Source organism: Pongo abelii, chromosome 17 (assembly GCF_028885655.2).
Source record: "Pongo abelii isolate AG06213 chromosome 17, NHGRI_mPonAbe1-v2.0_pri, whole genome shotgun sequence".
NCBI classification, from domain to species: domain Eukaryota; kingdom Metazoa; phylum Chordata; class Mammalia; order Primates; family Hominidae; genus Pongo; species Pongo abelii.
Window position 1 is genome coordinate 74,745,079 of NC_072002.2, and position 144,179 is coordinate 74,889,257.

Sequence of the window (144,179 nt, forward strand, 5' to 3'; positions counted from 1 at the left end):
CCAAATTGTAAAAAGGATGAAAAATGTATGTGCCAACAGCATGGGAAATGAAAATACCTAGGATGATGTAAATGTAAAAATAACTGAAGAAAAAAAAAGAAAAAATGTATATATAGAAGTTTTTTAAAAGGCAGTTGATACAAGGAGATGTTATGACTTAAATTGCATCCCCCAAAGAAGATATGTTGAAGTCCTAGACACCCCCCCAACAAATTATAAATGTGAGTTCTTTGGAAATAGGGTCTTTACATATGTAATCAAGTTAAAATGAGGTTTTACTAATTTGCGGTGAACTCTAGTCCTAGAGGACTAATGTTTTTATAAGAGGGAAATTTGGACACAGGCACACAGGGGAGAAGCTCATGTGAAGACCGGCAGAGAGTGCAGTGACACACCTACAAGTTAAGGAATGCAGGCCGGACGCGGCGGCTCAGGCCTGTAATCCCACCACTTTGGGAAGCCAAGGTAGGGGGGTTTACCTGAGGTCAGGAGTTCGAGACCAGCCTGGCCAACATGGCGAAACCCCACCTCTACTAAAAATATAAGAATTAGCCAGGTGTGGTGGCAGGTACCTGTAATCCCAGCTACTCAGGAGGCTGAGGCAGGAGAATCGCTTGAACCCAGGAGGCGGAGACTGCAGTGAGCCAAGATCATGCCACTGCACTCCAGCCTGGGCAACAGAGCGAGACTCCATCTAAAAAAAAGAAAGAAAGAAAAGAAAAGAAGAAAAGAAATGCTAGGACTGTAGGCACCCACCAGAAGCTAGGAGAGGGAGGGAAGGATTCTCCCCTGGAGGCCTCAGAAAGAGCACGCCCTGAAGGCACCTTGATTTTGGACATCGGGAGTGCAGTGGCGTGATCTTGGCTCACTGCGACCTGATCTCGGCTCACTGCAACCTCTGCCTCCTGGGTTCAAGTGATTCTCCTACCTCAGCCTCCCAAGTAGCTGGGACTACAGGCGTGCACCACCGCCCGGCTAATTTTTGTATTTTTAGTAGAGACGGGGTTTCACCATGTTGGTCAGGCTGGTCTTGAACTCCTGATTTTAAGTGATCTGCCCACCTTGGCCTCCCAAAGTGCTGTGATTATAGGCATGAGCCAGCGTTCCTGGCCTGAGAGAATACATTTCTATTGTTTTAAACCACCCAGTGTGTGGTACTTTGTTACAGCAGCCCTAGGAAGCTAGCATAGGATAAAATGTCAATTACAATGATGCTGAAACAAAAAATCAAGACATGTTCTACTACAATGTGGTGCTACCCTAGTCAGGAAATATGGGAGTTTTAATAAGATAGGTTGAAACAGTGACTGTCTTTGCTGACACTGCCGTTTTATACTAGAATTACCATAATATTTTTACAAATCACACCGTCTTGGGTCTTAGCTTGGTTAATCTATTCACACTGCAGTCAGAGTGACTTTCTGGAGTTTTATTACATCAACTACCTGCTAAAAACCTTCTGTAATTCCCTATTGCCCCCACGATAATATCCAAACTCCTCCAGTGGCTTTTCTCCCCATCACTTCTCACCACTCCTGGCCTCACACTGCTGTCAGTCTCTGCCGAGAATGTCCTTCTTCCCTTTGGTTGGCGTGATTGCTTGGCCGACTTCTATTCGAGCCTCAGGTCCCTGTGTCGATGCCCTTTCCTACCGATTGCTCTCCCAGGCAGCCCTGTAATCTGCTCTAATTTCCCTGGCTCAGGACTGACACACATCTTATTGCACCTGCTGGGTTACTCTCTATATCACCCTCTGGCCTTGCTACTCAAAGTTTTCCACAGAGCAGAAGCAGCAACATCGCCACAGTTCATGAAAGATGCAGAATCTCAGGTCCAAGCAGAGCTCCAGAATCAGATGCACATTTTAAGAAGATACTCAAGTGATTCTTATGCACATGAAATTTCTGAGTTACTGGTCTCTCCACCAAAGATTGCATAGGGGCAGAGAGAATTGCCTTCCCTTGGCCTAGCTCAGTGTCTGTCTTTTTGTTTTTTTGTTTTTTTTTGAGACGGAGTCTCGCTCTGTCGCCCAGGCTGGAGTGCAGTGGCGCGATCTCAGGTCACTGCAAGCTCCGCCTCCCGGGTTCACACCATTCTCCTGCCTCAGCCTCCCGAGTAGCTGGGACTACAGGAGCCCGCCGCCACGCCTGGCTAATTTTTTGTATTTTTAGTAGAGACGGGGTTTCACCGTATTAGCCGAGATGGTCTTGATCTCCTGACCTCATGATCCACCCACCTCGGCCTCTGAAAGTGCTGGGATTACAGACGTGAGCCACTGCGCCCGGCCTGTTTTTTTTTTTTTTGAGATGGAGTTTTGCTCTTGTTGCCTAGGTTGGAGTGCAATGGTATAATCTCAGCTCACTGCAACCTCCACCTCCCGTGCTCAAACAGTTCTCCTGCCTCAGCCTCCTGAGTAGCTGGAATTACAGGCATGTGCCACCACACCCAGCTAATTTTGTATTTTTAGTAGAGATGGGTTTTCACCATGTTGGTCAGGCTGGTCTCAAACTCCTGACCTCAGGTGATCCACCCACCTCGGCCTCCCAAAGTGCTGGGATTACAAGCGTGAGCCACACTGTGCCTGGCCCCAGTGTCTGTCTTAAAAAGAGATTTTTTTTTTTTTTTTTTTTTTTGAGACAGAGTCTCACTCTGTTGCCCAGGCTGGAGTGTAGTGGCGCCATCTCGGCTCACTGCAACCTCCGCCTGGGTTCAAGTGATTCTCCTGTCTCAGCCCAGCCTCCTGAGTAGCTGGGATTACAGGATTACAGGCATGCCCCACCACACCCGGCTAATTTTTGTATTTTTAGTAGAGATGGGGTTTCGCCACATTGGCCAGGCTGGCAGACTCCTGACCTCAAGTGATCTGCCTGCCTCGGCTTCCCAAAGCGCTGGGATTACAGGCGTGAGAGATATAATCCATCAAATACTCTGGCTAATTTCCTGTTAACAAACATACTATACAGGAAAACAACAACAACAACAAACACTTTTATTAGAACAAACACAATCAGATCTACAGCCTGTATATTTTATCCCAGGCTGACTCTAAATATGCCTCATTTATATCTCATGTCCTCTTGTTTAACTGTCAAATCTTATTTTCTGCAAGAAATATATGAATGACTATTCTATTACTAATCATGCTTATCTTGTTTTGTCATTGTGGTTCATATATATATATACATACATATACATTTTTCTTTTTTTTAAACACTGACATCGAAATGATCAGATGCGCACTGTCATTTTTGAACTTGTTTCACAAGAAAGGATTATCTAATAGTTTTTTAGAATGTCATTTTCACCAGTCCTACTTAAAAAAAAAATAGCAGGGAATTCTAACGCTTCATGATACATTTTTATTAATTATTTCGTTTGGTCAAATATCTCCATGTTTATATTTGTTGCAAGCCCAACATTAAATGATACCTCTCTTTTCCAGAGGATATACAGTTAAAAGAAGCTATTCACTCTGCTTCTAGCTCTTTTTTTTTTTTTTTTTTTTGAGACATAGTTCTCCCTTTGTCGCTCAGGCTAGAGTGGAGTGGCTCGATCATAGCTCACTGCAACCTCCTCCTCCTCGGCTCAAGCAATCCTCCCGCCTCAGCCTCCCGAGTAGCTGACACTACAGCTTGTACTTGTATTATCTGCAGAGACGGGATTTCACCATGTTCCCCAGGTTGGTCATCAACTCCTGGACTCAAGCGATCCCCCTGCCTCCAACTTCCACAGTGCTGAGATTACAGGCGTGAGCCACCATGCCCGGCCAATTATCTTTAGAGAATGTTAGATCTGCCAAAGAGTTTATGGACCATCTCAAATCCTAAATCTTTAAAAGTCCTCTATAAACCAGCTGAATTTGACCCATGTCCAAAACCCACCTCCCCGACTTCTTTCTGCTCTTTTCCTCCTTGCAAGCTGAATTTACAATTCCCTGAAAAACAGAGTTGCCTAAGGTTTGTATCCAGTATGGGTCACGTGACCAATTCTTTTCTAATGAAAATGTTAGAGGATGGGATTAACATACCTTTTGTAGGTAAACAATGTTATGATTCACTTTTTTTTTTTTTTTGGTGGTTGTTGAGTATATTCTCTGCATTTCAGGGTGAGTATATGAACGACAGAAATTTGATAATTTATGCAACCAAAAAGTTAACGGTGCTCCTTATGTATTAAGCAAGTCAAAATGAGCCTGGAGTGGTTTTGAATTACCACTTGGGGATAATAGATTTCAAGGCAGCATCTCCACTGTGCTTCCTGCGTCTTGTGATGATTCCTAAATTCTGTCCACTCTTACTCGTTTGTATATACCCCACTCAAAAACAGCCAACATCAGCCTCGAAACTATGTTGTTTAAACTCAAGAGCAGTTTTGTTCCATGCTTATATTGTTGTCCATACCTTCAGCAGGACCAAGCCATAAATAAATATTTGCTGGTTTGTGTTGACTGAATGATTTAAGATAAATAAACAACCTCAAATGCCTACTGAGGCCAGATAATGTAAATGGGAAAAGCAAACAGCGGGAAGTGTGGTGAACAAGAGCACCCCAGCTTCCTCTAAAGGGTGTGGCTTCGACCACACTTCAAGCCTATTTTGCACTTTTGGAAAATGGATCCCAGGTTGTCAGAGCTTCTGGTTTTCCAAGAGATGCTGGAATCTGGGTTTTTCACGCAATTCCTCAATGTTTAAAATGTTGGTAATCAATTCAAATTTTTACAATACATTTTGAAGGCTAGTACTGTAAACCAAACTAAGCACTTCCAGGGAGCCCATGAACGAATTTGCAATCTTTTCATTAAACAGCACAGCTAATATGAAAACACGCTTTTTTTTTTCTTTTTCTTTTTTGAGGCATAGTCTTATTCTGTCGCCCAGGCTGGAATGCAGTGGCGCGATCTCGACTCACTGCAACCTCCGCCTCCCAGGTTCAAGCGATTCTCGTGCCTCAGCCGCCCAAGCAACTGGGACGACAGGCGTGCACCACCAAGGCCGGCTAATCTTTTGTATTTCAGTAGAGACGGGGTTTCACCATATTGGCAAGGCTGGTCTCGAACTCCTGGTCTCAAAAGAACTACCCGCCTCGGCCTCCCAAAGAGCTGGCATTACAGGCGTGAGCCACCGCATTCGGCGAAAACACACATTTTCTAAGAAACCGATTGCTGGGAAGGCTACAGTGGGTAAGAGCTCTGGCTCTCTGTGGGCCCGCCTGGGTCGGGATCAGGGCAGTGCTCTCTGCCTAAGTGAACTTGGGCAATTTTCTACAAACCTCAGTTTCTGCACCTGTAAAGTAGCAACGGTTGTTCTGAGGACGGAATGAGAAAATGCACGCCAAAGCCCTTAGCATGAAGCGGCTCTCAGTAACCGTTAACCACTTCTAATTACTCCTCTTCATAATAGTAGAATTACTCATGGCCTCGCCAAACATTGTGCAAATAATTTCACGTTCCCAGGTAGCTCATCCCTCCCACAAAAGATTTGAACGTTTTCCATATAATAACGATCCACTCGTTTTTGCTAAACATCCAGAATGGGCGATATCGACCTATCTGGAAGGATACACAAATCCCTTCGCAACTCAAAGACGATGTTCTTTCTGGCTGGCACCAGGGCTTCTGTTTGCAGTGACTTCCTGGGACCCGGAGCTTTCTCACAGGGCCTCTGGCATCTCCTCTGCGGTGATTAAGGTTCTTCTCGTTTCCCTTCCCCGTTACTGCCCATACTCTTCAAGTTCGAAAAGTTTCCTTTTCCAATCTCTTTTCCGGGCTTGTTTACACAAGTCTCTAATTGCCAAGGCCTCTGGTCTCTCCCCACCCACAACTTTCCTCCTGGTTAAACCCTTCCCCTCCCGCCACTCCCAGCTCTCGCCACTCCCAGCTCCCGCCACCACTGCCGCTGACGACGTCCAGCGTTTGCAGATGGTCAAAGCCGACCCCCTTCTCCTCCCACCCCGTTTTGTAAGGAAGTAATTTCGGGGCCGAGTGCTCTGCGCCCCCTGCCGCGGGTCGGCGCCGCCGCGGGTCGGCAGCGTGTCCGGGCAGGTCGCGCTCAGCAGGGGACTTCCCCGCCCGCCTGGGTCCCTCGTCCGCTCCCCTAACGCCGTCTGAGGGGCGGGGACAGGGCGGGGACAGGGGCGGGCCGGGCGTCTAGTTTCCCTACGTCACCAGGGAAGTTCTCACTGGACAAAAGCGTGGTCTCTGGCGCGGGGACCTCAGAGTGGCGCGGGGACCTCAGAGTTTCCCGGGCACTCACCGAGTGTAGTTGGCACCTCCGCGCGTCCGGACACCCGATCCCGGCACCCCTGCCTGCGGGACTGTTCGTGTTCAGCTCGCGTCCTGCAGATGTCCGAGGTGCTCCAGTTGGAGGCTGAGGTTCCCGGGCTCTGTAGCTGAGTGGGCGGTGGCACTGGCAGAGATGCCTGGAAAGAAGGCGCGCAAGAACGCTCAACCGAGCCCCGCGCGGGCTCCAGCAGGTACCGACCCGCTGGGGCCAGCGAAGACCCAGGCCGGGCGGGGTCGGGGCTGGGGTAGAGGTCTCGGCTGGGGCGGGCTCACCTCGTCGGGGCTCAAGCACAGACTGCACGGGGGCTCAAGGTCGAGCCAGGTCTGTGCCCTGGCGCGAGCCTTAGGGGCGCCTACAGAAAGTTCTTCGGGGGTTTTCCACAGGACGGCAGGTACGGCGGGTACGGCGAGGGACCAAGCCGGATTTGGGATTGGGATGCAGCTGCGTTTCACCAGGGGCAAAAAGCTCCTTTCCTCCTCGCCACTTGCCCTGCCCCGGGGCCACGAGGAACAAGTGCAAATGTAGGCGGCTGCCTCTAGGAGAAAGTCATTGTCGCGGCAGAAGGGGCAGGAGAGAGCCCAGGGGACCGCCTGGACTCCCAGCGCTTCCAGAGACGGCCCCACAAGGGCCCTGTGTTCAGGAGCGTAGAAAATCTTGTAACATTTAAATAATCGATATTGTGGGAGGTGGGGATAGGAGAATAGGAGTTAGTCCGCTCCTTTTCTTCATTCATTCATTCGCACTCCCCACCCCGAGTACATACAATTCCATCGTAACTTTTCAGGCCAGCGCCCCGGCCCCATCCTTTTTCTAAATCTAAACAGAGAACCCAGTCACTGCCCAGAGCCCGAAATCTGCGTGGGCCATACTGCTGTTGCATCAGACGATTATACGCCGCCCCCACCTTTTAAGTTACTTTCATTTTATAGAGCTCCTGGGGCGTGCGAAGGAAGTGGTGCCTTGCAAGTGTGACCATGCCTAAGTTGGTAACAGGCTGCTGTCTCTGGCGCTTGTGTAGGATGGAAAAAGCTTTGTCTACCTTTTGTGATGTCTTAGGATCCTGACCTTGTTTCTTTCTGAAGGATCTTACCTGTGCATAGCACTTTCTGGTCCGACTTAATTCCCAAGAACAGGAAGCAGCACAAAGTCCCTCTTAAACGTGATTTGATTGATACTAATACATTTATAGGTGTGTAACTGCAATTTTTTAAAAATTAAGGAAATGACCGGGAAGTATTTTCTGCCTTGTTTTCTACATTTTTGTTGAAAGGGATAACTTTTCCACTTAGAATTCAGGGCTTCCAGTGTCGGATGCTGAATGGTATTTGGTTTTTCTTTTAGAACTGTATACTAATATATCTCAATCTCTGTAGACAACGTGTCTATGTAAATACTTCCCAACATGTTTGATCCTGTGGGCCATAAAGAATAACATCTTAAGAGATTTATTAGGTCTCTTGGTGCAGGAGTTAGGAAAGATTTCACTCACCTCTTGTAGAGAGAAATTGGTTGAAATATAGGTTTAAGATTTTGCTTTACTATATATTGACAGCTTTGATTTATTTTGAGCCTAAATACGGTATTTTCAGGGTCAGTTTATAAAATAGACCAGATTTTAATTTGTGATCATGATTTTTAATGTTTGTAATCATGAAGTGTACCCGAAAGACCTCAAGCTGCTCTTTGAAATATTCAAGAAAATTGAAATTATAGTCAGTATAGATACGATATTATAGTCAGTGTAGTATGAACTGCACTTACTGAAAAAAAGTGTACTTGGAAATCATATTATAAGCATTATTTTTCTTAATATTTAGTTAGAATAACTCAATTCCAAAAAGTAGTAAACATGTGAATTAAACTGCTTATTTTCTGCTCCTCTCATTTCCATAAAGGCAATGGATTGGTACATAATGGGGTTATAGGAAGAAGTGGGTTTACACTAAAATAGAAATGTTTAAGTTATTTTAGAGAATGTGGACTTAATTTTAGAATAAGAGTTTATGAGTCTTTTATGAGAAAATATCAGAGTTTTTTAATGAGAAAAAGAATGCCTCTAGATTTGCCTGTATAATGAGAGTATAACCTAAGCTGTAAATTATTGCCATTTGAAAATCAAATCCTGCTTGAAAGCCACACGGAACTTGACTTCTGTTTCCCAGCCAACCTTAAATGAAAGAGAAAAAGATGACATCATCTAAGGCTGGTAACTTATGCTACTCTTTGTAGCATTGCTTTTAAAATAAACAAAGTGGTTTTATAATGTTCTCACATCCCAAAGAATGATAATGCTACTCTTTGTAGTATTTGACATATTTGAAAGTAAGGTAACACTTGCCTCATCCAGGATGCGTTTTTAAAAAACTCAAAGTAAATGTCTTTATTCTTAACGATTGCTTTCGGTGAGTCACAATGTGTGTAAGTGTGTGTGTGTCACATTTGGAAAACAGGTGCACATAAAGCCAAAGTTAAGAGAAATGCTTCCTGGGATACTCAATTTGTCACTAGTGTGGGCGTATTAGGTCTTGCTGTTACAGTTTGTAATATCATCAATGTTCATGTCCATGTTTTGCTTTCCTTCTCAGAGCTGGAAGTCGAGTGTGCTACTCAACTCAGGAGATTTGGAGACAAACTGAACTTCCGGCAGAAACTTCTGAATCTGATATCCAAACTCTTCTGCTCAGGAACCTGACTGCATCAAAAACTTGCATGAGGGGACTCCTTCAAAAGAGTTTTCTCAGGAGGTGCACATTTCATCAATTTGAAGAAAGACTGCATTGTCATTGGGAGGAATGTGAAGGCGCATTCATGGGTGCCCTTGGAAACGGAAGATGGAATACATCAAAGTGAATTTCTGTTCAAGATTTCCCAGATTATCATTCTTTGGGATGAGAGAACATTATAAAACCACTTTGTTTATTTTAAAGCAAGAATGGAAGACCCTTGAAAATAAGGAAGTAATTATTGGCACATTTCTTTTTTACTTAGAGAATTGTTCTAGTGTTTTTGCCGAAGATTACTGCTGGCCTACTGTGAAGGGAGATGACCCATGATTAGACTGGGCGGCTGGGGAGGAACAGTTCAGTGCTTTGTTGTTGTTGCTGTTTTTGGTGTTTTGCTTTTCAGTGCCAACTCAGCACAATGTATATGATTCGGTTTGTACATATTACCTTGTTATAATGAAAAAATTCATTCTGAGAACACTGAAATGTTATAGTCAATGTTGATTTCTTCGGTCACTACACAGCGTAAAATCATTTGTTTCTTTTGACTCAAATTGTATTGCTTCTGTTCAGATGATCTTTCATTCAATGTGTTCCTGTTGGGCATTACTAGAAACTATGGAAAACTGGAAAATAACTTTGAAAAAATTGGATAGATGTATAGGAGGGTTACTTGGGGCCAGTAAATCAGTAGACTGAACATTCAATATAATAAAAGAACATGGGGATTTTGTATAACCGGGGATAATAAAAAGAAAAAAGAGGTTGGTTTTTAATTGATGTTTTTGAAACTTAGTAAAACAAATATTCAGAAGTAACTTGATAAGAAATGAATGTTTCTAAAGATTTGGAAAATGCTCCTTGTCACATTAGTTAGTGTGCATCCTACAAAAAGTGATCTCGTAATGTAAATTAAGAATATTTTCATAATTGGAATATACTTCTCTTAAAAAAAAGGAACAGTTAGTTCTCATCTAGAATGAAAGTTCCATATATGCATTGGTGAATATATATGTCTACACGTACTTATATACTTATATGGGTATCTGTATAGATAATTTGTATTAGAGTATTATATAGCTTCTTAGTAGGGTCTCACGTAAGTTTCATTTTTTTATCTGGGCTATATACAGTCCTCAAATAAATAATGTCTTGATTTTATTTCAGCAGAAATAATTTTATTTATTTTGCCTATTTATAATTAAAGTATTTTTCTTTAGTTTGAAAATGTGTATTAAAGTTACATTTTTGAGTTACAAGAGTCTTATAACTACTTGAATTTTTAGTTAAAATGTCTTAATGTAGGTTGTAGTCACTTTAAATGGAAAATTACCTCACATCTGTTTTCTTCAGTATTACTTAAGATTGTTTATTTAGTGGTAGAGAGTTTTTTTTTTTTTTTTTCAGCCTAAAGGCAGATATCTTACCATCTGGTATTTATGGTCTAACTTGTATTTAAACATATGTACACATATAAAAGTTGATACTGTAGCAGTAAACTATTAAAAGTTTTCACTGTTCTTTTCTGTGTGTTAATTTTGTCTTCATCTTGTAAACTACTAAGTGTTCATTATCAAGCCAAAGTATTTTAACTGATTTCCATCAGCAGACATCCTCAGACCTTCTGACTACGCTGTCTCCTCCCAGTAGCTGGAGTAGAAAATAAGGGGAGTTTGCATGATTTCTGCTGTCAAGGGACTTACACTTTAATTGGGAGGGGAAATAGTGAAAAATAGGAAATGAATGCCCGACATAGGTCCTTTTTTTTTTTCCTGAGACAGAGTCTTGCTCTGTCGCCCAGGCTGGAGTGCATTGGCACAATTTTGGCTCACTGCAACCTCTGCCTCCTGGGTCTAAGTGATTCTCGTGCTAAAGCCTGGGTAATTTTTGTGTTTTTAGTAGAGACGGGGATTTCACCATGTTGGCCAGGCTGGTCTTGAACTCCTGGCCTCAAGTCATCTGCCCGCCTCGGCCTCCCAAAGTGCTGGGATTACAGCCTATAGAGATTCATGATCTAATTAGAGGTGTTTTGTGAGATGGTATCCTTGACTGCTCCTGGGTCTGTCTGGCAAGAGGAGCTGCAGTGCGGTTTCCTTTCTGTTGACCTCACACTTTTTCCTCTGCTTCCAGCCGTAGAGTAGCAAAGATTGCTTCATCTGAGGTTAGTCATGTGCAAAAGTAGGTGTAACTCAATGGCCTTCCTGTTTGAGTGTGAGAACTAAAAGATACCCCTAGTTTTTAGCTTCAATCTGGAAGCCACATCTTCACCCCACCTCTGCCAGGGGAAAGAGTCAGCTGACACTTTAGAATGTAAATTGCCTTCCTAAAATGGGAAATGTGAGGGAAGAAGGAGGAGTTACTAGAGGAAAAGAAGAACCAGAGAGCTGAAGGATGCATGGTTATGGACAAGATACATAACAATGCCTGGAGGGAAAGGCTTTTGTCTGGGAAAGTGGGGTGGAGGTGGGAGCTTGGCTTCAGAAAAGGTGGGGACAAACTGCATGATTTGATTTGAGAATCTCTGGAAGAGTAACTCCTGTCTCTAAGCCTGTTCGCTTAGCCAGAATTGTTTTGCTAAAAGTGCACCTTATTAGTTCTCGCCACCACTAGAAAACAAATAAGGAAAAGAAGTGTACCTCAGGCTCTTCTTTTATACAAAGAGTAACACATAAAGGCTTAGGCACAGATTCACAATCTTCAGGTATTAGAGCTATATATTTTTTTGAGAACCATAGTTTAATGTTAAAAAATGTCCAAGATGTTCAGGCAATTCTAATTATATCTGTTGACTGACAAAAACTGCTAGCTTTTAAATTTGCATTTATATTATAAAAGAAAATGTATCTATCCGTGAATAAGTTGTTCTTCAGTTTAAAGAACTGTGTGCTGTGATTTGGGTTTTGGAATCCATTGCAATAACTCTACAAACTCCTCCCTGCCTCACTTCCTCTCCTCAATCACGGAGCAGAAACCACCTAAAGGGTCAAAAATCCTGTAAATCTCATTGTCAATCGTCAAAGGGGACGATCCATCAGGAAGAGAACCAACACCTTAAAAATGGAATAGTGACTGGAAGTGCTGTGGTACAAGGAATATCCCACTTTAGGATCTTGAAGCTGGACTTTCAAGGCAAAATCATGAATGAGCTGCGTGATCTTGGGCAAGACAACCTCTCTGAGCCACAGTTAATCTCTGAAATTGAGACTTAGATCATCTTTAAGGTCCCCTGAAGTTTGAATCATAAAATGGGATGGCAAAGGAGTCTGAAGAAGGTTTCCCACCATAGTTCCAAGTCTGTTGGCCCCCACTCCTGAGCTCATTTCAGACACTGTAAGAGGAAAGTTAAGGGTTTGCAAAAAGAAGCAGGGGGTGGGATTTTAAAAGACCCCCCCCTCCCCAAATTTCTGTTTTCTGGATTCTTCTCCCAAACATTGATTCTAAATCTTAGAGGAGGTTGAGTGTGAACCTCCTGGACTTGTATTTTCTTAGAAAGGAGAGTTTGCTATGCATGCAAGCTTTCCCAGTGATGGTATCACTGCCAGAATTCCTTCTCTTCTTATGTGGAGCTGAAAATAGATAGGGTCACCTGATAGACACACCCTGCGGTGTCATCACGTGAATTTTCTCAAGTAATAGTTCATGGTTAAAGAGCAAAACATTTGTCAATACCGCCCAGGCACTAACTTTAGTTTCTCTTTTAAAAACTTTCAGAAATCTGTTTAGCCAATTCAGGGTGAAACATTCATGCTCACGATTTATTCCCTTATGGTTTTCTTCCAAATATACCATTCTTCAAATCACCAGAGAAACAGGAGAGTTGATAAGAGTTATAGATGGGGATTCTGGATTCTTTAATTTAGCAAGTAATTAACCACATGCTCTGGGCATCTCCCAACCACCCCCCACCCCGATACAGTCCATGTAATCTATGCTTTCTGCCATTAGACATTGCTCAGTGTGAGAAGCCTCAGCTTGGATTTACACTGTGCAATAAGATAGAATAGAACAATATAGAATGTGCAAATAACTCCTTGATATTTCTTGTGTTTTAGGAAAAGGCCTCTATTGTTCTTCTCATGCTCTCTAACTATGATCTCTAGCAGAGCCTATGACATTTGCCCATTTCCAAATTCACATCTTTACTCAGCCATTTTCAAAACGACATGTCCCTCTCCCACAATTGTCATTGTCATTGCCTCTGGCTTCAGAATTGTCATTTTGCCACTTTGTGCAACTCTGGATAAATATTTGATCTCTGTTTTCTTATAAACTGGTCTAAAATATACCTATTTCAAAGCATCATTGAAAATCAAATGAGATGAGATGAATATAGTGCCTGGTTCACAGTCAGTGTCCAGTAAGTGTGAGTTAACTTTCCCGACAAGATGGAGGGAGGGTTAGAGATTAGCTTTCCTACAAAGCTATGGAAGATCTTACCCAATTAAGGTTGTTAGACTGAAATGAAACCTTTCAAAGGAAAGGACGTTTGAAACCTTTCAAACGAAACCTTTCAAAGCAAAGGAGGTTTGAAACCTTTCAAACGAAACCTTTCAAAGTAAAGCAGTGGTGGAGCTGGAGAGGAAGTGGCAGTTTTTCCCTTGATGAGGTCATCTGCTTTTAATTTATAAACTCTTAGTAATAGTAAACCGTTTTTTTTTCACCTGGTATACAACAGCTTTCACAAGCACTACTGAATTGTCCAAAGCCCCTTGCATGTATTCATATAAAAATTCAGGTCCTGATTTACATAATAACATCTCAAGAAGTAGAAAGAAAGTTCTAGTCTAGTTATTTTTGACTGGGGTAAGGCTAGATTTGGGTACAGTAATTTTTCAGAAGGGAATCTTGAAATGCTCTCCCTGAGATAAGACCAAAAAAAAGTGTTAATTTGGAAAACACAGGTCAAACCCCAGCTGCCTTTGTTTTTGGCTTTAGGGAGTCAGTTGCACACATCCACAGGGGTGCAACACTGCTACGTTAACACTATACTCATATGACTCATATATACTTATATATACATGTATGTACGTACATACACATATGAGTATATACTAATAGAACAAAACTTCCACTAGATAAATACTACTCACTGACAAACCCATCATGTGCCAAGTACTTTAGAAACATAACTTTATTAATCCATCTGGTGCTCAGGCACTCCTATTCGGAAGGTATGATATCTTTTTCATTCTAGGAAGCAGCCTCAAAGAATCAGCAGTGTCCTCAAAGTCCCAAAGTAGTCGATTGGCAAATGAGGAGAAGTCACAGGATTTGAACTTGGGCTTTTCTCTTTTTTTTTTTTTTTTTTTTTTTTGAGACAATCTAGCTCTATTGCCCAGGCTGGAGTGCAGTGGTGCAATCTCAGCTCATTGCAGCCTCCATCTCCTTGGTTCAAGCGATTCTCATGCCTCAGCCTCCTGAGTAGCTGGGATTATGGGCTCATACCACCACGCCTGGCTAATTTTTGCATTTTTAGTAGAGACAGGGTTTTGCCATGTTGGCCAGGCTGGTCTTGAACTCCTGACCTCAAGTGATCCGCTCTCCTCGGCCTTCCAAAGTGCTGGAATTACAGGCGTGAGCCACCTCGCCTGGCCTGAACTTGTGTCTTTCTGACCTCAGAATTCTTTTATCTTCCTACCACAATGCGACTGCCTCCCAGCATGGGGCTGGAGGCAGGATCCCCGTCCCAAAGCAACGCTAGTTTGTTTTCCATCCTGCGTCTCATTAATTACAACCAAGGTTTACACCTCTGGGTGTTCTGAGGAAGGCTGATGATTAAGCCAGCTGATAAGCAAAAAAAAAAGACTGATCATTGCAGCCCCTATTTGCACTCATCTGGTATAGGGGCTTTCCAATCTGCAGCAATAAATGAGACTAACCCTATAAACTGTTTCATGTTAATCCAAGAAGGTAGGTAGAGCAAGCCAGTCGGGCACAGTCAGGTGGCATCTCACTCCCGGAGGGATTTTGTGGTGGAGGAGAATAGAATTAATTCTGAAAGAAACAGCATTCATGGGCTTGCTTTTTACCAACTTAAGCCAAAACAGCACCTACTGAGACAGAGCTGCAGGAGCTATTTGTAAATGGAAAGAAAGGTATTAAAAGAAGCCTGTCAAAACAGCAACGGGTGTGTTTTTTCGGCTCCCCTGCAGTATCCACCCTATTTCAGCAAGTCTAGGCAGAAGTCAGGAAGAAAGAATAAATGGCTGCTACTACTTTAAAAAAAATCAAACAACAGAGAACATCTAGACTAACCAGTGTATGTTTGTGATGATTCATTTTGGACAAGTGTTGGGAACCCGTCAGAAATCAACGGGTGGTTATATTGTGAAATCCTCTGGTTTTACAAAGCCTGCATTTTTAGTAAGAGATTCCCAAATGCTGTCTTCAAGAAATACGCGTTTATTGATTCATCAGGAAAACACTCCCCTTTTCCTATCTGAATAAAAATGACACAATACAGCGCTGGCCACTGAAGTGAGAAAACAGCTCCTTCACCCCTTTGGAAATCTTTACTGATGTTATGTTAAAATGAACAGGTCTCTGAGAACTAGCAAGTCAAGACTAGAACTTTAACTTTCAAAATGTCATTATAGAGGAATAGAAGGAAGTCAGGCTAATAACTTATCAATGACTCCTGAGCTACCCTGCTATTCAGAGACCTTTCCCGGAGTCTTGGAAATCACCTAGTCTGGATGATAAATCTACACTTTTTTTCTGAACTTTAAATTAACGTAAACAAGGACAAAGGGCAGTAACAAGGCGTCAGTGTGTTACTTGCCAACCATGCTATTTTTAGAATAAGTTGGCTAACTTAAAAAGTATGTATACTTGCTTAAAACATACTTTCCTGTAAGTTTCAACTCACGTTATCATACACTTACACTGAAATTTTTTCTTTAAAAATATTGTGGGAGGCCACAGATATTGGCCCTTTTCTTTATGAAAGCATTTTATTGTTTCATCCTTAATGAATATGGAAATTTCTTTGGTACTGGCTTGCCTCTGACTGTCCCGCTTTTAAAACTGAAAGTCCCGTGGCCAGATGCCTGTGGCTTCTGCCTGAAATCCCAGCATTTTGGAAAGCCAAGGCGGGAGGGTCACTAGAGCCCAGGAGTTCACGACCAGCCTGGGCAACGTGGTGAAACTCTATCTCTACTAAAAATCCAAAAATTAGCCAGGCATGGTGGCACATGCCTCTAATCCCAGCTACTTGGGAGGCTGAGGCACCAGAAGTGATTGAACCCGGGAGGCAGAGGTTGCAGTGAGCAGAGACCGAGCCACTGTACTTCAGCCTGGGTGACAGAGCAAGATTCCGTCTCAAAAATAAATAAAATAAATAAAAATGGGCTGGGTGTTGTGGCTCATGCCTGTAATCCCAAAACTTTGGGAGGCTGAGGTGGGTGAATCACCTGAGGTCGGGAGTTTGAGACCAGCCTGGCCAACATGGTGAAACCCTGTCTCTACTGAAAATACAAAAATTAGCCAGGCATGGTGGTGCTGCACCTGTGGTCCCAGCTACTCGGGAGGCTGAGGAAGGAGAATTGCTTGAACCTGGGAGGTGGAGGTTGCAGTGAGCCGAGATCGTGCCACTGCACTCCAGCCTGGGAGACAGAGCAAGATTTCATCTCATAAAATAAAATAAAATAAAACATAAATAAATAAAATAAAACTGAAAGTACCATGTCCTGGAAATGCTCTCACTTCCAGGCAAATCAGGCGAGTCATCCTTGTAAGGTTGTAATGTGATTCCATGTGAAACGTTAGTAGATTTAACCCTAAGAATCTACATGTAAGTAGCTATGTCCTACTAAAATTTTTTTTTTTTTTTTTGAGACAAGATCTTGCTCTGTTACCCAGGATGGAGTGCAGTGGCACAATCTCAGCTCACTGTAACCTCTAGACTCTTGGGTTCAAGGGATTCTCCTGCCTCGGCTTCTCTAGTAACTGGGATTACAGGTGCGTGCCGGCATACCTGGCTAATTTTTGTATTTTAAGTAGAGATGGGGTTTCACCATGTTGGCCAAGCTGGTCTCAAACTCCTGACCTCCGCCCATTTCGGCCTCCCAAAGTGCTGGGATACAAGCATGAGCCACCACACCCGGCCCCTACTTACTTTTTTTCACCACTTTTGACTCAGTTTTGAGAAGGATATAATCATTATTCCCTGCATATCACAAGTTTCACTAGGGGATTAAAAGATACCATGGAGTCAAAACTCTCAGCCCAGGGCATGACTGTTCATAAGCCACCAGTAAATGGCTAAAAAAAAAAATACTTTGTAGGATTACAGAGAGTTTACAAAAGCCAAATGTTATCATAGTTGTTGGAATTATTAAGTACAAAACGAGTGAAGAGATAAAGACATTCCTCCTGATTTATGGACTTTAGAGCTGAGAAGACAGATGAACACAACCAGATGAAATATCTGCAAATGGTTCAGAACTTAAAGTTATAAGCCAAGAAAGTATTCACTAGAAAAAAGAAAAAATGGCTGGGTGCAGTGACTCACTGCTGCAATCCCAGCACTTTCAGAGGCCAAGATCGGGGGATCTCTAGAGCCCACGAGTTTAAGACCAGCTTGGGCAACACGAGGAAACCTTGTCTCTACAAAAAATAAAAATTAAAAATAATTAGCCAGCACGGTGGAGTGTGCCTGCCTGTAGCTCCAGCTACTTGGTGGGATGAGGCTGGAGGATGGCCAGAGTCCAGTAGGTTTAGGCTACAGTGAGCTGAGAACGTGCCACCACACTGTAGCCTGGGCCATAGAGCAAGACTGTCTCAAAATAAGAAAAAAAAAAAAGTCAGGTAATATCAGTTACTTTTTATTTCAAGTAAATAAAGGTGTTTATTTCACAATCAGATAAGTTATTTTATTGTCAAAATCACTAGTGACTTAATTAATGAGCAGGTCTACCAAGTTATTACTGGGACTGCTTTTCCAAAAACTAGTTGCTTTGTTGACTTCCTCAAATATACTGTACTTTTGCCATGTTGTAATCTGTCTTCTATCTCCATTTTTTTTTCCACAGTTACTGTTTTCCTAAAGGTCACTAGTGGTCTAATTGCCACATCCAAAGACCTCTTTTTACATTGCATCATACTAAACCTCTGAGAGTCATCTCCTTCTTCAAACTCATGTAAAGTGATTGGCACTTGTCTCCATGCACCTCGAGCCCTCTTAACTCTACTTAGCAAGTTCCTCTTCCCTTTTGTTCCTTAAGTTTCACAAGATTCATCTTTCAACCATGTTATCTAAGAGTAATGACCTCATGTGCCCTCTTTAAGCTAATTGATTTCCAGTTTTCATCTTTCATCTGACTTCTCTCCCCCTCTCCCAAGCTCTGTCTCTCTGCTTCCCTTTTAAGGATTTGTTTATGCTTTTCATCAACTCTGGATTTCTTTCTTTTCTCGTTTTTACTGCTCAAAGCTCTGTCATCCTTCAAGGTCCATGTCAAAATCCATTTCCTCTGAGAATTCTTTTCAGATTGTTCAGAACAGAAAAGACATTCTATCTTTTAGATTCCCATAGCACATTTGTCTTTTCCAGATCATTACTTCATTGTTGATTCCTTATGGACAAGTGTTGGGGAACTGGCAGGGACAAATGGGTAGTTATATTATGAAATTCTTTGCTTTCACGAAGGTTACTTTTTGGCAGGAGGTTCCCACATGCTCTGTCTTCAAGAAACACACATTTATTAATTTGTCAGAAAAATACCCCTCTTTTCCCATTTGAAAAAAAAGACTTGTGCCAAACAATATAGCACACGAAATTATAGGCATAATAGGTTTTGTCTGCCTCTTCAACTTGATTATATGTTTCTGTAGTTATAACACAGATCTAATTTATTTTTGCCCCTGCTTCACTTAGCAAAATGACTATTATTCATTTGTTCACTCATTCATTCATTCATCCATAAAATAATTTTTGACCAGATGTGCCAAGAACTATTTGACATAGAGATACTGAGACAGAATAATGAGGAGGACATACTACAGCCTCAAATGTCTCAAAGTCTAGTGGGAACAACAATTCAAAAATTAATTAAAGGCTTAATTATAATTAAACCTTTAATACAGTGCTAGGAGGTGAGTAGAAAGCACTGTGGAAGCTCTGAAGAGGCTCACAAAATGTGTGTATGTGTGTGTGAGCCTGGCAGGAGGGATTGAAGTCTTCATGGAATAGAGGTTGCCTGAAATGATTGTTTTAGTTACATATTACTGTAATAAATTACTCAGAAATTTAGCAGCTTAAAACAGCATGCACTTATCATCTCCTAGTTTCTGTGGATCAAGATTCTGGGCATGGATTAGCTGGATCTTCTCCTTCAGAGTCTCTGACAAAGCTGCAATCAAGTTGTTGGCTAGGGCTGTGGTCTCAACTGAAGGCTCCAATGGAGAAGGATTCATTCTAAGCTCTCTTGTGATTGTTCAAAGGACTTGATTTTGACACTGTTGTTGCCTGAAGGCCTCAGTTCCTAACTGGCAGTTGTCAAGAGGCCATCCTCTATTTTTTGCCACCTAGGCCTCTCCAGTCTGCTTCCTCAAAAGAAACATTTGAGGAGAACCAGAGAGAGAAAGTACAAAGAAGATGGAAGTCACAGTCATGTATAATCTAATCATGGAAGTGACCTCTCATCCCTTTCATTATATTCAATTTCCTAGAAACAAGTCACCAGGTTAGACCTATACTTGGGGAAAAGGGATCACACAAGGTGTGAAAAGTAGGAGTTGGGGATTCTTGAGTTTTTTTTTTTTTTGCAGGGTTTTGCTTTTTCACCCAGGTTGGAGTTTAGTGGCTCAATCATAGCTCACTGTAGCATTGACCTCCTGGGCTCAAGGATCCTCTCACCTCAGTCTCCTAAGTAGCAGGGACCACAGATGTGTGCTACCATGCCTGTCTAAGTTTTTAAAATTTTATGCTTATTTATTCATTTTTCTGACATAAGGTCTCACTCTGTTACCCAAGCTGGAATGCAGTGTTTTGATCATGGCTCACTGCAGCCTTGACTTCCTGGGCTCAAGTGATGCTCCTACCTCAGTCTCCCATGGAGCTGGGACCACTTGTGCATGCCACTACTCCCTGCTAATATTTTTTTAAATTTTCCGGTAGAGATGGGATCTCTCTCTGTTTCCCAGGCTGGTCTCAAACTACTGGTCTCAAGCTTTCTTCCTTCCTTGGCCTTTCAAAGTTCTGGGATTACAGGTGTGAGCCACTGTGCCTGGCCAAGGATCCATTATTAAAGGCTGTCCACCACCACAATGAGTCTTAAAGAATAAGAAGTTAACTCAGGACATCTTGCTCAGGCAAATGCATGATAAAGAGAATGCATATGGCAACATGCATAGGAGACACTTTTGTGCTGTTGGGTTTTAAAGTTTAAAGTAGGAGATGAAGGATTCAAGCCTAGAGAGTTAAGCAGGGCGTGGTTTGTCATATGAAGGGGCTTGGACTTTATCTTGTAAGTTGATTGGGCTAGTATAAGAAGGAGTAACTGGAAAGTTGACATTTTAGATATCTCAATCTGGTGCCTGGATAGAGGATAGATTTGAGAGGGATGAATCTAGAATCTGAGAAACCATGAAGACCTCAGTGTCGGCAGTCTTTTAGGGTAGGAGAAGAGGAAATGGGCTTGAGATATTAAAAAAGGTAAAGTGGGTTGAATTTTGTTTGTTACATCTGGGGATACTTAGGGAGAAACATCTTTCAGACAGTGTGGATATATATCTATGAAGTTCAGGAAAGAACTTAGCCCCAAGTTTGCGAGTCATATAAATATCAGTGGTGGGTACAACTAGAAGAGTTGAACAGAGAACGAAATGAAAACGAATCTGGGGAATAGAAGTATGCAAAGAATGTACAGAGAAAGAGAGGCTTGGAAGAATAAGAAGGAACAATCAGAAATGAATGCCAAGAGAAAATATTGGCCAGGCACAGTGTCTCACACCTGTAATCCCAGAACTTTGAAAGGTCAAGGAAAGAGGAAAGCTTCAGCCCAGGAGTTTGAGGCCAGTCTGAGAAACATAGGAAGATCCCATCATTCAAGTCAAAGGATGAGAGGTGTTCAGATGCAGCAGAGAAATCCATCAGGATAAAGATTGAATGCCACTTTCACATTCATTCATTCACTCAATTCTTTATTTACCGGGCACTGAGCTAGATATGGGCCATGAACAAGACTTGACATTTTTCCTTCCCCTAGGGAAGTTATAGTCCAGTGGGTAAGATGGACATTGGAGATAGTTACAAGTACCCAAAGTAAATACAGAAAGTGCCATGAGCAAAACTAAGAGGGCACAAAATATTCAAGTGGAATCTTTTTAAAAAGCAGAGCAGGGGCACAGTTTTAGAGGTTCCATCAAGGAAATCTCTTTTACCAAGCCAGGCAGGAAGGCTGGGGTGCAGATTCCTAGCAGCTCTCCTCTGTGGCTTAGGTGTCCCAGCTTGCTTGGAACAATTAATAGGTCTATCATTTGCCTTTTTTTTTTTTTTTTTGAGGTAGAGTCTCGCTCTGTTGCCCAAGCTGGAGTACAGTGGCGTGATCTCGTCTCACTGCAACCCCCACCTCCCGGATTCAAGCGATTCTCCTGCCTCAGCCTCCTGAGTAGCTGGGATTACAGGCACGTGCCACCATGCCTGGCTAATTTTTGTATTTTTAGTAGAGATGGGGTTTTACTATGTTGGTCCGGCTGGTCTCGATCTCCTGACTTCGTGATCCTCCTGCCTCAGCCTCCCAAAGTGTTGGGATTACAGGTGTGAGCCACTGCGCCCGGCCCAAGGTCTATCATTTCCTAAGGTAACTGTACAAAGCACCACAGACTGGGTGGGTTAAAGCAGCAACAATTTTTTCTTTCACACAGTTTTGCAGTCTAGAGTCCAAAATCAAGGTGTCAGCAGGGCCATGCTCCCTCTGACACCTGTAAAGGAGAATCCTTCCTTGCCTCTTCCTAGCATCTGGTGGTTTCTGGCAATCCTTGGTGTTCCTTGGCTTGTAAATGCATCACTCCAACCTCTGCCTCTGTTGCCACATGGCATTTCCCCTGTGTGTCTCGGCCTTTCGTTCGCTTTGTCGTCTTCTTATAAGGACACCAGTCATACTGGTTTATGACTCATCCTAATGAACTCATGTTAATTTGATTATACATACAGACTTGATTTCCAAATAAGGCCACATTCACAAGGACTGGGAGTTAGGACTTCAACATATCTTTTGGGGGGACACAATTCAACCCATAACAGGAGTTGTTTAAAATTAATTAGTAAAACTTCACTAAGGACAGTTTCAGTAGATGGATGAATTTTAGTATTATTACAGGATTTGCCTAACACTGCTCAATAAATGAATTGGATAAGATAGATGGTAATCGTTGCTTTTCTCGTATCTATGGTACCGTGTTAGGTCAGACAAAACTGTTTCTGACTAGTGCTCACCACTGAGAAAGGAGAAAACATATTGGCCTGGCCTTTGCTAGCTCACAGGCCTTATTGGCTGGGCTGAGGCTTTTTTCTCTTTTCTTTTCTTTTTTTTTTTTTTTTTTTTTTTTTTTTTTGAGACAGGGTCTGGACTGCAGTGGCGTGATCACTGCTAACTGCAGCCTCAAATTCTTTGGCTCAAGTGATCCTCCTGTCTCAGTCTCCCAAGTAGGTGGAACTATAGGCATGCACTACCATGCCTGGCTAATTTTAAATATTTTGTAGAGATAGGGTCTCACTATGTCGCCTAGGCTGGTCTCAAACTCCTGGGCTCAAGAGATCTGCCCGCTTTGACATCCCAAAGTGTTGGGATTATAGGTGTGAGCCACCATACCTGGCCTACAGCTGCGGTTTCTTTCTTTTTTTTTTTTTTTTGAGACGGAGTCTCACTCTGTCGCCCAGGCTGGAGTGTGGTGGTGATATCTTGGCTCACTGCAACCTCTGCCCTCCGAGTTCAAGTGATTCTCCTGCCTCAGCCTCCCGAATAGCTGGGATTACAGGCGTCTGCACCCCCACCTGGCTAATTTTTTGTGTTTTTGGTAGAGATGGGGTTTCACCGTCTTGGCCAGGCTGGTCTTGAACTCCTGACCTTGTGATCCACCCGCCTTGGCCTCCCAAAGTGCTGGGATTACAGGCTTGAGCCACCATGAAGGGTTGAGGTTTCTTAACTGTTCTTGGCCTCACTCATCATTTGTCCAAAGAAAAGTCTGACCTGATAGGGGAGCCTCAGGGTGTCAGTGTGTCCCTGAAATTGTGTATAAAAGAGTTGTTTGGTTTTTTTTTCAGATGAAATCTATTGTACTTGTCACAGGAGTCTGTGACTCAGTAACACTTAAGAGCCACTGGACTGGATTTCCTACATTTAACTGCACATTAGAGTCACCTGCAGAGATTGCAAATGCCCCATCTCAGTCCCAGAGACTCTTACTCAATTGGTCTGGGAGAGGGCTTATCCATCGGTATTTTTTAAGTTCCTCTAGTAATCTTGGTGTGCAGCTGGGTTGGGCACCACAGCACCAGACAATTCCTACGCCCACCCTTTTGGCACTAATATTCAGATTCTGATGCTCTCTACTCTTTATATAAATAATATGGCATATCCCATCAAAACTGCCATTGCCCTGGAGAGAGGGCTTGTTTAGAGCCTGAGTATTAGGACTTAATATACTTCTGGTATGCATTTCAAGACATTCCCTTAGGCTTCTGCTGGACTCCTCTGCTGCGCTGGGGTGGGGAGCTGGCTCCTGGGGCATCTCTCCCTTGCTTCCCATACCACTGTGCCTTCAGGGAGAATCAGCTCCACAGAGGAAGTCACTGTGGAGCTTCAAAGGGGATGCACTGAGAGGGCCAAAAGGGGGCTGCCAAGCGAGCCTCCAAAGTGGGAGGGGGAATGTCAAAGAGAAAGCGGGTGGCAAGCAAGAGGTGCTGGGGATGGGGTTATGCAATGCAAATCGGAAAAGCGAGCCAGTTCCTGAGCACAGGCCATAGTTGCCTTTGGAGGGTGACTCAGCAGGTTACTTTTCAGGAAGTGTTGTTTCTTCATTTTTTTTGTTTCTTTTTAATGAGCCAGTGAAGGGCATCAAATGAACAGACAAGTTACTAAGACTAAAAAAATTTCAGTTTCTTTTTCTTTTCTTTCTTTCTTTCTTTTTTTTTTTTTTTTTTATAGAGACAGGAGGCCAGGTGCAGTGACTCATGCCTGCAATCCCAGCACTTTGGGAGGCTGAGGCGGGGGGATCACCTGTGGTTACGAGTTCAATACCAGCCCGACCAACATGGAGAAACCCTGTCTCTACTAAAAACACAAAAATTAGCTGGACGTGGTGGCGTGTGCCTGTAATCAGCTACACAGGAGGCTGAGGAGGGAGAATCACTTGAACCCCAGAGGTGGAGGTTGGAGTGAGCCGAGAGGGTGCCACTGCACTCTAGCCTGTGCAACAGAGTGAGACTCCATCTCAAAAAAAAAAAAAAAAAAAATAGAGTCTCCCTATGTTGCCCGGGCTGGTCTTGAACTCCTCAGCTCAAGTGATCTTCCTGCCTTGGCCCCCCAAAGTGCTGGGATTACAGGCGTGAGCCATTGCCCCCAGCCTTTTCTGTTTCTTATGCTAGATATGGAGATTAGCATTAATTGCTTAATTAGCTATCCACAAAAATAATCTAGTGATTCACACTTCTCTACTGTTGTCTGCAGACTGACATTGTATAATCCAGGTGTCTCTCTGACACTGATACACAAACCAAGGCTGATAAATGCTCAGATAAGATGGCCATTCCACAATTGGTGGTCCAGATACCCAGAAAGACACATGGCCTGTCCCATTTGCCATTTATCTCTGCAGACAGGAAAGCTAGGTGTGGGTGTACTGTGGATCGGGTGACGGACATGGCCCCTTGGGACTCAAAATTGCCCTGCCGGCAGCTGGCATGACTCAGCTTGTGTGCTGCAGCCAACATAGCGAGGCCAGGCAGGGTGGGGCTGAGGGCAGTGGAGCGGAAGAGATCTTCTCCAGTTGCTCTATTTTAAGCTACAGGGTCTTCTAACAGGTTTGGTAGGAACTGAAGTACTGGCTGAGGAGTGAGGAGGGATTGCATAGTCTCGAGGTCCCTGGTTTAATAATAGTTTACACTTTCGGATTCCTTGATGTGTGCCAGCATCTGTAGCTAGTGCTTTGCAAATATAATTTCATCTAATCCTTCCACCAACTCTGAGGGCTAAGTATCATTATCTTCATTTCTTTCTTCTCTCTCTCTCTCTTTTTTTTTTTTTTTAAATAAAAACAAGACAGCACTGAAGATTAGGAGGTTTAAAAGCCTGCTCAAAGTCAGAGGACTGAATGCAGAGGTAGTGACAAATATCAGAACCGTCTGATTCTAATGCCTGTGTCCTCAAGCCTCACAATGTAGCCACCCATGGCCTCTCCCCATGGGGAGTTAATTCAGCGAGCATTTGTTGAGGGCCTACAGCGTGCCAGGTGCTTTGCTGGGCACGGTGGAGAGCGCAGTGCTGACACATGTGGCCCCTGTTATCAAGGAGTCGGTATCCTCTAGGAGGACCACCCAGGGAAATTGCAACATGTTCGTTTTAGTCTCCATTTTATCCTTCAATGGTGATGTGATCATGGCTGATTTATGTAGTCTGGGATAACATTTTTTTTTTTTTCAGCTATTAAAAGACTATTGTGAATCCAGATGAGAGAAAGGATGGGGACAGTGTGTTGAAAAGTAACAGGTGCTCAAAAAGTGAAGCTTCATTCATCTTTCACGAGCTACCTGGATTTTGGATGGACTGGTTCTGAAGCAAAGGAGGCTCAGGCCAAGCTCAGGCATCTTGCCTCATCCAAGACCCTTTCTTTCTATAGACCTCACATTCTGTCACTCCTTCAGCAAATCCTGGCAGCTATGTCTTCTGAGTATGGACAGAGTATGACCCTTCTCTATTCCCCTGTACACAGAGCCACTGTCATTCCATACCTGGGTGCTACGGAGGCCTCCTAACTGGTCTCCAGCTTCTGCCCTTTCTCCTCTTTGATCTCTGCTTGAATAGCATTTTATCAGAGAACGCTGGAGTACCTGTTGAAAGACTATGCCCCTACCATCACTCACTGTATCCCAACCTCCTTTATTCCTCTTCACCACTTGGTATAGATCTGCTCATTTGCTAGTCATCTGATGCCCTCTCTTGAATGTAGGGCTCTGAGGACCAAAGCCTGGGCTCTTCCATGCACTGCTGTATCCCCCAGATCAAGAACCTGGCAGGCAAGGCAATAGGGGCTACCATGCTTGACCTCTTTCAGTTTGTTCTCACACTGGTTTGCCCTTTATTTTTTATTTTTTTAATGAGACGGAGGAGTCTCCCTCTGTCACCCAGGCTGGAGTGCAGTGGCACGATCTTGGTTCACTGCAACCTCCGCCTCCCTGGTTCAAGCAATGCTCTTTCCTCAGACTCCCAAGTAGCTGGGATTACAGGCGGGCACCACCACACACCCAGCTAATTTTTGTATTTTTAGTAGAGAAGGGATTTCACCATGTTGGCCAGGCTGGTCTGGAACTCCTGACCTCAAGTGATCTGCCTACCTCGGCCTTCCAAAGTGCTGAGACTACAGGCATGAGCTCCACGCCTGGCCTGCCCTTTTAAATCTTTTTTTTTTTTTTTTTTTTTTTAAATACAGAGTCTTGCTCTGTCACCCAGGCTGGAGTGCAGTGGTGCCATCTCCACTCACTGCAAGCTCTGCCTCCCGGGTTCACGCCATTCTCCCGCCTCAGTCTCCCGAGTAGCTGGGACTACAGGTGCCCGCCACCACGCCCGGCTAATTTTTTGTGTGTGTGTTTTTAGTAGAGACGGGCTTTCACTGTGTTAGCCAGGATGGTCTCGATCTCCTGACCTCATGATCCACCCGCCTCAGCTTCCCAAAGCACTGGGATTACAGGCGTGAGCCACCGCACCTGGCCTTAAATCTTATTTTTAATATTACAAAATTCAGCATATAGAGAAAGGTAAAAAAGGGAGGAGAAATTCCTCCCTAATGGCAGTCCCAGCAACAACCACTGTAATACATTTAAAACCGTTTTGATTTTTAATATCATTTTTGTTTGTTTGTTTTGAGAGAAAGTCTTGCTCTGTTGCTCAGGCTGGAGTGCAATGGCACCATCTTGGCTCACTGCAACCTCCATCTTCAGGGTTCAAGCGATTCTTCTGCCTCAGCCTCCCCAGTAGCTGAGACTACAGGTGCCCACCACTACACCTGGCTAACTTTTGTATTTTTAGTAGAAATGGGGTTTCTCCATGTTGGCCAGGCTGGTCTCTAACTCCTGCCCTCAGGTTATCTGTCCACCTTGGCCTCCCAAAGGGCTGGGATTACAGGAGTAAACCACGGCGCCTGGCCTGATTTTTAATATAATTTTAAGAGTAGTTTAATTACAAAGACTAACCAAGCATTATTTCATTCCAGATGTTCTGAATTTTGACGTTTTACTTAAAGCATTTGAACAGTGGAGTGAGCCTAATTTGAAGTCTATACTTACCGTTATGAATGTTTAGCATTATCAGGTAACCCTTACCCAAATATTTTGAGAAAGTAAACCCTAAAAGGAAGCCCATTATACACCGTAAGCTGCTCTTTATGTGCCTAATGCCCTGACAATACACCAACTTTATTCACATGATCACTCATTAATTTATTAATAAAATATTTATTCACCACCTGCTACATGCTGTACATCCAGTTTCTGTCTCAGTTTGAACCTTGAACTTCCATGCTATTGTTCTCGTGAGTTTTCGTCGTGATGATATTGTAGGGCTGTCAAGCAGAAGCTGTGGTTTGTGGTTGTGGTGGGGGTGAGGGAAGATGGCTAGGCTCAGAGCTGGTAGGTAGATTTTTATGATGAAGCCCATGATCACTTTTGAAGTGGGAACAGTCTTGGACTCAGAGATAGAACAGGGTTCTTGTTCCAAGTGCTGCAACTAACTTGCTGAGGGATGGTGGAAAGTCATTCCTTCTCCAGATGTCAATTTCCATGTCTGGAAAATGTTAGGTTGGGCGGGGGTAATTCCTTAACTCTCATGAGTGATTCACCATCTTGGTCAATTTTCTTGTCATTTGCCACCTAATTTATAAGTTGAATGCAGGGGAAAGAACCAAACTAAACCACCTGCCTACCCAACCAACTCAACCAGTAAAGCCATGTCCTGGCAACACTTCTTGTCTCCTGCTCAGATTTTCTGGTATTCCAGCAGTAGAAAACAGTTCTTCATGCTGCTTTGTGTTTGTTTGTGCTGATCTTTGGCTATTTCTGAATTGGAGGAAGATTCTCTGGACTTTTTTAGAGCCTCCCACTGGCAAAGAAGGGTAAAAAAATCCGAGGATATAACCTATCCCAAACAATACTCAGAGTTGGGGTCAAAATATTGATAGTCACTTGGTGGCTTCCTGATGTCTCAAATCCAATTTGTTTTGTTTTGTTTTGTTTTGTTTGAGACAGGGTCTCTATTGCCCAGCCTGGAGTGCAGTGGCACAATCTTGGCTCACTGCAACCTCCACCTCTTGGGTTCAAGCAGTTTTACTGCCTTAGGCTCCCAAGTAGCTGGAATTACAGGTGCATGCCACCATCCCTGGCTAATTTTTGTAGTTTTAGTAGAGACAAGCTTTCACCATGTTGGCCAGGCTGGTCTTGAACTCCAGATCTTAAGTGATCCACCTGCCTCGGCTTCCTCCCAAAGCGTTGGGATTACAGGAGTGAGCCACCACGCCTGGCCCAAAGTGTCTTAAATTAAGAGCATTTTAGGCTATTTTGTTCTTGAAACTTGGTCAGTTATTACCACTTGTACATCATTTCAAGTTTTTAATTATTTAAACACAAACCATGAGTTTGACTTTTATCTAGGTCAACTTTCTATGAAACAGAGGGAAATAAGCCACTCTGAATTGGCTAACAGTTTAATTCTATGTCAAATGTAGAATTTCTTCTCTTTTTGAGACGGAGTTTCACTTTTCTTGCCCATGCTGGAGTGCAGTGGCGCGATCTTGGCTCACCGCAACCTCCGCCTCCCGGGTTCAAGTGATTCTCCTGCCTCAGCCTGCTGAGTAATTGGGATTACAGGCATGCACCACCACACCTGGCTAATTTTGTATTTTTAGTAGAGACGGGGTTTCTCCATGTTGGTCAGGCTGGTCTCAAACTCCCAACCTCAGGTGATCCACCTGCTTCAGCCTCCCAAAGTGCTGGGATTACAGGCATGAACCACCATGCCCGGCTTCTTTTTTTTTTTTTTTTTTTTTTGAGATGGAGTCTCTCTCTGTCATCCTGGCTGGAGGCTGGAGTACAGTGGTGCGATCTTGGCTCACTGCTACCTCTGCCTCCCGGGTTCAAGCAATTCTCGTGCCTCAGCCTCCTGAGTAGCTAGGATTACAGGCACATGCCACCATGCCTCGCTAAGTTTTGTATTTTTAGTAGAGACGGGTGTCACCATGTTGGCCTGGCTGGTAAATGTAGAATTTCTAAGCTGTGCTTGATATTGTTTTGTCATCTAAACAGGAGATTTCTCCACAATGGTAGTTTCAACCTGAACACCCAAGATGACATGTGCCTTTGGAATGTCACCTGACAAGACCACACTTTGTCTGTAAGAGAACACCAGTGTCTGGTAACCCACAAACCTTGTTTGGTCTCTGTGAGGAGTTCTGTTTCACCCGATAGCCGCAGCCTCTCTGTAGAGTACAGTGTGACCACATCAGTCATTGGATTTTGTGCCAGGGATTCCCATGAGAGAACAGATTGCATTTGTCTGTAAATGTTTCCTTAGATAATGTGCAGTTTCTTTGGTTGTTTTTTCCCCAAAAACAAACATAAAAAGGGGAAAATTTTTCCGGCTCTTTATTTTGATGTTTGGCAGGAATATGCTTTGATATATTAAGAGAGGTTTTGGTGTGTGTGATATTCTCTGTTACTCCATGAACCTCCTGCTGCTGGGCAGACAGAAACCAAGCTCTGTTGCCTCAAGGGACAGTTGTCATAGCAGAACCCAAGAAATAAGAATCAAACTCTTGCTTTTAGTTTTAAAAGCTAACAGCCAGGTGGAAGATGCAAAAGATTGAGAAGAATAGGTGGCCAAGGCGAGTAAGTTTTTCCATCGCTGAAGATCGGATAAATCTACTTGTCCAAGACAGAAAAGACTTGAAGAGGGGAACAGTTTAGCGAGGCTGGGGACAAAGGGACCAATTGAAGCAGGCGCTGTCTGTCTTCACCACCAGGAAGCTGTGATGAGCCTCCATGGATCCTCTACAGACCCCACGCTCTATTTAGAAGCATTCTTCACCTTCCACATAATTTAGGGTCCTCCTCCGTGGGCTACTTGTGAGCAACATTTGCCTGCACCCCATCTTTTTTCAGCATCTCACTGCTCACTGTGGAGGATTCCCCTTTCAGCAGCCTAGGAAATTTAAGTTGCCAAGAAGCTGCCTTTCCAATTCCTTTTTTCTTCCCTTAAAATCCTAATTTACTGTCTCTGAACAGAAGAATAGTGGGTGCTGGCAGGCCTCTGCTTCTGGTAGTCACTCTTCAACTGACCTCATGGAGATCATAAAGCTCTTAGAATTTGGAGCTTTTTCTTTTGCTTTCTTTTTCTCTCCAGAAATATGCTTACTCAAGAAAATGGGGCTAGACCGATTTACCAAACAACTGCAAATTAACTAATTCAGATGTGTTAATTCTGAATTTTTTTTCGGGTGCAGATAAGAACCCAAACTATTCATTGCACTTAAAGAATACATAATTCAAATTAATCATACCACTTAGCATTAATTAATATACTAGTTCATTGCAGAATCAATTGCCCACGGTCAATTCCACCAAATCAATTTCAGAGGCTGCAGGTCTAGAATTATCTCTCTTCATTTGTACTCTTTCTCCTCACCAGAAGCCAGTATATTAAAACCTGATTTAATTAGATACTCAGCAGGGAATGGTTCAGCTTTCTTTCATTTGGTCAGTGTAGGATTCTGTTATAAATAATCCCAAAATATAAGTTGTTTAACAAAATTAAAAGTTTATGGGTTGCTCACAAAAAGTCTAATGCTGTTGTTCTTAGTTGAGAGGTCTTCTAGGCTTCTCTCTTCCAAGGGGCTATTTGGGGACCCAGGATCCTGCCATCTTGTGGCTCCATATTTGGCTTCCAGGTCACTGTTATGTACTGAATTGTATCTTCCCCAGATTCGTATGTTGAAACTCTAGCCCACAGTTCCTCAGAACGTGACTATATCTGGAAACAGGGCCTTTAAAGATGTGATTAAATTAAAACAAAGCTGTTAGGATGGGCCCTAATCTAATGTGACCGATGTTTTTATAAGAAGAAGAGGAAATTTGGAGATATAAAGAGACACCAGGGAGGTGCACACAGAGAGGAAAGCCCATGTGAGAACATGGTGAGAGGGCAGCTGTGTGCCTGCCAGTGAGCAAGGCTTTAGAAGAAACCAAACCTGCCAGCACCTCGGTGATGGGCTTCCGGCTTCCAGCTTCCAGAACTGTGAGAAAATAAATTTCTGTTCTTTAAGCCCCCCCAAGTCTGTGATATTTTGTCATGGTAGCCCCAGCAAACTAATACCTGCACCTCAGCATCATCCAGGGAATGGATGAGTGGAGTGAGAATCCCATCTGGGAACTCTTCATGGCCCAACTCTATAAGTAGTATATCTTTTCCATCTATATTCCCTGGCCCAGAATTTAGTCATGAATGGTGGTGGCTTTAATAAGTGTTCACTAATAATTAGTGATTAAATTGTTTATCTATATTATAAGTACTCAGATACATATGGTGCATATCATAGTGAAAAAATTAAAAACAACAACAACAACAACAAATTCTACTCCAGTGCCTCCGAAGTAGTAGTCTAATAGACAGTTTAGCTACCCCTTTTTCCCTGTATGTTAGGGATCCTAGATTAGAGAGTTAGGGCAGGAAAAACAATCTCTCTACTTGTTTTTAGGTAAATCTCTCATGTGGTTTGAAATTTGTGTAGGGTTTTTTTTTGTTATTGTTATTTTATGTTTGTATTTATAATGAAATAATGCTAAGTACACTGTTTTCATAAAAATACGTGATGCACAAATTACAAATTATTCTTTTTCTGTTATTAAAGGGCATTAGATATTTTTAAGAAGAGATTTAGGTGGTTTTTCTTCTCTTTTCTTTTTTTTCTTTCAGAGACAGGATCTCACTCTGTTGCCCAGACTGGAGAGCAGGGATGTGATCATAGCTTACTGTGACCTTGAACTCCTGAGTCTGGACTCACACAATCCTCTTGCTTCAGCCTCACAAGCAACTGGGACTACAGACACATGCCACCATGCCTGCCTAATTTTTTTTTTTTTTTTTTTTTTTGTAGAAATGGGATCTCACTATGTTGCCCAGGCAGGCCTTGAACAGTTGGCCTCAAGGGATCCTGCTGCTTTAGCCTCCCAAAGTGCCAGGATTACAGATGTGAGCCACCATGCCTGACTTGTTTTGACTTTCTATAAGCCTTCTGAAAATAACCAACTACATTTCTTTAACAAAATCACACTTTTTCCAAAAATTTTTCAAAATTAGTGTCTTGCTGCAAGCATGCATACTCATTTCCTCCATCGTTTTTTTTTTTTCTTACAAAAAGACAACAGCAAAGATGTCCAGAAATCAGTAGTTGACCAAAAGCCTTTTTCATGCTTTCGTGTTTATGTGTGGGGCATGCCATATCTGCTGGAGAATGGTAGGGCTCCCGAGGTCTGAACTGTGGCTTCCACTGAAGCCTGAGACCATTGCCCTTACAGAAGCTTATTCAGAAATATACTCTATGAGAAGCAAAATTGTGTGGTAATTAAGGGCAAAGACTCTGACTTCAAATCCACCACTTAATAGCTGGACAATTTACTTAAACCCTCTGTGGCTCGGTTTTCCCGTGTGTAAAGTAGGAATAACACTAGACCTACCTCATAGGGTTGCTGTGCTGATGAAAAGAGTTAATATATAGAAAGAACTTAAAACAGTACCTGACACGAAGTAAGTGCTACCTAAGTGTTTGCTGCTATTGTTACTAACAATCAGCTAGGTATTATCATCTTCCATGGACATAAGGGTGCCACTGTTTTTCTGTTTTAGCATCACATTTTCTAGGAAGAGTAGAAACTATCGGTGTGGGGAAAAAACTAATATGTGAATTTAAAAAATGAGGCCAGTTGCACAAGAAGCCTAAACAAGAAAATGAGTGCCTGTCTTGGAGATTCACAAGCCCAAGCACGCTTCCTAACAGGTGTCTCAGGATTCTACTCCTTTAGAAAAGATTCACACTGAAAACCCATTGTCACAATCACAGTTGCTGAACCAATCATCTTGCTGAGTGCTCCTAGACCTGCCCAAAGGGAAAGTCCAGGGATGGTGTTGAAATTCCATTCTGAGCTAGAGGGCTGTTTTAACAGAGAAAGGAATCTATAATTGGCAAGAAAGACCAAGCTTAACGTCAAAGCAGTTTGATAAGTCTGAGATCACAGAACGTCTAGGCCAAGACTTAGTCAGAATGAAACATGTTTCTGGAGGAAAGTAAATGAGATTAGGGAAGGGGAAGACACAACTATTTATCATGTGACCTTTTCTTCCTTAACGTTCCACAAAGAATTGTTGTGGGGCCTGATAAGACATACATGGGAGACTAAAAGCTTAATGACACTCAATTCTTGCCAACCTAGTTCTCACTGTGTGCTTGGGAGAAGGATTCCTACTCTTGGGTTTCTGTCCCTTCTTCCCCACTCTGGTGTGACTTCCTGCGGTGAGCCGTCTCTGCCCCCTCAATGAAATAATTGAACCAGAGAAACTTCTCAAATGTGGGTGGATTTAGAAAAAGATATGCGTGTGGGGAGAATGATTGAACACCTTGTATATGGGGTGATGCAGTGGTGGTCCCCTGAAGCAGTAACTGCTGTAGCAGGCTTCCCCGTTGGGCCCTGATGCTGCAATGTTGTGTGAACTTGGACCAATTAATGTTAAATTTCAATGTTCTTATTTGAAAAATAGGTAGTGAAAAATCTACTGCACTAGCTGGATTAAAAGCAAAATTTCTAGTTCCATAGGTGGAAGTTGAAGCAAGATGTTTTTCCTCTAAGTGCATGGGGCCTTTATACAGAGAAGCTAGCTGCATGGAATATGAGTAAAACAAAATCAAATTCAAACGCTGCTTCCAGTCTGTTTTAGTTTAGCAGGAAAAAAGACAGAAGGGAGAAAGAGGCTGCAGTTTTCCTCCACTTCATTAGTGACCTGGGGAAATGGAGGGGGCACTGTTCCAGCAGCTCACTGGTGCCTGAACCGTGTTGACTCACAAAACTTTTGATACCAAATGTGTTTGTTTTTCTTCCCCTCACATTAAGCAGTTCTCTAGTTCTTCGGACAACAACTGGATGATCTACAATTCCATTCAAGTCTGATAATTATTACCTGGAGTTAGTGCAGGTCCCATAGTTCATGGCTCAGTCCCACAAGACTGGCCTCACTTTAGATGCCAATCGCATGTCCTGGGTTGCGACCTGCACTTTGGTTCTGACTGGCTGGCTATAAATCAGGAGTTTCCATGCCCTTCTGCTCATGTTTGAGAATTTGCTGGAAAAACATGGGAAAACCCTCTACTTACATTTACTGGTTTGTTATAAAGGATACAACTCAGAACAGCCAAATGAAGAGACATACAGGGCAAGCCACGGGGAATGGGTGCCCCATTCCCCCAGCACCTCCATGAGTTCACTAACCTCAAAGCTCCACGAAGCCCCTTGTTTAGGGGTTTTTAGGAATGATGGATTAAATCCTTGGTCATTGGTGATTGAACTCTATCTCTGGCTCTCTCTTCTCCCTGAAGATCAGGGTGTGAAACTGAAAGTTCCAATCCTATAATCATGCATTGGGCTTTCTGGCAACCAGCTAGTCACCAGTCATCTCATTAACATATAGAAAGACACTCTTTTTTAAAAAAACATTTATTTATTCATTTTTGTTGTTGTTGTTGTTTGAGATGGAGTCTCACTCTGTTGCCCAGACTGGATTGCAGAGGCGCAACCTCGGTTCACTGCAACCTCCGCCTCCCAGGTTCAAGCGATTCTCGTGCCTCAGCCTCCTGAGTAGCTGGGACTGCAGGTATGTGCCAACACACCCAGCTAATTTTTGTATTTTTAGTAGAGACGGGGTTTCATCATGTTGGCCAGGCTGGTCTCGAACTCCTGGACTCAAGTGATCCACCCACCTTGGCCTCCTAAAGTTCTGGCATTACAGGCTTGAGCCACTGTTCCCTGCCCTTAACTTTTATTTTAAGTTCAGGGGTACAAGGGCAGGTTTTTTACGTAGGTAAACTTGTGTCATGGGGCTTTGTTGAACAGATTATTTCATCACCCAGGTATTAAGCCTAGTATCCATTAGTTATTTTTCCTGATCCTCTCCTTCCTCCCACCTCTCCACCTTCTGATAGACCTGAGTGTGTGTTTTCCCCCTCTATGTGTCCATGTGTTCTCATGATTTAGCTCCAAATTATAAGTGAGGATATATGGTATTTATTTTTCTGTTCCTGTGTTAGTTTGCTCAGAATAATGACCTCCAGCTCCATCCGTGTTCCTGCGAAGAACATCATCTCATTCTTTTTTATGGCTGTGTAGTATTCCACGGTGTATATGTGATACATTTTCTTTACTCAGTCTATCATTGATGGGCATTTAGGTAGATTCCATGTCTTTGCTATCGTGAATAGTGCTGCAATGAACATATGTGTTCATGTGTCTTTATAACAGAGTTATTTATATTCCTTTGGGTATATACCCAGTAATGGGATTGCTGGGTCGAATGACATTTCTGTCTTCAAGTCCAAAAAAACCACTCTTAGTCATGCCAGAGATACTATGGGTCTTAGAAGCTCATGTGCCAGGAACTGTGGACTAAGACTAAATATATGTATTTTTATTGTCTCACATTGGCTCTCTTCGTCCAGTTAGAAGAACAGCATTTCTTCAGGGGGATCTCATCAGAGACATGACATAGGGAAGGTGCAGAATTCTGTATGCCCGGATGCATTGCGAGCTGGCCTGAAGAGAGGCCAGGCTCTTCCTAGAGGCCGTGGAGACGTGGTCCTGATTCTTACTGTTGGGCCCAGGCATTGGGGCCTGAAATTCCTACCACAGGAATAAAAGAAGAAAGTTCATTCATATTCAGATAGTTTTAAGCTGGTAAGTGAGTTTCTATTCAAACTCCTGCATTATTTTCAGGGTGCATTAGCCCATTTATGTTTAATGCCTATGGTTTCAACTAGCTCAGGGGCATTCTGATAACTGGAAAGAAAGCTGTTTACAAGGTGGTTTATGTCAGAGGACTTTGCCAATAAACCTATCTTGAAAGGTTGCTGGAAGGATTATGTGAAACAGCATATCAAGGTTCTAAACAGTGCCTACTACATTAAGTGCTGGATGGTGACTAAGACATACTCAGTCCCTCTCCTTATGGTCCTTATGGTTTAGTGAGAAAATGGAAAAATAAACACATCATTGCATTCTCATTCTAATTGGCCAGGGTTGTAATGCAGAGTAAAATCTGAAGAACCCCTGTAAATTGTATGCTAAATTAAGCTTAAGTGAGCACATACTATTTTATAGGGCTCAAGTCCAAAGGTTTCATTAAATTTTTAAAGGTCTCCTTGGCTCATAAGAGTTTAATGAGCATTCATTAGAAGTAGATGAAAAGCACCCCAAATTGTCTTATGAAATATTTTCCTGTTTCCGAATTCATTTTATGAAAGCTAGCATTACATTTTATAAAAGCCAATAAAAATATTTCAAAAGTAAAACTATAGGCTGATTTTACTTATGGATATAGGTGTAAAAATTCGAGATAAAATATTCTCAAACCAAATGCAGTATTATATTAGAAGATAAAGTATTACATTAGATAATGGTGTGACAGTTGCAGCTGAGGAACCCCAGCAGTGTCTTTGCATTCTCCACTCTGGCTGGTGGGTGACGAGATGGCCTGAAGAGTGGCTGGTTGCTGCAACAGAGTGCTATATTGAAGCTCTGGAATAAGAACTGGTTTGACCTGTGGTCAGATGGTACCTGACCTATTATGATGAACAGACTCGGCAGAGTGTTGAGGATAAGGTCCACATGCAAGTGGAATGCCTTAACATCCCTACTGGGCAGGAATGTCGGGATAGTCAGCCTCTGCATGGAAAGTCAAAAGACTGCATACTGCCGGGAGTGGTGGCTCACATCTGTAATCCCAGCACTTTGGGAGGTCGAGGCAGGCGGATCACTTGAGGTCAGGAGTTCGAGACCAGACTGGCCAACATGGTGAAACCTCGTCTCACCTAAAAATACAAAAATTAGCCAGTCATGGTGGCATGCACCTGTAATCCCAGCTACTCAGGAGGCTGAGGCAGGAGAATTGCTTGAACCTGGGAGGTGGAGGTTGCATTGAGCCAAGATTGCACCACTGCACTCCAGCCTGGGTGATGGAATGAGATCAATGAGACCCTGTCCCCCACCCCCAAAAATGTATAAAATATGTATTATATATTGTATAATAAATAATATTTACATATTATATAATTATATTTCAATATAATGTACATTAATATTTAAATATAATTATATAATATATAGTATTCTTATTAAAATATATATGTTATATATTATAGAATTATTATATTATATATATTAAATATTATATATAATATATAATATATAAAAATATATGAATATATATTTTTTATTATATATAATAATTATATATAATATATAATATATAATATTCTTATTAAAATACATATCCATATATATATGGAAAAAGACTGCATGCTGCAGATTGTTTGCTCAGATGGGAAAGCAATTAGTCTTTGTGCAGAAAACACAGTGATTGCTTGGCCTGGAAATTTACACTCCAAGATTCCAGGACAAACACAGACTATGTGGGCTCCACAGTCATGACTGATGAGATACCCGTGGTTTCCTCCCCTCCACCACACACGGCCTGTGCTGCACCGGCCACTGAGGAATAGGGCTATGAGCCATACAGTGGTGTGTGCCTGCCAGGAACTCAAATTGTCTATGCTGCTAATGGACAGGCGTATGCTGTGCTCTACCAGTACTCGTATGCAGGACCTTATGGACAGCAGTCTGCTAACCAAGTCATCATTCAAGAGTGATGTCGAGACAATGACAGTGACCTGGCAGTGGGCATGTTGGCAGGAGTTGCCATGGTCATGGCCTTAGGGTCTCTATTCTTAGTCTTCTGGAGGCCGTAAGGTCTTGATGTGCATAGCTTCTGATAACCCTGTGTACAGTAATATTATTCACAGGGCATTTCTGTTTGTGACAAATGTTTTTAATAATAATTTTAATCGTTCCTTTGAAAGTAGTGACATCATAATTGTAACTAATCCACATAAGTACCACAGAGAAAGGTTTGAACTGTGCTATTTTTTTCTTTTTTCTTTTTTTTTTTTGAGATGGAGTCTAGCTTTGTCACCTAGGCTGGAGTGCAGTGGCACGATCTTGGCTCACTGCAACCTCTGCCTCCAGGGTTCAAGTGATTCTCCTGCCTCAGCCTCCCGAGTAGCTGGGATTACAAGCATGTGCCGCCATACTCGGCTAATTTTTGTATTTTTAGTAGAGATCGGGTTTCACCATGTTGGTCGGGATGGTCTTGATCTCCTGACCTTATGATCTGCCCACCTTGGCCTCCCAGCATGCTGGGATTACAGGCACGAGCCACCATGCCCGGCCAGAACTGTGCTATTTTGTTCAAACATGGGCTCTCCAGGGGCACTGGCTCGTTCTAGGACTGTCCTTACGGAAGTCTCGGAATACTTTATTTGAGCATAGCTGTTTTGAAAAGCATTTTCTTTTTGGAGTTACGTGTAGTGCTTCAGGGATAATTTATTTTCATGTTATGCCAGTAATACAGTGTTGTATGCGTCATGAGTGATTGTGGCAAGAAAATCTACAGCTCCTTTCTGTTTAACTTTTTCAAGCCACAGACCAGAACTGGTTGCATGTTACTTTAGGAGTTGTGGATTGGTAAGCTTCTGGTTACTTCTCCGAGGCTGTGGTGTGAGAGCCCCCTGACCCGCCTTCTGGGGCTCCACAGGCCCCCAGCAAGGGTGACTCCTCAGGATGAGAGGGCACAGCCAGCCTTTGAAAAAACGATGCTTCAGAAATCTGCCTAACCCTAGCTTCTTCTTTTTCTTTCTTTTCTTTTCTTTTTTTTTAAGACAGAGTCTCGCTCTGTCACCCAGGCTTGAGTGCAGTGGCATGATCTAGGCTCACTGCAACCTCCACCTCTTGGGTTCAAGCAATTCTCTGCCTCAGCCTCCCGAGTAGCTAGGATTACAGGCGCACACCACCAAGCCTGGCTAATTTTTTTTTGTATTTATTTATTTATTTATTTTTTTTAGTAGAGATGGGGTTTCACTATCTAGGCCAGGCTGGTCTTGAACTCCTGACCTTGTGATCCACCCGCCTTGGCCTCCCAAAGTGCTGGGATTACAGGCTTGAGCCACTGTGCCCGGCCCCTAGCTTCTTATTCTCAGGTTATTCTTGTATGGTGTTGGTCGCCATATTTGGAAAACACATCCCTCATTAGGAATTGATTTGAGCTTCTGAGTTTTAGGGTTTTATCCTTTAAAACTTGGAGAAGCCAGAACAATAACAAACAAGCGTGTGGAGGCAGATTTGCTTTATTCAGAGAGAGCTATTTGAGTGTGTATCTGCCTGGGGTGTTTGCATTGCTGCGTAAGCCTCCTTACAGCCTATTTTTCTACTTGTTGAGAGAATAATATTAAAAGAAAGGTGGGGGAGTGGAAGGAGAGCCTTAGTTAGAGCGTTTCCATTTCAGGCCTTCTGGGGGGTTGGACTGTGGGGGGATTGCTCTCTCTTGCCCCCTGAAGGCCCACAGGAACGGGGCCCTGTGGCTGTCCACCGAGCACCAGGACAGACCATAGCTGAGCAAACTTGGGTTATGGATGGGAAATGGGGCCCAGGTGCCCTCAGGACACAGGGACTGGCTCAAGATACCACTCAGTCTGGCCAGGACCCCAGCCTTGCTTTTGTTCTTGATCTCTGCGTGATAGAGAAGCTTAGAACATGGAATTTTGAGCCCTAAAATGTGGGAGTCTCTGGAAAACCCAGTCCTGCCTTTCTGTCCAATGCTCTTATTTCCAATATTATGAAGTAGGTATTTCAAATATTCATGTTTCTGTTATTTCATGTTTTCAAGCTTAGAATTATTCTGGTTTTCTGTCCTGTGTGCTTTAAACATGTGATTTTACAAAGGCAGTTTAGCGCAGGGAATATCTCTGCCCCACGCTCCATACGGTCCTGTTTTCCCTAACATACGTTCCAGGTAGCACAGACATGTTATTTTGCTCGACTAGTTACATACATGCTGTCTTGCTTTGCTGCTCAGTCACTTCCCTCTGAGGCCAGCTTACATAGGATTCCACATGAAGCCAGACACCAGAGAAACCAAGCGGTGACCACAAGTCTGTTTTTATCGCCAGTCCTAGGGGTCTTGTTGACATGAGAGTGTCTATTCCCACCTGGAAGGATGTGTGTTTATCTGTCGTCTCTGGATAGATGCAACGTATGACAACAGTAGTGTTCATGGTTTAAAATGTTGCTTTGAGGATTTTCCATCCTGTATAATAAGAACGGCTTTGTTCAGATTATAATCGTTATTAAAGCTGTATGTACGCTTTACTTAAAAACTATGAACAGTTTTTCGTGTTGCACTGGTGGTAATTTTGGACTTGGAATTACCGGGAGGGAATTACAGGAACCAGAGAGTATTGACCTTTGCAGCTGAAGTGCTCTTGAAGCAGACGTCTTCCTCTACCCCATGGCTGCTTCTGGATGAACCGAGGGAGATGTGGACTGAAGCTTGGGCACCCGTGTGTGTCCCCTCCCCAGTCCCTATCCCCAGTGGGGCCAGCCTCATTAGGCAGCCATAGTTGAGCCTGGAAATTCACGGTCATTAGTGATTTGATCCTGGTATGAAATGCATACTGGGGATAAGGTGGGCTCAGATATTTCATTTCCTTGGCCAGAACTCCCACAGATGCTAACATTTTGATAGCCTCAGTTTCTCAACGATGTCCTTTGTTTACAGTGCTACACTTGGTAATTCCAAGTCAAGAAGCGCGTGAGTTAGAAGAAACTTCTGTTCAGTTTTGAGTAAGCATTTTACTTCCATGTGTCCTTTTTTTTTTTTTTTTAATTTTGATTATTTTTTAAGATAGAGTCTCGTTCTGTTGCCCAGGCTGGAGTTGCAGTGGCACAATGATCTTGGCTCACTGCAAGCTCCGCCTCCTGGGTTCATGCCATTCTCCTGCCTCAGCCTCCCAAGTAGCTGGGACTACAGGTGCCTGCCACCATGCCCAGCTAATTTTTTTGTATTTTTAGTAGAGATGGGGTTTCACCGTGTTAGCCAGGATGGTCTCGATCTCCTGACCTCGTGATCTGCCCGCCTCGGCCTCCCAAAGTGCTGAGATTATAGGCGTGAGCCACTGCACCCGGCCTCCACACCCGGCCATCATTTTAAATAATGATCCATATTTGAAGAAGTTGGCTATTGACATTACTTACATGCTAATCTGATTGTTCTTTTAGCTCTGTTCTTTTCATTCCTTGAGTCAACTTCAGGGTCTTGGATATTAAAGAGAAGAGGGAGAATTGTGGTTAATATCTTGGATCATAATTTGTGAACAAGGCCAGACTTTGCCTATTTTAGGCCATCCAGGACTCAGTGTAGCCACCTGGATCATAAGAAGATTCTCAGGTGAGACAAAATGACCCGGGTTTATTTTCCACATCAAGTTTTGATCCTGTGGAATATTTCTTTTTCCTTCCCTAGTGTACGTAGATACAAGCCACGGAATGCAGTTCCACTTTCTCCCCGGAACTGACCTTTGTGTGATTGCTTTCTGTCTCTAGTATTCTCTTGTGTCTTCGGAACTGATTTTTTTTCCTACATATGCAAATTGTACGTTTGGTAAGCGAAAATCAATATATTAAAGTGTTAACCTTAAAGAAAAAAAGAAGAATAAATACCAAGATTAATTCTGGAATGCAAGAATTGTTCAACATTTAATAAACTATAAATAATAATCAATTACAGTAACAAATTAAAAGAGAAAACCTGCAAGATTATATTAATAAATATTTAAAACGTGATAATTCAGTATTCATTTCAGAGTAAAAAGCTACCTAAATATGATGAGATTTGCCAAAACCCAAAAGCAAACATCATACCAACTATTAAAGAACAAAAAAGTTAACTGAATTAAAATGAGGAATAAGGCAGATACACTTCTTATCACAACTTATTTATTACTCCTACATTGTTTTGGAGGCTCTAGGTAATGCAATAGAAGATGAGATGATTTGCATAAATATTGAAAAAGGAAAGCACAATACTAGAATTAATAAGTGAATTCGGCAAGTCATTTGGACTTTTTGTTATTTGTCCTTTGCTGTTACTTATTGAATGATATGACATTGTAAGTAAATGTAAATTTGATGTTTTTACATTAACAGATTTAAAAATCTTTTTCTTTAAATTTAGGATTTTGCATCTCTGCTTAGAAATGACTTCCTCATGCTTAGAAATGACTTCCCAGGATTTCTTCTAGTAGTTTTATGATTTTATGTTTAAACTTTCGATTCATCAGGAAGCTCCTTTTGGCTTATGAGGGGAAATTGGGCTTAAGATTTATTTATCTTCAAAGTATTTTATTTATTACACAATGCACTTTCTCCCATTGATGTGAAATGCCAACATGTCACAAATTTCATTCTAGAATGCAGCTGTGTCTGTTTATGGACTCTGTACCTCTGTTTTCTTCTTTTGCAGTTCCAAGATATTTTAATTATCATAGCTGCATTTTATGATTTACTACCTGGAAGAGTGAGTTTCCAGGGAGAAATCGTCAGCATTTTAAATAGTGAAGGGAAGGTACTAGCAGGGAGGTTAGTGATGTTACACAAGGGTGTATTTATTTATTTGTTTTTAGAGATGGGGTTGTGCTTTGTTGGCCAGGTGGTCTTGAACTCTTGGCCTCAAGCAGTCCTCCTGCCTCGACTTCCCAAAGTGCTGGGTTACAGGCAGGAACCACCATACCTGGCCAGAAGGTTGTATTTAGATGACAGATCCCTGAAGAGGTGGGGTGGGGGATAAGGGAGGTGCAGGGGGTTGAGAGAGTAGTGGGGAATGGTTTTCAGGGCCAGGTTGGGGTGTTAGCCTTTACCGGGAGGAAGGGTACTCTGACACTGTGAAGAGACAGAGAGAGGGAAAGCTGGCATTAGCAAGCTCACAGCCCTTTCAGGAGAAAGACCCTTCATCCTGCTCCTAATGCTGGTCTTAGGTAGCCATATTTTGTGACTGTGAGTCCCTGTCCATCCCAACCATCCCCGATTCAATCAGGAAGGCCCTGTTACTGGAAAGCGGTCCCCATCCAGACCCAAGAGAGGGTTCTTGTATCTCGCACAAGAAAGAATTCAGGAAGAGTCCATACAGTAAAGTGAAAGCAAGTTTATTAAGAAAGTAGAGGAATAAAAGAATGGCTACTCGGTAGGCAAAGCAGCCCTGAGGGCGGCTGGTTGCCCATTTTTGTGATTATTTCTTGGTTATATGCTAAACAAAGTGTGGATTATTCATGCCTTCCCTTTTTAGACCATATAGAGTAACTTCCTGACATTGCCATGGCATTTGTAAACTGTCATGGCGCTGGTGGGAGTGTGGCAGTGAGGACGACCAGAGGTCACTCTTGTCACCATCTTGGTTTTGGTGGGTTTTGGCCGGCTTCTTTACTGCAAGCTGTTTTATCAGTAAGGTCTTTATGACCTGTATCTTGTGCTGACCTTCTAGCTCATCCTGCTACTTAGAATGCCTGACCATCTGGGAATGCAGCCCAGTAGGTCTCAGCCTTATTTTTACCCAGCCCCTATTTAAGATGGAGTTGCTTTGGTTCAAATGCCTCTGACAACCAGAGCATGGCAGCCATTCCAGAACAAAGAGACTGTGAAGTGATGTGACATGAAGAGCTCTTTTCCAAACATGAGGAAGAGAATTCAGTCAGAATCTCTAGTGTACTGATTTGCTGGAACACTCATTGTCAAGTTCTAGATTTTCTTCAGGTAGAAAACACAGACTCAGTGTGAACAAAGCAAGTTTTAATGCTTCCCCACTTCCTCCCCAGACCCAGAGGGAGTGAAGGAGAGCAGTGTTCCTGCCCAGAAGTGGGTCAAGGATTGAAATTTCTTACCACTGGGTTCAGGAGGTGGCTGACACCAGGGATTGCAGGTCCTAGAAGATGCTGGGTCTTACCTGATTGAATCAGAGAGAAAGTCCAGATTAGACAGAAAAACACGTTCCATTAGGATATAATTCTGTAGGAAACATGGAAAGGCAGAGGTCCGGAGCCCGGGTCTGTGAACTCCCTTTGCCCCCAGGCCCTCGGACCTTGCCCTCCATGCTGAGATTTAGAGGCTGGAGGCCCTAATGACTGCTGATCTCATATCAGGTGAGAGCTCATCTCCTTGATGACAACAGGCATCATTAAGCCCTAATTAGTCAGGCCACAGGAAGCTGTTACCTATTATTTAAAGGAAAGCAAAATACATTTTCCTTCTTCTTTAGTAGAACAGGAAACAAGGCCACATGCTGAGTAGGAGGAGCCAGCACAGGGTGGAGTAGCGAAGGGCCACTCTGCCCTAGCCACGTCTCAATGGTGAGCCTATATGTATTTCCCACTGGGCACAGCGGAGCGTCAGAGATTGAGGGGTGTGTGTGTGTGTGTGTGTGTGTGTGTGTGTGTGTGTGTGTGTGTGTGTGTGTGTGTTTTGCTTATTTACTTCACAAAGTCATTCTGGACCTCAGTTGAGAGAGAGAGGCTCTGATTCTTTAACTGGTGGCCCCAGGCCCTAGCACCCACTCTGCAGATGGGGAAAGAGAGGAACATTTGTGAGAGGTTTGGAAAATCCTGGTCCAGAGAAGAGGCACATCATTTAAATTTGTATTTTTTTATTTTTTGAGATGGTCTCACTCTGTTGCACAGGTTGGAGTGCAATGGTGTGATCTTGGCTCACTGCAGCTTCTGCCTCCTCAGTTCAAATGATCCTCTCACCTTAGCCCTCCAACTAGCTGGGACTACAGGCACATGCCACTGTACCAGGCTAATTTATTTATTTATTTTTTTGTATTTTTTGTAGAGACAGAGTTTCACCATGTTACCTGGACTGGTCTCAAATTCTTGGGCTCAAGCAATCCACCTGCCCTGGCCTCCTAAGGGCTGGGATTACAGGCACGAACCACCATGCCTAGCCTTTTTTTTTTTTTTTTTTTTTTTTTTACTTTAAAGGTTTTAGATATTTCCAACAATAATGAGCTTGAAGGGGCACATCACTTCTGCTCATACTCCATGACTTGAACTTGGTAGTTTGTGGCTTTCTTGGGGGTCCTGGAAGAAGGAGATGCTCGTTGGCTCCTCAGCTAGCTGTCTGTGCTCTACGGGGGTAGAAGGTTTGAAGACAGCTGAGAAGGTTGGAAATAGCCACTGAAGCACGGGGAGAACAGCTGACCAGGAAACACAAGCCTGGTGGGCAGCATTAATGGCCAGCTGCAATCTGTGGGGTGGTGGGCTTTCCTCCAGCAGCCTCCAACTATGCCCCTATGAACGTCAACAGAAGAAGAGTTGGTTAGATCGAGCTTGTGGTTTCAGGGGAGAGGCATGTCAAGGGGACAAGGGGGCAAGGGAATTGAAGATCTTGGCAGGAAAGAATCTGAGGAACTACCATGTCTGTGTTGGATAAGGAAGAGAGTGGTTGTGGCAGATGGGCGAAAAAGAAAGGGCTCAAGTACCTACAGGTCTTGATGAAACTGAAGAAGAGATGGAGTGGATGGAAGAGAATGAGAACTGGGAGGCAGGAGATCATATTCCAAGAGGAGTGTGTTTGAATTTAAGGTTTTGGAGTTAGGACCATCCTGGATAGAGCTGAGATGCTGAGTGTGGCCAAGAGCGGGAGGAGAGGGGTGGAGTGAAGGTAATTGTTTTCCTCTTACTTCTTTGCTTCCCAGACACTACCCAACTGGGTGCTGGGTCTCAAAACATGCTTGTTATTTTAGCCTTAAATGATTTGAATCAGAAGCAGTAAAAAATAATGACTAAGTAGATTTGGCCTGTAAGATATTAAAAAATTTTTTTTTGGTGGTGTGGCTTTGTATAACAGAAAAAATATGTTAAAACACACAGCCTTTTAACTCTTTTCCATATATATGGCATTGTATTTTATGTAAGTAAAAAAGTAAAACATACTGTCACAGGCAGGTGTGGTGTCAGTTTCCCAAGATGTAAAATTAAACTCTGTCTTAGGAGTGGATGGAAATGAAACCCCGCCTACTTCAACCTGTGCAGTTACACTGTACGTGCCATAATCCACATGGTTTAATGTGAATGGTTAGCAAATGAAAAATAAGAACAACAGTTTTAATGCCTGAGATCTCATATCATTAGATAATATTAGTAGGGTCCTGTTACCAAAATGAGAGCTTTAGAGGGGCTAATTAGAAATACCACTAATGATTTAAACACTAAAGATTAAGAAGTAGTTTTGTATTTTAGTCAAATCTAGTCAAGTTTTTCCTTTTTCCTATAAAGTCTTACCAGGTGTTAGCAAGGGAGGCTTTCCAGGTAGAAAGAGCTGATGTAATTATTTTGGCTCATCTAGGCAAGAAAGCCTACCTACCCAAGAGGTAAAAACGTCTGTATCTTTCAGATATAAGGATCAGTGATATCCATAAAGAGATTGCCCCTAGAATATTCTATCTATACACAGGTCACAGCTCTTTCTCACTATATTCAAGCACAGCTTTAAAATCAATTGCAAAAAAATATTTCTTTATGTTGACTTCAAATCGTTATTTGGGCAATAAATAGAATCCAAGAAATTGACCTTCCATTGGGTGTGTTACTTTGTCGCTTCCTTATTCCTTCTCTACATATAATTGCTAGTCCTCAGTGAGAAGTTGGAGCTTACTGATTCAAAACTTCCTCTCCATGAACTTCGGTGAGATGAGAAATTAGAGGTTGGGATGTGACTTAGAATATTTCCTCTTATTTTCAGGACTAAAACATCTTTTATTTTTATTTTTATTTTTATTTATTATTTTTTTTAGAGTTTCTCTCTTGTTGCCCAGGTTGGAGTGCAATGGTGTGATCTCGGCTCACCACAACCTCTGCCTCCCAGGTTCAAGCGAGTCTCCTGCCTTTGCCTCCCAAGTAGCTGGGATTACAGGCACCTGTCACCACATCCAGCTAATTTTTGTATTTTTAGTAGAGATGGTGTTTCTCCACGTTGGTCAGGCTGGTCTCGAACTCCCAAACTTGGGTGATCTGCTAGCCTCAGCCTCCCAAAGTGCTGAGATTACAGGCATGAGCCACTGTGTCTTGCTCTGTTGCCCAAGCTGGAGTGCAGTGGCACAATCATAGCTCACTGCAGCCTTGACCTCGGGGGCTCAAGCGATCCTCTCACCTTAGCCTCCCAAGTGCTGGGACTACAGGTGCTCACCACCATGCCCCCCTAATTTTTGTATTTTTTGTAGAGACAGGTTTTTGCTATAGAAACTCTGTATTTGTATTGTACTTGTATCTGGACTCTAAACAGAATATACATGTTTAGAAATTGTTGCCCAAGCTGGTTTTGAACTCCTGGGCTCAAGTGACCCTCCTGCCTCGGCCTCCCAAAATGTTGGGATTATAGGTGTGAGCCACTTTGCCCAGCTCAATAAATTTTTTTGTCTTCAAGCCCCAGTCCAAAACTCAGGTTACTACAACAGGTATCTCAAATATGACACTTTTTCTTCTCATATCAGCCCCATTGTCTGTTCAGTCTCTGAAGATGAAATGTCTTGAGATCACTGCTCTCCATACATAAAAGCAGTAAGAGTAGACTTCTTCAAATTTGTATTTTAACCACGTGGCTCTGCTTTTTACCTTAAATTAATGATGACTATCACCTGTTTTCCATAGTAGTATTTGTTAACCGAAGCTACTAAGTATTGTAAATTTGTCTAAGGCAGGATGATAGGGTACATAGGAAAAAATTAAATCTATTTTATAACTATGAAGGGAGGCATAAAACTAGAGCATGTTCCTGAAGCAGGTCATGTTTCAAAAAGATGGTAAGGGATGATGGATTTCTCCAGCAGCATGCAGCATTTTTTTTAAACTAGGAACTATCTTTTTTTTTTTTTTTTTTAAAAGATTAACAAAGAAAAAAAACAGGAAGTAAAGAACAACAACAATCTGCATTGCTGTACCCAGCGCAGGAGAAGTTGTCTGATGTGTAGATATAATTTCAGTCATTTGAGATTAAGAAACTTTAAAAGGGTCCAGGTGTGGTGGCTCATTTCTGCAATCCCACCACTTTGGGAGGCTGAGGTGGGCAGATCACTTAAGGGCAGGAGTTTGAGACAAGCCCAGCCAATGTGGTGAAACCCTATCTCTACTAAAAATACAAAAATTAGCTGGGAGTGGTGGCAGGTGCCTGTAGTCCCAGCTACTCGGGAGGCTGAGGCAGGAGAATCACTTGAACCCAGGAGGTGCAGGTTGCAGTGAGCTGAGATCACACCACTACACTTCAGCCTGGGTGAAAGAGTGGGACTCCATTTCACAAAAAAAAAAAAAAAAAAAAAGAAGCTTTAAAAGGATAATTAGGAATACTTGTATTTGGATTCTTAACACAGTATAAAAATTGTGGATTCTCAGATGATATTTGATTAGTAAAAACTTATTTTTATCATTGGTGAATGTACTGGGTTGGATAGGGCCTCCCCAAGTTCATGTCTCCCTGGAACCTCAGAACATGACCTTATTTGGAAATAAGGGTCTTTACATGTGTGATCAAGTTAAGATGAGATCATACTGTATTAGGTTGCACCCTAAATCCAATGACTGGTGTTTTATTATTATTTTTTTAATTTATTTTTTGGACACAGGGTCTCACTCTGTCACCCAAGCTGGAGTGCAGTAGCGCAATCTCAGCTCACTGAAGTCTTGACCTCCTAGACTCAGGTGATCCTCCCACTTCAGCCTTCCGAGTAGCTAGGACTACAGGTGTGCACCACCATGCCTGGACAATTTTTAAATTATACGTAGAGATGGGGTCTCCCCATGTTATCCAGGCTGGGATTGGTGTTTTTAAAAAGCTGTACAAAGACACAGAGACACACAGGTAGAATACTGCGTGACAATGGAAGTGGAAATTGGAGGGAAGAGTCTAGAACCAGGAAATGCCGGCAGCCACCAAAAGCTAGAGAAGGCAAAAGGGGCTTCTTCCCAAGTGCCTTCAGCAAGGACATGGTCCTTCTATACCTCAATTTCAGATTTCCAGCCTCCAGAATTTTGAGGTAACAGATTTTGGCTGGTACAGGCAGGTTTGTGGTACTTTGTGGTAGCAGCCTTGGAAATTAGCATACTTAGGTGGGGTAAAATATGGAGGTAGAGGGTTGTGATAGCTGACATTTTTTTTAAATGTTATGATGGACAGCCTGTGGTATAGCCTGAATAAACCAGATGCTTCCTGTTGGAAGAGTGACATTCGCAGGTTCTTTGGTTCAGAGTTTACTAAAATGTAGCCAATAGACTTCCCTTCAGATGGAGAAATGATTTTCTATTTTATATATAAATGGGTTTGGTATGCTTCATGGTATCTTTAACTTCACTAAATAAAATGCTGCACAGAAACATCCTACACTGCAGTCCCTGAAGATATTACTTTTCTTTTCTTTTTCTTTTTTTTTTTTTTAGACAGAGTTTCACTCTTGTTGCCCAGGCTGGAGTGCAATGGCGTGATCTTGGCTCACTGCAACCTCTGCCTCCCGGGTTCAAGTGATTCTCCTGCCTCAGCCTCCCGAGTAGCTGGGATTACAGGCATGTGCCACCACGCCCGGCTAATTTTGTATTTTTAGTAGAGATGGAGTTTCTCCATGTTGTTCAGGCTGGTCTTGACCTCCTGACCTCAGGTGATCCGCCCGCCTTGGCCTCCCAAAGTGCTGGCATTACAGGCATGAGCCACTGCGCCCAGCCAATATTACTTTTCATAATTTGTTTTTGCATTTTTCTTCATCTCAAGGCCAGCCTCATAGATTTGTGATATTTAATTTTACTTTTAGCTAATAGTTACAAATATTACGTTTCTTTGTCATTGAGTACTTTTCAAATTATTCTGATACTTATTTACCAAACTTTATGAGGCTAAAAACCTCTGTGATTTTTTTTTTTGGGAGGATAGACAATATTTTTAGATGCTGATAGCTATAATCAAAGCATAGGGGTTACTTAAATGAACAAGCGATGATCTATCACAAGAGAAATGGAAACAGACATTTAATGCATCATTTTGCTAATGGTTCTTCCCTATAAACTCATCAGCCCCCATTCATTTTTTTGCTCAAATAAATGTACTATATTGTTTTATAATTTTTCTTGTGAGTGTTCATATAAGAAGGAAGTTATTGCAACCCTCTTTTACACAGAGACCTAATGGAATGAAGGACTTGATCAACATCACAGTTTTCCTATCAGTGGGTAGGTTTTCTAGTTGGATTAATGCCAGCTCTTCCTCCTTTTTTTTTTTTTTTTTTTTTTTTTGAGACAGGGTCTCACTCTTTCACTCAAGCTGGAGTGCAAATGGTGCGATCTTGGCTCACTGCAACCTCTGCCTCCCAGGTTCAAATGATTCTCCTGCCTCAGCCTCCTGAGTAGCTGGGACTACAGGAGGTGTGCCACCATGCCTGGCTAATTTTTGTATTTTTTTGTAGAGACAGGGTTTTAGCATGTTGGTCAGGCTGGCCTTGAATCTCAAGTGGTCTGCCTGCTGCGTTGGCCTCCTGAAGTGCTGGGATTACAGGTGTGAGCCACCACACCTGACCCTTCCTCCTGTTCTTAGCTCAAATCTCATCCAAAGGAAACTGGCACTCTCAATTTCCTTTTATATTAAGAATGAGTTTCATGTTCATAAGTATATTCTCTGAAATGGTAAACCAATATTCCCTTTGAAATGGGTCCCCTTGATGTCAACACAGGGAAATAAGGCAGAATGGCAAGAGAAGGCCCTGTACTTACACTGCTCTGCAGCCAAAATGGAAACTAAAGACCATTGGTTTGGTCAGGCCATTAACCTACATAATCATAAAAGCAGAGATCCTTGTCCATTGGTGATATCTACCCTAAAGCACAGGGAAATGTAGTCTAACTCCTAATTTAATGTTTTGATTTTCCTATTCTTTAGGCTGATCTTGTATGCATTGAGTTGGTGCTTTTTTACCCTGGTGAACACAAGATTTGAAAAGCCTCTGAAAGGTGAGGGAATTGCATAAACTATGCTACATAGTTAGATGGTCTGAAAATTTGCTCTGCTTATGAAGTGAACACCTATGGTTGTCACGTTCTTGGAAATGCAAATAGCTTCTGTGGAGATACATTAAATATAAATTTCCAAACTTATCAGCCAGCTAACATAGGAAATATGTTAGATTTAAACATCAGGATTTTAGAATTTGTGTGCTTTCTTTAATGGCGGCTCCAACTGGTTGTCAATCCAGAGAAAAAAAGAGAGCTGAGTTTTGGACGCTACTCCTATGTGGTATCTTTATTCTTTTATTTTATTTTGAGACAGAGTCTTGCTGTGTTGCCAAGGCTGGAGTACAGTGGTGTGATCTCAGCTCACTGTAACCTTCACCTCCGGGGTTCAAGCTATTCTCCTGGCTCAGCCTCCCAAGTAGCTGGGATTACAGGTGTGTGTTATTATGCCCGGCTAATTTTTGTACTTTTAGTAGAGTCAGGGTTTTGCCATGTTGGCCAGGCTGGTATTGAACTCCTGAGCTCAAGTAATGCACCCACCTCCGCCTCCCAAAGTGCTGGTATTATAGGTGTGAGCCACGGCACCTGGCCTGGGGTTAGGTATCTTTAAATATTGGGCAACTTACTAGTGATTTTCTTGGAAGGCAGATGGCCTCTTTGGTCACCAATTCTGTAGGGTCTATGAAAGTGGATAGGTGAGTAGTTAAAATATAGGCATGAAGAGAAAAGTAAGACAAATAGCAGGGGGCAGACCTCTGGGTTACAGAACACCACCCAACGTTTCACTGTCTTAGCTTCATGTTTTCTCTACAAAGTATCTCATTCCATCTGTTCAGGAAGTTTTCTTCCCTAACCTCCATAGAAAACAAATTATTTTGTTAGAACTGGAGGGTGGTATTTGTGATTTCAAGATGGTTCTTCGCCATTTTAATCTCTCTTTATCTCAGGTTAGACTTTTGTTTGCAATTGTGATTTTCAAAGAAAAGGTCCTGTCAAATGTTTCAAGTAGAACACAGCAATACACATTTATTTGCACCCCAACTTGTCAACAAAGCGTGGGGACAGGCATGAAGGAAAGATGCCATTGCCTGCCAGTGTTTAACTTCTTTGCTGCCCAACTCATAACTCATCTGACTAAAAACACTTCTTAACCCAGTGTTTTTCTGTCATTTTAGGATTTCACTGTGGTGCAATATGTTCCTGCGGTCCAAAATTGAGAAGGGAATTGAAACAAAGGAAACTTTTACTGTTATGAAATATAATAAATAGTGCTTGCTTTACTGTATGATTTTTATGCTTCCTAATTATATGGACTCTATACAGTTTGTACAGTCACAATGACAAGAATTATTTTATCTTCCCTTTCTTTGGCCCAGCTTTTTGGGCCACTCTCACTGTGACTAGCAATGAGCATTAAGTGGTTAATAAGGAAGCAGCTGCCAAGATAATGGCTCCAGTTTTCACAGTATCCACCAGTGACTGTGGACACTTTGGGTAAGTCATTCTCCACAGAGAACATGGTTTATTTGTAATTTTATAGATTTGAGCTATGTAGTTAATAAGGCTATGGTAGCTCTTTGATGTTCTATGCTGAATTTTCATAGTTCATTCTTTGGTTTTTTTGAGACAGAGTTTTGCTCTTGTTGCCCAGGCTGGAATGTAATGGGACGATCTTGGCTCATTGCAGCCTCCGCCTCCCAGGTTCAAGTGATTCTCCTGCCTCAGCCTCCCAAGTAGCTGGGATTATAGGCACGTGCCACCACGCCCAGCTAATTTTGTATTTTTAGTAGAGATGGTGTTTCGCCATGTTGGCCAGGCTGGTCTCAAACTCCTGACCGCAGGTGATCCACTCGCCTCAGCCTCCCAAAGTGCTGGGATTACAGGCATGAGCCACTGCACCTGGCCTCGTAGTTCATTCTTAAAATCTATAACCATTAGCATTAAAACATAAATAATTGAAATTTAAGCATAAAATATTTAATGAGTAAAAAAATGGCCCAGAAGAGAAGTAAAAATCAATAGCCATTCATAAGGGTAGGTTTTCACATAGCTTGTATTAGGTAGCATTGTATTGTGTGTGTGTGTGTGTGTGTGTGTGTGTGTTGGGAGGAGTGCATTAATTTGTGAGGGCTCCCATCTCCCATAACAAAAAACTTCAGACTGAGTGGCTTAAACAACAATTTTTTTCTCACAATTCTGGAGGCTAGATGTCTGAGATCAAGGTGTCGGCAGGGTTGGTGTCTTCTGAGGCCTCTCTCCTTGGCTTATATGTGGCCGCCTTCTCACTTCACTTGGTCTTTTCTCTGTACTTATCTGTGTCCAAGTCTCTTCTTAGAAGGACAACAGTCATATTGGTTTGGAGTTTATTCTAATGACCTCATTTTAATTCTATTGCCTCTTTAAAACCTTATCTCCAAATAGACAGTCATATTCTAAGGTATTGGGGGATAGGACTTCAACATGTGAATTTTTTTTTGCGAAGGGGGATACAATTTAGCCCATAACAGTGGGTATATGGCTTTAACAGCTTTCTTGAGGTTTATCTCAGGAACTATACATTTAGCCCATGTTAAGGTTGACCAGTCTTAGTAATTTTATGCAGCCCTGCGACTGTCACCGCAGTCCCATTTTTTTTTTTTTTTGACAGAGTCTCACTCTGTTGCCCAGGCTGGAGTGCAGTGGTGTGATCTCGGCTCACTGCAACCTCTGCCTCCCAGGTTCAAGCAATTCTCCTGCCTCAGCCTCCCAAGTAGCTGGGACTACAGGCATGTGCCACCATGCCCAGCTAATTTTTTGCATTTCAGTAGAGATGGGGTTTCACCGTGTTAGCCAGGATGTTCTTGATCTCCTAACCTCATGATCTGCCCACCTCAGCCTCCCAAAGTGCTGGGATTACAGGCGTGAGCCACTGTGCCACACCACAGCCCCATTTTAGAACTACATGATGTTCTAAGTCTGAAGGAGCACAATGATGTAATGGGAGTATTGGATGACAACCCAGTTGTTATATTCTCAAATTACTTACTAAAATTTATGTTTCAATAATCAGTTAAAATGATTGCCTATTGGTCTGTAAATTTTCCTACTCAGTTATACTGATGTTGATATATTTTGCACTTAGCATCCTGCCTATTTTTTTTTTTTTGCTATGGTTTTTCTTATAAGGATGAAAGAGGAGGACCCAAATAAGCTGCCTAGAAGGGAAAAAGTGTTATAAGTTTTCATATGGAAGATTTCATCTGATTTTGATAGAATGGAAAGGGCACTGGCCAGGCGCAGAGGCTCACGCCTCTAATTCCAGCACTTTGGGAGGTTGAGGCAGGAGGATTGCTTGAGGCCAGGAGTTTGAGACCAGACTGGGCAACATAGGGAGACCCTGTCTCTACAAAAAATAATTTAAAAATTAGCTGGCTGTGGTGGTACATGCCTGTAGTCCTAGCTACTCGGGCCAGGAGTTGGGGAGACCTGGGTTTGCTCTGAGATTTGTACTTTCCAAACTAAGCCTCAATCTTCTCAACCAAATAAGACCCTGCTCAGCATGCAACACTGTTAGGAGCTTAATAAAGAATATTACTCAGGGTAAAAATCCTTAAAAAGTTTTTTAATGTAAATATAGGGTGGTATTACTTTTTGAAGAAAAATAAAATGGGGCCCCTGATTAGAAATAATTAAAATAGACTTTTCTGAGCTGTTAACAGTTTACCCAGTTACTTCAAAGAATAATTATTTTGCCAGAAACTTAAACTTTAAATTGGTCTATAATCTAAATATTATTATTATTATTATTATTATTGTTATTATTTGAGATGGAGTTTTGCTCTTGTTGCCCAGGCTGTAGTGCAATGGCACGATCTCGGCTCACTGCAACCTTTGCCTCCCGGGTTCAAGTGATTCTCCTGCCTCAGCCTCCTGAGTAGCTGGGATTACAGGCATGCGCCACCATGCCCAGCTAATTTTGTGTTTTTAGTAGAGATAGGGTTTCTCCATCTTGGTCAGGCTGGTCTCAAACTTCTGACCTCGGGGGATCCGCCTGCCTCGGCCTCCCAAAGTGCTGGGATTGCAGGTATGAGCCACTGCACCTGGACTATAATCTAATTATTAATGTGCCAAACAGCCTAAAGAAATTGGCTCAAAAAGACAGAGATTAAGGTAAATGTTAACAATGACAAAATCATGCTTCAAGTTTATGAACAGCAGTCATATTTCATCATACTTTTAACTATCTCATTAGATTGCATTTAAATACATTGGGAAAGTTGTTTGCAGTTTGAAGCTTCCTCTGCTTTTGCTCACAAGGGTCTCTTCTCAAAGAGTTATTTATTATTTGAAAGTAATGAGGGTCTGAGAAAGGAAAAGTCACTCCCACCACTGCACTCTACCACACATCTGAATTCAGATCACCCTGACTTCAGCCCAAATACCCTGGTTCTACAGTTACACTTGGTCTTAATTGAAATATGTGTAGCAAGGCAGGTTTATAGCAAATTGATTTATTATTAAATAATGTTTCCTCAAAACTCATAATTTTAATCGAGATTTTTTTGTCCTTGGAGCAATGTACCAGCATAAAAGGGAGGCCCCTTCTTTGTAATCAAGAGGTTTCTTTTTTTTTTGAGATGGAGTCTCACTCTGTTGCCCAGGCTGGTGTGCAATGGTGCCATCTCAGCTCACTGCAACCTCTACCTCCTGGGTTTAAGCATTTCTCCTGCTTTAGCCTCCCAAGTAGCTGGGATTACAGACACCTGCCATCACACTCAGCTAACTTTTGTATTTTTAGTAGAGACGGGGTTTCACCATGTTGGCCAGGCTAGTCTCGACCTCCTGACCTAAGGTGATCCAAAGTACTCGGCCTCACAAAGTACTGGTATTACAGGAATGAGCTGCCGCGCCTGGCCAAGAAGTTTCTTGAGGCAGGGATTTGAACATGGAGAATGGGTGTAAATATGTAGGACAGCTCTCAGTCAGATATTTCAGGAAATAATATTATTATCATCAGTGCTCACTCACTCTTTACCTCTTGTAGAAGAGTTTACTGAGGGGAGTATATGTGAACCCCATTTGTGGACTAATTGTGATGGGTAATACTGAGTGGCAACTTGATTGGATTGAAAGATGAAAAGTATTGATCCTGGGTGTGTCTGTGAGGGTGTTGCCAAAGGAGATTAACATTTGAGTCAGTGGCCTGGGAGAGGCAGACCCTGGCAGGGGCAGCTTCCAGCACAGCTAGAAAAAAAGCAGGCAGTGTAATCCCAGCTATTAGGGAGGCTGAGTCAGGAGACTCGCGTGAACCTGGGAGGCAGAGGTTGCAGTGAGCCGAGATTGCACCATTGCACTCCAGCCAGGGCAACAGTGTGAGGCTCCGTATCAAAAAAAGAAAAAAGCAGGCAGGAGAAGATGGAAGAGGAGACTTGCTGAGTCTTCCGACTTTCATCTTTCTCCTGTGCTGGATGCTTCCTGCCCTTGAATATCAGACTGTAAGTTCTTCAGCTTTTGGACACTTGGACTTGTTTGCCAGAGGGTCTTGGGCCTTTGGCCACAGACTGAAGGCTGCACTGTCAGCTTCCCTACTTTTGAGATTTTGGGACTCAGATTGATCTACCACTGGCTTCCTTGCTCCTCAACTTGCAGATGGCCTATTGTGGGATTTTACCTTGTGATCGCGCGAGTCAATTCTCCTTAGTAAGCTCCCTTTCATATATACATATATCCTGTTAGTTCTGGCCCTCTAGAGAACCCTAATACACTAATGTTCTGTCATTTGCAACTTCCAGTAAAATAAAGTACTGTTTAATTATATTTAGAACTTATGACTGGCAATTCTTAGATTGAATCACTCAGACTTCTAAAGATCTGGTGTGTTCTTAAGAACATTAAGTCTTGCAACTTGTATTACAAAACCTCTTTCTAAGTGGATTTGCTCTTTTCGAATGGAAACCATTAGTAGTGCATTGAACCATATGTGGAAATAAATCAGATGGCAGAACATGCTGTTAATTTCCCCAAGACACTGATTTTAAATGTTCTTTACAAACAGGTCTAGCTCAACATGCTTGCTTTTCCTTCATGGAAACTGAAATCTCACCTGGCAATAGATTTCAATGTCTAGACACACACATAGCACTTTCAGGAAAGCCACTGAAAACAGCTGCGGCCAAGAAAGTCTTCAGATCTCAAGGCTACAGCTAAGATATAAAGCCAAGGGGAGGAGCCAGCTGTAGGTTCTGCATTAGATGGATCTCACAAGGGAGGGGCGAAATGTCTCTCTTACCGAACTCCACAGAGTGTATTTTGCTGTCTAGGTAAAGGTGGGAGGGAAGGGGCCCTAGGATTGTTTGAGATGCAATCCTGAGAGGTTGTGAGATTACACTCATTAAAAAAAATAACTGGCCAGGTGCAGTGGCTCATGCCTGTAATCCCAGTACTTTGGGATACTGAGTTGGATGGGTTGCATGAGCCTAGGAGATCAAGGCTGCAATGAGCCATGCTCGCATCACTGCACTCCAGCCTGGGTGACAGAGTGAGACCCTGTCTCGATTAAAATAATGATAATGATAATAATAATAATAACCTTAGGTGGAACTTGGAAATGGTACCAAGAAAGCAAGTGTCTTTGAGTATCTAAGGTAACTACAAAATCTGGCCCTGGAACTCCTAGCAAGCCATGAGACTGGTAACGTTGACCCAGGCTCAGACTGATGTTTGTTAGTAAAAAAACTCTCTTCCCTTTATTCCTTATTAGTATTATTATTATTATTTTTGAGACAGAGTCTTGTTCTGTCGCCCAGGCTAAAGTGCGTTGGTGCGATCATGGCTCACTGCAGCCTCAACCTCTTGGGCTCAAGCCATCCTCCCACCTCAGCCTCCCGAATAGCTGGGATCACAGGGGCAAGCGACCACACCCAGCTAATTTTTAAAATATTTGTGTAGACAAATAGTGAGAGAGGGGTCTCATTATGTTGTTCAGTTTGGTCTCAAACTCCTAAACTCAAATGATCCTACCACCTTGGCCTCCCAAAGTGCTGGGATTACGGATATGAGCCACCATGCCTGGCCCCCTTATGCTCTTGTAAAACAGGAGTGAATAAAGCCCTGACATGTTCCCAAGCCTAAATTTCCCTCATTATTGATTCTTTTGTTCGAAATGTTTCTAAGATAGTCATCTCTCTAAATTATTTCCTGATTACTCAGACATGATAAATCATAAAGTCACCTATTTCTTCTAAAGAGATTTAGAGAAGTGTCAAGCGATCAGTTTAAATCCCAAGCAGTGCAACATGAGCTGCTGGATTTGCTAATGATCACTCTAAATAGTGTTTCTTGTAAGCATTGGCAATGAACATGAGAACTCACTTTATTCATTTTCTCTGATTACAGAGAAGATGAAATTTCACATAAGTGCACTGTAAGAAGCTGCCCATGTTTCTCCTGTATTCAGATAGTTTCCACAATTCCATTCTCATTCTTAGGGAATCAGTCCTTCCCTTGGTAGATGAAGATAATTTCTGCTTAGCAGAGGACTGGGCCCATCTTTCCTTAAGGAATGACAATCTTTGTGCCATTGCTGCTGGTGAAGGCTTCTAGGACATCTCCATGGATGGAATAAGCCATTGCAGAAGGAAGGACACCTCCTCAGAGAACGGCCTTTGAGGAAGATCCATGGGGAAGAGGGAAAAGGTAAGAAAATGCATATCTACTAATAACCTTCAGTAAAACCAGTGGGGTAAACTACAAATCAATTTGAAAGGAATACATTAAAGACTAAATGTTCCAAATCAAATTGGTGCTCAGTTTGTGCACGTAAAAAACTTGTGTGCTAAAGCAGGGAACAGATTTCTAAATATTACTTGCCAATGCCAACGTGTACTTGAGTTTTTACTCAGTAAATATTCATTATTGTCAAATATATCCCCAGGATCCTTTTAATTTTTAGAAATATAAAAATGAATAAGTCATGGTCTTTGCTAAGATGAGAACACAAATTAATAAAAGATATTTTAGTAATTTCTTTTCTTTTTTTTTTTTTTTTTTTTTGAGATGGAGTCTCACTCTGTCGCCAGGCTGGAGTTCAGTGGTGCAATCTCAGCTCATTGCAACCTCAGCCTCCTAGGTTCAACTGATTTCCTGCCTCAGCCTCCTGAGTAGCTGGGACTATGGGCATGCACCACCACGCTCAGCTAATTTTTTGTATTTTTGGTAGAGATGGGGTTTCACCATGCTGGTCAGGATGGTCTTGATCTCTTGACATCGTGATCCACCTGCCTTGGCCTCCCAAAGCGCTCGGATTACAGATGTGAACCACCATGCCCAGCAGTAATTGTTAAAAAAGTGTGGTTTTGGAAATGTGCCAATGTGGAGCAAACACAAATTATACATATGAATTAGATCTAAGGCTTTTAGTGCCCTTATAGTGAAACATTAAGACAAATTTCTCTCTTTTTCTCTCCGTGCAAACTAATATTAATTTGTTAATCTATAATACTCTGATATCAACTGTAACAAGATGAGCTCATCTTTATCGATGAAAACATTATATATTTTTCCATTTTGGTGGTAGCTGACAAAAATGACTAACCTTTAAAGGGTTTATTATGACTCGCTGATTTGAGCTGGGTGTATACCAATGAGCACTTGACTAAATATTAAGGTAGTTTGAAAAGAAACTTGCTGAAAGACTTAACATCTTTTGCAATAACTGGTTTACACTCGGCATCTCCACTTTATGCTATAATGAATACCATACCTGAATCTCCTTTGTAAATATTTACTTGTTCGAGTAAAAGAGAAATAGAAAAAAATTACTTGGCCAGGCGCAGTAGCTCATGCTGGTAATCCCAGGTTTACCGTGGTAAATCCATGGTAAGGCCAATACAGGTGAATCACTTGAGGTCAGGAGTTCAAGACCAGCCTGACCAATATGATGAAGCCCCATCTCTACTAAAAATACAAAAATCAGCTGGGTGTGGTGGCACGTGCCTGTAATCTCAGCTACTTGGGAGGCTGAAGCAGGATAACTGCTTGAACCCAGGAGACAGAGGTTGCAGTGAGCCAAGATCGTGTGCCACTACATTCTAACCTGGGCAAGAGATTCAGACTCTGTCTCAAAAAAAAAAAAAAAAAAAAAAAAATATGGCTGGGAGCATTGGCTCACACTTGTAATCCCAGCACTTGGGGAGGCCGAGGCAGGTGGATCACCTGAGGTCAGGAGTTCGAGACCAGCCTGGCCAACATGGTGAAACCCCGTCTCTACCAAAAATACAAAAATTAGCCAGGTGTGGTGGCATGTGCCTGTAGTCCTAGCTACTCGGGAGGCTGAGGCAGGAGAATTGCGTGAACTTGGGAGGCAGAGGTTGCAGTGAGCTGAGATTGTTGCAGTGAGCTGAGATTGTGCCATTGAACTTCAGCCTGGGCAGCAAGAGTAAAACCCCGTCTCAAAAAAAAAAAAAAAAAAAAAGTCAAAGAAAAAAAATTACTCATTCTTTTACTAAGAACAAGGAAGTTTGTGAACATAAATCATTTGGTGGCACCAATAATGACAGACTTCAACTTTTGACCCCAATCTTGAATGTTCAGGTTGGGCTGAGGTGCTGCAGAAACACCAGAGGAGCACCAAACCCCCTACTTAACAAACTCAGGGTGGTGTTTGCATGAAGAGTTTGGTATTCCACTGTTCAGATGTAGAAATAGAGCCACCGAGAAGTAGACGGAAGCAATCATGAATGTTTTAGATTGAAGACGAGCTCCGAGAAATGATTGAAATTCTTGAGAATTAACGTCCTGTTCTGGCCCCTAGTTCTGGTTTCCCCCTAAATTAGGTCATAGAACATCATTTTGGCCAGAAGAAAAATTCGATTCTTTAGTTTTAAAGCTTAACCCCTACCCCCAAAACGCACAGAAGTCAGATTCTACAACATCAAAATAACATGTGTCAAAGGAAAAACATGTTTAAAAAATTTTTTCCAGATATTATTATTAAATTATTGAATTTAAGGTGCGGTAGAATAGCTGTAGAGCTAAACATGTAGTATTTAAAAGCAAAATTTAATTTTTATTAGTTCATATTCCAGCCAAAAAGGCTCTTAATAGTAATTTACAGTATATCATAAAAGACTGTATCAAGTGTCAAACTGGAATAGTCACTTATTAGAGTCTAAGGAAAACAAAAGAACTTTGATGTTCCCCTTCCTGTGTCCATGTGTTCTCATTGTTCAATTCCCAACACATGGACACAGGAAGGGGAACATCACACTTCGGGGACTGTTGTGGGGTGGGGGGAGGGGAAAGGGATAGCATTGGGAGATATACCTAATGCTAGATGACGAGTTGGTGGGTGCAGCGCACCAGCATGGCACATGTATACATATGTAACTTACCTGCACGTTGCACACATGTACCATAGAGCCTAAAGTATAATAATAATAATAATAATAAAAAGGAAAAAAAAAAAAAAGAACTTTGATTATTCAGATTGAATCGTGGGATAAAATATTAGCAGCCAGCTCACCTTGATCCCAAGTTATATGAACAGTAGACTAAAGCGATTTGTATTTACTTCCCTTTTCCTCCCCCTGCCTTTTAATATTCAAGACAGACTTGTTTCCAGAGGCTGAATGGAGCTGATGTGTCCAGGGAGTTTTAGACGAGCTCAAGGGGAATTGTGAGCCATTAAAACATCAGAAGGAGGGCCACTTGCCATTCTCATCTCATTTTAATCATGTTATCGTTCCAAGGATATACACCAAATTTTCAAGACCGTTATTCACCTATTTTTAAAACTATTTCGTAGCTTCTATGTATAGCTCTGGCATCATGCATAGATAAAAACTTAACCATGCAATCCTGCTGAATGAGACCTTCCTGGAGACACACATTCCTTCCTCTTTTGTGTTACCATTAAAGCCAATGTAGACAAATTTCCAGAGTGTTCTACAACTGTCTTTTCAGACTGTACTCAGATAGGTCAGAAAGACAAAATTCTTTGATGATGACACTTGTTCCCTGCTTTGATGACAGGAAGTACAGATGTCAAGCAAATAACCACATCTGTACTGTAAGCCTACATTTCATTTAGTGTTTTGAGAAACATAGCATATGCGATTCAGAGTAAAGGCATTTATTATGCCACTTAGTCATAGAGAGCTGACCTTGGCAATTTCTGCTGTCTAAAAAAGTGCATTCAGCTTTTAACCCATGGAATTCTGATAGCTCCGATTTTGCCTGTACTAAAATTACTTTTGCACTTCTTAGGGGTTTGAATGTAACCTCCTACATAAATTTTTTGGTGTCCAGAGATACCATGCCATGGAAAGAGAAACAGACCTATTCTTCTTAAATTTTTGAATTTTTGAATATATTTTGTAATTTTTGTGGATACATAGTAGATGTATATATTTACGGGATACATGCGATGTTTTGATACAGGCATGCAATGTGAAATAGCACATCATGGAGAATGGGGTAATCATCCCCCTCTCAAGCATTTATGCTTTGAGTTATAAACAAGCCAAATTACATGAAGTTATCTTATTTATTATCATTATTATTATTATTTGAGACAGGGTCTCATTCTGTTGTCCAAGCTGGAGTGCCATGGCGCAATCAAGGCTCACTGCAGCCGTGACCTCCCTGGGCTCAGGTGATCCTCCCACCTCAGCCTCCTGAGCAGCTGGAACTACAGGTGCATGCCACCAAGCCTGCCTATTTCTTTTGTATTTTTTGTAGAGACGAGGTTTTGCCGTGTTGCCCAGGCTGGTCTCAAACTCCTGGGCTTAAGCAATCCATTTGCCTTCGCCTCTCAAAGTCCTAGGATTACAGGCATAAGCCACTGTGCCTGGCCCTAAGTTATTTAAAAATATACAATTAAGTTATTATTGACTATAGTCACCCTATTGTGCTGTCAAATAATAAACATTATTTCTAAAAGAATAATGGAAACATATAGATGACAAAATATTTTGTCGTTTTATTTTGACTTCTGGGAGATGCAGCGTGGGTGTTGAAATTTTGGCGTTCCAGAGACATTTAAATGGCTTATGGGATCACAGGGCAGAATCTTTTATCCCAGATTTTTACACATTCAAGTTGTAAAAGTAAAATTCAAGTTTTTCTATTCAAATATTTAATTTTTAAAATATTGAAATATTTAAAAAGTAGAGAAAAGGATTGCATTCATTTACTTCATAAATATCTATTGAGAGTTTACTACATGCCAGCAACTGATCTCCGTGTTTGGGATATATCAGAGAACCATGTAGACAAAAATCCCTGGATTTCTGGAAAATATAACCTAGCAGGGTAGGCAGGTGATAAAGAACAATTGAACAATTGCAGAGATAGTCTTGACTAGATGACAGGCCATGTTACCTAGTGCTCAAGCACTGGGAATTGGATGTAGATGGTCCCATACACTAATGGGCAGGAAGTCAGCATATGTGGGTATAGATGCTAGTGGGCGGTGGATGTGGTAGGGGAAGCTCAGGACCCTCTGATGGCATCATTGCTCTCTGGGAAGTAAGAAGCAAGGTCGTGAGCAGAAAGCAAAGATAGCAGAGGAAGTGGTGGATATTTGAGGAAAGAAGCTGAAGGTGTGAAAAATTTATTTATTTAGTACAGAAAATGACATAACAGATACTTATAAACAACCCTAATTTTAAACAGATAACATTTTGCCATATTTTGTTCAGATTTTCTTTTTTAAATAGTTACAGAGATACTTAAACTCTCTGTTGATCATTTATCTTTCCATCTTCTCAAAGAAAACCACTGTCTCAAAACCGGTGTATTTGGTACTTATGCCTGATGTTCAGATTAGGACTGTTTAAGTTGGATTTGAAGCTGCTTATTTCTCTGAGAAACTGAATTCAATATTCTCCCCTGCCACCCAGTGCCTTTTATTGCTTTGCTTTTTAAAATTGTGGCAAAAATAGACATAACATAATATTTGTAATTTTATTTTTATTTTTTATTGTAAATTGAATATTCTTAATTGTATATATTTATGGGAGACAAAGTGATGTTATAACTCATGAATAGAATGTGGAATAATTAAATGAAGCTAGTTAATGTATCCATCACCTCAACAACTTAACATTTTTTTTGTGGTGAGAGCATTTGAAATTTACTCTTAGCAATTTTGAAATGTGCAATACTCTATTATTAACTGTATTCACCACACTGTGCAATAGAATTAAAAAAAAAAAATCCCACACCATGTTTCTCTTCTGAGATTTTGTACTCTTTTACCATCATCTCCCAACCCACTTCACCTTCAGCCTCTGTAGCCACCATTCCACTCTCTGCTTCTATGGGTTCAATTGTTTTAGATTCCACATGTAAGCGAGAATATATGGCATTTGTTTTTCTGTGCCTGGCTTATTTCACTTAGCATAATATTCCCCAGTTCCATCCATGTTGTTATCAATGACAGAATTTCCTTCTCTATTAAGGCTGAATAATAGTTCATTGTGCATATACACCACATTTTAAAATCCATTTGTCTGTTGATTCATGGACATTTCGGTTGATTCCATATCTTGGTTATTGTGAACACAGCTTCAGTGAACTTGGGCGTGCAGACATCTCTTGGACAAACTGATTATAACTCTTTTGGGCAAATATCCAGAAGTTGGATTGCTGGATCAATATTTGTCATTTTGACCATTTGTAAGTACAATTCAGTGGCCTTATGTACATTCATAATCAGTGTAACTATCACCACTGTCTGTATCCAGGACATTTTAGTTATCCCTAACACAAACTCTGCATCCACTAAACAATAACTCTTCTTTCCCCACCCTCCCCTAAACCCTAGATAGTCTCTATTTTGCTTTCTGTCTCTATAAATTTGCTTATCATAGGTACATCATGTAAATGGAATCATGAAATATTTGTCCTTCTGTCCTGGCTTATTTCACTTAGCATAATTTTTTCAAGGTTCATCCATGTTGTAGTATATGTCAAAATTTCATTACTTTGTATGGGTGAATAATATTTATAGCAGGCTTTTAGTATCATGAAAACTTATTACAATCATCATAGTCTAGTACAGAGGTGCTAAGGACTGCAAAATCATACCAATGGCTTCTATCTTCCTTGTCAGTATTTCCTATTGTCTTTAGTGCAAAATTGTTCTTCATAAATCCTTTTTGAGCTGTTCACTGACATCACCTCAAAGCCATACTGAATGTCATATGGTAAGGCAGGATCTTGTTCACTAGCAAGATATGAAGACCTTGGAAGGCTGCCAGGCTCCCAGCTCTGAGGCCCTGCTTGCTGCAAATTATCTCTGCTGGGCTGAGCAGGGCAGGTGCAGAGGAAAAGGGCAACTGTAGATCAACAGCAGCTGCTGCTTGCTGACCGGAAATAAGGCCGGCACAAGCAGAGAGTCAAGAAGAAACATCTTGGGTAATGGTTTCCATAGTTTCCCTCCTTGGGAGGAAATAAATGACAGAGTCACAAAAAGAGAGACCATTAATTACAGGAATTGTACTTTACGTAGCTTTGCATTCTGCAGCTTAAAAACACAACTTTTTGAAGTTTGCATGACTTACATTTGGCAATCCTAAAGGTTAAAGGCATTTGGTCATTTTTATCTCAAATATTATGTTTTAAAAGAGATACTATCTCATTTCTCAAATATTGTTTCTCAAAAGAACTAGTGCCTGAAAAATATTTTCTAAAATTCTTACAATGAGCAGTATTTCTTTTCTTTTTTGAGAAGGAGTTTCTCTCTGTCGCCCAGGCTGGAGCACAGTGGTGCAATCTCAGCTCACTGCAACCTCCACCTCCCGGGTGCAAGTGATTCTCGTGCCTCAGCCTCCTGAGTAGCTGGGATTACAGGCGTATGCCACCACGCCTGGTGATTTTTGTGTTTTTAGTACAGACGAGGTTTCACTATGTTGGCCAGGCTGGTCTCAAACTCCTGACCTCAAGTGATCCACCCGCCTCAGCCTCCCAAAGTGCTGGGATTACAGGCGTGAGCCACTGTGCCTGGCTGAGCAGTATTTTTTTTAATGAGAAAGTGTTAATTTAAAAACTCACTTTTGTTCTTGTTGTTAAAATTTAACATTTCTTATACTTTCTATATCAGTGTCTGTCCTAATTTTTCTGCAGCGTATTACTAATACAATAGTAGGAAACATTTTTTGGAGGATTAGTACATGCCAGTGTCCAAAGTAGGCATTTTATATAATCCTTACTTAATATTTGTAATTATATGATAAAGCAGAAGTTATAATATTCATTATTCTTATCTTTGAAATGAGGAAACTGAGGCTTATAGGTGACAAAATACATAGCAAAACCATGAGTCAAGGCAAGCTTGGCCAAATGTCAGTGACCTTCTTCTTAGTCACTGTATGCATTAGGTTATCAGATGAGGTTCAAGAATGAAGAGCGCCTTGAAACTGTCTGATTAAGCACCCCCCTTTTCAAATATGGACAGTAAGGCCCAGCGTGGCCTCAGCCCTCTTCCACACTTGTTGAGTGGGTTAGTTGCAGGGTGGGAGCCAGGAGGGGTCTCCCAACACCAGAAGACCCTTGTGCTTTCATACAAGAGTGCTTGTATTTTCTTGTAACTGCTTTACATCCAATGGTTTCAAAAAGAAAACTCTTGTAAATACTAAAACACAAAACAATATGTTGAAGAAGAGTGATTTGGGAGGTGGTATCTTCATGACTTTCCTACAAAGTGAAAAATGGGCTTGTTAGTGTTTGCTCACTTCACAATCACATTCAGTGAGAAGAATTTTTTTCTTCATTAATTACATTCTCTATTTATATCCTATAGCATTTGTATACTATGCATTTTCAGAAATGGCTAGAAATTCCTTTGAAACAAAACTAAAAGGTAATATTAAAAATACATATTTCTGCTAAATAAGGCCTTCATGAAAGATTCATAAGCGTTGTTTATTTCTGATGCTGATGCCCTCCATCTCTGTAGGCCAAGGTAACTTCGCGTAACCTCGTATAACACTTTTACTGCCTTGTCTTGTCACATCTGAAGCCCAGCTCTTTAACTGTAAGAATATTTCTTGTTTGTCTATTCTCTAGCTTAGCCCCATCTGGCTATTGTCTCTGCTTGGAAGGTTTGAGGAAAATTCTGACTATTTTTATGTTTCACTTCTATCTCTTCTAAATGCATCTTCTTGTAAATACATCTTCTAAATATTTTGGAAGCCATCTCTGGTTTTCTTAAATTTTCTCTTATGCTAATTTTGTTCGGTTCTTCTTTATTTATCTGATAATAACAATAAATTCTTTTTATTTTAAATTGTTCAGTTCAGTAGTTTACAATTTAAAGTTGTACCATCCAGTAGTTTTAGTAGATTACAGAGTTGTGACCATTGTCCCTGCTATCAAATTCCAGAACATTTTCATCACCTAGAAAGAAACCTCCTACCCATTACTGGTTACTCTCAAGTCCTCTCTTCCCCTATCCCCTGGCAACTGCAAATCTACTTTCTGTATCTACAGATTTGCCTACATTCTGTATAAATGTCATCATATAATATGTAGCCTTCTGTGACTAGCTTCTTTCACTTAGCGTCAGGTTTCTCAGGTTCCTTCATGTCGTGATATGACTTTATTTTATGACCGAATAGTCTTCCATTGTATGGATATACCACATTTGTTTTATTCATTCTTCAGTTGATGGACAGTTGGGACTGGTTTCTTTGTTAATAAACTCTCCTGCCTCCTTGATTTCCTCACTCCAATGCATAATCTGCTACATGTCCAGAATTGTCTTCTCAAAGAGTTCTGATCACAGCACCCTGTATATGAAAACCTGTGAAGGTTCCCCAGTGGCTCACCCACAGAATGAAGCCTTGTCCCCATCCCCCCACTTTAGTCTCATTGCCTATTCTTTCCAGATGCCCCATGTGGATGAACTCTTATGCCACTCACCTTCCTTGCTTGGGGCCTCTGCCCTGACTAGAATACCCTCTGCTCTCTCCAAGTGGTGAATTCCTCTGGCCTTCCCTGGGAAGCCTTTCCCAAAGCCTGCTGGGAGAAAGCATGATGCCTCAGCACTTTCTACATTTCCCTTAGTGGAAATATTTACAATTCTGTATGGTAATTATTTACCCTTTAATTGTCACTCTACAAAGAGTGTGAGCCCTTTGAGGAAGATGCATGCTTCCTATTTATCTTCTATCTCTCCACGACTTTTCTGTGACCAACTCAAAGCAGTTGTATAATCAGTGATGATTTAATTAATGTGCATACCTGCGCTTCACCTTGACTTTGAAATGTTTATGGAACCATTTAATGTTCTTGGCACTCAGTTTCTTTACTGGGAAAATGAAGCCAGCTACTTTGAGCCAGGTGCTCGCGTGGCCCCAGGACAGAAAGCAGAAGTGCGTTACCTCATACTGTGCCTGCTGCCCCACCTTCCAGATGATAACATGTTTTTGCATACTTTATCTTCTTTTGATTGCACATTGTCTGTGTATCTGGCAACTGTTGTTGCCCTCAGTTGAAAATAATTTGAAAATGAGACCTACGGAGCTTAAATGAATTTTGCCTGTTTGAGGTCACACAGGTAGAATAAAATCTGTCCCATTTAAGCCACATTCCTAAGGAAGGAAGAGACCCTAAAGGAAAGAACATAAACTCTGCACTGGATAATTTAGCTCCTGAGGGGAAATGGTAGTTTTGCATAGGCTGTATTTCCACAAAGGAGGAACTCTTTTTTTCCCCCAAGTTCTTTTTTCTTTTCAGTGTACATGCATGTTGATATAAACATTCTGTGAGAAAGACAATGCAATAGGCCTAGATTGTCATTTTTTTATCTTTGTTTTTTGAGACAGAGTCTCCCTCTGTTTCCCAGGCTGGAGTGCAGTGGCACGATCTCAGCTCACTGCAACCTCCGCCTCTCAGGTTCAAGCCATTCTCCTGCCTCAGCCTCCCGAGTAGCTGGGATTACAGTCGTGTGCCACCACACCTGGCTAATTTTTGTATTTTTTGTAGAGACAGTGTTTCATCATGTTGGCCAGGCTGGTCTCAAACTCCTGACCTCAAGTGATCTGCCCACCTCGGCCTCCCAAAGTGCTGGGATTACAGGCATGAGCCACTGAGCCCGGCAGGATCTGAATTTTCAATTCTTTTACTGTTCTTGCTCCAGAGTGATCGACCCCAAATCTGTGAGCAGAGAGAGGATACAACAACCAGCTTAGGGCTTCTGGGCTTACAAGAATCAGGGAGCACAGGGAGTCCAAGTCAGGATTGGGGACATTTTCAGGACCCAGGGCAAAATAAAATACGAGATTCCTTGTTCAGAAAGTCTTAAGAATCTCAAAATCATGACAGTAGAGCATTAAACCAAGTAAGGGACTCTTCTAATATGGGCATAGAGATTCCTTCTTGTACAGGTCACATGCCCATGAAGCTGGCCCTGGTCAGAATTGTCTAGTCATCCTTTGGTATCTGTGGGAAAATGATTCCAGGACCCCTCCCCTGGTATCGAAATTTGAGGATGTTCAAGTACCTGACATAAAATGGCATAGTATTTGCATATAACTTAAACACATCCTCATGTATACTTTAAATCACATCTAGATTACTTATAATATCCAATACAATGTAAATACCATGTAAATAGTTGTTATACTCTACTTTTTAGGAAATAACGACAAGGAAAAAAGTCTGTACATATTGATACAGATGCAACCATCCATTTTTTTTACAAAAATATTTTTGATCTTCAGTTGGTTAAATCCATGGTTGCAGAACCTACGGATACAGAGGGCCAATGTATATTCAAATACACTTTGTTCTCAGAGTCATGGGGAAAACACCACCAATATCAACATTAAGGAATACAGACCAAGACGATTTCTCTTAAAATTCTTTTCTTTCCCTATAATCTAGCTTATGTAATAATTGTACTTTCTATATTTCAGGCACAGTTATAAGTGTTTTACAAATTCTGACTCATGTTTTTCTTCTTGAGAACTCTATGAGGTAGATGCTACTATTATAATACCCATTTTACGGTTGTGGAAACTGAGGCATGGGAATTCATGTAAATTACTCCAAAATCTACAGAACTTAGCCAGTCTGGCTGAAAGGCTGTGCTTTTAATCACTATATACACTGCCTTTCTGAAATAAAAATAAGACGTATTTACCTTAGTATATGACTCTGTTCCCGACATATTTTTGGAAGATGACAGTTTTGAAGAGTATCTTCTTTTTTAATCCTCAAAGAGAGAGGATTTTATTAATTACAGGTATCTGTAGAGAACTCCATGAATCCTTCAGGTTCCTGCAACCCATCCCATCTATGTATGATCCTATATGAACTGTTACATCATCTCACTTTTTAGTTCTCTGATTCAGTCACAACTATTCAAAAACACATCTGAGAAAGAATAAATGTACAAAAATACATTCCCTAAAGGAACATCAATAACTATTACTATCCACCTCCTTCCCCAATAACAAAGCAGCTTTCAAGAAAAGCTGATAAGACCTTGAGCAAATAAACACACAGCACTTAAGGTAGCTCCTGAGAGTACCTCTATACTCACTGCCGAGGGAAACAACTAGCATTTTTGAATTTGAAGAAAAGGTTAAATTGGATCTTGCACTATAAAAGAGAGTAAACTACAAAATGAATCTTAGAAAGCATTTTATTAAAAGTGTTAAAATAAATACAAAGTTACGGTATGTATGTAATAACTTTATATGGAAGCTTCATATATTCATTCCCATTTACCTTTCGTGAGATGTTTGATAAATGTATTGTTTCCTTTTCTTTTTTGAGACAGTGTCTCACTCTGTTGCCTGGGGTAGATTGCAGTGGCACAATCACAGCTCACTGCAGCTTCGAACTCCTGGGCTCAAGTGATCCTCCTACCTCAGCCTCCTGAGTAGCTGGGACCACAGGTGCATGCCACTGAACCCAGCTAATTAAAAAATTTTTTTTATAGATATGGGGGTCTCACCATGTTGCCCAGGCTGGTCTTGAACTCCTGGGCTCCAAGAATCTTCCCACCTTTGCCTCTCAAAGCGTTGGGATTGCAGGTGTGAGCCACCACACCTGGCCTGTTTCTGTATTTTATTTGCCTCTCTGTGCACTTTAGCTTCTGGAATGGAAATTAGGATTGTGGATTTTAACCTTACTGATGAAGACAGCATTTTTTTTTTTATTCAAGGAATCTGAACTGATCCAAACCAAATGATATAAATATATGGAAGAATATTAAAAAAAAAACCCTTACTACACAAAGAGAATTTTTGTTTCCCTAAAAAGTGTTTACTTCAAAGCTATTTCTTAAAAAATGCTGAAAGGGTATGGGCGCAGCGGCTCACGCCTGTAATCCCAGCACTTTGGGAGGCCGAGGTGGGAGAATCACTTGAGGTCAGCAGTTTGAGACAAGCCTTGGTGACATGGTGAAGCCCCCCCATCTCTACTAAAAATACAAAAATTAGCCAGGCGTGGTGGCGCGTGCCTGTAGTCACAGCTACTTAGGAGGCTGAGGCAGGAGAATCGCTTGAACCCAGGAGGTGGAGGTTGCAGTGAGCCAAGATCGTGCCACTGCGTTCCAACCTGGCGAGAGTGAGACTCCGTCTCAAAAAAAAAAAAAAAGTCTCTGACCCTCTAGTGTTTGGGAACCTTATTTGAACAACTTACTGAGTGTAATGGGGTCATGATGGATTTTCCTAGACATTGCTTAGTGCTTCATGGACCTTGCTCTATGATGTTTTGTCAGGAAATCTGCTCCCATTGGCATGCTTTCTCTCTTCCCGCGGTCGCCGGTGGGCTCTGGGGTTGTGCTGATTATTTGCTTGCTCTCAGGTACATTTTTTTCCCTTCTCTTCCCTTCTCAGCAATGCAGCTCTCTTGCCCTCTTCTTTCCATGAAAGTTCTGCTAATGTAAGACTAGAAGAGAAGATGCCGGGAAAAGCCTGGGTTTCTGTCTCTCTCAGCTGGAATCTTGGGAAGTGGATTTGTCTTTTCCTCAGAGCAGCTCCCTCTACGCTGTCCTTCTTTCCCCCTCCTTTTCTCTCCTTGGTTTTACCCTCCCCCAGCTTCAAATCCCCTCCTTTTGACATAAACTATGCTGCCTTCTATTTTCTGACTAGACCCTGACTAATTCAGGGGTGATTAGGAGATGTGCTAACCTACACCAAAATTATCTCTGTTCCTTTCCTTCTGGCCATCACTTCTTTGAGATTATAGAGCAGGGATGTGTACCTTTCACTGTTCTGATGTTTGTGGACAAATATTTTGGCTGTTTAAAAACTTCTGTGAAATATTAGAGAAAATTTCATCTGCTATTGTCTCTTGCAATTCCATTATCAGTGTTTTATTTTACTTTATTTTAAATTGTAAATCAAACTTTATTTTTAATTGTAAATTGTCAACTTATGATTATATAAATTTATGGGGTACAAAGTGATGTTATAATTTATAAATATGAAATGAAATAATCGCTCTTAGCAATTTTGAAAGGTACAACACTAGAATATAAATATATTCACCATGCTTGGCGATAAAACTAAAAAAAACCTATATTCTTCTGTGAATTGAGATTCTGTACCCTTTGACTATCATTTCCCAATACCTTTATCCCTCTCTTCTCATCCTTACTCCACCTCTCTCAACAAGTGCCAGGCTCTTATTTATAAAATGCTCTCATCAGAACTGCATTTTTGCAAAATATCTTTTTTCTAATAACAAGTATATAAAGAGAGGAACCTACCTACGCACTGACCAGCTTCTAGCTAGAATCATCCATCCTGATTTCTTACAGCTTCAAGGGTTTCAGACACATAGGCCAAAGGCTGCTTCATCTTGAACTCGTTCTATTTCTTTCCTTGGCTTGTCATACTCCTTGTGGGAAAGTCAAATGACTCTTGGCAGCAATAGCTATTTATTTATTTCTTGTTTGTTAATTGGAAAAGGTAAAAGGAAAAAAAGAAAAGATAACGTAATAAGCATTGGCACCCGTAAGAACATATTAAACTCATAAAATTGAGAAACATTTCTAACAAAGTTGAAGTTCCGTTGATCTTCTCTCTGATCCTGTTCCCTTTATTTCTTCCCATAGTCCACACAATGATAATTGGGCATTTTATTATGTCTGTTCGTGCTTTAAATTTTGCTACATATATTTTTAATATATAGCATATAAATATTGCTTGCATGTGTTTACAAGTTTACAAAAGTGGTGTATCTTGCCAAGATCAGATTGATCTAATCTCTGGGAATAAGAAAGAATAACATTTCCTGAAATTACAAGCTCTGTTTTAGAAACTGTTCCCTTCAGCAAATTTTAATCTCTAGAGTAATCAGAGTGGCAAATCTTCACTGCAGACAAGAATTCTTGAGATGAGCCTCTTTTTGCCTTAGTGACCTTCTAGAGAATCTTCTAGAGGTTCTCTTAGAAAATGACACCAGCTGGGGATTATCTCTTACCTAAGGTCTGTAAACTTGAGAAAAACTTGCTTTCAGAACATTTCCAACAATAGATTTCTTTCTGAGAAGCTGATTTTTTTTTCTGCATCTATTAAAGTCTTCAGGTGGTCACTATAGTGAATAAATACGTATTTGCTATATTTTAAATCCCTGGATACAAGATGTCATTGTAGTCACAGTTTTATCTGTCCCAATATAGATTTTTCATGTTAGTGACAAAAATTTCAGAAAAAACATTAAAAATGTGAGTTAGTCATAGTATTTATAAATCCATCATTTTTTTCAGCATGGAAAATTTTAATGATTTTTTCAGAAATACACATGGGAATTATAAATTCTTCAAAGGTGTATAGTTCTATACTCTTACAGTACCATGAGAAACAGCTGAGTACCTTAATACTTTAATTGGAGTGAAATGTCTCCTCACCTTAGGGTGATTTTAATGAAAGCTGGTATGTTAATGAATCTAGCCATCTAGTGGCCACCTGTGACTAAAATACTCAATTACGTTGTGTTAGATTTCAGAGTAAGAATTTTATTTCTTTGAAAGTTTAATGAATGCATTCAGTTTCTAATATTTATGGATAATTGGATTGATTGACAATGTCTACTAGTAAAGTGATTAGCCATCCTGGGTTTCCTGGTACTGAGGGGCCTCCCAGGACATGAGACTGTTTTAAAACCATTCCTGGGCAAGCTGGGACGAATTGGCCACCCTACCTACGTAGGTACAATGTGCTGTCTAGGCACGCAGGAGACAGCAATAACTAAGATAATCGAGTCACTGTTCTCATCTAGTGCATGGAGAAAAACAAATGATATATAAACAATCATGTGTAACATCAGATAGCTATAGGCTATGCAGGGGACTAAAACAGATTAATGTAATAGAAAGTAGCTGGGTAGCTATTTAAGCTGAGATGAATGGCATGTAAGTGCCGGTCATATAAAGATAGGAAGAACATTCTGGTCAGAGAGAAAAGTTAGAACACAGCTTTTAGGTCAGGAATCAGCTTGGTGTGTTCAAGGAGCCCAGAGGGGTCAATATGCCTAGAGTAGTGTGGGTTTATTAGTGGTCTAGGGCTGCCGTAACAAATGACCCCAAACTGGGTGGCTTAGCTCAACAGGAATTTATTGCTTCACAGTTCTGGAGACCAGAGTCTGAAATCAGGGTGTCAGCAGGCTATAGTCCCCTTTAGCTACCAAAAGCTAGGAAGGACAAGAAAGGATCCTCTACGGGAGGATTGTAGATGCATTGCTCCAATCTCTGCCTTCATTGTCACCTGGCATTCTTTCTGTGTCTCTTTTCTTTGAGACAGTGTCTCCCTCTGTCACCCAGCCTGGAGTACAGTGGCATGAACATGGGTCACTGTAGCCTTGACCTCCTGGGTTCAAGCCATCCTCCTGCCTTAGCCTCCTGAGTAGCTGGGACCACAGATGTGGACTACCATGCCCTGCTAATTTTTTCTTTTTTTTTTCTTTTTTTTTTTTTAGAGATGGAGTCTTGCCATGTTCCCCAGGCAGGACTCGAGCTCCTGGGCTCAAGTGAACCTCCTGCCTTGGCCTCCCAAAGTGCTGGAATTACAGGCATGAGCCACCATGCCCCGCCAATGTCTGTCTTTACATGGCCTTTTCTTCTAATAAGGACACCAGTCATTGGATTTAGGGCCTTCTGTAATGATATCATCTTAACTTGATTACATCTGCAAAGACCCTATTTCTAAATAAGATCACGTTCACAGGTATGAGGGTAGGCTGTGTTAGAGATTCAACATGTCTTTTTGGGGGACACAATTCTCTTCACTACAGTGGGCAAAGCCAGAAGTGGCACAAGAGACAGATGGAGGCAGGGCCCAGATCATGCAGGTTTTTCAAGGCAAAGTAAGGACTAAAATTCCTGATGGATTTTAAGGGGCAGAGAGATGTGATATCACAGCCAGTTAAAAGCAAGATGACTGCTGTGGAGAGATGGACCACAGTATGGTAAGCGTGGAGAGAAAGAGACAGGTTAGGAGAGGGTTGGCATGGCCTGGGTGATGATAACGGTAGTGAAGAGGCAGTGAATTGGACAGAGTTGGGATATGATTTAAAGAGAGAACTGCTAGGTTTTCTAGCATAGAAAGGACAATATCCCATTCCTAGACCCCATTCCTCATGGGGTAAGAAAAGATAGCTGCTTCTCTAGAGGGCTGTGGGGAAGGAGGAAGAGATGTTTTTATGGAATAAGCAGGTTTCAGATAGGGCAGGAAAGAGGATAGGAGAAGGTTTAGAGAAAAGTTTGAGGATAAAGCAAGTTTCCTGATGATACACTGTACATTCCATAGAATGCACCGGCAGGGTTTTGGAGGTGGAGAGGAAGGGAAATCGGGTCATATTAGAGCATGTGCCTGCTAGTTTGGGTGATGGTGGCTGACAGGCAGGGTTTGGGCTGCTGCTGATGACTGAGGTGAAGTGATTGTAAGCATGCTTTCTTAAAGATGCATCATAAGCTGTGTTTTTTTTTTTTTTCCATAAATGGAAGTGTTAGAGAAACACCTTTAGAAGCAAATGTTGAGAATATGTTAGTTCAACATGTTTATTTCTGCATTGGTTTGTATGAAACAGGTTTACACATACAGCTTTAAAAGGCAAATGTAAGTATGCTTTCTTAATAATTCATTATAAGCGGAAGGATTAGTATAATAATCTCATAGCGGAAGACATCCAGTTTAGTATGTCTCATATGGGAGCCACTGGACAATTGTTGTGTCTTGCAGTTTCCAGAGGCAGAGTGGGCAGGTGAGAGCCAAGGCCTTCTGCAGACTCCTTCTTTAGGAGGTTGGGAGTAATAGGCTCCTGGTCAGCAGGCAGAGAGCTGGCATTATCTGGAGCAGGAGATGAGGCATTGCCTTGTTTCTTGGTGACACAATTAAGCATAGACTATTTTTTTTTTTTTTTTTTTTTTTTGAGACGGAGTCTCGCTCTGTCGCCCAGGCTGGAGTGAAGTGGCGCGATAAGCATAGACTATTATTCACAAAAGCCTCTTCTGTTGCAGGGAGCCTCTTCTGCTCATGTGTCAAGTGGTCACGGTGCTAAGGTTTAGTTGCTCTAGACATGTCTACAGTTTAGAACTCATGCACCAAAGATGAAAATTCCGTGCTCCGGGAAGAGCTGCTGTTCCTGGGCGGCCCGGCCAACTCCGCCTGCGCGCTGAGCCCCTTCTCGGCCTCGGGAGGGTGGGGGCGCACGGGCCAGTTGCACCCCAAGGGCCGGGAGCTGGACCCTGCCGCGCTGCCCCAGGGCCAGCTGCTCCGGGAGGTGCGCGCGCTAGGGGTCCCCTTCATCCCTTGCACCCAGGTGGATGCGTGGCTGGTGCACAGCGTGGCTGCCGGGAGCGCGTACGAGGCCCACGGGCTGCTCGGCGCCGCCGCCGCCTCGTCCACCGGAGGAGCCGGCGCCAGCGTGGACGGCGGCAGCCAGGCTGTGTAGGGGGGCGACGGGGACCCCCGAGCGGCTCGGAGTGGTCCCTTGGACGCCAGGGAAGAGGAGAAGGCACCCGCGGAACCGACGGCTCGAGTGCCCGACGCTGGCGGGTGTGCGAGCGAGGAGAACAAGGTACTAACAGAAAAGCACGAAGCTGTGGATCATAGTTCCCAGGGTGAGGAAAATGAAGAAAGGGTGTCAGCCTAGAAGGAGAACTCACTTCAGCAGAATAATGATGATGAAAACAAAATAGCAGAGAAACCTGATTGGGAGGCAGAAGAGATCACTGAATCTAGAAATGAGAGACATCTGAATGGGACAGATACTTCTTTCTCTCTGGAAGACTTATTCCAGTTGCTTTCATCACAGCCTGAGAATTCACTGGAGGGCATCTCATTGGGAGATATTCCTCTTCCAGGCAGTATCAGTGATGGCATGAATTCTTCAGCACATTCTCATGTAAACTTCAGCCAGGCTATAAGTCAGGATGTGAATCTTCATGAGGCCATCTTGCTTTGTCCCAACAATACATTTAGAAGAGATCCAATAGCAAGGACTTCACAGTCACAAGAACCATTTCTGCAGTTAAATTCTCATACCACCAATCCTGAGCAAACCCTTCCTGGAACTAATTTGACAGGATTTCTTTCACTGGTTGACAATCATATGAGGAATCTAACAAGTCAAGACCTACTGTATGACCTTGACGTAAATATATTTGATGAGATAAGCTTAATGTCATTGGCCGCAGAAGACGACTTTGATCCAATCGATGTTTCTCAGCTTTTTGATGAACCAGATTCTGATTCTGGCCTTTCTTTAGATTCAAGTCACAATAGTACCTCTGTCATCAAGTCTAATTCCTCTCACTCTGTGTGTGATGAAGGTGCTATAGGTTATTGTACTGACCATGAATCTAGTTCCCATCATGACTTAGAAGGTGCTGTAGGCGGCTACTACCCAGAACCCAGTAAGCTTTGTCACTTGAATCAGAGTGATTCTGGTTTCCATGGGGATCTTACATTTCAACACATATTTCATAACCACACTTACCACTTACAGCCAAGTGCACCAGAATCTACTTCTGAACCTTTTTCGTGGCCTGGCTGGGAAGTCACAGAAGATAAGGAGTAAGTTCCTTGAAGACACAAATAGAAACTTGAGCCTTGATGAACGGCATGCTAAAGCTTTGCATATCCCTTTTTCTGTAGATGAAATTGTCAGCATGCCTGTTGATTCTTTCAATAGCATGTTAAGTAGGTGTTATCTGACAGACCTACAAGTCTCACTTATCCGTAATATCAGATGAAGAGGGAAAAATAAAGTTGCTGCGCAGAACTGTCGTAAACGCAAATTGGACATAATTTTGAATCTAGAAGATGATGTATGTAACTTGCAAGCAAAGAGGAAACTCTTCAGAGAGCGAGCACAATGTAACAAAGCTATTAACATAATGAAACAGAAACTGCATGACCTTTATCATGATATTTTTAGTAGATTAAGAGATGACCAAGGTAGGCCAGTCAATCCAAACCACTGTGCTCTTCAGTGCGCCCATGATGGAAGTATCTTGATAGCACCAAAGAACTGGTGGCCTCAGGCCACAAAAAGGAAACCCAAAAGGGAAAGAGAAAGTGAGAAGAAACTGAAGATGGACCCTATTATGTGAAGTAGTAATGTTCAGAAACTGATTATTTGGATCGGAAACCGTTGAAACTGCTTCAATAATTATATCTTTAAGTACTGCTACTTGAATAACTCAGTTAAGGCTCTGTTTTGAAGCTTACATGGACAAGTGTTTAGGACTTCAAGATCACACTTGTGGGAAATCTGGGGGAGCCACAACTTTTCATGAAATGCATTGTATACAAAATTCATAGTTATGTCCAAAGAATAGGTTAACATGAAACCCCAATAAGACTTTCCATCTTGGCAGCCATCCTTTTTAAGAGTAAGTCAGTTACTTCAAAAAGAGCAAACACTGGGGATCAAATTACTTTAAGAGGTATTTCAGTTTTACATGCAAAATAGCCTTATTTTCATTTAGTTCATTAGCACTATAGTGAGCTTTTCAAACACTATTTTAATCTTTATATTTAACTTATAAATTTTGCTTTCTATGGAAATAAATTTTGTTTTTGTATTAAAAATTAACTTTTCCTTTTTATATAGAAATCTCAACCAAATTTACCTTACTTTACTTCCATAATATCCACTTTCAGGAATATAGGTGAATAACAAATAGGGCAGCATAGCAAATTGCTCAGACTCAAGCCAAATTGAGGTCAACATAGTATGCCAAAATAAGGCAAATCCACCCCCCTACCCCCATACTTAACACACAGAATACTATGTGATATAGAATGCATTGAAAACCTACAGTCACTGGTAGTTTAAGCCACAGGCCTTCCTCATGTAACCAGGGACAGAATGGGCTACTTGCATAAATATAACTCCTTGTGTGTATATTAAATGAATAAAATCTCTGGCAGTAAAGTCAGCCTGAAGGGATGGCCTCACCATCTTAGAATACTGAAATCTCACCAGAACATTGTAAGCCATATAAACAAACAGTAGGGGAGGAGTCAGTAACAGTGAAAACATCTAAAAGATTTAAGTGTTTAAAATGGGCAAAAGCAATTAGGGGAAAAAAACAGGTGAATTTGAAAATAAACCAGGGTAAGGTAAATTCTAGAAATAATGGCATTTGAAATGAAAACCTCACTTAAGTTCACTGGAACAGTAAACAGGAGATTGTTGAGTTTTCTGAAGACAGCAATTACCTCACCTAGATGACTGTCAAGTTTGGGGAACATCAAGATGTTAATGTGTACTGTAATGCTTAATATGTCCAAATTTTCAAAATGAAGTTTCTCAGATGTTATTTCTGCCACAGGAGTTACAGTGTGGAGTATCACATAAATATCTTGGGCTAGAGAAATGCAGTTTTTATATATACCAATAGATTTTTATAATAAAGTTTTTTTCCTCAAAGAAAATTCCATCTGTTGGTAAAATAATTGAACACTTTCAGTGTCTTTAAACAATACCCGCTAGTTAGAAAACTGGTATGTTGATTTTTATTTATTATTATTTCGTATCTGATAAAACACCATATAATACGAAGATATAAAATGAAAATAGCTGGGTGTGATGGCATGCGTCTGTAGTCCTAGCTACTTGGGAGGCTGAGGTGGGAGGATTGTTTGAGTCCAGGAGTTCTGGGCTGTTGTGCGCTATGCCGATTGGGTGTCTGCACTAAGTGCGGCATCAATATGGTGACCTTCCGGGAGTGGGGCACCGCTAGGTTACCTAAGGAGGGGTGAACCAGCCCAGAAACTGAGCGGATCAAAACTCCAGTGCTGATCGATACTGGGATTGCGCCTGTGAATAGTCTCTGCACTCCAGCCTGGGCAACATACAGAGACCCTGTCTCTTAAGATAAATATATAAGTAAATAAAAAGAAAGATCATTTCACAATTCTAAGCTTATGTGAATGCATACATAGATTTTTTTTTCCTACGCAAATTATTGGTCTTATGTTTAGACTTCCAGGTCAGGCTAAGATCATGAAAACTCAGTAATAAACCACCTTTATGATGAAAGGGGAAGAAGCAAGAGGAAAAAAAGAGTAAATGCTCATTTCTCTCTTGTTTATTATTTTTCAGTTCAAACAGGTTAGAGAGGCTGGGAAGCCAACCAGACCTAGTTGGTATGTCATATATCACATTCCAGTTCATATGCATAGTTCTGTCTGGTTCTGTGCAGAGAAGGGAAGACAACAGAGAAAGGAAGAAAACAGCTGGCTTCTCTTCTCCAGCCCTCATTTCTGAGCTGGCCTTAGGGTTGAGGATAAGAGTGATAATCAGTAGCACCTCCTTTAGGAGTGAACATAGAAAAACCAGAACAGAACTTTTCTTTTTCAGTCACTCCAGAATTAATGCACATAAATCCCTCCCTCCCCAAAAGCATTAAGAAGATTAAGTACTTGGGCTTTTCATTAGTTGCTTTCTTCTGTTCGGAATCATTGTGAACAAGTATGGTGCAAACAAGAAGCTGTCTTTGGACAAAATTCATTTTCCTTTATTTTAGACAAAATTCATTTTGTTTTAAACAAAACATTCTGACTAGTTTATTTTATAATTTACAAAGTATAAAAGTGATTCTTTTTGGTGTACTGATCTGTGGATTTTGACAAATGTAAAGACTTGTAACAACTACCACAATCAAGATACTGAACCATTCCATCACCCCATCAGCCCCCCAAATTCTGTCATGCTGACCCTTTATTCAGTCTTTTAAAGTAAATTATATGCTTATTCTTAGGCAATTGATCTATATCAATTGGGCAAAACTGAAGAAAAAATTAACATTTTTAGAAAGATTAACCCCTCTCTATAACATGAGTATAAGAAACTCTTTTCACTATGGGCCCACGATAATGGGTTTCCATAGTGTAGTGCTTCTCATGTTCGCCTCACAGTATGGGCTCCCCATCAGTCTATCAGCCCCCTCCAGTGTGATCACAGATTGCTTTCTGGGTCTAGCAGGATTAGGGTTGCTCTTTGATTTAAGTCATTGCTTACAACCATAGGACTTCAATTCTCTTTATGTTTCTTCCACTCTTCCTCATAAAGTGGTTATTGATTTCTTTACTATGTTTACTGCTCTTTAAATGTGCTAAAGCAACTCTTAAAACATGGTGCCCAGAATTAGATGCAATGCTCCAGATGTTGATATCGTACATGATGGGCCTAACAAGCACACACTTTCCCCTCCTGGATTCTAAAACGGCAGTAGCATTTTTATTTTCATAGCCACAATTCGGTGTTTACTGACTGTGAGTATTCTGGTGAATTAAACACATTAAAAACATTTAACACATGGCTGTGAATTCATTTCGTTCTTATCCTGTACATGTAGTACTGGGATTTTTGCACCCAAGTAAAGGCTTTTATATTTACCCTCACAATGTTTTCTGTGTAAAAATTAGCCATGGGTCCAGCCTGTTAAGATGGGTCTAGATGCTGTTTCTGTGACATCGTGCATGAGTCATCCTTGCTCATTTGCCATCAAGGATAGCAGGCAGCCAGGACTGCTTGCTCACTGCCTTGTTAGTCTCATGTCTCTCTTTCATCTTCATGCTGCCTCTTTTTTGCCCATTTTCTCATTGCTCACATCTCTTCAAAAGTGAAAGACGCCACAGCCAGAGTCAAAAGAAAGAGAAAGGGGACAGACCCAATGAGTGCTGCTGGACCTGCAACTCCTACTTGGGGGCTCATGAGGACACTGAAAACTGGGTCTTCAGCCTGGCCAACATGGCAAAACCCCATCTTTACTAAAAATCCAAAAATTAGCTGGGCGTGGTGGTGTGCACCTATAATCCCACCTACTTGGGAGGCTGAGGCATGAGAATTGCTTGAACCTGGGAGGCAGAGGTTGCAGTGGCCGGAGATCAAAACAAACAAAAAGAGAAAACTTGGCCTTTTCTGGAAAAACAAATGGAGGGGCTAGTAAAAAAAAAAAAGGTTCATGATTGAGATTATTACCTTATGATGGTATATTGGGCAAGCCTTGGAAAGAGCATGGTTTAGACTAAAGAATAGAAGGAACCCTCTACTGGTAACATTTCATCAGCACATACTTAGTTGCATTTAAAGGGGAAGGATAGATTGGATTGACTTATAAGGATTCTGGATGCCACTCTTACATGGGCATCAGTAAGAATGCAGAGAATGGCTGGGTGCTGTGGTTCATGCTTGTAATCCCAGCACTTTGGGAGGCTGAGGTGGGCGGATCACCTGAGGTCAGGAGTTTGAGACCAGCCTGGCCAACATGGTGAAAACCCACCTCTACTAAAAATACAAAAAATTAGCCAGGTGTGATGGCACATGCCTGTAGTTCCAGCTACTGGGGACGAGAATCACTTGAACCCTGGAGGCAGAGGTTGCAGTGAGCAGAGATCATGCCATTGCACTCTAGCCTGGGTGACAAGAATGAAACTCCATCTCGGAGGGGGGAGGGGTGAAGAATGCAGAGAACAATGTTTTCATTTTATAAGGCTCGTTTCTAGGACATTTTGGAATTTTTTGCTACTATTCCTTTGATTCTAAAATTTTTGATAATGAAGTGTTTGGATTGAACAGACGTATTGACATCAAAAATATTATTAATGTTTACTTTAATTTTAGAATAATTCATGTTTATTAAACACCAAAGGGATTTCCTTTCTTTTGAAATTATTTCAGATATACAAAGTACAAAAATAAGATAATAAACACTCATGTGCCACTGCCCAGATCTTACAAATGACATTGTTGCTACATTTTGCCTCAGATTTTGGAAACACAAAATAAAACATTCCACAGATGTGGACTGAAGCTTGGTCTATATGAAGCTCCCTTTGTGTCCCCATCAGATTCTTTCCCTGCCTTCTATTTTCCACATGTAGCAACATAGCATTACCATGTTGATTCGGGCAGCTTTTGTTTATTCTTCTTGACTGCTATGCAGTAATTCATTTATGAATATCCCATAATTTAAACATTTCCCTTAGTGATTATTTAGATGAGTTTAAAATTTTTTGATTTTAATATGCTGCTGTGCACATTTTATACAAGTCTTTCAGGTCATACGTGTTCAAGTTTCTTTAGTATATATATGTGGACATGAACTTCTGGATGATGCGGTACAAACATCTTCAAGTTTATTGGACATTGACAAATTTCAAAGTGGTTGTAACAATTTATATCTCCCCAGCATTTATTCCCACAGTGTATTTCACATTCTTGCACACCCTTGGTATTGCCAGACTTTAAAAATTTTGCCAATCTTATTGGTATAAAGTGGTAGGTTATTTTTATTTTAAGTCTTTACACTTTGTAAATATCAGCTTAATTGAGATATAATTTACATACCATAGCACCCACCCTTTTTTTTTTTTTTGAGACGGAGTCTCGCTCTGTCGCGCAGGCTGGAGTGCAGTGGTGCGATCTCGGCTCACTGCAAGCTCCACCTTCTGGGTTCACACCATTCTCCTGCCTCAGCCTCCTGAGTAGCTGGGATTACAGGTGCCCGCCACCATGCCCGGCTAATTTTTTGTATTTTTTTTAGTAGAGACGGGGTTTCACCATGTTAGCCAGGATGGTCTTGATCTCTTGACCCCGTGATTCACCCACCTCAGCCTCCCAAAGTGCTGGGATTACAGGCGTGAGCCACTGCACCCAGCCACCACCCACCCTTTTTAAAGTACATAATTTGGTGGTTTTAGTTATATTCTCTTTTTTAAAATGTGACTTTTTTTCATATAAAAGTTTCAGGAAGTAATGTAGTTAAGTTAATTGATTTTTTTCTCTTATGATTTATACTTTTTGTATCTTATATAAGATTTCCTTCCTTATCACATTTTTTTTTTTTTGAAAGAGACAGGGTCTTACTCTGTTGCCCAGGCTGGAGTGCAGTGATGCAATCATGGCTCAGTATAGCCTCGACACCCAGGCTCAAGAGATCCTCCCACCTCAGCCTCCCAAGTAGCTGGGACTACAGGTGTGTGCCACCATGGCTGGCTAATTTTTAATTTTTTGTAGAGACAGGGTCTCACTATATTGCCATGCTAGTCTTGAACTGCTGGGCTTAAGCAATCTTCTACCAAAATGTTGGGATTACAGACATGAGCCACCGTGCCTGGCCCCTTATCACAATTTTAAAAAGTTATTCTCTTACATTTTCTTCTGAAATTTTTCAAAGTTTGTTTTTCACATTTAGGCTTTTAATTCTCCTAAAATTGACTTTTATCTATGGGGTGAATTTAAGGATCTTAATAATCTCTTTCTATAGACTCCAAACCATGTTTTAAATAGTTTATTCTTTCCCACTGATTTATAATGTTAATTCAGTGTACATCAGATTTCTATATTTACTTTCTAATATGTTTCACCTATGTTTTTTGTCTTTACTATGTCAAGATCACAATGTCTTAATCATTACACTTTACAGTGATATTCCTTAGAGTAAGGACATCCCCTATCTTTTTCATTAAAAGTGGTTTTGTGGCCCTTTGCTCTTCCAAATGAAATTTAACTTTGGTCTGACAAGTTCAAAAACCTTAATGAAATCTGAAATGGAATATTAGTAGATTTACAGATTAATTTGGAGAGAATTGACATCTTTATTATATTCCCAGTCATGAACACGGTCTACGTAATTAAGCTTCCTTAATTTTTGTCTCCACTTACAACATAGGACCAACAGGAGAATGTCAAATATGACCCCTAACCAATCAAGTTAAATGTCAGGAGAATGTAAAATATGATGACTAACCAATCAAGAATGTCAAATATGACCGCTAACCAAGTGCTCTGTGTAGGCACTTAACTGAAGAAAAATCATAAGATGTATAAATCTAGAAAAGGATACTTTATTTCTTATAAAGGGTTACAGATAGCAATGTGGCCATTCTGACAGGCTGGGAAGTGTAGTCTCAGGCAAAGACGAGAGACAGGCACTTTGAAGAAGGGGTTGGGTAGGCTTCTAGTTAGTCTGCTTGTAGCTTCCCTAGGCCAACAACAGATTATACCCAAGCCTCCCGTTTTTCCACTATAAAGCTATTCCATCTCTCTGCCTGCCTTTGCAGCTCTGCCAAACACAAGCGATTGTGGCTGGCTCTCTTGCTAGAGCAAGCTCTGAATGAATCACCTTTCCTTGTTCTCATTTGGATGGTCTCCGTTTATTTCTTCCACACAAGAAAGAGAGAAGCACAACAGAGCAACCACTGCTGAGATCTGTAGGATAATCCCTTCTTGTACTAACTCCCTCACGGACTAGATCCTGACTGGTGAAGATCCAAGACAGGAGGCGTCAACATTCTTGAGGAATAGAGGATGTATACAGCTTGGCTCTAGATGTTCAGAAGAATTTATTACCAGTAAAGACATGAAAGAAGGGGTGGGTGAATGAGAAGATAATTCTCTCCTTTATTTGTTTTTCCCTCAGGAGATATGTGAAAGTTGAGAGGGAAAAGGCCCTAGGATAATAGATGGAACTAATAATACTGGACTAGCCTAGACAAGGAGGTGAATTGTTATTATGAGGTTGACCTTTGCATCCTTTCAGACGTGTGTTGATTTTAACATCCCTCTGGTACATTGTAAGGGCCTAATACATGTTTGCCAAATCTGAATCTGAGGCTACCTGGCCAAGGCAATGTGGGAGATGACTTGAGGTAGCATCAGCCACTTTGGGGTTTCAGAACGTGAAAATCAGGCCATTTATCTTTTAGTTCCTCTTCTATTTTCGTCTCTGAATAATTCATTCATTCATTTTAAAAATAATGTATTTAGTATCCCCTGTATGCCAGTCTCATTAGCCACCTAGAGACCAACTGTAAGTTCTTTTCCTATGCTGCCTAACAATTCCGGTTGATCGTGTTTTCTCTTTTCAAGCAAAACTAAATTCTGAGCGAAACTAGATGTCAGCCTAAAATGTGAATGGCATTTATCCTTTGTATTACAAACAGTGTAATTATACACTTTTAGGTATTTTAAAATGTACAATTAAATCATTATTGACTACACAGTTATTCTTATGGTTATAATAAAAATTATATAGAAATATAAATAAAATCCATACATTTCTGAGTCATGAAAAATTATTAATAAATATTTGTTATATAGCTCTCTTTTTTAAAAAAGGTGAATGGTTAATGGAATTATCTCTTCTAATGCATGTTTGCAATTTTTAAAGGGTGGCATTAGTACAGGTAAATCTCTGGCTTATTCCTGGAACATATTTTGAGCTAAATAGATTTTTTAAAAAGTACCTTACCTCTATGCATCTGCTGGAACATAAAAGTATGGCACCAGTCATCCAATATCACTTTACTTTTTGGGAAATCCCCACTGAATGGAGATCTGTTTAGGCACTTAACTAAAGAGAAATCAGGCCAGCATGGTGGCTCATGCCTGTAATCCCAGCACTTTGGGAGGCCGATGCGGGCAGATTGCCTGAGGTCAGGAATTCGAGACCAGCCTGGCCAACATGGTGAAACCCCGTCTCTACTAAAAATACAAAAATTAGCCAGGCATGGTGGCAGGTGCCTGTAATCCCAGCTACTCAGGAGGCTGAGGCAGGAGAATCACTTGAACCGGAGGCTGCAGTGAGCCGAGATGGTGACATTGCATTCCAGCCTAGGCAACAAGGGCGAGACTTCATCTCAAAAAAAAAAAAAAAGAAAAAAAGAAAAATCATAAGATCTATAAATCTAGAAAGGGAGACTTTATTTCTTGTAAAGGGTTACAGCTAGCAATGTGGCCATTCTGACAAGCTGGGAAGCATAGTCTCAGGCAAAGACCAGAGACAGGCACTTTGAAGGAGGGGTTGGGTAGGACCTTTATGCTGAACAGATTGGCTAAACATACATATTCAACAGGTTATGGCAGGAGCTATGAATATTCATGAAGGTGATCCTGATGCTTGCATATTGAACAAATTTGCATGTTACATATGATCTGTGTTTACTTTGGGGTGGAGAGTTAACATTTAAATGTATTACAAGTAGGCCCCATATGTCAAAAGATCTCTTTAGGACACAAAGGCATTCAAATGCACAGCATCTGTAAGCTGACCAGAGCTAGTCCATGGTTTTTGGGTCTTCTGATCTGGACGTATTTACTGCAATCAGTCTCTTGACCACCCACAGCTGTAGTTATAGCTCGTGGAACAAAGGTTCAGTTAGTCAGCATCTGGTGGTGGATGAGCTGCGATTGTTTCAATATTGCTTATCTCGAGGCCAGTGCTTGTTTAGCTGTTTGTTTAGAGAAAAAGAAAAACCTTGTGGCAGTTAGAAGATAGTTTATTTTTTAAGTGTAGGGCACTGCCTTAGGCTCTGTTTATAATTTGGAATCTTATTGCCAGAAAGAGTCCATGCTGTCAGTCTTATCACCTCTATTTTCACATCAATGCTAGTCAGTCCTTGTGTCTAAACTGCAAAAGGGAGGGGGTATAACGAGGGTGCCTGACCTCCTGCCCCGTCATGGCGGGGAACTCCATTTTTAAGGTTTCTCTGGGGTCTCCTTGGCTAAGAGGGGGTCCATTCAGTTGGGTGGGGGGCTTAGAATTTTATTTTTGTCTTATAGGGAGAATCCTGGAAAGTGAGTCTCCATAGGCATAACAAATACTGATTCCCCGCACAAGAAATGCAGAGTTCAGAGGTTTGTGGCTTAGAGTTGGGTATGTGATTGAGTGGAGGTGATACAGGGCAAGTGAGCCCCAAACTGGAGCTTAGAAAGTGAGGGTTCTTGGCTTTGCCCAGGAAAGAATTCAAGGGCAAGCCAGAGCTAGAAGAAAACAGCTTTGTTGAACAGACAGTGTTACAGCTCCGTGACTGTTCCTGCAGAGCAGGGTTACCCCACAGGCAGAGAGCAGCAGCTCAGGGCAGTTTTGCAGTCATATGTATTCCTGCTTTTAATTGCATGCAGATTAAGGGGCGTTATATGCAGGGAAGGGGTAGTAACTTTTGGATCACTGGGCACCATGGAAAGGGGCAGTAACTGCCAGGTTTTGCTCTGGTAACAGCAAACAACTATGGCACACTGGTGGGCGGGTCTGATTGAAACTGTATTCGCCCTGCTCTGTTTTAGCTAGTCCTCAATCTGGTCCAGTGTCTGAGCCCCGCCTCTCGAGTCCAGTCCCTTCTGCTATCTCAGAGATGAGGCTTAGAAAGGGACTCTTAGATGAAGAGAGGCTTAATAGAACAGGCTTTGAAAGCAGAAATTCAGGACACAACAATCTGAACAGGGAGGTCAAAGCGGGATGTGAAAGTGCCATGAAAGAAACATGAAGTGTTAATTTTAGTTCTTTTTAGTTCGCTGAGAACAGTGAAAGTGTTGAAAAGCCATTACCCTTAAAACAATAATTTTATTTTTCCTTTTTTTTTTTTAAGATCAATGACTTTTTTCCAGAAAAAGAAGCAAATTCTTGTATATTTTAGTATGTCCAGCGAAGAGCATGCTCAATATATGTTGATTTAATCAATTTATCAAAGTTCATTAAGGTTCTCTCCTGCGTTAAATAACATGCAGGTTGAAACTCTCACTGCACTCAGATTTTGCTAATGTTTTCTTGTTCCCAAAAGAAAAATAGGCAATAAAGAGATAGAAATATTCCTGTTTTAAGTTAAATCTCAATAATGTTGTCTTATGATTTTTGAATACTTTTGAAATTACAATCCCTCTTTCCTACTATAACGTGCAAAGGCATTTTGAATCTGTGGTGACAGAAAAAATAAAATTTATAAAAATAATTCCTCATCTTTATAAGGAGTAGCTTCAACTCTCAGAATCGTTTTTAAACTTTTATTAAAAAGTTACAAAATAGTTGGACACACTTCAAAACAGACCCAAACATTTGTAAGCACATTTATAATTTTCTCATGAAAGTCTACACATCATCTAAAGATATGCTTTTTCAGTGTAACGTACCATTTTCTTTTTTCTTTTTTTTTTAAATTTCAATAGCTTTAGGGGTAGAAGTGGTTTTTAGTTACATGGATGAATTGTATAGTGGTGAAGTCTGAAATTTTAGTGTGCCCATCCCTCAAGTAGTGTACATTGTACCCAGTATGTAGTTTTTTATCCCTTACCCCTCTCCCACCATTCCCCACTGTGAGTCTCCAAAGCCCATTATACTATTCTGTATGCGTTTGCATCCTCATAGCTTAGCTCCCACTTCTAAGTGAGAACATATGGTATTTGGTTTTCCATTCCTGAGTTACTTCACTTAGAATAATGACCTCCATTTCCATCCAAGTTACTGCAAAAGACTTTTTTCTTTTTTTTCGGCTGAGTAGTATTCCATGGTATATATATACCACATTTTCTTTACCCACTCATCAGATGACGCACACTTAGGTTGGCTCCATATCTTTGCAATTGTGACTTGTAGACTGGTACTGCAGTAAACATTTGTGTACAGGTGTCTTTTTAATGTAGTGACTTCTTTTCCTTTGGGTAGAGGCCAGCGATATGGTTTGGCTGTGTGCCCTCACCCAAATCTCATCTCAAATTATAATCTCCATATGTCTAGTGAGGGAGGCAATTGAATCCTGAGGGCCGTTTCCCCTATGCTATTCTCATGTTACTTAGTGAGTTCCCACAGGATCTGATTGTTTTAAGTGTTTGGCAGATCCTCCTTCATTCTTCTCTCACCTGCCGCCATGTAAGATGTGCCTGCTTCCCCTCTGCCATGATTGTAAGTTTCCTGAGGCCCCCCATCCATGTGGAACTTGAGTCAATTAAGCCTCTTTCCTTTATAAATTACCCAATCTTGGGTAGTATCTTTATAGCAGTGTGAAAATGGACAAATCCAGGCAGCTTAGACAACATAATGAGAGGGAAGAAGGGAAGCCTAGGCAGGTAAGAAAAGTGAGGCAGGCAAGGCAGGCAAGGCAGGTAATGCAAGCCTCCAGGCAGGCCAGGAAGACCAGGCAGGCCATGCAGGCAAGAGGCCATGCAGGCCAGGTAGGGAAGGAAGGCAGAAAGGAAAACATATATGGTTTCGTTTACCTTCTTGAACATATGGAGTCTATTTAGGATGGTTGTTACAATATCCTTGTTTGCTTCTTCCATTATCTCTGTCATTTCTGTGTTTCTATTTCTGATTTCTATTTTGGTTATGGGTCATATTTCTGGTTTCTTTGTACGTCTAATACATTTTAAATTTGTGCTTGACTTTGAGTATTAGTTATTCTAGGGCTATTTTAGACCCTCTTTCTTTCTTTTCTTTTCTGCCTTTCTTGTCTGCCTGGCCTGCCTGGCCTGCTTAACCTGCCTGGTCTGCCTAACCTGCCTGGCCTACTTAACCTGCCTGTTCTTCCTGGCCTGCCTGGCCTGCTTAACCTCCCTGGCCTTGGCCTGCTTGGCTTTTCTTACCTGCCTAGGCTGCCCTCCCTCCCTCTCACTGTGTTGCCCAGAGCCTGGCCTCAAGCTCCTGGGGTCATGCAATCTTCTCACCTTGAGCCTCCCAAGTAGTTGCGCCTATGGGCATCCACCACCATGTTCAGCCTAGTCCTACTTTTAAGGTAACATCTTTCTGAGGTTTCTACTGAATGCCTGTGTATTCAAGAAGACCCCCTGCAACCCCCCATTCCAGCTGGAGGGAATCAAATAATTCCTGGCACTGTATAAGCTTTGGAAATTGTTCATCTTACATCTCCCTTGTAATTGTTTTTTTCCCTTGGTAGTTGTTGTTCCCTGACCTTGTGATATTTCCTCTTATGTATGTACGGATTGGAATTCAGCCAAAGACCGAAGTAGATCTCTAGTCTATGGTTTGAATAATATTTACTTGGTAGGCTAGGGCACAAATTAGTGCACATGGTTAGTGTGTTAATTTACTAAGCAAGAACCTTTTGACATCCACTATGTGTATGGTGCTATATTAGGCTGCCTTACACTCAAAGAAATTGGCCAGATATACCATGTAACATATGGAAAAATTGGTTTTGTTTTTAATAACCACCACCACCTCCCCTGGGGAAGTGTCTTTTGATGTTCTCCAATACCTGTGTCATGTTTAATTACAGGAGGAGAAATAATACAAAACAACAACAACAAAAAACCAAAACAACCCCCCCCAAAAACAGGAAGGTCATAAAGGATGGATTGAAAATAGCCTGGTGACAATTCTCCCATGAGAATTTCTGTGACTCTCTTCCTACCTCTCTTCCTTTGGATAAGTTTACTCATTTCTGTACAGAACTAAAAGGAGTGTGATTGAATTACACCACTCTTTGATTCAGCTGGTGGTGGCAGCACAGTGTAGTAACTGGCAAGGACTCTCAAGTTGTGCTACTCAAAACACATGATCCCTATATGCTCCCATTAATAAATTCTGGAAAATCAAACATTTTTATGTCTTAGCATTGATTTGGAAACCATCTGTGGTGCATTATGTACAAGTCTTTATTTTCAATTAACAGTTTTTTGCCTTTTTTTTTTTTAATTGGAAGAACCTTTTAATGACTTGAAATCAGTTTGAAGGTCACCTCTCTAGTCATTGTTACACGTGGTAAGGGAGTGAGAAAGGCTCTGGATTCAAATGCCAGGTTGGAGTCTCAGCTCCACCACTTGTGTTCATTATTTGGCCTCTATGAACCTTGGTCTGCTTCTTTAAAAGGGGTAATAATGGTACTGTACTATAAGATTGTTGTGAGTACGGAATGAGATAATCCATGTAGGGCATTTATTATTATTATTATTTTGAGACAGGGTCTTGCGCTGTTGCCTGGGCCGGGGTGCAGTGGCATGATCACAGCTCACTGCAGTCTCAACTTCCCAGACTCAGGCGATCCTCTCATCTTAGTCTCCTGAGTAGCTGGGAATACAGGCAACTGCCACCATGCTTGGCTAATTTTTGTATTTTTTGTAGAGATGGGCTTTTGCCATGTTGTCCAGGCTGGTCTCAAATTCCTGGGCTCAAGTGATCTGCCCACCTCCGCCTCCCAAAGTGTTGGGATTACAAGTGTGAGTCACTGCACCTGGCCAATGTAATGCATTTAGCGTGATTCTGACCATGTAAGTCGTCATGGGCGTGTTAGCTATTAAGATGATTCAAAAATGATCACAACTTAGTTCTTGCAATTTTACACTGAAATTACTATAAGTAAGCTTCTCCTCATGTGGAAGTCATTAGCTTTACCTGTAAATACGATTGCGGCATCTGCCTATGTTTGACTTTGTAAAGTTTGATTCTAGGTTAAGAGAGGATGACTCGTGACTAAGCAAGCAGTCTCCATTTGAGGCAAGGTTTTTTTTTTGTTTTTTTTTTTTTTGAGATGGAGTCTCGCCCTGTCACCCAGGCTGGAGTTCAATGGCATGGTCTCTGCTCACTGCAACCTCCGCCTCCCAGGTTCAAGCAATTCTCCTGCCCCAGCCTCCCGTGTAGCTGGGATTACAGGTGCCAGCCACCACGCCCATCTAATTTTTGTATTTTTAGTAGAGATGGGGTTTCACCATGCTGGCCAGGCTGATCTTGAACTCCTGACCTTGTGATCTGCCCGCCTCACCCTCCCAAAGTGCTGGGATTACAGGCGTGAGCCACCATGTCTGGCCGAGGCCAGGTCTTTAGTGTGCTACACTTGCCTGTGTGAGACTCCTAGTACTCCCTTGCAGTAATGAGTAGACTCACCCGCAGGTAAAACAAAACTGAATCATCAAACTTGATGTAGTAGATTTGTATTGAGTCAATGAAGCTAAGCTGGACGATATTTCCCTGAATTCCCTTCCCTGCAGAGTTTCCTGCATAGTTAGTGTGGTCCAGAAGAGACACTGACGTGCGAGATTTGGAAGGTGGAAGAGAAGCAGCAGCATGTTGCTTTTATGCTCAGAAGGTGGGTGCAGGGCCCGGGACCTGTTCTGCTCATGTGTGTGATTGCACCTCTGTTGGCCCCCCTGGGGACATGGGCAGCAGCCGGCTTCACAGCTGCTCCAGCTCCTGTGCCCAGGGAGTGTGTTTACCTTTGTGAGGATGAGTACCAGCAGGCCACTTGCCTCGCTGAAGTTGGGGGCACTGAGAGACTGAGGTGGGATTCGGCCTGGCCATGTGTGTTCCACCTTGTCCTTGTAGGCCATGGTTTCTCCTTGCTTTTTCCTACTCACGCCCATCTTTTCTTCTTTAATGACAGCCCCACTCCCTCCAGGGCCTGGATACAGAATCAAAAGCTCCGTAAACTGCTTAGTCAACCCCCACAGTTCTGTGGGGTCAAATCACTATAATGAATCCCACTCTCATGAGTTCTGCTTCTCTGCTGGAACCCTGATTAACACCGGGTGTGATAGCATTTTAGCCTTCAGCCATTGGTACTGAGTCCTCTTGAGAAGAGCGTTGTGTGTGCACGTGTGTCTTATCGAGTATCGGTAGGAATTTGAAACATAGAGATGCTCATAGGCCAAGCAAATATTGCTCAGTTCCATTAAATAATCCCTGGAGCAATTTCTGGTCCTATCATGAGGGTCAATGAATAGAACTTTGGAGTTTTTTTTCTTCTTTTCCTTTATTGTCCTCTCTTTACTTTTCCAAGTTGCCTCCCACCCCCACTTTTGCCCCAGGTCTATATTTTAATTAATTAGTCAAAATTTTCATTGAGTGCCTACTGTATCCATACTGTATATGTGGGAATGTATCAGGCATTGTGCCGGGTGTATGGATAGAGTAGAGAACAAAATGGAAATAGCTTAATGTTGGTCCTCTTGGAGATAGGTGTGAAACAAACAAGTCAACACAGGGATGTGTAATTGTAATTTCCATAAGAACTATGGAGGAAAAGTTACCTACAAACATATCTAAGGTACCTTCTTGACACTCAAGTTTCCTTGGTACTATAGCCTGAATGTTAATATTCCCTCCAGATTCATAGGTTGAAACCAAAACCAGTGTGACAGTATTTGGAGGTGGGGCCATTGGGTAATGATGAGGTCATGGTGGCAGAGCCCTTATAAATGGGATTGGTGGCCTTATAAAAGGGACCCTAGAGAGCTCCCTTGCCCTTCTACCATGTGAGGACACAGCGAGAAGATGCTATGACCAGGAAGCAGGATCTTAACTGACATAGAATCTGCCTTAATCGTGGACTTTCCCACCTCTAGAACTGTGAGAAATAAATTGCTGTTTTTTGGTAAGCTACCCAGGCTATGGTACTCTGTTATAGCAGCTGGAACAGCCTAAGATAACTGTTCTTATACAATATGTAGGAAAGGAGAATTTATAAGAATGGCTACCAGGAAAGGTATCTGCACATCAACATTTTTCAGTGCTTAGCAGCCCACAAGGTTGCAGTCTATATGGTGCAAGCAAAACCCTGGAACCTTATACTCCCCAGCGCAGTTATCTTGGAAACTTCTAGTCACGCTGAACTATATGAATCGTGTATTTATTTTTGTTTGGCAATTCAGAGAATGTCTTCACATCTTTTCCTCCATTAGCGTTAGGTGATCATGTGAGCAACCCATTTCTCATAGGGCTAATTTATAGGTCTTGATTTATGTTATGCTAGATAACAAGTTTTAATTATAAATAGTAAGAGAAAAAGCAGGTCTTTCATTTTGACCTGTCACATGACTTAGGTCACCATCCTCAGCTTTGTGACAATTGGCCATGCCCATCACCTTGTAAGGGATCATAAGAAATTCATTCCCAACCTTGGTGCTCTTCATTTTCTCATTTTGCCCAAACTTTTCAAGTTGTATTTTTTGTTTTGTAAATAATTTTCATCAATATATTTTCTTAAAAAATATAAGGCCATTAAAAAAAGACAAAGCAACACTCTAAACACAGCAATTATTTTTCTATCTTCAAATTAATTTCCAGTCGTTTTCACACAGGTACATATTTCTTATGTAAATTAAGTAATTTGCAGTCTCTCTGAAGAAACATACAGGGAGAAGTTACTGCTGCTGTGCAGTAGATGGCGCCAGACACCAGGTTACTAATCAGCCTGTATTTAAATTAAACGTCTTTAAAATTGCTGAATAAATTTCATAAGTTTGATAGCATCTTACTCATTTTATTTGAGGAACATCAAATTGGCTTAGATTACATTTTTTGTCCAATTGTCATATAGTCCAAAGTTTTACATTTTAAAATGTCATATTGTGAAAAAGTGCTATTTATTTTGGGGAGCATTTGTAAAGGTTTTTTAAAATTACACTTGTGGAAATTCTATAAATAAAAGTATGCTTAGAGGTAATTATTTTATGTGCTAAAAATTATGCATTTATAGGGTTTAAAATCCTTTTTGAATTATAGCAGTAAAAAATTGCCTGTTAGGCTGGGCACAGTGGGTCATGCCTGTAATCCTAGCGCTTCAGGAAGCTGAGGTGAGAGGATCGCTTGAACATAGGAGGCTGCAGTGAGCTATGGTTGTGCCACTGCAATCTAGCTTGGGCCACAGAAAAATACCCCATCTCAAAAAACAAACAAACAAAATGCCTGTAATCTCTGTGTTGGTGAGGCTGATTTTACCAGCTCTTAAAAAAGTTTTTGTCTTTTAACACTATTCATCTTTTAATACTATTCTCAGGGAGTATTGTGTGTAATGGAGGTGTTGTAGGCAGATGAAATAAGGTGCTGACTTACTGTGTAGGTGATTGATAGTTTCTTTTTGTAGCAACAACTCAGAATGGGGAGTTTTTAGGTGAATGCCAAGCTTTGGTAATTGAACAGAACCAATCCAGTAATTATTTCAAGTTAACATTTTAGCCCATCAATGTAAATAATGCTGGATTATCAACATGTTCCTGTTTTTTACATAATAGAACAGTGTTTCTGTTAGGTATGAATATCCTTGGAAAGTGAGATTTTACACATCTTTAAAAATGCGTGGCTTTATGCGTGAGCATAGTTCTTAGCTTTATACACACAATATACATATTTCTATTTTGGGTAAAGTTAAAATAACCAAAATAATTAATTATTCTGGCCTTTTTATGTGGCCATTTGACTCTTTTACGTGTGTTAAAATATTCTTCATCTCCTGCTGGGAAAATGGTCTCGACTGCTGCAGCTTCACAACCTACTTGCTACCTGGTATGGTTTGGCTGTGCCCCACCCAAATCTCATCTTGAATTGTAGTCCACATAATCCCCATGTGGGAGGGACCTGGTGGGAGATAATTGAATCATGGGGGCGTTTTCCCCCATGCTGTTCTCGTGATAGTGAATGAGTTCTCATGAGATCTGATGGTTTCACAAGCGTCTGGCATTTCCCCTGCTGGCACTCATTCACTCTCCAGCTATCCTATGAAGAGGTGCCTTCCACCATGACTGTACGTTTCTTGAGGCCTCCCCAGCCATGTGGAATTGTGAGTCAGTTAAACCTCTTTTCTTTATAAATTTCCCAGTCTTGGGTATTTCTTCATAGGAGAGTAGAATGGACTAACACACTACCATTAGGAAGAGGCCAGATGGCTATCAAGCCTAAGGCCTGATATCTTTGAGCTGCTGAAACAAAGCCAGCAACTGTCTACCTCACGATCATAAGTGCAAGGAAAGAAAATCATCATGTGTTTAAACCATCATTATTTGGGTTTTCTGTCACTTGGAGTCTACCTGATACATGGTCTGTCTCAGTGGAACTAGGCTAAAACAAGTTTTTGATAAATGAATCAGAGTGGAGACAGCAATGAGACAGAGAAAGATTCAAGAAGAGAGGACAGCCCTGGCACGGTGACTCATGCCTGTAATCCCAGCACTTTGGGAGCCCGACGTGAGCAGATCACCTGAGGTCAGGAGTTCGAGACCAGCCTAGCCAATATGGAGAAACCCTGTCTCTATTAAAAACACACAAATTAGCTGGGCGTGGTTGTGTGCATGCCAGCAATCCCAGTGGGGAGGCTGAGGCAGGAGAATGGCTGGAACCTGGGAGGCAGAGGCTGCACTGCAGTGAGCCGAGATTGTGCCACTAAACTCCAGCCTGAGTGACAGAGTGAGACTCCGTCTCAAAAAAAAAAAAAAGAATTGAGGACAAAAAAGATAAACTTAAGGTGGGAGTTTAGGAAGCCAGGGAGAACATTGTCAATATGTTCCTCTCTGAGATGATGCATTATCTGCTCTGATATGCTAGTCCAATAGATAATAATTTCATAGAAATGTGATTTTCTATAGAAGCTCAAAGAAGGCTACCAAAAGTTGGTGTTAGAATATGTGTGAGACTCTTGCATAGTTTCTCAATGGGGTTGCTCTTGAAATTTTGGACATGACTTTTCTTTATATGGAGAAACTATTACATACATATGGGATATTTATCAGACCAAGCCCCTGCTCATTAAATGCCTATAGTGCCTACCTGTTATTTCAACAAAAATGTTTCTCACATGTCAAATGCCACCTGGGAGGGTGGCCATATGGCTGGTAAAGAACTGCCTTCTTAGAGCATCTAACACAGTGCCCTCAAATGGATGTATTTGGTTAAACGGCTCCCATTGAGTGGTATGCTAGTAAGCTAGCTCTCTGAAAGAAAGCCCTGATTTGTAGCCTTTGCCAATTTCTATGTTGTAAATACTCCAAACGTGTCAATTTCATGCTGTCCATGGCTTAACCACTGGCTTGTGAAATTTAAAAATATTTAACGGTTGGCTCTTGAGGGCAGGTAGAGCTGGTCTCAGCACACCCATATGCTCATAGAAGTTCAGGGTTGGAAGGAACTTAGGGATTACATAGTACGCCTTGTTTTATAAAAGAGGTAACACTGAAGAAGGTTTACAGTCAGAAGTATGTATTTTGTTATGACCAATCAGTCTTTGTCTAAACAATGCCCCAACAAATTTTCCAGGGAGCCTAAAGTGTTTAGTGGCTTAGCCACTAAACGACGATGGTTGTGGAAAGTGACTCAGGTCGCAGACCAGGCTGCAAATTCTTTTCAGGCACTTTGCCTTTGGGTTTATCTAATGTGTAGGTACACTTAATATGTATGCGTTATTTAGGTTAAACATACAAGCTGACATTTATTTGATGCTTCCCATGACCCAAAGGATTAAAGGGGAGAGAAGGAAATGTCCTACCCAGAGAGCTTGCTCTATTGTGTCCCCTTCTTTGCAGTAGCTACTTAAGCCTTTGGCTGGAAAGGGGAGGAGAGGTTCTTCTTGGCAGCCTCTATTTCCATAAGATGCGAGATCGTCTTCTTTTGGTCATCTACAGAGTCCAAGTGGTTGCAGCAGTGATATCCCTTTGGAGCTTCTTCCTCCTAAAGATCCCCTAAATGGAAGTGGAGGTCTTCCCTTTTTATGACACTGGTTACTGCTATAACTGGCATTAGTTTCAATTAGATGTGCCTGTCGTTCACCCTCTTGTCTCTCCTTCACTTTCACACTCATCAAGCCAACACTTTCATGATCATATACAAAATTTGCAATTTTAGACCTAGGGGCATACAATAATTTAGACAATAGCCCACTTACTATCGATAGAAACCTTCATTACTTGGTATGGCCCTGCAGGACTTTCCTGGGATTATGTATATCTATAGTGTCAGAGCCACAACTAGAAATCAGGTTGCCTGGTTTCCAGGCATTAATGAAGTTGGGCAAGGTCAGACAGCTAGTAAATAGCAGAGCCAGAATTCAAACTGTGGTCTACTTACCTACTATAGTACACAAGAGGAAAGGAAGTAGCTGCTGCCAGCTTTGGTTTAGGAAGAAGTTCTAGGTCATATTCCAGCATACAAGTGACAGAATCCATTGTCCTAAATCCAGCATCCCATTAGATTGTCTCTGATAAATTGGACTATTAGAGCTATGCCTCAAGAAATGTCCATGATAGCCACGTGGTAACATCATGGACTTCCTCACTACAATTTCAGTCACCTGAAGCAGGGATAGATAACCCATTCTGGGGGCCTGCAGGGCTGCCAATAGCTTTGGAATTAGGTACACTTGGGTTCAAATCCAACTCAACAACTTACTAGATGGGTGCTTTGGTAAAGTTTTATTTTATTTAAACTTTTGAGTCCCCTCACTGTTTCTGGGCTCTACTAGCTTCCTATGTCATTGTACTTAATATGGATTTTTATTACCTATTTTCATGTCTTCCCCACTAGACTACGAGTTCCTTAGCGGCATTTTCGGTTGTTAATGTTAGTGTTCCTAGTGATGATTACACTGTTTGTTATGTAATGGGAGCTTAATGAATTTTGGATAAATCACTGAACAGTGAAAGATGGTATGTCTGAGCTTTGACTATATTGGGGAAAGCTTGTCCTGTGACTTGGGATATGATTGGGAATATTTTCTTTCTGTAAGTAAAAATGTTCTGAGCTTCCTAAGATTTTCAGTATTCAAAATGTTTCGTTGCCATACAGGTAATGGGGATGCTTTAAGACAAATCAGTCCTTGCTTTATCATCTTTTAGATATATGAGAACCCCGAGAGAACATGCTAGGCTGGATTTGGCCACTAGGTGGAACACTTAACCTAATGTCAACACCTGTTGAAACCAGCTGGATATATTTCCAAACGCTTTATGGATATGAATCTTATGTACAAATGGAAGTTTCTAACATTCTAGAGCTGTCATTTCTCATGTCCAAGAAGACCAGACCTAAGATTTATTTTGTCTCTTCAATATATTGTGAACCTTCAGAACATAACTAAGCTGCCTCCTGTTTAGAAAGCAAAGGCAGAGGTACAGAATTATTCTTCTTGTCTTTGGTTGATGTTAAGAGAAGAACTCCATGGGCACCCACCCTATAAATCATATGGAAAAGTGAGGGATAATTTCAACAATAGATATCAGTTTAGTAAAATTTAAATCAGCCGATAATTTAAACAAACTTGAAACAAGTTCTGATGAAGTGATACCTATTTTTTTCCACCTTGCAATCATTTAAGTATTGTTTCCTATTATAAAATGTCCATTGCCAGAATTACAGTTTTATAATTTAATATAGCACTTTTGTGATATTTGAGAGAATTTTATTTTTGAAAAAGTTGTTTATGGAAAATGTAAACTGAAAGAAAACAAAGAAAAGGAAGAGAGTAAAAAACATCAAGGGATAAAAGGAAGAACAAAGAACAGAAAACCTAAGACCCACGTTGAAAGTGATATTCTAGGAGTGTTTGAAGTATGTTACAACTACATATGACTTTGGTTAGGTTAAGGATGAAGGGAACACTTTCTTCTGTTGGTTAGTTGTACTTGGGCAACTTGTTTTTAGAATTCAGAATTTTCATCTTAATTTAATAAGAAACTGCTCAAACTTTATATGACAAATACACAAAGTCTATACTTGTAATACAGGCTAATTACAAAGAAACCTCTGTTACTATTTTTATTTATTTTATTTTTTTAAAATTTTACTTTAAGTTCTGGGATACATGCAGAACTTGCAGGTTTGTTACATAGGTATACACGTGCCATGGTGGTTTGCTGCACCCATGACCTGTCCTCTAAGTTTTCTCCCTTCGTCCCCCACCCCTCAACAGGCCCTGGTGTGTGATGTTCCCCTCCCTCTGTCCATGTGTTCCCATTGTTCAACTCCCACTTATGAGTGAGAACATGCGGTGTTTGTTTTTCTGTTCCTGTGTTCGTTTGCTGTTGATGATGGCTTCCAACTTCATCCTTGTCCCTGCAAAGATGTGATCTCATTCCTTTTTATGGCTGTTTAGTATTCCATGTGTCTGTGTACCACATTTTCCTTATCCAATCTATCACTGATGGGCATTTGGGTTGGTTCCATGACTTTGATATTGTGAGTAGTGCTGCAGTAAACATATGTGTGCATGTGTCTTTATGACAGAACTATTTATATTCCTTTGAGTATATACCCAGTAATGGGATTGCTGGGTCAAATGGGACTTCTGGTTCTAGATCCTTGAGGAATCACCATACTGTCTTCCACAATGGTTGAACTAATGTACGTTCTGACCAACAGTGTAAAAGCATTCCTATTTCTCCATAGCCTTGCCAGCATCTATTTTTTTCCTGACTTTTTGATAGTTGCCATTCTGACTGGCATGAGATGGTATCTCATTGTGGTATTGATTTGCATTTCTTTAATGATCAGTGATGTTGAGTTTTTTTTATATGTTTGTTGGCCACGTAAATGTCTTCTTTTGAGAAGTGTCTGTTCATATCCTTTGCTCACTTTTTGATGGGGTTGTTTTTTTCTTGTAAATTTGTTCCTTGTGAATTCTGGATGTTAGACCTTTGTCAGATGGGTAGGTTGCAAAAATTTTCTCCCATTCTGTAGGTTGCCTGTTCACTCTGATGCTAGTTTCTTTTGCTGTGCAGATGCTCTTTAATTAGATCTCATTTGTCAATTTTGGCTTTTGTTGCAATTGCTTTTGGTGTTTTCGTCATAAAATCTTTGCCTTTGCCTATGTCCTGAATGGTATTGCCTAGGTTTTATTCTAGGGTTTTTATGGTTTTGGGTTTTACATTTAAGTCTTTAATTCATCTTGAGTTCATTTTTGTATAAGGTGTAGGGAAGGGGTCCAGTTTCAGTTTTCTGCATATGGCTAGCCAGTTTTACCAGCACCATTTATTGAATAGGAGATCCTTTACCCATTGCTTGTTTTTGTCAGGTTTGTTGAAGATCAGATGATTGTAGATGTGTGGTGTTATTTCTGAAGTCTCTGTTCTGTTCAATTGGTCTATATGTCTGTTTTGGTACCAGTACCATGCTGTTTTGTCTTGTAGTATAGTTTGAAGTCAGATAGCATGATGCCTCCAGCTTTGTTCATTTTGCTTAGAATTGTTTTGGCCATGTGGGGCCTTCTTTGATTCCATATGAAATTTAAAGTGTTTTTTTCTAATTCTGTGAAGAATATCAACGGTAGTTTGATGGGAATAGCATTGAACCTATAAATTACTTTGGGCAGTATGACCATTTTCATGATATCAATTCTTCCTATCCATGAGGATGGATTGTTTTTCCATTTGTTTGTGTCCTCTCTTATTTCCTTAAGCAGTGGTTTGTAGTTCTTCTTGAAGAAGTCTTTCGCATCCCTTGTTAGCTGTATTTCTAGATATTTTATTCTTTTTGTAGAGATTGTGATTCAGAGTTCATTCATGATTTGGCTCTCTGCTTGTCTATTGTGGGTGTATAGGAATGCTTGCGATTTTTGCACATTGATTTTGTATCCTGAGTCTGCTGAAGTTGCTTATCAATTTAAGGGTTTTGTGGGCTGAGATGATGGGGTTTTCTGAATATAAAATCATGTTCATCTGCAAACAGAGACAATTTGACTTCCTCTCTTTCTATTTGATTATGTTTTATTTATTTCTCTTGCCTAATTGCTCTGGCCAGAACTTCCAATACTATGTCGAATAGGAGTGGTAAGAGAGGGCATCCTTGTCTTATACCAGTTTTCAGAGTGAATGCTTCGAGCTTTTTCCCATTCAATATGATATTGGCTGTTGGTTTGTCATAAATAGCTCTTATTATTTTGAGATATGTTCCATCAGCACCTAGTTTATTGAATTTTTAACATGAAGGGATATTGAATTTTATCAAAGGCCTTTTCTGCATCTATTGAGATAGTCATGTGGTTTTTGTATTGGTTCTGTTTATGTGATGGATTATGTTTATTGATTTGCGTATGTTGAATCAGCCTTGCATCCCCAAGATGAAGCCAACTTGCTTGTGGTGGATAAGTTTTTTGATATGCTGCTGGATTTGGTTGGCCAGTATTTTACTGAGGATTTTCACATCGATGTTCATCAGGGATATTGGCCTGAAATTTTCTTTTGTGTGTGTGTGTCTCTTCCCAGTTTTGGTATCAGGATGATGCTGGTTTTGTAAAATGAGTTAGGGATGAGTCCCTCCTTTTCAATTGTTTGGAATAGTTTCAGAAGGAATGATACTGGCTCCTCTTTGTACCTCTGGTAGAATTTGGCTGTGAATCTGTTTGGTCCTGGGCTTATTTTTTGGTTGGTAGGCTATTAATTACTGCCTCAGTTTCACAACTAGTTATTGATCTATTCAAGAATTCAGCTTCTTCCTGGTTTAGTCTTGGGAGGGTGTATGTGTCCAGGAATTTGTCTCTTTCTTCTAGATTTTCTAGTTTATTTGCAAAGAGATGTTTATAGTATTTCCGATGGTAGTTTGTATTTCTGTGGGGTCAGTGGTGATATCCCCTTTATCATTTTTTCATTGTGTTTATTTGATTCTTCTCTCTTTTCTTCTTTATTAGTCTAGCTATCTATTTTTTCAAAAAACCAGCTCGTGGATTCATTTATTTTTTGTGGAGTGTTTGTTGTGTCTCTATCTCCTTCAATTCTGCTCTGATCTTAGTTATTTCTTGTCTTCCGCTAGCTTTTGGATTAGTTTGTCCTTGCCTCTCTGGCTCTTTTTTTTTTTTTTTTTTAAGTGGAATCTTGCTCTGTAGCCCAGGCTGGAGTGCAGTGGCATGATCTTGGCTTACCGCAACCTCTGCCTCCTGGGTTCAAGCAATTATCCTGCCTCAGCCTCCTGAGTATCTGGGATTACATGCACCTTCCACCACGCCCGGCTAATTTTTGTATTTTTAGTTGAAACGGGGTTTCACCATATTGGTCAGGCTGGTCTCAAACTCCTGACCTCAGGTGATCCACCTGCCTCAGCCTCCCAAAGCACTGGGATTACAGGCATGAGCCACCATGCCCGCCCCTCTAGTTCTTTTAATTGTGATGTTAGGGTGTTGATTTGAGATCTTTCTAGCTTTCCAATGTGGGCATTTAGTGCTATAAATTTCCCTCTTAACACTGCTTTAGCTGTGTCCCAGAGATTCTAGTATGTTGTCTTTTTGTTCTCATTGGTTTCAAAGAACTTTTTGATTTCTGCATTAATTTCCTTATTTATCCAGGAGTCATTCAGGAGTAGATTGTTCAATTTCCATGTAGTTGCATGGTTTTGAGTGGGTTTCTTAATCGAGTTCTAATTTGATTGCACTGTTGTCTGAGAGACTGTTTGTTATGATTTCAGTTGTTTTGCATTTGCTGAGGAGTGTTATACTTCCAATTATGTGGTCGATTTTAGAATAAGTGCCATGTGGCAGTGAAAAGAATGTACATTCTGTTGATTTGGGGTGGAGAGTTCTGTAGATGTCTATTAGATCCACTTGAACCAGAGCTGAGTTCAAGTTCTGAATATCATTATTAATTTCCTGTCTGGATGATGTGTCTAATGTTGACAGTCGGGTGTTAAAGTTTCCCACTATTGTGTGGGAGTCTAAGTCTCTTTGTAGGTCTCTAAGAACTTGTTTTATGAATCTGGGTGCTCCTGTGTTGGGTGCATATATATTTAGAATAGTTAGCTCTTCTTGTTTAATTGTTCCCTTTACCATTATGTAATGCCCTTCTTTGTCTTTTTTGGTCTTTGTTGGTTTAAAGTCTGTCTTGTCAGAGACTAGGATTGCAACCCCTGCTTTTTTTTTGGCTTTCCATTTGCTTGGTAAATTGTCCTCCATCCCTTTATTTTGAGCCTATGTGTGTCTTTGCACATGAGATGGGTCTCCTGAATACAGCACATTGATGGGTCTTGACTCTTTTTTTTTTTCTTTGAGACGGAGTCTTGCTCTGTCACCCAGGCTGGAGTGCAGTGGTGCCATCTTGGCTCACTGCAAGCTCCACCTCCTGGGTTCATGCCATTCTCCTGCCTCAGCCTCCCGAGTAGCTGGGACTACAGGTGGCCACCACCATGTCCAGCTATTTTTTTGTATTTTTAGTAGAGACGGGGTTTCACCGTGTTAGCCAGGATGGTCTCATCTCCTGACCTTGTGATCCGCCCGTCTCGGCCTCCCAAAGTGCTGGGATTACAGGTGTGAGCCATCATGCCCGGCCGGGTCTTGACTCTTAATCCAATTTGCCAGTCTGTGTCTTTTAATTGGGGCATTTAGCCCATTTACATTTAAGGTTAGTATTTTTATGTGTGAATTTGGTCCTGTCATCACGATGCTGCTGGTTATTTTGCACACTAGTTGATGCAGTTTCTTCATAGTGTCATTGGTCTTTATATTTTGCTGTGTTTTTGCAGTGGCTGATACTGGTTTTTCCTTTCCATATTCAGTGCTTCTTTCAGGAGCTCTTGCAAGGGCCTTGTGGTAACAAAATCCCTCCACATTTGCTTGTCTGAAAAGAATTTTATTTCTCCTTTGCTTATGAAGCTTAGTTTGGCTGGATATGAAATTCTGGGTTGAAAATTATTTTCTTTAAGTGTTGAATATTGGCCCTCAGTCTCTTCTGGCTTGTAGAGTTTCGGCTGAGAGGTCCACTGTTAGTCTGAGGGGCTTCCCTTTGTAGGTGACCTGGCCTTTCTCTCTGGCTGCCCTTAATATTTTTTCCTTCATTTCAACCTTGGAGAATCTGATGATTATGTGTCCTGGAGTTGATCTTCTCATGGAGTATCTTAGTGGTGTCCTCTGTATTTCCTGAATTTGCATGTCGGCCTGTCTTGCTAGGTTGGGGAAGTTCTCCTGGGTAATATCCTGAAATGCGTTTTCCGGCTTGTTTCCATTCTCCCTGTCGCCTTCAGGTATTCCAATCAAATATAGGTTCAGTCTTTTTATGAAGTCACATATTTCTTGGAGGCTTTGTCCAATCCTTTTCTTTCTTTTATCTCTAGTCTTATCTGCATGCCTTATTTCAGCAAGGTAGTCTTCAAACTCTGATATTGTTTCTTTTGCTTGTTTAGCTTTTGATACTTGTGTATGTTTCACAAAGTTCTCGTGCTGTGTTTTTCAGCTTAATCAGGACATGTATGTTCCTCTCCAAACTGGTTATTCTAACTAGTAGCTCCTCTAACCTTTTATCAAGGTTCTTAACTTCTTTGTATTGGGTTAGAGCATGTTCCTTTAGCTCAGTATAGTTTTTTATTACCCATCTTCTGAAGCCTACTTCTGTCAATTTGTCCAATTCATCCTCTGTTCAGTTCTGTGCCCTTGCTGGAGCAACATTGCAATCATTTGGAAGAGAAGAGGCAGTCTGGCCTTTTGGGTTTTCAGGTTTTTTTGTTGATTCTTTCTTATCTTTGAGAGTTTGTCTAGTTTTGATCTTTGAGGCTGCTGACCCTTGGATGGGGTTTTTTGGAGGCTATTTTTGTTGTTGATGCTGTTGTTGCTTTCTGCTTGTTTTTCCTCCAATGGTCAGGTCCCTTTTCTGTAGGGCTGCTGTGTTTTGCTGGGGGTTCACCTCAGGCCCTATTCAGCTGGTTTGCTTCTGTGCCTGGAGATGTCACTCAAGGAGGCTGGAGAACAGCAAAATGGGTGTCTGCTCCTTCTGGGATCTCTGACCTTGAGGGGCACCAACCTGATACCAGTAGGATCGCTCCTGTATAGGGTGTCTGAAAACCCCTGTGGGAGGGTCTCACCCTGTTGGGTGGCCCAGGAAACAGGACCTGTTTAATGAAGCACTTTGTCCCTTGGTGGAGGGGGTGTGCCTTTCCTTGGGAGGAAACCCACTCATCTGGGCTGCCCGGATTTCTCGGAACTACCAGGAGGGAGGGGTGGCTGCAGGTTCCCCCTACGGGCTCAGGCCCAGAGAGATCCGGGTTCTGTCCCTGAGCCTGTGGCTGGAGTTGTTGGAGTTTCTGCAGGGAAGCCTTGCCCAGTGAGGAAGGATGATTCAGGGTTAGGCCTGAAGAGGCACTCTGGTTGCAGTCTGCCATAGCTGGTATGTTGGGCTGTGGGGACATGTCTTGAGACCAAGCTGTCCAGCTTTCCTGTCTCCAGCAGGGGAAAAGCGCAGCATGGGGCTATAGAGATAGATGCTGCCTTTCCCCTGCCAAGAGAGCTTAGGGTGTTAGGCAGTTGTGAGTCCCAGCTCTGGCTGTTGCCCCTCCCCCAAGGAGCTCAAATGGCTTAGACAGCAGGCAGCTGTAGCTGTGGTGCTGATCGCCCCTGCCCACCGGGAGCTCAGTAAGCTTAAGCAGATTCCAGCTGAGAGGCTGTTGAGAATCTGCACTGCTCTGGGGTTGGGACGCTAGGCCCTGGAGGTGTGGGCTTGCGAGTGGGATCTTCCGATCCACCGGTTGCGCAGTTACAAGAAAAAGCATGTTTCTCCAGCTGGGCAGCACGTTCACTTACTGCCTGTCTTGGCTCGCGGGTGGGGGCTTCCCTGCCCCTTGTGGCTTTCAGATGGGTCACCGTACCACACTGCTCTTCCTTCCTCTCCGTGGAATACGCCAGTCTCCTAGCCAGTTCTGATGAGAGAACCTGGATACCTGCTGGAAGTAATGAAATCCTCATCCCAGAGGGTCCTGAGCCCCAAGTTACTGTACCCCTCTCAGTCTGTGGTTGCTATTCTTAATTGAAGGTGGGGCATGTGGATCTCCTCCTGAGTCATAATTTTATTTATTTTATGTTATTATCTTTTTGTTTTTTTGAAAGCGTCTCACTCTGTTGTGTGGGCTGTAGTGTAGTGGCACGATCTTGGCTCACTGCGACCTCTGCTTCCCAGGTTTGTGATTCTCCTGCCGCAGCCTCCCAGGTAGCTGGGTCTACAAGCATGTGCCCCCATGCCTGGCTAATTTTTGTATTTTTAGTAGAGAAACGATTTCACCATGTTGGCCAGCTTGTCTCGAACTCCTGACTTCAAGTCATCTGCCTGCCTCGGCTTCCCAAAGTGCTGAGATTACAGGCGTGAGCCACCGTGCTCGGCCTTATTTATTTATTTATTAATTTATTCTTTCACTTTTTTGAGTATCTTACAATTTTTAATTTCATTTTGTTATAATTTTTAAATTTATGTTTTATTTCAATAGTTTTTTAGGAGCAAGTGGTGTTTGCTTCCATGAATAAGTTCTTTAGTGGTTATTTTGAGATTTTGGTGCACCCATCGTTGGAGCAGTGTACACTGTACCCAGTGTGTAGTCTTTTGTCTCTCGCCCCCATCATACCCTTTCCCCAAAATCCCCAAAGTCCATTGTATCATTCTTATGCCTCTGTGACCTCACAGCTTAGCTCCCACTTATGAGTGAGAACATAGGATGTTTGGTTTTCCATTCCTGAGTTACTTCACTAAGAGTAATAGTCTCCAATTCCATCCAGGTTGCTGCAAATGCCATTATTTTGTTCTTTTTTAGGGCTGAATAGTATTCCATTATATATATATATTTCACATTTTCTTTATTCACTTGTTAATTTATGGGAATTTGGGCTGGTTCCATATTTTTGCAGTTGCAAATTGTGCTGCTATAGACATACATATGCAAGTGTCTTTTTTGTATAATGACTTCCTCTGGGTAGATACCCAGTAGTGGGATTGCTGGATCAAGTGGTAGCTTTACTTTTAGCTCTTTAAGGAATCTCCACACTCTTTTCCATAGTGGTTGTACTAGTTTACATTCCCACTGGCAGTGTAGAAGTGCTTCCTTTTCACCACATCTTGCCAACATCTATTCTTTTTTGATTTTTTGATTATATTATGGCCTTTCTTGCAGGAGTAAGGTATTATCACGTTGTGGTTTCGATTTGCATTCCCCTGATAACTAGTGATGTTGAGCATTTTTCCATATGCTTGTTGGCCATTTGTGTATCTTCTTTTGAGAATTGTCTATTCATGTGCTTAGCCCACTTTTTGATGGGATTGCTTGTTTTTTTCTTGCTCATTTGTTTGAGTTATTTGTAGATTTTGGATATTAGTCCTTTGTTGGATATATAGTGAAGATTCTTTCCTATTCTGTGGGTTGTTAACTTTGGTGATTATGTCTTTTGCTTTGCAGAACCTTTTTAGTTTAATTTGGTTCTACTTGTAAATTTTTCTTTTTGTTGCAATTGCTTTTGAGGACTTAGTCATAAATTCTTTGCTAAGGCTGATGTCCAGAAGGGTATTTCCTTGGTTTTCTTCTAGGATTTTTATGGTTTTAGGTCTTAGATTTAAATCTTTAATCCATGTTGAGTTAATTTTTGTATATGGATATAGGCAGAGGTCCACTTTAATTATTCTGCACATGACTAGCCAATTATCCCAGCACCATTTATTGACTAGAGAGTCCTTTTTTTATTGCTTATTTTTGTTGAATTTGTTGAAGCTCAGATGGTTGTAGGTGTGTAGTTTTATTTCTGGGCTGTCTATTCTGTTCCATTAGTCTATGTGTTTGTTTTTGTACTAGTACCATGCTGTTTTGGTTACTCTAGCCTTGTAGTATAGTTTCAAGTTAGGTAATGTGATGCCTTTGGCTTTGTTCTTTTTTTGCATAGGATTGCTTTGGCTATTTGAGCTCTTTTTTGGTTCCTTATGAATTTTAGAATAGTTCTTCTAATTCTGTGAAATATCATATTGGTAGTTTGATAAGAATAGCATCAAATCTGTAGATTACTTTGGGCAGTATGGCTATTTTAACTATATTGATTCTTCCACTCCATGAGCATGAAATGTTTCACCATTTGTTTGTGTCATCAGTGATTTCTTTCAGCAGTCTTTTGTAATTTTTATTGTAGAGATCTTTTACCTCCTTGGTTAGATGTATTCCTAGGTATTTTATTTCCTGTGGCAATTATAAATGGAACTGCCTTCTTGATATGGCTCTCAGATTTAACATGATTGGTGTGTAGAAATGCTACTGAATTTGTGCATTGATTTTGTGTCCTGAAACTTTACTGAAGTCATTTATCAGTTCTAAGAGCCTTTTGGTGGAGTCTTTAGGGTTTTGTAGGTATAGGATCGTATCTTCAGCAAAGATAAATGATTTGACTTCTTCTTTTCCTATTTGGATGCCTTTTATTTCTTTCTTTTGCCCCACTATAATTTTATATCCTAAAGACAATTTGTTTTGGAAGTGTCTTTTTAATTTAGTACATTGCAGAATACCAAGGAGGAGATAAAAGGGCTCCCAGTCTCAAGAAGCTTAGTTATGCAATTATTAAGACATTCAAATTTAAAACAGTACAAAGAAAGAATAGTGAACTGAAACAAAAAGAAGACAACCTTTGGATTCAGCATTCCTAGATTTCACAGCTTCTCTATTTAGTAGCCACAATCTCTGAAAGTAACTTGACCTCTGAGCTTCAGTTTTCTTATCTATAAAATGGAAATTTTAGCAATACCAAATGGAGATAATGAGGGTTAGGAGGTAACATCTAAATCATTTATTCATATGAGAGTTTATATGATAATTAATAGCAGAATATGGGATACAAACAAATAATATTCTAGAATTGTACAGGAATGATTACTTATGCTATAGTGGTTTGACAGGATTTTCAATTTTTAGCAGAATTTTGAAAAGTGTGGAATAATGAAGGAGCTAGTCCAATTATGGAGAATAATGTGAACAAAATTTTGGAGCATTATTTATCTAATGTAATAAAAAAAGTAACCTTGTCCAAAGTAGGTTTGTTTAGGGAGCTGAGCAAGATGAGCCTGACAAAATGAAGAGAATTTGAATGCTTGGATGTCTGTCCATTTAAGGAGAAGGAAAAAACCAAGATGAGCTTTTAGGCTGTATTACGCAGGAAGACTTGGACATGATTCATGCTTAGTCCCATACATCTGTTTACTGTCTCTATATTTTTGTCTTTTCTAGAATGTCATCTAAGTAAAATCATACACTATTAGCCTCTCGAATCTGGCTTCTTTCACTTATAATTCATTTGAGATTCACTTATATGGTTGTATGTATCAGTAGTTTGTTCCTTTTTATTGCTGAGGAATATTTTATTATATGGCTGTATCACAGTGTGTTTATTTACCAGTTGCAAACATTCGGAATGTTGCCAGGTTTTGGCAATTATGAATCAACATTTGTTTAAAGGTTTTTACATGAATATTCAATCTTCTTTTCTCCTGAGTGACTGCTTAGAAATGGGATTGCTGGGTCATATGGTATGCTTATTTTTATAAGAAATGATCATACTGTTTTTCAAAGGGGCTATAATATTTTGCATTCTCTTCAGCAATGTATGAGAATTCACCCATATGTCATTTTATTTGCTTGTTTTAAAAAATGAACTTCATTTTTTAGAACAGTTTTATGTTTACAGAAAAATTGCCAAGATAGTAAAAAATTCCCATATGCCCCACACTGAGTTTCCCCTGCTGTGAACATCTTACTATTACATTATATAATTGTCACAATTCATGAAGCAACATTTATTCTAGCACTGAACCAACATTTTTCCAATATTGAGTATATTTTAATATTGAACTGACATTATTATTAACGGAAGTCCATTCTTTATTCAGATTTCCTTAGTTTTAACCTAATGTTCTTTTATTGTTCCCGGATGCCATCCAGGATCCCATATTACACTTAGTCACCATATCTCTTTAGGTTGCTCTTGGCTATGACAGTTTTTCAGACTTTCTTTGTTTTTGATGACCTTGACTGCTTTGAGGATTACAGTCAGGTATTTTGTAGAATATCCCTCCATTGGGATTTGTCTGATGTTTTTCTCATTGTTACACTGGGGTTATGGGTTTTGGGGAGGAAAACCACAGAGGTAAAGGGCTATTTTTGTGTCATAACAAGGGTACCTATTATGATTTAGGCATGATTTACCACTGTTCATGTTGACTGTGACCACTTGGCTGAGGTAGTGTGTGTCACATTCCTCCATTCTAAAGTTACCTTTTGCCTCCCCTTAACTCTGTATGTGATTTTTTAAAAATATTTTTAATTCACGAATAATAATTATATATATTTATGGGGTACATTGTGATGTGATATTTTGATATATGCATACAAAGTGGAATAATTAAATGAATCTAATTAACATATCATTACTTCACTTCTCCGTTTTTGTGGTGAGATATTTGAAATGTACTCTCTTAGCAATTTTGAAATATACAATGCATTAACTGTAGCCACTATGCTGTGCAGTAGATTGCAAAAACTTAATCCTTTTGTCTAAATGAAACTTTTTCTTTGACCAACATCTCTCCATTCACTCCTTCCCTCTATCAGTCTCCAGTTACCACAATGCTACTCTCTACCTCTATGAGTTCAACTTTTTTAGTTTCCACATATAAGTGAGACCATGAGGTGTTTGTCTTTTCGTGCCTGTGCCTGGCTTATTTTTAGCATAATGTCTTCCAAGTTTATCCATGTTGTTGAAAATGACAGAATTTTCTTTTTTTTAAAAAAAGCTGGCTGGTATTTCACTGGCATGTTTAAAAAAGTACATGTATCCATTGGTGAATGCTTAAAGTGATTCCATGTCTTGGCCATTGTGAATAACGATTCCATGAATATGGAAGTGGAGGTTTCTCTTCAACATATTGATTTTATTTCCTTTGCATGTGTACTGAGAAGGGGATTGCTGGGTCACATGGCAGTTCTATTTTTAGTTTTTTGAGGAATCTTCATACTGTTTTCCATAATGGCTGTACTGTTTTACATTCCCACCAACAGTGCACAAGAGTTACCTTTCCTTCACATTCTCATCAACCCTTATCTTTCATCTTTTTTTTTTTTTTATAATAGCCATTCTAAAAGGTATAAGGTAATATCGCATTGTGGCTTCCATTTTCATTTTCTTAATGATTAGTGATGTCGAGCATTTATTCATGAACCTGTTAGCTAATTTTAAGTCTTTTTTTTTTTTTCTTAAAATCGCTGGCTTTTACGGAATGTCTTCCAAGAGCTCATTAGAATCTATAAGATTGCAGGAATTTTGCCAACAAGGGCTGTGTAGAAACCACAAGGGCAACTTGGCCAGGGCTGCTCCCATTGCGGTGGCCAAGAACTGGCTGAGGGCACAACACTGGACTCTTGTACTCTGGGAGAAGACTGCATATTTAAGGACACAACTGCACATTTAGATCAAGCAGTGGTGATCTCAGGGCATACACGGAGCTTCATGCTGAGAACACCCAGGGGTCCTCAAGAGTCTTCCTCCTCGTCTTTAATTTCAGAAATTCTGTCTATAGATTTAAGGATTTCGGCAGCAAGATTCAGTGTCTCAGCTCCAGAAACCAGTTGCTTAATGGAAGCCTGTGCGCTGTTCATGACCACCTGGAGGTTCTGCAAGGCCACGTCGGTGTTCTGCTTCACCACTGTCAGGCTGGCGCCCTGGCCGCCCCGCAGGGCTTCATTCTCTCGCTGGAAGTTCGAGACCTGCGCCTGGAGCAAAGTGATTTCCTGTTTCACTTTCACGACATGGTTTTCTGCCTTTACAGCCCATTTGGTCATCAGCTCCAGGTTCTGCTCCACCTGCTGAGCCACCAACTCCAAGTCGTGGTAGTCGCTTTCCTCCTTGATCATTTTTGCTTCTAATTTCCGCTCAAGTGTCCTCATCATTTCTGTTTGAGCTTTAGAGAAGCTCTGAACCTCATTCAGCTTTCTTCTCAGCTTAGAATTTTCATCTTTCAGTGCTTCGTAACTTATCTGCAGCGTCCGCAGGTGCCTGTCTCCCAGAGACTCTCCATGAGCCGCAAAATCTGCGCTAGGACTCCCCGCCGGAGAGGCCGGAGACACGCGAGAATCAGTGTCACTCAACGCCCACAGGGGCAGAGACTCGGGCCCTGCCAGCTCCGACGGGGTGGAGAAAAAGGAAAGGTATGTGCTGCAGGGCGACGTGCAGGCAGGGACCCTCTCTGGGTGAGTTTGCTCGATGGCAGACGGCAGGTAGGCCCCACTCCATCCGGTGTCCTCATCCTCCTCATCCAGGAGGTCACCGGCCCCTGTCGGGTCCTTGAAAAGTGGCTGCTGATACTCCAGGCCATACCCCCCGGTTTGGGAGGGTGGGGAGTTGTGGTCAAGTCCCAGTGGTTGCCTCGACGCTTCCTTTGCATAAATTCTGCTGGCCGGGTCCTCTTTTGACAGGCCGAGGTTCTTGGTCTTCAGAAACTCTTTAAGGAGAATGGATTTGCCTCTTCAAGATCTTCAAATTTGTCATCTCCAAAATGTGTCTCGTGGGCTCCTGATGGGCTCTGCTTAGAACGTTTCCCCTTTCCATAACCAAAATCTTCGGGAATGGTGAGGCTCCGGGCTCGGGACAGCGGGGTGACGCCCGGGCGGCGCGGGTAGCCGGACATCGCCGTGGGCCAGGCGGGGCAGGACCTGCCTAGCCCGGCATCGGCGGCTCAATGGCCCCTGCTCTGCCCCTGCCGCGGCCCGTGTAGCCCGCCCCCGTCGCCCGCCGCTCGGCCGCCCCCGATCCTCCGAGCCTCTGGTAAGTCTTCTTTTGACCAATGTCTATTCAGGTCCTTTGCCCATTTTTAAAGCAAGTTATTTGTTTTTTTGCTATTGAGTTTATTTCCTCATATGTTGTGTTAGGCCATTCTTATATCACTCTAAAGAAATACCTGAGGCTAGTTAATTTGTTAAAAAAAAGAGGTTTAATTGGTTTATGGTCCTGCGGGCTGTACAGAAAGTGTGGTGTTGGCATCTCCTTCCGGTGAGGGCCTCAGGGAGCTTATAATCTTGGTGGAAGGTGATGGGAAACCAGCATGTCACATGGTGACAGTAGGAGCAAGAGAGAAGCGGGGAGGTGCCATACTCTTTTAAACAACCAGATCTTGCCTGAACTTAGAGAGAGAACTCTCTCATCACCAAGGGAATAGAACTAAGCCATTCATGAGGATCCATCCTCACGATCCAAACAACTCCCACCAGGCCCTACCTCCACTACTAGGGATTACATTTCAACATGAGATTTGGAGCAGACAAACATCCAAACCATATTATATGTTTTGGATAGTAACCCCTTATCAGATGTATGGTTTGCAAATATTTTCTCCTATGCCATGTATTGTCTCTTCACTCTGCTATTTGTTTCCTTTGCTGTGCAGGAGCTTTTTAGAGTGATGCAATCCTATTTGTCTCTTCTTGCTTTTGTTGCATATACTTTTGGTGTTATATTCAAAATATTGCCCAGGCCAATGTCATGGAGCTTTTCCCTTATGTTTTCTTTTAGTAGTTTTACTACTAAAAGAAAGTTTCAGTAGTTTAGTGAAACTACTAGGTTTCAGGTCTTAATTTGTCTTTAATCCAGTTTGAGTTGATTTTTGTATATGGTGAAAATAAGGATCCAATTTCATTCATCTGCATGTGGATATCCAATTTTCCCCACACCATTTATTGAAAAAGCTGTCCTTTCCTCATTGTCTCTTCTTGGCACCTTTATTAAAACTCAATTTTCCATAAATATTTGGGGTTATTTCTGAACTCTATCGTGTTTAACTGGTTTTGTGTCTGTTTTTATGGCAGTACCATGCTGTTTTGATTACTATAACTTTGTAATATATTTTGCAGTTAGGTACTATGATGCTTCCAGCTTTTTTCTTTTTGGTCAAGATAGGTTTGGCTAGTCAGGGTCTTTTGTGTTTCCATACAAATTTTAGGATTGTTTTTTCTATTTCTTTAAAGAATGACATTGGAATTTTGATAGGGATTACACTGAATCCATAGATTGCTTTGGATGTTATGGACATCCTAACAGTATTAATTCTTTCAATTCATAATCATGCCTTTCCATTTACTTCTGTTTTCTTCAGTTCCTTTCATCAGTGCTTTATAGTTATCAATATATAGATATTCACTTCCATGGTTAAATTTATACCTAGGTATTTTATTTTATTTTTTTGCTATTGTTAATGAGATTGTTTTATTAATTTCTTGTTCAGATAGTTTGTTGTTAGTGTTGAAATGCTACTGATTTTTGTATGTTGATTTTGTATTCTGCAAATTAACTGAATTTGTCAGTTATAATGTTTTTATTTGGTAAAGTCTTTAAGGTTTTCTATATATAAGATCATGCCATCTGTAAACAGGGACAATTTAACTACTTCCTTCCAATTTGGATGTTTTCTCATTTCTTTTTCTTGACAAATTGCACAGGCTTGGACTTCCAGTAAAATGTTGAAAAGAAGTAGTGAGATTGAGCATTCCTGTCTTGTTCTAGATCTTAGAGGAAATGCTTTCAACTTTTCACTGTTGCAAATATTAGCCGTGGACTTGTCATTTAAGGCCTTTATTGTGTTGTGGTACATTTCTTCTCTACCGAATTTGTTGAGAGTTTTTATTATGAAATGAATTTGAATTTCATCAAATTCTTTTTCTATGTCTACTGAGATGATCATATAATTTTTGTTCTTCATTCTGTTGGTAAAATCAGAAACAAAAGAGGGGACATTACAACTGATACTACAGAAATACAAAGGATCCTTTGGGAAGCCGAGGCAGGCAGATGACCTGAGGTCAGGAGTTTGAGACCAGCCTAGCCAATGTGGTGAAACCCCGTCTCTTCTGGAAACTACAAAAATTAGCTGGGTGTGGTGGCAGGCACCTGTAATCCCAGCTACTCGGGAGGCTGAGGCAGGAGAATCGCTTGAACCCAGGAGGTGGAGGTTGAAGTGAGCCAAGATTGTGTCATTGCACACCAGCCTGGGTGACAGAGCAAAACTCTGTCTCCAAAAAAAAAAAAAAAAAAAATACAAAGGGTCACAAGAAACTACCGTGAGCAATTGTACCCCAATAAATTGGATAATTTAAAAGAAATGGGTAAATTCCTAGACACATATAACCTGCCAAGACTGAATCATGAAGAAATAGAAAATCTCAACAGACCAATAATAGACAAGTAGATTCAATCAGTAAGAAAAAGTCTCCCATTAAAGAAAAGCTCGGGACTGATTGGCTTCACAGATGAATTCTACCAAACATTTAAAAAAGTACTAATGCTAATCCTTTTCAAACTCTTCCAAAAAAATTGAAGAGAAAGGAATATTTTCAAATTCATTTTATGAGGCCAGCATTACCCTGATACTAAAACTGGACACAGACACTACAAGAAAAGAAAGTTATAGGCCAATGTCCCTGATGAACATAGATGCAAAAATACTCAATAAAATACTGGCAATGTGAATTCAACAGCACATTAAAAAGATCATTCACAATGGTCAAGTGGGATTTATCCCTGGGATTCAAAGCTATTGCAACATATGCAAATCAATAAATGTGATACTCTATATGTGGTTTTGATTTCACCCCCCCTCCTTCTCAATTATTTTCTCTGTCCTATACCATAAATTTTTTTTTATATAGTCTTACCATCAGCCTTGAAACATGCTTCAGAAAAATGATCAAACTTTTTGCTTTTAAAGCTTATCGATTTGTTCTAATCCAAGAAACTTAAAAAACAACAGAATTTGGGTGATTCTGACTGAATTGATTGGGGTGGAGCACAGGCATCAGTATCTTTTAAACAGTCCTCACATTTGCCCTCCCCCTGGGTTCCCCCTTACCTGATGAAATCCTGTTTACCCTCCAGGACTCACCTGCATATCATTTCCTCAAGGACATCTTCCTGAAGACTTTGATCTAAATCAGGTGCTCTCATAGCTCCCTGTTTCCTTTCTTAGAGCATTGATCATATCTCTAATTCAGAGTTTCAAACCCGCAGCACCACTGACATTTTGGGCTGGATATAACTTTGTTCTGGTGGCCTGTCCTGTGCCATGTGGGATGTTTTGCAGCATCCCTGGACTCTGCCCACTGGATGCCAGAAGCACCTCATCCCCAGATATGGCAGCTGAAACTGTCTCCAAATATCACCAAATGACCCCAGGAGGGAACCCCTAACCCTCGCCCCATTAGAACCACTGCTCTAACACATGGTTATTTTATATGTAGTCTGTCTCTCCCCCCATACTATAAACTCCAGCAGGGTGCTTGCTTTGGCAACACATATATACCCAAATTGGAATGATACAGAGATTAGCATGGCCCCTGTGCAATGATGACACACATTTGTGCAGCATTCTATTAAAAAAAACCCACAAAACCATCAGAAGAGCTTTCCTCTCTCCTAGATTCCCAAGGACATACCCCAGTGCCTAGGCACATCCCAGATGGTGGACAAGAATTTGTTGAATAAATGAATGAATGAGATGGCTAAGCCAGGATTTCAGAGCTCTAATGAGGGTGAAGACCACAGGTGTCAATAGCAGAGAAGAAAAGGAAGGAATACATCTGAGCCACATTTAGAGAGCAGAAATTAAATTTTATGGGAACACAGTCACTTCCATTCATTTGCATATAATCTACGGCTGCTTTTTGTGCTGCAGAAGGCAGAGCTGAGTAGTTGCAACAGAGACCACATGGCTCATGAAGCTTTAAATATTTACTGTTTGACCCTTCACAAAAAGAGTTTGTAGACCCCCTTTTTAGAGATTGTGTTTAGAATATAAATCCTAAGCAAACTATTATGAAAGTAGCTAAATGATTTTGATTATTTGCAAAACAGATTTCCATTTTTAAACATTTTACCACTGCCCTATTTCTCACATAAGAGAAATTTGCATTCACAAAAATGCACAAACATGCATTGCAGAGACGTTCTTTCCTGATAAATAGTTTATCCTGTTATTGGATTTTTTTTGAGCGGTTTTGAATGCCCTCCACTCCTCTTTTCCTAGAAGGTCAGAACTTCTTTTTTTAAAAAAATTTCAATCTTCTAGTTTTCTAAAGATTTTGTTGGGAACAAGGGAAAACTAAGAAAAAGCGTCTCAGTCCTCTGTAAAAAACTATTTTTTTATAGCTTTTGTCACGCTAAAGACACAAATCTGTTTATTTTGTGGTTGCTGACGGAATATATAAATTCTGTCTTGAAGATTGTGTGAAGCTTTTATAGTTCATTGGCTGATTCATTCAACAAGCATTAAGAAATGCCTTCTGAGCACTGGGCCCTGCGGATGCAGAGATGCATAAAATGCATTCTTTGCCGATAGCCTACCAGCAGCAACAGACAGGAAGCAATTACCTGGAAGACAGCCTTGTTTGTGCTAAAATAAAGTGAAAATGGGCGTGCAGGGAAGGTCCAACCAAGGCTGCTTTACAGAATGGAAGGAAGCATAGGTTTTGTATCTTAAATTATACTTTTACTTGTTATTAATAGATACTAAGGCGCCAGTATCGTTGGTTAGAAAAAGTTTTACCCCCAAATCTAAAACTCAAATGTAGCATCAACTATAAGAATCATGCTTAATTTAATTATTTTCCACCAGTCCTCTCCCGATTAGCATGAAATATAAGAATCAAGTTGGCCGGGCGCGGTGGCTCACGCCTGTAATCCCAGCAAATTAGCCGGGCATGGTGACGGGGTGCCTGTAGTCCCAGCTACTCGGGAGGCTGAGGCAGGAGAATGGCGTGAACCCAGGAGGCGGAGCTTGCAGTGAGCCAAGATCGCTGGGCGACAGAGTGAGACTCCTTCTTAAAAAAAAAAAAAAAATCAAGTTTTATTTGATAATTTCCTGAAAATCCTCTTCTAACTACTGCTGTTAGCACAGGTGATGTCCCTTAGGATTGAGCTCTGCGTGCAGCATGGAACATCTGGGTATTCAGGAGAAGACTATGGGATTCAGTACAGTTCTGGGGAATCAGGGGTGCCTGCATCTGAGTTCACATATAACCAAGGTATCTTCAGGAAGGGTATCTGAGGTTTGTTTCCTTTACTAAGTATCTCTTAGGTTCTAGCCCACTGAGCTGGCATCTTTTCCCAGACAGTACTATTTTCATGGGTGGAGTGAAATAAGGTCTGAGGCAGTGTTTCTGTCCTTGAATGTTAGCGAGCTTTGAGTCCTGAAACCAGGCTACTTCCCAGACACATTACAGTACAACATGGTGTCTGAGGGCAGGATCCAGACAGCTGTAGTTTTTAAGCTCCTTAAGTGACTCCAATGTGCAGCCAAGTTTGAAATGGCTGCTGTAAATCAACAACTCTGAAATGTTAGCTTGCCTTAAAAGTTCCCACTGGGCCTGTAAAACAGATTGCTGGGCTCCAGCCCCAGAGTTTCTGATTCACTGGGTGTGGGGCAGCTGGGGAATTTGCATTTCTAATAAGTTCCCATGTGATGCTGATGTGCTGTTCTGGGGAACAACACTTTGAGAACCACTGCTTTAAATTAAAGTAATGAGAAGGAATGACTGGGAGAATAGTGGTTCTTCCTATTTCTTCACTAAGTTGGTCCAGTCTGCTTTTTGAAGAACGAGAGTGGAGAGGGTCAGGCTGGAGATGTTACTGCAGTAGTTACTGTGTGCCTTTAAGACTTTCTTGGAATGACGTATAACCCATCTTTAGAATGCCCTTGCCCTATTTGGGAAAACACAGTGCTTTTCAGGGTCTCTCACTTTGCCTCTCTCCCACTTTCTTTCTCTCTCTCTCCCCCTTCCTAGAAAAGGCTTGAGAAGGGAACTTTGTTAAAATACTAAAGGGCATCTAAGGGAATCAGTTGCATTCAAAACACTTTTAATGTTAGAGGAAATTTGACATGTGAAAAAGTTTTTGTAAAAAGCAATCTTAAATGATGTAGGTATTTCTGATGATTTTTTTTAGCCCTATAGGAAAAACTTGCAGCTAATAGCAGAAAGACTCATTCCGCATGAAATAACAGTGAGTTCAAAAGTAATACTAAATACAACACAAATAATTAAACATATTTTAACTGTCTATATTGACATCAGCAAAGAGCACCATGGCCACACTTTAATTACCTTAAGCATTTATGAAGCAGTCTCATACCACCCCAAACTGATTTCTCCTTCAGCCCACCTCTTATGTGACATAAAACCAGATATTTATATCACATTCTAAATACCCTTTCAAACACTTCATATCCAACTGAGGGAATACTCTTTTTGCTAGTCATGATGATTTAGCATCTTCTATTTATATATGCCATTTAATGAGTGAAAATTTCCCAGTGGCTGTGAAATTCTAGAAAGTAAATCAGAACAGAGGACACATTCACTAGTAGATAATTACAGGCCCTGGAGAATTTATAACAACACAGATATTTTAGGAAGGAAGTGGTGAAGTCAATTAGGCAAAATCTACAGAAGTAAAATGGCAAGCTGGCCAGTGTTCTCTGAATTTTGAGTCCTTATCCTCTGAAAACCCAAGAGCTCTTTGATGTGATGTTTTCCTTTTTCTTATTTAAAGAAAGACTTTATTTTTTAAGAGCATTTTTAGGTTCACAGCAAAATCAAGGGGAAGGTACAGAGATTTCATACATATCCCTTGTCCCCATACAAGCACAGCCTTCCCCATTACCAACATCCCCCACCAGAGTGGTACGCTTGTAACAATCCACAAACCTACATTGACACATCATTGTCACCCAAAGTCCATAGTTTACATTAGGGTTCCCTCTTGGTGTTTCACGTCCTATGGGTTTGAACAAATGTATAAAGATGTGTACGCAGCATTGTAGTATCGTACAGAATATTTACCCTTCCTACAAATCCTCTGTGTTCTGCCTGTTCATCCCTCCCTTTCCCAAAAACCCTGACAATCACTGATTTTTTTTTTTTTTTTTTTTTTTTTGAGACGGAGTTTCGCTCTAGTTGCCCGGGCTGGAGTGCAATGGCATGATCTTGGCTCACTGCAACCTCTGTCTCCCAGGTTCAAGCTATTCTCCTGCCTCAGACTCCCTAGTAGCTGGGATTACAGGCATGTGCCACCATGCCCAGCTAATTTTGTATTTTTAATAGAGACGGGGTTTCTCCATGTTGGCCAGGCTGGTCTAACTCCCGACCTCAGGTAATCTGCCCGCCTCGGCCTCCCAAAGTGCTGGGATTATAGGTGTGAGCCACCGCGCCTGGCCCTGACAATCACTGATCTTTTTACTGTCTCCATAGTTTTGCCTTTTCCGTACTGTCATCTCGTTGGAATAATACAGTGTGTGTTGCCCTTTCAGATTGGCTTCTTTTCCTTAGTAATAGGCATTTAAGTTCGTTCCATGTCTTTCCACAGCTTGATAGCTCATTCTTTTAGGGCTGAATAATATTCCATCATCTAAATGTACTTCCTTTCCTTTTCTTATTCCTTCAAATGATTAATCTTTGTTTCTACTCTCCTTTGCCTATTTATACAATCCAAGGACACTTAAAAACTCCTTGCTATAAGAGATTATTCGTGTATGACTAAGAGTTTATAAATGATCCAGAGTTGTAGAAAGCAATCTGTTTTAAGAAGAAGAAGCAAGAAGGAGCAGAAAGAAGACATGCTTTGGAGTTGCCTTTTAGCAGTTCTGGTAGATTGAATGTGAAAGCTAACATAGCCCCTTGCAAGGCTCTCGTGACTACTAACAGGGAAAATACAGAAGCGAGTCTGCTACTGATGGGTTCTCAGTCTGTAAATGTTGGTTACTTCACTTTCAATTGCTTGAAGAGTTTATTTCCTTTAGCAAACATTTACTTAGAGACTTCTCTGTGGCATGTTTTGGGAATACAGAGATGTGAAAGATAGTTCCTTCTTCTGGAGGACTTCATAGTGTAAAAGAAAGGTAGAAAAATAAACAGGCGGCCGGGGGCGATGGCTCATGCCTGTAATCTCAGCACTTTGGGAGGCCGAGGTGGGTGGATCACGAGGTCAGGAGATCGAGATCAGCCTGACTAACATGGTGAAACCCCATCTCTACTAAAAATACAAAAATTAGCTGGGCATGGTGGCATGTGCCTGTAGTCCTAGCTACTCGGGAGGCTGAGGCAGAAGAATTGTTTGAACCCAGGATGTGGAGGTTGCAGGGAGCCGAGTTCACGCCACAGAACTCCAGCCTGGCGACAGAATGAGACTCTGTCTTAAAAAAAAAAAAAATCTTATACTGATTGAAAAACTTACTGTAACATTAGTACAGCCAGAGTCTGTGGAAAAACACAAGGCTCAAAAGGTTTAACAACAATTTATTGAGCATCTACTATGTTTTATATATTATTCTTTGCTCTTGAGATGTATTTGTTACCATTAATAATAACAACAACCACAGTGAACCAAAAAGATCCCTGCCTGAGGAACCAGGGCAGGGTAGGTGTGTATGTGTACAGAAATAAACAGTAAACATCATAAGTTATATGACATTTATAAGTAAAACCCATGTTACTTTAAAGGGTAATAAGTAATAATGATAAGCTGTAGAAGAGAAAAGATCAGAGTAAGTAGGATGGGTCAGGTTTGGGTGTGCAGTTTGCAATTTCAAACAGGGTGGTCAGAGTAAGCACAGTTGGCCCTTGAACAGCATAGGTTTGAACTGTGTGGGTCCACTTACATGTGAATTTTTTTTTCAATAAATATATTGGAAAGTTTTTTGGAGATTTGTGACAATTCGAAAAAACTTGCAGATGAACCACATAGCCTGGAAATACTGAAAAAATTAGGAAAAAGTTATGTCATGACTGCATAAAATATATTTAGATATTAGTCTATCACTATCATAAAATATACACAAGTCTTATAAAGGTAAACATTTATCAAAAAGTGCACACACTTACAGACCATATGTGGCACCATTCATAGTAGAGAGACATATAAACGAATGTAAAGATGCAGGATGGAATCATAACTGCATAAAATTAACTGTAGCATATGCTGTACCACTGTAGTAATTTTGTAGCCACCTCCTGTTGCTATTTCATGAGCTTAAGTGTTGTGAGTATCAGCTTAAAACTGTGTGACCCTAATCATCTCTGGGTGAGCAGTTAATCTCTCCAGTACATTGTGTATGGAAGTAAAAATTGATGTCTCAAGGTTCTGGCACATTGTGTTTATTGCAATACCATAAACCTTGAATAACATCATGGGGCTCATACAAAGTGCCACCAGTGATGCTGGGAGTGCTGCTGAGATGCAGAGAAATGTCAGACACGTCTTGTAAACAGGCAAAATATTTATGGCATCAATAAATGCAGTAAGGTATTGTGAATGTATTTCTTCTTCCTTATGATTGTCTTAATAATATTTTCTTTTCTATAGTTTGTTGTACGAGTACAGTCTCTAATATATATAACATTAAAAATGGTGTTAATTGGCTGTTTATGCTATTGATAAGGCTCCCAGTCAACAGTAGGCTATTAGTAAGTAAGTTTTTTGGGAGCCAAAAGTTATACATGGAGTTCTGGCTCCATAGGTTGGCACCCCTAACCCCTGCATTGTTGAACTGTGGTCCTCATTGAGAAGATGATCTTTAAGCAAAGACTCAAAGGAAGTGAAGAAATTGACTAGGCTAATTTTAGAACAGACTGTTCCAGGAAGCAGGGATTTGTTGAATATGCCTGTAGTGTTCTAGGAAAAGCTGAAAGGCCAGTATGGCTGGAGAAAGAACAAGAGAGAAAGAAGGAAACTGAGGTCAGGAAAGGGAACAAGGCAGAGAGAGATCATATAGGGCCTTAAAGATTGAAGAAAAATCAGTGTAACCTATGACATAGTTTTCAACATTAACTGAATAAACACTATTCTCTACTTGTAATTTTCTATAACAGATATTTCTAATTTCACCATTACAAGTCAACAGTCCTCAGAATTTTTGAAATAGATTTCTGAATAATGCAGGGAGGATTGCTGACCTTATTAAACAGACATACTGAGGAACCTAGCTTTATGATGACAAGATTTAATAAGCAGTGATTCAAGATAAACTTTGTGGAAACTGTCATTTCAATACTTTTTATCCTTCTTTCTACCTAATTAAATAAATGTTAATGGGTGGCCTAATGCTTTGTACCATAAAAAGCCTGTGATATGTATCAACAGCTCCTTTCCTTAAACATTGTTAGGTGCTATTTAACATATCATTTCAAAAAAGAATTTTACAATGGTTGAATTAAAAAATTTGGAGCTTAGTAACTTATTTATATTTCCCGATTTCTCATCAAATATCAGGGAGGATACCCAAAAAGACAGAAGTAAAAAGAAATGCTAAGGAAGCAAAAAAATAGAAGCCTCAACCAAATGTGTCAGTTGTAACAAGAAAGTACATAGAACATCACTCCCACCATTTTTTTGTTGATATAGATATTTTATTGGTGGTTGTCTGTTTTAGACAGTTGTGCTATATGAACATTGTTATTATTTTAAATGTTGAATTATAACAGAAGTATCAATATATCGCAAATTTTATAAACACACATTTGGAAAATGATACATTTTCCATTTACCAGGGTTTATTTCTCCCTACTATTATTGTGTTTTTTGAGCTCTTTCTAATTTTTCTTAGAATAACTAATGATATTAGGCACTTCTTCACAGAGAAAACATCCCTCTCTTTCTCTCACTGTCAATCTATTTATCATATTTTTCTGTGTATATGAAACAAATTCTTAACCTAACAGAAAAAAGGAAATTTACAAGGAAAAATATGTATTGTCTAAGAACATTCCCCTGGGCTTCTGACACATCTGCTTTTGAATCCTGCCTCTTCTGTGAGACAACCCTGCTTATTGCTTAATCTATTTAATATTTGAACTTATTATATATGAATTTACTATCTACCGCACAGAATCATAATGCAGAATAAATAAGATAAAAGTAAAATATTTTATCACACCCCTTTTCAAAGGACAAATGTTTGACCTTCCAGCAATGTAACAATCTGAGCTTATGCAAATGGGGCATCTTATAAATACTTATAAACATAAAATGAGCTCAAAAGACTGTAATTTCCAGGACTAAAGCCAAAACTGGAAATAAAAATGAGAATAGCAAGGAGACACTGAAAGCCCACAGTGATTGGGGACTGGGTATGTGATGGCCAAATAGTGGTCGCAGGTGCATATGAAGTGAAAGAGCTCAGAGCAAGTGTCATGCCTGAATCTTAAACCTCAACTTCACTCACTTTCCTAGAACAATACTGGGAAGCCTGGATGGGAAAAACAAGTCAGCCATGAGGAATTTGTTCCTTTGGCCCTTTCTCAGATGCAAATGCAAAATTTTCTTGTAGCCCAAGGCACAGGAGACACTCATAGAATAATGAGTCACTGCTAAAGACAAACTCAAAAAATAATAAAAAATATTTCTACTATAAATATATCAAAACATCCCATCGAAGAGCATAAATTTATACAATTATTATTTGTCAATTAAGAAAATCTAGTGAGGAAAGCAAATGATGTCACAAAGATGAGTGTTAGTTGCATAGGAACTGGAAATACTAGAACAATTTAAAAATTTTAAAAAAGGTTAAAATGATGAAAAAGAGAAGTCAATTTTCTCCCTTTTTTTTTTTTTTTTTTTTTTGAGACAGAGTCTCGCTGTGTTGCCCAGGCTGGAGTGCAGTGGCATGATCTCGGCTCACTGCAACCTCCACCTCCCAGGTTCAAGGGATTTTCCTGCCTCAGCCTCCAGCGTAGCTGGAATTATAGGCATGCACCACCACGCCCAGGTAATTATTAAATTTTTAATAGAGCGGGGTTTCACCATGTTGGCCAGGCTGGTCTCGAACTCCTGACTTCAAGTGTTATGCTTGCCTCAGCCTCCCAAAGTGCTGGGATTACAGGTGTGATTCAGTGTGCCTGCCAGTGAGAAGTAGATTTCAAGTAAAACAAAAGATTATGAAAAAGAAACAAGGGATTAGAAAATAAAGTCCTAGGAATGAAAAATAGGATCACTAAAATTAAATAATGAATGTACTAACAGCAAGCTAGATACAGATAGGAACAGAATTTTATAGGGACTGGTATATTTGAAGAAACTATATCCAAAATATGCTGTGAGAGATAGTATCTGAGCAGATACAGGACACAGAATGTAGAATGTACATATGCTCGTGGGGCTGGGCATGCAGACCAACACGACCAAGCAACAATTGGCCCTGTGTGTCTCAGTGTGTTTGTTTCCAGTTGCTGCTGGAACAAAGTACCACAGTTTCACCAGTTTGTTCATTATTGAATCAACATCATGCTATTTGAATACTGTGATTTCATAATGAATCTTGTTGGTAGTGAAAAAATTTCAAATCTGTTCTTAAAATTTGCTCAGGTTTTTTGTTTTTTGGTCTTTTTCATTTCCATATAAAATTTAGAATCATCTTATTGATTTCCCCAAAACACCTGCTGGATGAATGGGGTAAGACTGAATATGTAGATAGATTTGGGGAGAACTGACATCTTTACAAATGAGTCTTCAATTCATTAGCATGGTGTGCTCATTTATTTAGTTATTCTCTCAGCAACAGTTTAGTTTTCAGTAAATCAAAGGGCACGTCTTTCAATAAGTTATCCCTGTGTATCTGGTTTTTTGCATGCTATTGTGTATGGTATTGATTTTTATTTTGTTCTTCAATTTTTAAAAGTAATATGTACATATATACTATATGAGTTTGCATCCACCAACTTTGCTAAATTCTTTAAAAAATCTTATAGTTTGAGTTCTTTTGGCTTTTCTATGTATGCAATCCTGTCATCTGTGACTAATTACATGATTACTTTTTTTCCCAATAATTATACTATTTATGTATTTATTTTGGCCTTGTTGCACTGGCTGGGTGTAATAGAGGTGATGAATATCTATGTTTTTTCTGATCTCAGGAAGAAAGCTTTCAGTGATTTTTCTATTATGTATAATGTTAGCAGTAGGTTTTTTCACACACAGTATTTATCAGAAGGAAGTTCCCTTTTAGACTTCATTTGCTGAGAATTATTTTATAATCATGAAATGATATTAAATTTCATCAAATGCATTTTCTGCATGTCATTTCTCTCATTTATTCTATCAATGTGGCAGAAATAAAGCTATTAGTTGCCAATATTGAGACAATTGAGGAAATTTGAATATGGACTGTATATTAGATAACATAGTTAAAGCAATCTTAATTTTTTTCATTATGATAATAGAACTCTGTTTATGTAGGAGAGTGTCCTTGTGTCTATGGTATACATGTTGAAATTTTTACGTCTAAAACTTATTTTTAAGTGCTTGTACAATAAATAACATCTATCTCTGTATTGAGGTCCATGAAAACACATACAAGTTGTATCTCTCTCTCTCGTTATTTCTCCATCTATCTATCTACAAATGTAGCAAAATGCCGACAGTTGGTGAATCTAAGTGAACTGTAAGAGTGCCTGGAGTATTCCTTTAATCTTACTATAGGTTTGCAAGTAAAAGACGTTTGAGAGAAAATAAGGATAAATCAAATGCAGATTTAATATTGAACTTTTTACCCTTTTAAGTAACTGTACTTTATTTCCATTGCAAAGGTAATATTTATAAAAGTATTTGTATATGAAACCCAAAGAAATCTCAATAAATGTAAAAACTGAAGTTAAAGAGACATAATTCTCTTACCATATGAAATGAAATATAACTAAAAATTAGTTATAATGTTTAACTATAATACAAACACTTTTAAAGTTTAAGTGAATACTTTAATTATTATTTAGAAATTAGCAACAGAGATAACCGTATCACAACCAGTAACCAGAGAAAAATTCACATCTTAAATATTTTATTTTGTTGTTACATAAGAAAGATTTAATAATGAACTAATATCCATTATATGCAACAAATATATACACCTACTATGTACTTTCATAAAAATGAAAGTTAAAAAATTAAAACACTCCATCCATTTTATGGATATACCACAATATGTTCATCTAGTCACCTGTTGACAGACATTTGGATTGATTTCAGTTTCGCTTATTACAAATAATACTGCTATGAACATCTGCATACTACTCATATGGGAATACATTTTTATTAACTTATTTTTGGCAGATACTAGGAGCAGAATGGTCATGCCATGTGGTAGCTATATATTTAACTTTTTATGAAACTGTTCAACTCTTCTTAAGTGGTTATATCAAATTTGCATTCCCACCATCAGAGCATGAGACTTCTAGTTGCTTTACATCCTTAGGGTCAGTTTTGCAAATTCTAGTCATTCTAATAGGTGTGTTATGGAATATCACTGTAGTTTGAATTTGCATTTCCCTAATCATTAGTGATGTTGAGTATCTATTTATTACTCATTCGTCATTTAGTTATATTCTTTGGTGAAGTGTCCAAATATTTAGCACAACATTTTGTTAGATTATGTGACTTTTTAAACATTGAGTTGTAAGAGTTTTATGAGTATTCTTGATACAAGTCCTTTTTCAGATGTGCAATTTGGAAATATTTTATTCTAGTCTGTGGCTTATTTTTTCAATCACTTACCATTGAGTGAAAGAGCAAAAGTTCTAAATTTTGAAAAATCCTGTTTATCTTTTTATTTCTATTTTTTTGCTTAGAAATCATGCTTTTAGAAGTCTTATGTAAGAAATCTTTACCTTGGGGGCGGGGCGGGGACAGGGGTGATCCCCACCCCCATCCTGGCCGATTAAAAAAAAAATCTTTGCCTCACCCAAGGTCAAACATTTTTTTCAACTTCTAAAATACTTTCAGATTTAACATTAAGGTCTATGATTCATTTTGAGTTAATTTTTTTTTTTGCACATGGTAAAACATATGGAGTAAAGTTTATTTTTTTTTAAAATATGGATATCCAATTTTTCCTGTACCATTTGTGGAAAACGCTATTCTTTCTCCACTAATTGCCTTTACACTTTGCTAAATACGAATTAATCATACATGTGTATGTCTACCTCTGAACTGTATTCTTTTCCATTGTGATTTGTTTATCTTTTTGCCAATACCATACTGTCTTGATTATTATAGCTTTATATTTACTCTTGAAATCAGATAGTGTGCGTTCTCTTTGTTCTTTTTAAAAGTTATTTTGGCTATTTTATGTCCTGTGCATTTTCATATAAATTTTAGAATCATCTTGACAAATTCTACAAAAATATTTTGTAGATTGGATTGACTATGTAAATCAGTATTGAAGAGAACTGACATTTAACAACATTCAGTCTTCCAATCCATGAATTCATGAACATGACATGTCACTTCCTTTATCCAGGACTTCTTTAATTTCTCTTAGCATTTCTTTTTAGTTTTCAGTGTATAAGTCTTATATAACTTTTGTGAGATTTATTCTTAAGCATTTCATGTATTTAGATACTATGGCAAATGATTTATTTTCCAGAAGATACATAGCTTGTTGAATTATATTTTTGGGAATAATATTTTAAAATTTAAACTTCTAATTATTTATTGTTAGTATATAGAAATAGAATGATTTTTATATATTGATCTTGCTTCCTGGAATTTTGCTATACTCATTTAGTTTAAGATTTTTTTAATCTAAGATTACATTTATTGTTTTTGTTTTTTTTTTTTTTTTTGAGACAGAGCCTTGCTCTGTCACCCAGACTGGAGTGCAGTGGCAGGATCTTGGCTTACTGCAACCTCTGCCTCCTGGTTTCAGCCTCCCAAGTAGCTGGGAATACAGATGTGTGCAACCACAGAAGGCTAATTTTTTTATTTTTAGTAGAGATGGGGCTTTGCCATGTTGCCCAGGCTGGTCTTGAACTCCTGACTTCATGTGATACACCCGCCTCAGCCTCCCGAAGTTCTGGGATTACAGGTGTGAGCCAGGGCACTCGGCCAGATCATTGATATTTAATGTAGTTGTTAATATTGTTGGAGCAAAAATTATCATTTTGCCTTGGGACAGCAACAGCAGCCACTGTGAGGAAAGGCATGGACCTGCACCCAGATCCTTCTTCTCTATCTCCTCTATAGAACAAAGTCCTTAATCTGCTGAGGAAAGGGCAGCACATTTGTGACCTTCAGGTCATAGATGAAGATCCAATGCATCTGGGGGAAGGAAAGAAAAAAATACCCTCTATTCCTGGATGAGAGAAATATGTCCTGGGCCCAAACCATTAGAAACTTTCTATCATTGAGTAAGAGACAAGTTCACCGAGAAGACCTTGCCCAGAAGATTCAGGGGTACAGTGTCTACCTAAGAATAAATCTGAGCAGCAACAACAAGGAATGCACATGCCATCTGCCAGCAACCGGGGAGAATGGGGCTCCTGACAGCCACAGACACAGGAAAATTCAGATCCTCTTGCAGACTCCTCTCCACAGACCTCACTAGGTGATCACAAGAAAGACTGGGGGCACAGGGAGATGCTGGAGAAAGCTCCTGATAAAGACATACCCGAGACTGGGAAGAAAAATAGGTTGAATGGACTCACAGTTCCACGTGGCTGGGGAGGCCTCACCATCATGGCGAAAGGCGAAAGGCGAAAGGCACTGCTTACATGGCAGCGCGAACAGAGAATGAGAAAGAAGCCAAAGTGGAAAGCCCTTATAAAATCATCAGATCTTGTGAGACTTATTCACTACCATGAGAACAGTATGGGGGAAACCACCCCCATGATTCAATTATCTCCCACTGGGTCCCTCCCACAACATGTAGGAATTGTGGGAGTACAATTCAAGATGAGATTTGGGTGGGGACACAGAGCCAAACCATATCAGTCCTCTTTCTGATGGGGGGTGTCTGTGTGCGATTCTCAGGAGTTCTGTACTCTCTTGCTATCCCACAGCAGGACTACAGTAATTTATTAAGAATTTTAGCTGAATTCTTCCTACTAGTTCGACCAGTTTCCAGCACCTCTCCAGACACACATGTGCTCACATTCTGTCTCTTATTTGAAGCTTTTGGATGTGTTGGTTGTCCCTGAGTTCGTTTCTTTGATGGGTTTTAAATAGTTGTGATTTTGCAAATTATCCAGCTTTTTTTTTTCCTTCAGTGGGAGCACACTCTTTCTAGTTTCTTACATTCTAAGCAGAAGCCAGAAGTTAGTAAATGTTGTTTGAATGTGTGTGTGTGTGTGTGTGTGTGTGTGTGTGTGTGAAATGATGTAAGGATGACAGATGTCTTGAAATTGTACCTCATAACATATTTTACTCCCTAAAGTTACAAATATATTTGAAACAATTCTATAATGGGAGTCTAAATATTTTAAACATCTAAACATTAGAATTTCTATAAAAGCTCTTTTTAAACAGTTGTTCCTGATTTTACAAAATGCTATGGCAATAAATGAAGCAGGATTTATCATAGTGGTGGTATTTGGTGATGGTGTAATCCACCCGCAAGCAAGTGGCTGGCTAAATCAACTCAGTTCACTAGAGACTGACAAGGTATTGCCTTCTTGCTCGTGATGGAGTGGCTTAACTCCATTAAAATACTGCATTGCAACTGTGTGCATATGGTATATCCATTCTCCCTCTCTTGTCCTTATGCTCTTTTGATTTTAAGAGACATAAACTCTAGATACATTTTAATCTAGAATTCTTTCAGGTTCCAGATAGTATGGATAAGCAATATTGTACATTAAAATAAGAACCTACCTTGATATCCTTCTTAGTTCACAATATTGTTACAAAGCTCAAAAGAAATGAATATAATAGAAATGAAAGTACTTAGACTCCAAAATAAAGGTTTAGGATAAGAACTGTCTAAACATAGTGGCTTTTTAGTTACAAATTTAACCATTCCTAGCAAAACAGTAAGAAAATGGACTGGAACCTTTTTCAGATTTCTAGTAAACCACAGGCATAGGAAGATTTCTCAGGTCTTCCAAAGATTGTTGCAAATAACACAGAGAAATTTTAGGAATCACGTCTTTCCTCTGAAAAGATAGTTTCTTTGTTGAACTATCTACTTTAAGTTAGACGTTAGCACAATATTTTTTATCATAGGTAGATTTGAAGCCTAGTATATAAACATTTTATTTTACAGGGAGGAGTTAACCAAATGTAGGTAGGTACAAGATGTGCCTTTATAAAGAAACTAAAATGTCATTTGTTGAGGTTACACTGTGAATATAGTTTGCTAATCATAGGCAATTCCTGTCTTTCTTTGGTCCTTATGCTTTTCTGGTTTTAAGAGGCATAAGCCAATCTCAGACATAAACTTTATAAAATCAAAAATGATTGTTTGAAAAGAGCGCTTTTACAACAATTCCATGTCTCTTTCTCAGCCATCTGCTTGATGTTAGTTGTATGGTACAAGAAGTATTAGAATACATTATAACTGACCTTAAGCTAGTCCATATTGCTGTGCTAGGCTTTATTTAATAAGAAATCTTAGCAAAACCATTAAATATTGTTTGGGCCTATTTCTTAGTACTTTTAAGTGACCAAGACCATTGTATTAGCCAAACATAAATATAAAATCTGTAGTCATCAATAGTATTTGTGAGGAATTTCATACAAAGTAGCATAATTTTCTTTTTTCATTTTGACAAAATCTTGCTGGAGTGCAGTGGTGGCAAGATCTTGGCTCACTGCAACCTCTGCCTCCCGGGTTCAAGTGATTCTCTTGCCTCAGCCTCCCTAGTAGCTGGGATTGCAGGCATGCGTCACCATGCCTGGCTAATTTTTGTGTTATCAGTAGAGATGGGGTCTCCCTTTGTTGCCCAGGCTGGTCTTGCACTCCTGGCCTCAAGTGATTCACCTGCCTTGGCCTCCCAAAGTGCTGGGATTACAGGTGTGAGCCACCGCGCCCAGCACAGTAGCATAATTTTAGAGAAGTTCATTCATAGCTGTCCCAGGAAGTAAGAAGGGAAGATTCAGGATAAACCATCATGTGTGACTTGCTCTCCACTGAATCTGGTTAAAATCGTCATTGAGCTCAGGATTGCAAGGAGAAATCATACAACATGAAGCCTGAGGAAGAATTGTAATATTTGTGAGATAAACTATTCCTCCATTCAGTATATACTGATTGAACACTCCCTTTATGGAAGTAGCAAATCGTAGGATCCTTTCCTCCTTTAACTAGCAACATTACCCCGTTTCCTTTGTCTCTCCTTCACTTGTGGTAATGGGCTAGTACACCACGATGCCCTTCCCCCCTCAACCATATTAACAAAGTTGGTTACATGTAGCAGCCTGTTCCAAAAGTTTACTCCATCCCTCTAACCACAGAGTTTGATTTAGAGGTAAATAAAGGACATAAACTTGACCAATGTGAACTCTTTCTAAGACTTAAACTATCACTTGGAGAAATACAGGGAGAGACACACTGAACTCTGACAACATTATTTGAGACTCTGGGTCCAGTGATGCCTATAGCTAGATGCACTTCTGAATTTCTAATTTCTTAGGCCAAACTTTTTCCTTTATTCTTAATCTAGTTTCTAGTTTTCTAGTTGGGTTCTTGTCACTTGCAGCAAAAAGGTTACTAATAACTTATGAGTCAGTCATAGTTCTGGGTATGCACTGAAGAAATTATGGTGAAGAAGACCCAGGCTTCATACTTGTGGGTGTGATGTACACTTGGTGTGTATTTGTGCACACATGTGGGGGACCGATGTCCTAGGCATTGTGGTTTCTACAATCATGTTGGAGGAATGACCAAAGATCGTAGTCTACTGCTGAAACTCTTCATGCTTCTGATTCCTCCCCAATTCACTTGAGCTGCTGAATCTGAATTGATGAGATATGTTTGCACTAAATACACGTTTTCATTGCTTGTTTGGTCAAGAGAAGGTCTCACAGGTCTCTCAGGTTTGATCATAAGCTACTATTAGGGAGTTTTAGAAAAATATCTAAAAGTATCAGTATTTAGAAAAATATTTGCATATGTGCAATAAACATCCTAACTTCTGTGACTAGGAATTGGAGATCAGGAAATATTGTGGGATGATGAGAACATAATCACCAGATAGAAAACCGTGATGGAGGTGCTGAATGGAAAATTTTATTCTTTTATTTTTTAGACAGTCACACTCTGTTGCCCAGGCTGGAGTGCAGTGGTGTGATCTCAGCTCACTGCAAGCTCTGTCTCCTGGGCTCAAGTGATTCTCCTGCCTCAGCCTCCTAAGTGGCTGGGATTACAGGTGCACACCACCATACCCGGCTAATTTTTTGTATTTTTAGGAGAGACGGGGTTTCACCATGTTGGCCAGGCTGTTCTCGAACTCCTGACCTCAAGTAATCTGCCCGTCTCAGCTTCCCAAAATGCTGGGATTACAGGCATGAGCCTCTGTGCCCGGCCTTGGAAAATTTTATTATAATGGAAACATAAGTAGGATTTAAGAGAAAAGAATGATGAAATTAGAAATATGAAAGAAAATAGGACAGATAGCAAAGTCATATCTAGAGAATTCAGTCTAAATTGTAATCAGAACCCCAAAAGGAAAAATAGAACAGATGAGAGAATCAGAAGCAATAATTAGAGAAATAAGAGAAGAAACATTATCTTAAAAAATGACATTAATCTAATAAAAAATGCTCATTCAGTGTTCAGCAAAATAATAAATATGAAACAACACCTAGAGCCGTGTTTCCTAAAGTGTGTCCCATAGACCAATAATCCTATTTGATGTTCATCTGAAAAATGATTTTGCGGCCTGGAAAGTTTGGAAAATTTTACATAATATAATGGCTTCTGAAAGATTCACATTGTGCATTTGCTAGTTAAGTGAGATAATACTAAGACAAACAAATCTAACATATTTTAACACAGAATTTACCTAACTTCTATGACCACTTTTTTGTGATAACACTAATAAAATGTGTCAGAATAGAGTTCCACAGAATTTATTTTGGTGAAACAATGACTTAGACATTTCCTGATTACATCATTAAATTTTAATATACTGATATCTCTATTTCTATCTATATGAGCTCTATATCTACATCTTCAACTACAACTATTTCTACCTCTACATCTCTATCCCCATCTCTGTGACTGCTTAACATTAAAAAATGATAAATATTCGTAAAATAAGAAATGAAATGACTATTTTCTAAACCAATGAATTAAAAAAAGATATTAGGAGTGATTTTTTCTTTTTAAAAAATTTATTGCATTTTACTCAGACTTGACACTAAATTTATATTAATGTAATAATTACTAATATAATAGTATATATTTCTATAATTGTTTATTTTTTAATTATATATTATAGTATATATAATAGTATATATTTCTGTAATTGTTTATTGTTTATCTATAATTGTTTCTATAATTATTTCTATAAAAGAAACAATAGTATATATTTCTATAAATTGAAGTCAACAAATTTTAGCAATATAGATAATCTTACATTTTTTTATATCCTTTAAGCCAGTGATTTTAATCCTGGAAATCATTCTAATGACTTCATATGAAGAATGGACAAAGAATATGCAAGATAGTTCATTTAATCTTTAAAAATGAAGATACAAGTCATACAAAATGTTTAAAAAATTGCCTATTTGGAAACCATGTATCTGATAAGGGGTTAATATTTAGAATACATAAGGAATTCATATAACTTGATAGTAAAAAATCCCAAATAACCCAATTAAAAAATGAGCAAATAACCTGAATAGACATTTTTCCAAAGAAGACATGCACACAGCCAACAGGTGTATGAAAAGTTGCTCAACATCACTAATCGTCAGTGAAATGCAAATTAAAACCACAAAGAGATATCAACTCACATCTGTTACGATGGCTATATAAAAAAGACAATAGAAAACAAATGTTGGAGAGGGAACATTGTTGTACGTTGTTGGTGGGAAGGTAAATTGGTACAGCCTATAAGGTAAACAGTATAGAGGTTCCTCCAAAAATTAAAAATAAAACCACTATATGATTTAGCAATCCCACTTCTGGGTATATATTGAAAGGAAATAAAGCAGTATTTTCAAGAGATATCTGCACTCCTATGATCATTACAGCATTAATTCACAATAACCAAGATATAGAAACAACCTAAGTATCCATTGATGGATGAATCGATAAAGAAAATATTTTACATATATGTATGTGTGTGTGTGTGTGTGTGTATATATATATATATATATACACACATTCACACATATAATTCAGCTGTAAAAAGAAGGAAATCCTGTCATTTGCAACAACATGGAAGTATCTGGAGGACGTTATGCTGAATGAAATAAGCCGGGTACAGAAAAACAAAAACCGTATGATCTCACTGATGTTTGGAATCTAAAAAGGCTGAACTCATAGAAGCAGAAAGTAGAATAGTAGGTGCCAGGAGGTGAGGAAAATGGGAGATTTTGGTCAATGGATATAAACGTTACAAGGTTAATAAGTTCTGGAGATCTGATGTACAGTGTGGTGATTATAGTTAATAATACTATATTATTTACTTGAAATTTGATAAGAGAGCAGATTATAAGCATCTTCACCCCTCTCTACCCTCACACAAATGGCAACTATCGGTGGTGATGAGTGTGTTACTTAACTGGCTATCGTAATCAGTATATTATGTATATGTATATCAAATAATCACATTGTACACCTTGAATATATGACTTTTATTTGCCAATTAAATATTTTAAAATTAAAAAATTCTTGTTTACATTTCACTATTATGTTGACTGAGTTTGTGGTGGCATTTTGAGAAAAGTATTCTTGCATATTAAATTATTGGTTTTAAAGTCTTTTTCTTCTCTTTTTATGCCAGCAATACATGTCTACTGAGAAAAATTACGAAAAAAAAGATAAAAGTAGAAAGATGTGTCAATGCAAATATAACAAAGGATGCTACAAGGATGATTAGGTATTGTGCATATGCCAGGAAATATTTTTCAAATGAGTGAGTCAATAAATGACAGAATAGGTTCTGGCTGACTCATGGTTTCAGTAAGCTCCTGATGGATTGAATTTATGGTATTTCAGTGCAAATTAACATTTAGCATTCCTTCCAATAGTTATCCTTTTATAAGCAGTTTCCTTGAAAACATTGTGACTATAAACAGCTCTCCTCAAAAAGCATATAAATTGCTTATGAATGAGGAAATGAATATTTTATACGCCGTAGAATTTTATGTTCAATAGTTTTGTGATAGAGTGAAGTTAAAATGGATGGTATGGGAATATGTACTCCTTTGTTTTATCCCTACATTTTTAAGAACTGCTGTACAGCTGTTGAACAACTCTTAAAATGTCTCAAGACATTCATCATTCAGTGCACTGTGTAAATAAAACTTGGCACCAACAATAATCAAGAAACTTGAGTGTCAGCGATGGCTCCCAGTAGGAGACAGGACATGCTTCCCGGACCAGATGGAAGCCCAGGACACAGGGGAGCAGCAGCAGGAAGGGGCGGAAACCTGGAGCAATCAAAGACACTGGCAGCAGTTCCCAGGGAGAGAATTAACTATTGGAGATCAAGTTCCAATAAGGGCCTTGCAACTCACATCACACCCAAGCAGGCAGTAAGTGTCTAAGGAGAAATCTACTGGTGTTGCTTAAGAAGGGCGGAGTGGAGACAGCAGGATGTCAATCAAAATAAGTCCCTTTTAGGAATTCAGTCCAAAATTAGGAAGAACAGAAACAAGAATGACCCCTTGATGGAGGATACTAGTTGGAATGTGTTAATAATGAAAACGGGAGGATGTGTAATATATAAATCTTCCAGGTTTCCAGAGTTGTCTGTGGGGTCGTTTAATAAGAAGAGAGTTCTGAGATTAAGGTCTTAACACCAGGTGGTCAGTTTATGCAATATCAGTGTGGAAGGAAACCTGAAGACTTGCTAGAGCAACAGGATGAAGGAGTGGGAATTTTGGCATAAGAGCAGACAACATAGGCATGAAAGAAAAAGAGGTTATCTTCTAACACCATAACAAACCTGAATGACTTGGAAGGTTTATTAAAACAGGTTGTTTGCCTCCACTCTTAGTTTCTAATTCTGGAGTGGAGTAGGGCCAAAGAATTTGCATTTCTAACAAATTCCCAAGTGATGCTGATGCCGCCTGTCTGGGAACCACACTTTGGGAACTACTGTACAGAGGATGCCATGTTGTGTAGGAGGCTGGGAGGAAAAAGCAAGGATACCAATCATAAGGCGGATAGAGACAGGGTGAAATGCAAACACATTGGAGCCGCTCTGGAAGACACTGAATTCTGATCAGTATCTCTTGGAAAAATGGTGTGTCATTCCAAATAATCTAAGTACTCTGCTTCAAGGAGGTGAAGAATTACTCCTCACTCTTTAAGCGTGGCCTGTGTATACTGACTTCCTTTCAAAAAGTAGACTATGGAAAGAGGAGAAACATGGAGTAATTTATTGTGCAGAAACTTGACCAATACTACTTCAACCAGGTGATTAAGGTCAACATCATCAGATATAAGTCACGATGATAGCATGTACCATGATAAGTTGATATGTTGTGATGAAAATGGCAGTTCATCTCTGTGGTTTTCCTTCCAAAAACACTTAACCATAATCTAATCACGAAAAAAAATCAGACAAATCCCAATTGAGGGATGTTGTACAAAGTACTTGTCTAATACTCTTCAACATGGTCAAGGTCATCAGAAACAAGGCAGGTCTGAGGAAATGCACAGCCAAGAGGAGCCTAAACAGACATCATGACTGAATGTAACGGCATCCTGGAAGAGAAAAAGGATGTTAGGGAAAACCCGAGGAAGTCTAAATGAATAATGGACCTCAGGTAATCATAATGTATCACTATTGGTTCATTAATTGTTAATAAATATGCCATACTAATATAAAATGTTAATAACAGGGGTAACTGGTTGTGGAATATGTTGGAACTCTCTGTACTATCTTTGCAATGTTTCCGTTCTAAAGAATAAAGTTAAAATCCAAAACTTGGAAATATGGCAATAAAAAGTGGTATGCCACATTACTTCTTGGCAAGGTACAGACCTTTACATGAAAGGTTCATGTCCAAAATAGATATTGGGTGCCTGAATTGTGAGAGTGCAAGGGAGGCAGTGAAATTCTCTTTTAAATATTTTTAGCACATTGCCTTTTGTGTATGTTACTTACGATGGTCTTTGGAGAAATTTCTCTGATTGCTCTAGGAAGAATAATTGTCTCCCGAGCCATTGATTTTTTGCTTTAAAATTTATGGAGAGTGTCAATGATGCAGCAGATGGTGTCTCCTTCGTTGTGACACTGCTAGACAATTTTGTGACCTACCCCTCGCAGATTAGCAGGGTCTTTCAGCATGCACACCATTCACCCGGAACAATCTTTGTTTCGTGGAGCCCCCTTTTCTGGCATTTTCTTTACATTTACTTAAGCCACATTTATTCTGTGAGTAAATGAAGAAGATGGTTTGCCTTTTTATCCCCCTATTTTACAAAAAGTTCATTCAATAAATACAACTGTTAAATATTTCTTTTTGGATTCATTTCTAAGTAAAACAAATATTATAAGATCAATTTCTTCTATTTTTCCTATTTAAAGGCTAGCACTTCCCTTAATACTGCTAGTTCCTACATTCCTATCTTACTGTTGCCTTTTCACCTGTTCAGAATTCTTAAGAGGGTTATTTCATTAACTAGAACTAATCTATTGGCTTGTTTTCACTCATTAAAATACTTATGAAATATTTTTTATTAAATTTTAATCCATTTGTTTATTTTGAGACTGGGTTATGAGACTGGCTAATTTTTGTATTTTTGGTAGAGATGATGCTTCACCATGTTGCCAAGGCTGTTCTCAAACTCCTAGGCTCAAGCGATCCACCCACCTTGGCCTCCCAAAGTGCTAGGATTACAGGCGTGAGCCACTGCTCCTGGCCGAAATATTTCAACAACAAAAATCTCATTGATTGGCTTTGGAAAATGCTGGGGAAACAACTCATTATTTTGAAAAGTGATATATAAAAGGTAAGAATTAGGCATTTACTCTTCCTTTCCAATATGAACTGAATTTAATCAGTTGGTGATGGAAGTTTTTATTTAAAGGAGAATTGCAGCTAATAAATGAAGAAGACATGATGCATTAGAAAATCACAATTTTGCAATTACTAATGAAAGGATTAGATAATGATAATCAGTTGCTGCTATCATCACAAAAATGGAGAAAAACAGAAATTATGTACGTCCTGATAGCAACATACTGTGTCACTTAAAAAATATTCTTACCATGAATCAAACCTGAATCTAATCATGACTCTAGGCCTCATGACTAAATTACAGGAAATTCAAGGGGCAGAGGAAAAATTAACATTGAATGTGATCAGCAAAGTTCAGACTGCGAGAAGCACTACAGGAAAAAATGGTCAGTTTTTTTGGTACATAAACGGCAAAGGAAAAAAACTGGAGGGAAACCTATGGGTTGAGAGAGACTTAAGACATGTATCAACCACATGCTATAAATTTGGATTTGAGCAAATTTTTTAAAAAAATAAAAAATTGGGACAATTCATACATTTGATAATATTAAGGTATTATTGCTAATTTTAAAGACATAATTTGGTATTGTGATTATATTAAAATGTCTTATCTTTTGGATATGCATACTGATTTTTTAATTTTAATTTTAATTTTATTCTTTAAATTAAAAAAAATTTAACTTTTAAGTACAGGGGTACAAGTGCAGGTTTGTTACATAGGTAAGCTTCTGTTATGGGGGTTTGTTGTAGAGATTATTTCGTTATCCAGGTATTAAGCCTAGTACCCATTAGTTATTTTTTCGGATCCTCTCCCTCCTCCCAACTCTCCACCCTCTGAAAGGCCCCAGTGAGTGTTACTCACGCTGAGGTATTAATGGATGAAATAATATAATTCCTTCAGTTTCTTTAGCAATAATGCGTGTGTGGGGTTTTTGATGTGACTATGTCTTGAACAAGGTAGTCTATGAAATTACAATAGTTGAAGCTGGGTAATGTGTAACACATGGTGCTGTATTATACTATTTTTCTACTTTTGTATATATTTAAAATTTTCCATAAAGTAAGGTTTAAAATATAATACTAATGTTTAAAATATAATACTAATATAGTGACAGCGCATGTCCACAACTCCAAGTTTAAGGAGAAACATTAGGGATGTAGCCAAATTTCTCTTTGTGCTGTTCCCCAATTACATTTCACTCGCTTTCCTTCAGGCATACTGTTTCCCAGAATTTATCATTTTCTACTCTCATTGATACCTTTACAATTTTACTGCATATACGTATATCTGTAAACTTTACAAAGAATTTCTTGCATATTAAAAATCTCTGTCTCTGGTAGTGTACTGTGTATATACAAATACATTCAACATTATATTTGTAGGGTTCATTAATGTTGATACATGACATAAAGCTTTAGTTCATTTTTTTACTGTTGTTTAGGATTTCATTGTAGGAATATAAATTTGTCTGTCTATTACCTGTTAATGAATATTTGGGTTGTTTCCAATTATTTGCAATTATAAATAACGCTGTGTGAAACTTGTATACATATTTCCTTGGCATCCTGAGCAAGAATTATTCTAGGGCTTGTTGCTAGAAGTAGAAATGTTATATTTTATGGCATGCACACCTTAAACACTACTAACTATTGCCAGTGGCTTTCCAAGTGTTTATACCAATTTGCATTTTTCTACCAGCAATGGCTAAAAGTTCCCATTTCTCAAACTTTGACAAATATTTGCTAATATTTTAATTTTTGTCAAATTGATGGGTATGGAATAGTATCCTTTTTTGTGTTATTTTGCATTTCTCTGACATCTAGTGAATTTGAGCACCTTTTCTCATGCTGTTGGTCATTTGATTTCCTTTTCTGTAAACTGCCTGTTCATATCTATTGCTCCTTTCTCTATTGTGTTTGCTTTTTATTATGCTGATTTGTGGTAGTTCATATATATTTACTCTACTTTTTGTTATTTTTATATATTTCAAATACCTTCTCCCAGTATACAGTTTTTCACACTCTTTTAATCATATTTTTGACCCATGGAAGTTTTAATGTTAATTTAAATGTATCTATCCTTTTCTTTATGGTTTATGCTTTCTGTATTTTTAAAATTCTTTCCTTTCTCTAATGCGATAGGAAATGCTATATTTTCTTTTCAAAGTTTAAAAAATTTGATCATTTAATTTGAACCTAAATCCAACAGGGACAGTGGAGAATATGTGTTTTTTGGTGATGGAATAGCATTCTCAGCTTTCTTCCTGTCTGAGAAATTGGAAGCCCAGAAACCTTTTTACACATAGGACAGGCTAGTACAACTTTTGCTCATACATCTCTCTCAAAAACTGTGTGGGTTTTCTGTGTATCTGTTTCCAGTTAACTCTATTTGCCCAAAAATATACTCACAATTATTTTTAATACATCTTTTTCTCTATACTTAATTACAAGTATTTTAAGCATATCCCATGCATTTGTGGGACCATGCCCCTAAATATTATAGGTGCTGTTTTTGTCAGTAAGACAGCCTACCAAAACCATCTAGAGATGGCTACACTCTTGCTTTGGTCTTTGATACGGGGCTATAACCTAATCTGAAAATCTTCTACTGGCTGGAGAAGCTGGAGAAGGGAAAGAGTTCAGTGTTTTAGTTAATAAGCTTTTAGTTTTCTATGTTCCCTCTCATTCTGCTTGCAAGGTGTCCAGTTGTTTTCCGAGGTTGTGCCTTTCTCATAGAGCCTTTCCAAATGCACCTAAAAGCAACTGATTCACACTTTCAACATTTTGCCTGGAAACCGTGAAGAACATGTTCACATATTTATTTTTTTTCTTTATCTCAGGTAACAGTCGTGCCCATCTTTTGGCTACTAGGTAATACAAGTTGTTATTTTTCTAGCCACCCATAACAGTTTTCCCACAAATTGTCCAGCCTCCTATGAAGTTTGTCTTCTGTTGTCCTGTACCCAAATCAATACCACACATGTTAGCTTTTCATTTTAGCATTTTATGCAAATAAAGTCATGTAATTCTTGCAACTTTACAAGACAGGTACTGTTATTACTCTTTTTGTGGCTGAGAAAATGGGGACTCTCCTCTGATATAGGAGTTTTGATATTAATAGACATCCAATAGATTTTGCTAGATAAAATGAATAAGCAAATACTTTTTCTGATTAATCCTAATAGTTGAATATTTCATTCATATTTCAA

At 40.3% G+C, this 144,179-nt stretch overlaps 2 protein-coding genes and 3 pseudogenes across 3 annotated transcripts; 4 read left to right on the top strand and 1 right to left on the bottom strand.

Annotated features, from left to right (window-relative positions):
- The first annotated feature begins 6,170 nt into the window (after positions 1–6,170).
- Positions 6,171–10,524, top strand: PMAIP1 (phorbol-12-myristate-13-acetate-induced protein 1). Of its 2 annotated transcripts, XM_054538034.2 has the most exons (3): positions 6,171–6,481; positions 6,665–6,802; positions 8,867–10,524. In XM_054538034.2, exons 1-3 carry the CDS (start codon positions 6,414–6,416, stop codon positions 9,129–9,131), a joined length of 471 nt encoding a protein of 156 aa, XP_054394009.1. In that variant the 5' UTR covers positions 6,171–6,413; the 3' UTR covers positions 9,132–10,524. The 2 variants fall into 2 exon arrangements, with proteins under 2 accessions (XP_054394009.1, XP_002828306.1); XM_002828260.6 differs by lacking the exon at positions 6,665–6,802 and having other exon boundaries at positions 6,182–6,471.
- Positions 10,525–25,391: 14,867 nt separating this feature from the next.
- LOC100459851 (pleckstrin homology domain-containing family B member 2-like) lies at positions 25,392–38,237 on the top strand (annotated as a pseudogene).
- Positions 38,238–49,271: 11,034 nt separating this feature from the next.
- On the top strand, positions 49,272–79,437 carry LOC100460223 (nuclear factor erythroid 2-related factor 3-like; annotated as a pseudogene).
- A 34,016-nt stretch (positions 79,438–113,453) lies between these two features.
- On the bottom strand, positions 113,454–114,709 carry LOC100447712 (endosome-associated-trafficking regulator 1-like). The gene is given in 2 exon segments (XM_063717035.1): positions 113,454–114,529; positions 114,532–114,709. Coding segments are annotated over 2 exon segments (1,152 nt in total). The 3' UTR covers positions 113,454–113,555.
- A 3,633-nt stretch (positions 114,710–118,342) lies between these two features.
- LOC112129980 (U6 spliceosomal RNA) lies at positions 118,343–118,441 on the top strand (annotated as a pseudogene).
- Positions 118,442–144,179: the final 25,738 nt, after the last annotated feature.

Coding starts and splice junctions, on each gene's coding strand:
- PMAIP1 (XM_054538034.2), top strand. CDS start 6,414: ATGCCTGGAAAGAAGGCGCGCAAGAACGCTCAACCGAGCCCCGCGCGG. Junction 6,482..6,664: donor GCTCCAGCAGGTACCGACCC/GCTGGGGCCAGC, acceptor GGTTTTCCACAG/GACGGCAGGTACGGCGGGTA. Junction 6,803..8,866: donor CACGAGGAACAAGTGCAAAT/GTAGGCGGCTGC, acceptor TTTCCTTCTCAG/AGCTGGAAGTCGAGTGTGCT.